The 121,896-nt window shown below is 37.9% G+C and overlaps 4 protein-coding genes and 60 non-coding genes across 68 annotated transcripts; 63 read left to right on the top strand and 1 right to left on the bottom strand.

The window, feature by feature from the left end:
- The first annotated feature begins 599 nt into the window (after window positions 1–599).
- Window positions 600–60,271, top strand: evi5b (ecotropic viral integration site 5b). Of its 5 annotated transcripts, XM_089134164.1 has the most exons (21): window positions 600–882; window positions 2,011–2,221; window positions 20,029–20,255; window positions 29,577–29,766; window positions 31,149–31,373; window positions 33,099–33,173; window positions 35,025–35,150; window positions 35,304–35,447; window positions 35,677–35,766; window positions 35,986–36,083; window positions 36,174–36,234; window positions 36,787–36,840; window positions 37,812–37,844; window positions 38,270–38,419; window positions 39,108–39,239; window positions 40,315–40,455; window positions 40,620–40,778; window positions 42,033–42,179; window positions 42,608–42,703; window positions 55,016–55,111; window positions 58,354–60,271. In XM_089134164.1, the coding sequence occupies exons 3-21, from the start codon at window positions 20,110–20,112 to the stop codon at window positions 58,624–58,626; spliced, it is 2,436 nt and encodes an 811-aa protein (XP_088990290.1). In that variant the 5' UTR covers window positions 600–882; window positions 2,011–2,221; window positions 20,029–20,109; the 3' UTR covers window positions 58,627–60,271. The 5 variants fall into 5 exon arrangements, with proteins under 5 accessions (XP_088990290.1, XP_039547414.2, XP_039547415.2 ...); XM_039691480.2 differs by lacking the exon at window positions 2,011–2,221; XM_039691481.2 differs by lacking the exons at window positions 600–882; window positions 2,011–2,221 and adding an exon at window positions 16,150–16,346.
- Window positions 60,272–60,663: 392 nt separating this feature from the next.
- On the top strand, window positions 60,664–66,591 carry gfi1ab (growth factor independent 1A transcription repressor b). The gene is made up of 7 exons (XM_039691486.2): window positions 60,664–60,773; window positions 63,400–63,603; window positions 63,921–64,118; window positions 64,707–65,089; window positions 65,177–65,314; window positions 65,419–65,584; window positions 65,686–66,591. The coding sequence occupies exons 2-7, from the start codon at window positions 63,492–63,494 to the stop codon at window positions 65,862–65,864; spliced, it is 1,176 nt and encodes a 391-aa protein (XP_039547420.1). The 5' UTR covers window positions 60,664–60,773; window positions 63,400–63,491; the 3' UTR covers window positions 65,865–66,591.
- A 13,018-nt stretch (window positions 66,592–79,609) lies between these two features.
- Window positions 79,610–90,388, top strand: glmnb (glomulin, FKBP associated protein b). Its single transcript, XM_089134163.1, has 20 exons — window positions 79,610–79,786; window positions 80,079–80,198; window positions 80,865–80,975; window positions 81,407–81,515; window positions 81,639–81,892; window positions 83,623–83,624; window positions 84,944–85,046; window positions 85,140–85,318; window positions 85,614–85,667; window positions 85,768–85,798; window positions 85,915–86,004; window positions 86,266–86,307; window positions 86,402–86,475; window positions 86,617–86,701; window positions 86,831–86,940; window positions 87,542–87,599; window positions 87,690–87,825; window positions 87,929–88,020; window positions 88,112–88,202; window positions 90,300–90,388. The coding sequence occupies exons 1-19, from the start codon at window positions 79,748–79,750 to the stop codon at window positions 88,196–88,198; spliced, it is 1,776 nt and encodes a 591-aa protein (XP_088990289.1). The 5' UTR covers window positions 79,610–79,747; the 3' UTR covers window positions 88,199–88,202; window positions 90,300–90,388.
- On the bottom strand, window positions 88,216–93,820 carry c8h1orf146 (chromosome 8 C1orf146 homolog). The gene is made up of 5 exons (XM_039691460.2): window positions 93,406–93,820; window positions 93,124–93,214; window positions 90,255–90,426; window positions 90,002–90,080; window positions 88,216–88,670 (listed from the first exon to the last, which is right to left on the bottom strand). Exons 1-5 carry the CDS (start codon window positions 93,463–93,465, stop codon window positions 88,560–88,562), a joined length of 513 nt encoding a protein of 170 aa, XP_039547394.2. The 5' UTR covers window positions 93,466–93,820; the 3' UTR covers window positions 88,216–88,559.
- Window positions 93,821–99,919: 6,099 nt separating this feature from the next.
- Window positions 99,920–99,991, top strand: trnaa-ugc (transfer RNA alanine (anticodon UGC)). Its single transcript has one exon. It is a non-coding gene; the product is annotated as a tRNA-Ala (tRNA).
- A 412-nt stretch (window positions 99,992–100,403) lies between these two features.
- Window positions 100,404–100,475, top strand: trnaa-cgc (transfer RNA alanine (anticodon CGC)). Its single transcript has one exon. It is a non-coding gene; the product is annotated as a tRNA-Ala (tRNA).
- A 254-nt stretch (window positions 100,476–100,729) lies between these two features.
- trnaa-cgc (transfer RNA alanine (anticodon CGC)) lies at window positions 100,730–100,801 on the top strand. Its single transcript has one exon. It is a non-coding gene; the product is annotated as a tRNA-Ala (tRNA).
- A 145-nt stretch (window positions 100,802–100,946) lies between these two features.
- Window positions 100,947–101,018, top strand: trnaa-ugc (transfer RNA alanine (anticodon UGC)). Its single transcript has one exon. It is a non-coding gene; the product is annotated as a tRNA-Ala (tRNA).
- A 360-nt stretch (window positions 101,019–101,378) lies between these two features.
- On the top strand, window positions 101,379–101,450 carry trnaa-cgc (transfer RNA alanine (anticodon CGC)). Its single transcript has one exon. It is a non-coding gene; the product is annotated as a tRNA-Ala (tRNA).
- A 284-nt stretch (window positions 101,451–101,734) lies between these two features.
- Window positions 101,735–101,806, top strand: trnaa-ugc (transfer RNA alanine (anticodon UGC)). Its single transcript has one exon. It is a non-coding gene; the product is annotated as a tRNA-Ala (tRNA).
- A 209-nt stretch (window positions 101,807–102,015) lies between these two features.
- trnaa-ugc (transfer RNA alanine (anticodon UGC)) lies at window positions 102,016–102,087 on the top strand. Its single transcript has one exon. It is a non-coding gene; the product is annotated as a tRNA-Ala (tRNA).
- Window positions 102,088–102,341: 254 nt separating this feature from the next.
- Window positions 102,342–102,413, top strand: trnaa-ugc (transfer RNA alanine (anticodon UGC)). The gene has a single exon. It is a non-coding gene; the product is annotated as a tRNA-Ala (tRNA).
- Window positions 102,414–102,728: 315 nt separating this feature from the next.
- Window positions 102,729–102,800, top strand: trnaa-ugc (transfer RNA alanine (anticodon UGC)). Its single transcript has one exon. It is a non-coding gene; the product is annotated as a tRNA-Ala (tRNA).
- A 254-nt stretch (window positions 102,801–103,054) lies between these two features.
- Window positions 103,055–103,126, top strand: trnaa-cgc (transfer RNA alanine (anticodon CGC)). The gene has a single exon. It is a non-coding gene; the product is annotated as a tRNA-Ala (tRNA).
- A 145-nt stretch (window positions 103,127–103,271) lies between these two features.
- On the top strand, window positions 103,272–103,343 carry trnaa-ugc (transfer RNA alanine (anticodon UGC)). The gene has a single exon. It is a non-coding gene; the product is annotated as a tRNA-Ala (tRNA).
- Window positions 103,344–103,703: 360 nt separating this feature from the next.
- Window positions 103,704–103,775, top strand: trnaa-cgc (transfer RNA alanine (anticodon CGC)). Its single transcript has one exon. It is a non-coding gene; the product is annotated as a tRNA-Ala (tRNA).
- Window positions 103,776–104,059: 284 nt separating this feature from the next.
- On the top strand, window positions 104,060–104,131 carry trnaa-ugc (transfer RNA alanine (anticodon UGC)). Its single transcript has one exon. It is a non-coding gene; the product is annotated as a tRNA-Ala (tRNA).
- A 209-nt stretch (window positions 104,132–104,340) lies between these two features.
- On the top strand, window positions 104,341–104,412 carry trnaa-ugc (transfer RNA alanine (anticodon UGC)). The gene has a single exon. It is a non-coding gene; the product is annotated as a tRNA-Ala (tRNA).
- A 254-nt stretch (window positions 104,413–104,666) lies between these two features.
- trnaa-ugc (transfer RNA alanine (anticodon UGC)) lies at window positions 104,667–104,738 on the top strand. The gene has a single exon. It is a non-coding gene; the product is annotated as a tRNA-Ala (tRNA).
- A 315-nt stretch (window positions 104,739–105,053) lies between these two features.
- trnaa-ugc (transfer RNA alanine (anticodon UGC)) lies at window positions 105,054–105,125 on the top strand. The gene has a single exon. It is a non-coding gene; the product is annotated as a tRNA-Ala (tRNA).
- A 679-nt stretch (window positions 105,126–105,804) lies between these two features.
- trnaa-cgc (transfer RNA alanine (anticodon CGC)) lies at window positions 105,805–105,876 on the top strand. Its single transcript has one exon. It is a non-coding gene; the product is annotated as a tRNA-Ala (tRNA).
- A 286-nt stretch (window positions 105,877–106,162) lies between these two features.
- On the top strand, window positions 106,163–106,234 carry trnaa-ugc (transfer RNA alanine (anticodon UGC)). The gene has a single exon. It is a non-coding gene; the product is annotated as a tRNA-Ala (tRNA).
- A 254-nt stretch (window positions 106,235–106,488) lies between these two features.
- Window positions 106,489–106,560, top strand: trnaa-ugc (transfer RNA alanine (anticodon UGC)). Its single transcript has one exon. It is a non-coding gene; the product is annotated as a tRNA-Ala (tRNA).
- Window positions 106,561–106,920: 360 nt separating this feature from the next.
- trnaa-cgc (transfer RNA alanine (anticodon CGC)) lies at window positions 106,921–106,992 on the top strand. The gene has a single exon. It is a non-coding gene; the product is annotated as a tRNA-Ala (tRNA).
- Window positions 106,993–107,307: 315 nt separating this feature from the next.
- trnaa-ugc (transfer RNA alanine (anticodon UGC)) lies at window positions 107,308–107,379 on the top strand. Its single transcript has one exon. It is a non-coding gene; the product is annotated as a tRNA-Ala (tRNA).
- A 360-nt stretch (window positions 107,380–107,739) lies between these two features.
- trnaa-cgc (transfer RNA alanine (anticodon CGC)) lies at window positions 107,740–107,811 on the top strand. The gene has a single exon. It is a non-coding gene; the product is annotated as a tRNA-Ala (tRNA).
- Window positions 107,812–108,097: 286 nt separating this feature from the next.
- Window positions 108,098–108,169, top strand: trnaa-ugc (transfer RNA alanine (anticodon UGC)). Its single transcript has one exon. It is a non-coding gene; the product is annotated as a tRNA-Ala (tRNA).
- A 254-nt stretch (window positions 108,170–108,423) lies between these two features.
- On the top strand, window positions 108,424–108,495 carry trnaa-ugc (transfer RNA alanine (anticodon UGC)). Its single transcript has one exon. It is a non-coding gene; the product is annotated as a tRNA-Ala (tRNA).
- A 360-nt stretch (window positions 108,496–108,855) lies between these two features.
- On the top strand, window positions 108,856–108,927 carry trnaa-cgc (transfer RNA alanine (anticodon CGC)). The gene has a single exon. It is a non-coding gene; the product is annotated as a tRNA-Ala (tRNA).
- Window positions 108,928–109,240: 313 nt separating this feature from the next.
- trnaa-ugc (transfer RNA alanine (anticodon UGC)) lies at window positions 109,241–109,312 on the top strand. Its single transcript has one exon. It is a non-coding gene; the product is annotated as a tRNA-Ala (tRNA).
- A 450-nt stretch (window positions 109,313–109,762) lies between these two features.
- On the top strand, window positions 109,763–109,834 carry trnaa-cgc (transfer RNA alanine (anticodon CGC)). The gene has a single exon. It is a non-coding gene; the product is annotated as a tRNA-Ala (tRNA).
- Window positions 109,835–110,196: 362 nt separating this feature from the next.
- Window positions 110,197–110,268, top strand: trnaa-cgc (transfer RNA alanine (anticodon CGC)). The gene has a single exon. It is a non-coding gene; the product is annotated as a tRNA-Ala (tRNA).
- A 315-nt stretch (window positions 110,269–110,583) lies between these two features.
- Window positions 110,584–110,655, top strand: trnaa-ugc (transfer RNA alanine (anticodon UGC)). Its single transcript has one exon. It is a non-coding gene; the product is annotated as a tRNA-Ala (tRNA).
- Window positions 110,656–110,909: 254 nt separating this feature from the next.
- trnaa-ugc (transfer RNA alanine (anticodon UGC)) lies at window positions 110,910–110,981 on the top strand. Its single transcript has one exon. It is a non-coding gene; the product is annotated as a tRNA-Ala (tRNA).
- A 315-nt stretch (window positions 110,982–111,296) lies between these two features.
- trnaa-ugc (transfer RNA alanine (anticodon UGC)) lies at window positions 111,297–111,368 on the top strand. Its single transcript has one exon. It is a non-coding gene; the product is annotated as a tRNA-Ala (tRNA).
- Window positions 111,369–111,727: 359 nt separating this feature from the next.
- Window positions 111,728–111,799, top strand: trnaa-cgc (transfer RNA alanine (anticodon CGC)). Its single transcript has one exon. It is a non-coding gene; the product is annotated as a tRNA-Ala (tRNA).
- Window positions 111,800–112,085: 286 nt separating this feature from the next.
- Window positions 112,086–112,157, top strand: trnaa-ugc (transfer RNA alanine (anticodon UGC)). Its single transcript has one exon. It is a non-coding gene; the product is annotated as a tRNA-Ala (tRNA).
- Window positions 112,158–112,411: 254 nt separating this feature from the next.
- Window positions 112,412–112,483, top strand: trnaa-ugc (transfer RNA alanine (anticodon UGC)). Its single transcript has one exon. It is a non-coding gene; the product is annotated as a tRNA-Ala (tRNA).
- Window positions 112,484–112,844: 361 nt separating this feature from the next.
- On the top strand, window positions 112,845–112,916 carry trnaa-cgc (transfer RNA alanine (anticodon CGC)). Its single transcript has one exon. It is a non-coding gene; the product is annotated as a tRNA-Ala (tRNA).
- Window positions 112,917–113,231: 315 nt separating this feature from the next.
- trnaa-ugc (transfer RNA alanine (anticodon UGC)) lies at window positions 113,232–113,303 on the top strand. The gene has a single exon. It is a non-coding gene; the product is annotated as a tRNA-Ala (tRNA).
- A 254-nt stretch (window positions 113,304–113,557) lies between these two features.
- On the top strand, window positions 113,558–113,629 carry trnaa-ugc (transfer RNA alanine (anticodon UGC)). Its single transcript has one exon. It is a non-coding gene; the product is annotated as a tRNA-Ala (tRNA).
- A 315-nt stretch (window positions 113,630–113,944) lies between these two features.
- Window positions 113,945–114,016, top strand: trnaa-ugc (transfer RNA alanine (anticodon UGC)). The gene has a single exon. It is a non-coding gene; the product is annotated as a tRNA-Ala (tRNA).
- A 467-nt stretch (window positions 114,017–114,483) lies between these two features.
- trnaa-ugc (transfer RNA alanine (anticodon UGC)) lies at window positions 114,484–114,555 on the top strand. The gene has a single exon. It is a non-coding gene; the product is annotated as a tRNA-Ala (tRNA).
- A 254-nt stretch (window positions 114,556–114,809) lies between these two features.
- On the top strand, window positions 114,810–114,881 carry trnaa-cgc (transfer RNA alanine (anticodon CGC)). Its single transcript has one exon. It is a non-coding gene; the product is annotated as a tRNA-Ala (tRNA).
- Window positions 114,882–115,026: 145 nt separating this feature from the next.
- trnaa-ugc (transfer RNA alanine (anticodon UGC)) lies at window positions 115,027–115,098 on the top strand. Its single transcript has one exon. It is a non-coding gene; the product is annotated as a tRNA-Ala (tRNA).
- Window positions 115,099–115,352: 254 nt separating this feature from the next.
- Window positions 115,353–115,424, top strand: trnaa-ugc (transfer RNA alanine (anticodon UGC)). Its single transcript has one exon. It is a non-coding gene; the product is annotated as a tRNA-Ala (tRNA).
- Window positions 115,425–115,679: 255 nt separating this feature from the next.
- Window positions 115,680–115,751, top strand: trnaa-cgc (transfer RNA alanine (anticodon CGC)). Its single transcript has one exon. It is a non-coding gene; the product is annotated as a tRNA-Ala (tRNA).
- Window positions 115,752–116,066: 315 nt separating this feature from the next.
- On the top strand, window positions 116,067–116,138 carry trnaa-ugc (transfer RNA alanine (anticodon UGC)). The gene has a single exon. It is a non-coding gene; the product is annotated as a tRNA-Ala (tRNA).
- A 580-nt stretch (window positions 116,139–116,718) lies between these two features.
- trnaa-cgc (transfer RNA alanine (anticodon CGC)) lies at window positions 116,719–116,790 on the top strand. Its single transcript has one exon. It is a non-coding gene; the product is annotated as a tRNA-Ala (tRNA).
- A 319-nt stretch (window positions 116,791–117,109) lies between these two features.
- Window positions 117,110–117,181, top strand: trnaa-ugc (transfer RNA alanine (anticodon UGC)). Its single transcript has one exon. It is a non-coding gene; the product is annotated as a tRNA-Ala (tRNA).
- Window positions 117,182–117,435: 254 nt separating this feature from the next.
- Window positions 117,436–117,507, top strand: trnaa-cgc (transfer RNA alanine (anticodon CGC)). Its single transcript has one exon. It is a non-coding gene; the product is annotated as a tRNA-Ala (tRNA).
- Window positions 117,508–117,652: 145 nt separating this feature from the next.
- trnaa-ugc (transfer RNA alanine (anticodon UGC)) lies at window positions 117,653–117,724 on the top strand. The gene has a single exon. It is a non-coding gene; the product is annotated as a tRNA-Ala (tRNA).
- A 254-nt stretch (window positions 117,725–117,978) lies between these two features.
- On the top strand, window positions 117,979–118,050 carry trnaa-cgc (transfer RNA alanine (anticodon CGC)). The gene has a single exon. It is a non-coding gene; the product is annotated as a tRNA-Ala (tRNA).
- A 145-nt stretch (window positions 118,051–118,195) lies between these two features.
- Window positions 118,196–118,267, top strand: trnaa-ugc (transfer RNA alanine (anticodon UGC)). Its single transcript has one exon. It is a non-coding gene; the product is annotated as a tRNA-Ala (tRNA).
- Window positions 118,268–118,521: 254 nt separating this feature from the next.
- On the top strand, window positions 118,522–118,593 carry trnaa-ugc (transfer RNA alanine (anticodon UGC)). Its single transcript has one exon. It is a non-coding gene; the product is annotated as a tRNA-Ala (tRNA).
- Window positions 118,594–118,848: 255 nt separating this feature from the next.
- On the top strand, window positions 118,849–118,920 carry trnaa-ugc (transfer RNA alanine (anticodon UGC)). The gene has a single exon. It is a non-coding gene; the product is annotated as a tRNA-Ala (tRNA).
- Window positions 118,921–119,175: 255 nt separating this feature from the next.
- trnaa-cgc (transfer RNA alanine (anticodon CGC)) lies at window positions 119,176–119,247 on the top strand. The gene has a single exon. It is a non-coding gene; the product is annotated as a tRNA-Ala (tRNA).
- Window positions 119,248–119,562: 315 nt separating this feature from the next.
- trnaa-ugc (transfer RNA alanine (anticodon UGC)) lies at window positions 119,563–119,634 on the top strand. Its single transcript has one exon. It is a non-coding gene; the product is annotated as a tRNA-Ala (tRNA).
- Window positions 119,635–119,888: 254 nt separating this feature from the next.
- Window positions 119,889–119,960, top strand: trnaa-cgc (transfer RNA alanine (anticodon CGC)). The gene has a single exon. It is a non-coding gene; the product is annotated as a tRNA-Ala (tRNA).
- Window positions 119,961–120,105: 145 nt separating this feature from the next.
- On the top strand, window positions 120,106–120,177 carry trnaa-ugc (transfer RNA alanine (anticodon UGC)). The gene has a single exon. It is a non-coding gene; the product is annotated as a tRNA-Ala (tRNA).
- Window positions 120,178–120,645: 468 nt separating this feature from the next.
- On the top strand, window positions 120,646–120,717 carry trnaa-cgc (transfer RNA alanine (anticodon CGC)). The gene has a single exon. It is a non-coding gene; the product is annotated as a tRNA-Ala (tRNA).
- A 315-nt stretch (window positions 120,718–121,032) lies between these two features.
- trnaa-ugc (transfer RNA alanine (anticodon UGC)) lies at window positions 121,033–121,104 on the top strand. Its single transcript has one exon. It is a non-coding gene; the product is annotated as a tRNA-Ala (tRNA).
- A 254-nt stretch (window positions 121,105–121,358) lies between these two features.
- On the top strand, window positions 121,359–121,430 carry trnaa-cgc (transfer RNA alanine (anticodon CGC)). The gene has a single exon. It is a non-coding gene; the product is annotated as a tRNA-Ala (tRNA).
- A 145-nt stretch (window positions 121,431–121,575) lies between these two features.
- trnaa-ugc (transfer RNA alanine (anticodon UGC)) lies at window positions 121,576–121,647 on the top strand. The gene has a single exon. It is a non-coding gene; the product is annotated as a tRNA-Ala (tRNA).
- Window positions 121,648–121,896: the final 249 nt, after the last annotated feature.

The following is a 121,896-nucleotide window of genomic DNA, read 5'->3' as shown; positions in this document are numbered from 1 at the left end:
AATCTATATTTTACAGATGACCTAGCCATCTAATGGTAAGTTGTTATTATCTGGCCTATTCTTTTCACAAGAGCAGTCTGTTTTAATAAACTGTGAAAAAGTATGGACAATAACATATAATTTAAAATATTGAGAGATTGTGATGAAATACATTGAAACATTGCAACTGCTAAATTAAAAAAGAAATAGGCTAAGATTGAACTGATTTGAGTTCATTCTGTTGTGATGACTTACTACTACCTAGGCTTATGGCAGTGTAGGCTATTGTGAGGAACAAACAGGCATAGACTCATTATGTAAATAAATAACTACATTTTATTCATTTTGTCTTCAAAGATTGCCTTTTGATTATGAAATAACTACATTTTCTTCATTATATCTTCTAGATTGCCTTGATTATGAATTACATCTTAATCACTGAAGATGCACAATTAAGATCACTAGTAAAACGTAGAAGTGGACCTTGAAATTGTTAAGTGTGGCTGTTTTTTTAGTGTAGGCCTGCGTGTTTACATGTAGCCTGCCTACTGTTTGCAGCAGAGGGTGGTAGAGAGATGATTTAGCCCTGCAGGCAGCGCATGTGTGCACATGCGCAGTTGTGTCCAGCGCAGCCGCAGCGCATAGCCCGTCTTCTGATGGCTTGAGTGACTGCTAGAGGAGCTGCGGCAACTGCCTTGCTGTCTGCGCACACACCACGGACCTTTATACATTCAGCCTCTCTATGGACTGGACTGGAGGACTGTTAAAATCCTCCTCTAGTGTGAAAACTGAGCGTTGACGACGGGCTTGAACCCTCGGTGTGCGCAAGGTTATGCAACTTTACCTCGCTCCATGGAAAGTTAATATTTAGCTAAAACCCCTGGAATTGAAAAAGACTTCAAGGTAAACAGTTTGAGACGGGTTTTAATATAGTATGTGTGTGTGTCTGTTGCAGTAGGGAGGTGAATGCCGACCAACGTCCGTTGTTTGTTGTGGTTTATATAGTTGTCCATTTAAGTTAGTTATTCAGGGTCAATTCATCTTGCTCCTTGTCAGCACAGCTTAAATACTAAAATAAGTTTTAACAGTTGTCATTTTTGAGACCCTCAAAACACTTCCAGCATTACAGTTTGAGATCTGGACTGTCCGTTAGCCACCACTGCTAACTCCTTTAGCCAGAGTCTCAGACATATCAATAAGACTCAGCTTAACACTGGTCAGAACGTATGCATAATGTATCATATTACTCTAGTCTATAGTTTATATTGATGTAATCTGTCATATGTTGGCAATTTATCTTTGTTATAATTGGATTTACTCTAAATTATGCGCGCGTGTGTTTTACGACTGATGTTATGAGCTGGGTTGTTTGCCAAGAGAGAAATGCCATTGGATTGGCTGTTATTTTTTTAGCGTTATTATTTTGAGTTTTGAATAATAGGTCCACATTTGTGGTCAGAGGTTAAAGCACGTGTATGTGGTCACAACACTGTCACGGATAACAGTGCCACGTTTAGTCTAGGGTGGGGTGTCGATTGTGTGATCACATTAAAAAGAAACAAACACTTTAGTCCATTGTGTTTTTATACTGTAACACAAAGCAAGCATCAATGATTCTGATGATCTGATCATCGTGGGAGTATTTCTATTGCATTCAAAATAACATGTTGCCAAGCCATGATATTTGCCAAATATATGTTTTTTTTGTTGTATAGCATTTTTGATGGCATTTTTACTTAAGTTATAATCTGTTGTGCTATTAAACATCACCATTTAAGTCCATTTTGACCTGATAGTTTTGTTAATGAAATGTAAACATATGGGCCACACAGATCCGTGTGATTAGTTGATCAATGGCTTTAGGAAAACTGCCAGCTACTTTGATGTTTTTCTCCCTTCCATTTACCCTTTGTGTTAACATTTTCAAGAGTGATGAGATTTTCAGTCCAGGAAGTCTGTACTGGAGAAAAAAAGACACCTTCTTCCAGTTCAGATACTTACCTCTCTCCTTCATCTTCTGACCCCATCAAGGTCTCTAGAACCATGGGTGAAACGTGAACCACTGGATCTTTAACTGTGGCTTTGCCGTGATTACAGCTGATCCCCCTCTGATCGCTGCTGATCCACTTTAGTTGTGAGCCCATCCTTCTTATTCTGTGCACACAAACTGCACTGTTATGTGCTGTTGCAGCACTTCACAGGAACATGCAGATTCAAGAATTTGACTGTACTGTGACCTGAGGTATGTTTGTTAGTCATATGATAAGATTTTCTTGATTTGTCTGGCTGATAATCTTAAAACTGAAAACGTAATTCTTCTGACAGTCTTCTAGAACAGAGCTTGTGTCTGTTTTTGTTGGAAAGCTTGCTAATGCTTGATGTGTAATCTTTGAGGGAAGATGTCTTAGTGGTGGCTTGTGGGTGTCTGTTAATGTCGCTTGAGATTATAACTGAATTCATGCGACCAAATAGCTTGCCTCTACTTGCCTTCTAGAACTCTTCTTGTCTGGAATGGGATTGTGTTTTGCTTAGCTTTGATGTAATATTTTCCCTGTACAAATACTGGGATCATTCATTGTTCTTATTCACACGACCCAGCCATGGTGGCGCATTGCTCCATCTCACTTCATACAATTTGTCACGTTGAATAAAAGAAGATGCTCTAAGTGGCCTTGTCTAAACATGCTCTTTACTCCCTCTCTTTCTCTGTCCTTCCTTTCTCACCCCTTTACAGACATACACACTCAGACAAACATCTTGCTTCCATTTGGCCTGGGCAAAAGGAACTTGTTTGCTTTGTAAACAGGCATTATTGCATTTCCCTTTTCAGGAGTATCTTGTAACTGCACGACTGAGGGAATTTCTAGCCTTATATGACTGAGTCAGGCAGTAGTGCACACATGTAAGCAAACCAGCAGATTCTCTTAAAGCAAAGTGCTGACTGGTGAAAGAAAGCGGAAAAATATAATGCAATCAAAATAAATCTGCTTAGTTTAAGGTATCCTGAAGCCTTGTTTGCAAAGTTCTGCCTTGCTCAGTGAAAGACCCTTTTTTGGTGTAACAGTGACTCTGCTGTTATGTAGCGTCTTATGCTGGCAAAAACCTTTTTATCATGCGGTATACAGATGTATTGTTGCTGCTCTGTAATCATCCCCTTTGAAAAACAATGTGGAAAACTAGAAGTGCTACCATGATTTACACTTACTATTGCAGAAGATCATTAGATAAGATGCCACTGGGGAGATGGCCTTCTGCTGCAGCAGACCCACACCATTAACCTTAGTGTGGTTTAAAGACTTTAAACATTTCAGGGCTCAACATTAAGGATTTGTTTCTACTTGCCCAGTTAAAATTGTTTCTTACCCTGTAGATTTTTTTTTACTGGCCCCACCACAAAAAAGCAATACAACGCATACAATAGTCTAGTTTGTGGTTTTTGACCCATAATCTTAATTTAAAGGTATAGCGGAGGATTTTCTTTTTCCGGGTGGGTAGTCTATACTATTGGTCCACCTAAGTGTCAATCATTCTGGTGATATGTTTACGTAAGGCCGTCGTACGTGCTCATCCCTGGCACAAGTTACGTGCTCATCCCTGGCACAAGTCATGCACCGCATAGACACGGTAAACATCTCAATTTGTCTAAAGTAGCCTTTTGACCAAATGATAAATGGTATCACCCTGAAATATTCTAAAACCTTGTGTGTTCATGTGTTCATATTCTAAAACCTTGTGTGTTTATTATTACACAAATGCAACAAGGTACTTCTCCATTACATATGCAACTGTGTATAAAAATAACGTATTATTAACAATGAGACATATTAGGTTAAGGACCAACGTTATAGCACTGCTTATATGTTGCCATGTAACGTAATTGCGATTTGCAAAATAGTTTCCTCAGAACGTATTTCGTGTGATACAGGGTTGCACATACCATGTCTTGAGTCCTCGGTCACTCAATCGATCAGTATAATAAGTAAATAAAACACGGAAGGGCATTTGACATGTTGTCTTTTTTCTGAATGTTTTTGAGTTAGTTTATAATTTGCAACATAATTGTGTAAGGCGTAATAGACGTTCCCTCTCGGGAGCAAGAGTGTTGTGTTTGTCCATGTGCATTTTTTTTTAAAAAATGGAGAGGGCGGGTCTTCTCTAAAATTCGGAAAGATCCTCCGCTATACCTTTAAGGTTATGGGTCAAAAACCACAAACTAGACTAATAAGTTTGTGATACCAAAAACTACTAACCTAACTCATATTTAAAATATTAATAAAGACAAGTAAACTGTCAGTATTAAAATAAGAACAAAAATGGTCAACTTATGACATTTGCTTGGTTTTTGCTTTCAAAAATATCAAAACGAATAAGTAATAGTCTATTTTCAACCTTAGTTTTGAACCTAGCTGAAAAACGCTTGTTTTTTATGGGGGTCTCACACTGAAGACTTGGAAGTAAACGCCCACTGCTGTGAGTGGATAACAGTTTTGCATTTTTATAATGAGTTTCAAGTCACTCGTCGGTGCACGTGGCGGAAATTGTTTTGAAAACGTCCTATGTTGTAAAATGGCAACCGGAATGATTCGCCCATATGTGTTCGACCCAGAGTCCGTGTGTTTCTCCATTCCTGTCGGATCCAATATAGATGGCACAGCACCGTTTTTTACTCTTTAATTGGTCTGTAAATCCAGTCAAAACAATCCTCAGTGAAATGAAGCGAACAGATGGAAAATGTTTTACCCTCATCAACTGGAACGTCATTAAAAATAAAGTTTAGCCATGCAGTCCTATTGGAATCCAGAAGAAGCTTATGCAGCCAGCGACTGTCTTCTTCCACAACCAGGCACTGCACAATGTTTTGTTTTGCCCGATAGCTCTCTCTGGTTTGTCATCACGAGGTAGGCCTATGTTATTTAGCTATGCGTGTATGTTTAAACCGGCCGTGTTGAACTTGGTGTTGATCTTCTTCTGGGGGGATGGTGTTTTATCCTCTTTGTCGTCATAGTTCCCCACTTTGAAAAACGAGTCGTTTGCTGAGCCTAGTGTCAATAAAAGCTTTTATTGGACTATCAAGGATGTTTTTAGTTCTGAAACTTACAGGATATTCTTATAATATGATGACCTCAAAAGCTCAAGGAGAATTTGATTTCTCAGTTCATCATCCCTTTAATAAAATGTAAAATAGCACTGCATAGTCTTCACTGTATAAATTAAATATATAATCCTTGTTAAAGTTACAAAAGTTATTCAGACAAGAGCAGTGAGTGATTTTTTTTCTTTGTCCTTTGTTTTTTTTTTTTTAAACATTAAAACAAAGACAGCAGCAGGAAAATTATCAGGCTAATGTCACTTAAAGAGCTGCACTTTACTGTCACAGTTGCGTCAACAGACCTGAACATCGTTTATGATGGCCCTGGAAGCAGAAGACCACCTGGGCTATGAAGTCATTGACTGCATGGAGTTAAAGCTGCACAATTAATATAGGGCTGGAATGATGCCATCCATCCATCCATCCATCTTCTTCCGCTTATCCAGGGCCGGGCCGTGAGGGCAGCAGTCTAAGCAGAGATGTCCAGACTTCCCTCTCCCTAGACACTTCCTCTAGCTCTTCCGCGGGGACGCCGAGACGTTCCCAGGCCAGCCGGGAGACATAGTCTCTCCAGCATGTCCTAGGTCTTCCCCGGGGTCTCCTCCCAGTGGGACATGCCCGGAACACCTCCCTGGGGAGGCGTCCAGGAGGAATCCGAAACAGATGCCCAAGCCACCTCAGCTGACCCCTCTCGATGTGGAGGAGCAGCGGCTCTACTCTGAGCTCCTCCCGAGTGACCGAGCTTCTCACCCTATCTCTAAGGGATCGCCCAGCCACCTTGCCGAGAAAGCTCATTTCGGCCGCCTGTATCCGGGATCTTGTCCTTTTGGTCATCCTTGCTCACCATAGGTGAGAGTAGGAATGTAGATTGACCGGTAAATCAAGAGCTTTAACTTACAGCTCAGCTCCTTCTTCACCACAACAGACCGGTACATCGACCGCATTACTGCAGAAGCTGCACCGATCCGTCTGTCAATCTCCCGTTCCATCCTTCCCTCACTCGTGAAAAATACCCCAAGATACTTAAACTCCTCCACTTGAGGAAGGATTTCTCCACCAACCTGAAGTGAGCAAGCCACCCTTTACCGACTGAGGACCATGGCTTCGGATTTGGAGGTGCTGATTTTCATCCCAGCCGCTTCATGCTCTGCTGCAAACTGTCCCGGTGCACGCTGAAGGTCCTGGTGTGAAGGGGCCAACACGACAACATCATCCGCAAAAAGCAGAGACGAAATCATGTGGTCCCCAAACCTGACACCCTCCGGCCCCTGGCTGTGCCTAGAAATTCCCTTTGACAGGAATGATGCGCCGTCAACACAATATTAAATTCATTATGTTGACGCGTCAACATAAAATGAGTCTATTTACGTGCAATGCGTCGATTCGTCACGCTGTTAATACAGATCAAACATACTCTCTCGAACTGGTTACAAAAAATGTAAAGCTTTTGTTGGTTATTTAAAAAATCTAATAGATGAACTCACGCCTCGATTGAATTCATTTTTTTACTAACGTGCTATCAGTGTGGGGAAAATGCACTGTTTTATGGGCACAGATTGAAACTCTGGCTATGAGTTAGAATGTGGTTGTGACTTCAGCTGTTTGTTCAAACAGCTGAATGAACATATTCAAGCAGCTAATTTAATCTCCTGAACGAACAAAACATTTCAGGATTCACACAATTGGTGCTGTAAAAGTGACTGAACGCAGACATAGTAAAATCCTTTCCTAATTAGGGCTACACTGCATTTACTTGTCTTATTAGGTAAAAGTTCATATATAGATTATTAACGGTTATTATTTATTGGTAAATTAACCAAAGGATTATTTGGCTATTCAGAAAAGGTAAATATTCGTTAGATTATTCTGTAGAAATATTAATCGTTAGATACTATTACATGTATTTTTTTTTTATTTGTCTGTTAAGAATCGTGGGAGAATCATGATCTTAGCTTGAAACAAAAAATCTAGATTTTCACTTTATCCATAATACCACTGTCTACTGTTTATGCAAAGTGCATTTGTGAGAAAAATTTGGGTTAAATATAATTTAAGCATTTTGGTCCAGAAAATCATTTCCGTTGCCTACAGCAAAGGAAGTCAAAAGCAGAAATGTGACTTGCATGAATTGTTCAGTATAAATGTTCATTAATTAAATTGTGAAGTTGTCTAATGCATCCATTTGAGGTGGGGCTACATTTTTCCATTTGGTTGAACTTTTACAGAATGACAAACATTCAGTGTGCATTGCAATAACATTTTTTTTTGAATGAACAGCTGGTGCCTCTGTTGAAAACTCGAACATTTGGCTGCTGTTGATACAACGTTGTTTCTTTTCTTTTTCTTTTTTTTTTAAACGTATAGGTGTTCTAATCTCTTTTCCATCACACTATGGAAAATGTGGGCTAACCAACCAGTAAATTTTGCGCTTTTGGTCACATGCCCAGAGCAACTGCTGTTACATAAAACTATGGCTTGGTGGCACTATAGAAGTATTTCCGACTAGTGTTTTTGTGGTTGATCAATGAGTTACATAGACAATGTTGGTAGACCAAGTGTGAACCTACAATTGTTATCTGGAGAATTACAATACTATTAGAAGTATTATTTTGACTGAAAAATTGCTTTGAACTTAAATGAGTGTGAACTATAGTTGAATCTATTATAGGTTACTGTAAAAAGAAACCTAATCCTAAGTCCTAACTACATGATTGATTTTGCCTGTTGTCAAAAGCTAAAATCTCTCCCTCGTCTCACAGCGGAATTATTTTCCTTGTACTGAACACGTGTTGGAAATGATCGTTGTCTTTGTCAGTTGTTGTCCTATAGCTCTCTATATATTGGTGTGTGTTGTTAGGGCAGCAGGTTGGCTCTCCTTTGGACTATTTGGACAGCTGAATCAGAATCCATAACAAACAGTTGAGGACACAGAGTCATGACTTTAGAGTAGACTGCTTCCTGCTCCCTTAGTTTATTCGCAGAGAGGCAGCTTGGGTTTCCACTGTTTTTATTGCTGGAATAGTTCACCCAAAAATGATTGTTATTTATTAACCCTTATGTCTTCTCAAATCCAAATTGGTATTCTTTTCTAAAAGGACAATTACTTAATCTTCACACTCTCTTCATTTATTATGATAAAACTAGATAAAAATAAAATAGACATGCAAAAACAACATGCAAGTGAGTAAATGCAGATTTAATTTTTTAATGAACTAACCATTCACAGTTTGTGAATAGTAATTTTGACACGCTTTCTTGTGATTAGATCTGTGATTTGATTGATTGATGCAGCATTGATCACATTTAGTTAGGTTTATTCACACACACTTGCATACTGTATATAGGCTACACTCACCTAAAGGATTATAAGGAACACCATACTAATACTGTGTTTGACCCCCTTTCGCATTCAGAACATGGTGTCCATAAAGGGATGGACATGGTCCGAAACAATGCTCAGGTAGGATGTGGCATTTAAACGATGCCCAATTGGCACTAAGGGGCCTGAAGTGTGCCAAGAAAACAACCCCCACACCATTACACCACCACCACCAGCTGCACAGTGGTAACAAGGCATGATGGATCCATGTTCTCATTCTGTTTACGCCAAATTCTGACTCTACCATCTCGTTGTGACTGTGGCCGATGGTGATGTGTATAAAATCTTGATCCAGTTAATAAATGACTCTCCAAAGCCGAATTTTTGTAACGTGGTGAATAAAATGTCTCAACAGAAATCGAGACTCATCAGACCATCAGATTCAAAATCATCAGATTTTGGTGAGCTCTTGCAAATTGTTGCCTCTTCTTCCTATTTGTAGTGGAGATGAGTGGTACCCGGTGGGGTCTTCTGCTGTTGTAGCCCATCCGCCTCAAGGTTGTGGCTTCACAAATGCTTTGCTGCATACCTCGGTTGTAACGAGTGGTTATTTCGGTCAAAGTTGCTCTTCTATCAGCTTGAATCAGTCGGCCCATTCTCCTCTGACCTCTAGCATAAACAAGGCATTTTCCCCGACCATCGGATACTGGATGTTTTTCCCTTTTCGCACCATTCTTTGTAAACCCTAGAAATGATGATGCATGAAAATCCCAGTAATTGAGTTGATTATGAAATATTCAGACAGGCACCAACAACCATGCCACGCTCAAAATTGCTTAAATCATCTTTTCCCATTCTGACATTCAGTTTGGAGTTCAGGAGATTGTCTTGACCAGGGGCCTGTTTCAGAAAGGAGGTTAAGTGAAAACTCTGAGTATGTTAACCCTGAAATGAGGGAAACTCTGGGTTTTCCGTTTCAGAAAGGGAGGTAAGTTAAACCTGAGACAGCAGAGTAAGTCAAGCCCATTTCTGAAAGAGAGGTAACTTATACTCAGAGTCAGTTACCATGGTAACTTACTCCGTGAACCTAACCTGGTCGGGAGCAGGTTTTCTTCAGTAAACTCAGAGTTTCTTGCGGTCTCCTCCCCTTTTTTAAAGAGGAAGTGCTGTTAAACTCCAACAATAATACTAAAATGTATTTACACATTCTTTAAGGAATATATATTGTTTGTCAATGGTTTAATTGACTAAATCTGTTTTGTAGCACTTTTCCCAAAAAATAAAAGGATTTAAAACGTTTGCTAAACTTTTATTTGATTACCACCGTTTTTGATAATATATTTCTATTAAATCATTAAAAAAAAATAGGAATAAAAAACATTTAATAGAACTCACTTATTTTTCAAACATAATTTAATAAGTTATTAATGATAAAAAATAAGATGTTAATCTTATTCATAATCAATTATTGAAGTTAGTTGATATGTTTTATTGAACAAATGTTTAATTTATTTAACTGTCATTTTAACTGATGATAATAATAACCATAATTTAAGAATGCAGTTTATATATTTAATAATTGTTTAATACCATAAACCGTGATCTGAGATGTTTCTCAACTCTCCCCACATGGGGGAGTCCCCCACCCCACCCCCACAAGTTACTCAGCAACTTTTACTCATGTTTTAATTTAAATTAACTACTTTTTACTTGAGTGGATTTTTAGACTGGTATTTTTACTTTTACTTAGGTAAAATTTTATCAAAGTAATAGTAGCCTACTTTAGGTTGAATAACATTCTTCCAGTTTCACCTCTATATTATAACAGTAAGTTACTCTAAAATAGTTATGAATTATTAACTGACATCTTCAACGGTGTAGTTAGATTAATGTAATAATCAGGCTACTATCTCTAGAAAGTATTGGTCTACATATTAGTAATTGCTAAATCTCAACCTCAACCACTTGATTAATACAAAGAGGAGAGACAAGAAATTGCACTTTTAATTCTTTCAAATTCACAATATACAATTGCATGAATTATTCTTGAATTCATCAAAGTGTGTAGAGGGAGAAGGTTACATAAAAAATATACCTTTTAAAAATGTATGTTAAATCCACTATTGTTTTATACTTAATTGGTTTATGTAGTAGCCTATTTAATGTAATTGCATCATATTTTATTTTAAATTACAGAAGAATTAAGAGTAATCCCTTTAATTAAATTACAATATTTAGATTACTTGGTAATTAATAACACCAAACACCTCTTTTTGTCTGGCGCTGTTGCCATGGTGACTCATAATATCTGTGCTCCATTGATAATGGCTTTTTATAGTTGTGGTGCAAGCGCTTAACTCAGAGTCAGTCAACTCAGAGTTGATTGAACTAACTCATTTCAGCTGTTCTGTAACCGAAAACTCAGAGTTTCCCATCTCAGGGTAAGTCAACTCTGAGTTCAAGCTTTAACTCAGAGTTGGTTGAACCTCCTTATTGAAACGGGCCCCAGGACCACACCCCTAAATGCATTGAAGCAGCTGCTATGTTTTGATTAGATAATTGCATTAATTAGAAATTGAACAGGTGTTCCTAATAATCCTTTAGGAGAGAGAGAGAGAGAGAGAGTGTGTGTGTGTATATATATATATATATATATTAGGGCTGTGCAAAAGTTAATTGCGATTAATCGCATCCAAAATAAAAGTCTGTGTTTACATAATATATTTGTATGTGCTGTATATAATTATTTTGTATATATAAATACCTATGCATGCATGTATATATTTAAGAATTATTTGCGCTTAAATTCTGTATATATATATATATAAATACATAATCTATATTATATAAATATAAATATTTTATATATGAATAACACATTTTCTTAAATATATACATGCATGTGTGTGTATTTATATATACAACATAATTATATACAGCACACACAAATATAGTATGTAAACACAGACTTTTATTTTGGATGCGATTAATCGCAATTAATTTTTCCACAGCCCTAATATATATATATATATATATATATATATATATATAAATACATTAATAGCGAGAGAGTTGGGACAGTGAGCACCGGAAGAGTCTGTGCATAGCATCTTCAATGCAGGCATTTGTTGGGCTTGTCCAACAAATTCCTGCATTGAAAGTGTGAGTACTGCGTGAGGAAAAAAAATACGTTTACGTCATTACTACATTAAACTCTATATAGTTATATATATTATATACTTATAATATATACTATATTTAATATATAATTATTTTAAAGGGGGAATTATTGTGGGTCCTCCTGATAACAATCAAATAATTTAAATATAATTTTATTAATAAAGTGATAAAAAAAATCTCTCTTCTCTATTTTGGTTTAAAATAGCCCTATAGTATTGTATCGTGAGTTCAGTATCGTGATTTATATTGAATTGTGACATGAGTGTATCATTACACCCCTAATATTTATCAAGTTTATATTTGCTTGAAATAATGTTGCTAAATCTTAAATACCAGTGAAAAAATTTCTCAATTGTCTATAATACAGCAGCTGAATATTAAAGTTTTTAAAAACAAAGACAAAATATGAGGGTGAGTAAATAATGACAGAAGTATGTGTACTTCAGTGTATGTTGCATTGAAAACAATAACAGTTTTTAATGTTTATGCATATATAATTATTTCAGTCTAGACACCATGTCTGACTCCAGTCTCTATCAGACAGATACATTTTTTTATTATAAATCTTGCCTTCAAAAAGTTTTTTGCAGCTTTGTGCTGCTTGTTAAATTAGGAGGGTCAGCTAAGGACGCACCACTAATAAAGGTGGTCATCTAGCCGCTGTTTCCTGTATTCCTGTGCGATGCAGGATCTGTGCCAGCATGCATGTCTGCAGGTTTCTGCCCAGCTTGACATAATGAAAGACTTTATTATTTGCTTTTTGTCTTTAATGAACACTCTCTTCTCTGGCTCTCACTCTGGATCTCTACCTCTGGCCATTTAATGGGTTGCTGGAAAGTGTTGTGTTGACTTCAGCATGTTCAAAAGTCCATGTAGTCTGTTCTTTCCTTCTCCTGAACCACCAGCAGTGCGGATAGAAAGTGCATACGCAGGATGAGCTGAGGTTTGGGTCAGGGTTTTTTTGACAGTATATCATTGTCAGCTGGAGATTAGGGGTCATGGTGGAAGCTTGAAGTCATGAACTAATTTTCCTCTTCTCTAACCAATACATATTGTCCTGTTTCTCTAATTTAAAAGAAAAAAGAGAATTGGGTCACAGTGTGTTTTTATTTTCTTTATACATCTCTATTAGGAATGGCAAATTCTTCAACCTGTATGAAATAGGTAAATTCAATGATCAATAAATCAAAATAATACTTACATAAAAAATGTACTGTATATATTTTCAGTATTCTAATTGCATTTTACTAGTTCTAGTTACTAGTTCTGCACTCATGCACATTCCTTACTGTAAAGTGAATTATAGCATTTTTTATAATCATTCTCACTTTAAAAAAAATGGCGTGACTTGCAGGTTGTTTCCTTCTGCAGTATGTTGCTTGAAGTTCTGTTTTTCACAATGCCTTTTCACAAAGATGACATTTCTAAAACTTGACATCTCATTGTGGCCCATGGTGCACAGATATTACAGATGTGTCTGTGTTGCCTTTCATGTGCCGGTTGTTGTTTTTGTTGTTGTACTTGGTAGATAATAGATCCATCTACTGTTAGAAGAGGGAGATGTCTTTGGGATTTTCATTAAACATAATGAAAATGCATGAGGCCTGACCTTCCTTTTTTTGTCTTATTCAGCAAACACCGCCCAGCACCTCTGCATGAATCATTTAGAAGGCCAGGGCAGAGGAAGTGATATTGTTATTCTGTTTCCTAGCAGTTACTCTTCTCCTCTCAGGGTATGAAAACATTCTTTCCCATGAGAGGCTAAGTTAGGCTTACCCAAATAATGTTTTTATTACTGTATTTTATATACAGGACTGGAGTTTATACCTCTGTGATCTTGCGCTGTAGCCACATTGGACCAGTGGTTTGGAAAAGGGATGGATAATTCATCTGCAGGCGTCATCTTTTGTTCAGACGTGGGAATTCATTAGGTGCGCGATTCTGACAGTGCATTATGGATTTTCTCTAGCTATCGAGCATACATCGGTTGTATAGTTTTGCGATGCATTATGGTTTCGGACATCACGACAAATGGCTGTCCCCTAAAATAGTTCCATATTTAAGGTTATAGGGGGTGATCTAGTCACAGTTGTGTGAGTTTAGTCCCTTTTGCTTTCTTATTTAAAAAATGTAGCTTTGTTGATCAGCGGACAAGAGTCTGAAATGTGATTGTGGTGTATGAAACCAGGCAAATTGTATTTGCATGTATGTGTGTAGCTCCTAATGCACAGAAACAGCTGCGTTTAAGAGGTACAGCTGTTGGCATAATGAGAGTTGCAGATCTTGGATTAACTGACCAGTTATTTTTGGTGAACCATGAGGTTTTAAAGAGCCCCTATCATGGCATTTGAAATGTTCCTATTTTTGTTTTGGGAGTTCCAAAAAACAGTTTAACGTGCATGCAAGGATAAATACTTTATTTGTCTAAAGTGTAATATGCATTTATTTTTAGCCGATTTGCTCAACGACTCCCAAGTGATTCGTTCGACGATTCATTTTCCCAAACACCTCCTTTGAGTGATGCGAATTTGCGGTGATTGGTCAAATGACCCAGTCAGTTGTTATTGGTAAACCGTAGGCAGAGACTGTCAGCAATGGAACGCCCATAACCAGGATTATAGCTTGTCAAGTGTTGAAAATTGTATATAGTGTTTGAACAAACGTGTCAGAAAAAGTGCACTTTCCACATGGTCCCTTACTCGCGTCTCCGTCAAGAGCGAGCTTTCCCAGCGAAACTCACATTGCGGCGGCTTTTGATGGGCAGTGCTTATTATATAAAGCGAAGTGATATTTGGCTAAGTCGTTTAGGAGGTAATTGCCATTTTTCAAAGAGTGTCTGGTGAATATCACAAACAAAACTAACTTTACCTCACTTAGAAGCTGCACGGAGTACACACAACACATCTTCTCTAGGGTTGGGTATCGTTTGAATTTGAACGATTCTGATTCAGATTCCGATTCCTTGTTGCGATTCCGGTTCCTAACGATTCTCGATTCCGATTCAAAAAAGGTTTAGCTAACCTTGCTAACCAATGGTCTTTCTGAAGGAAATACTCCTTCTGTCACAAATACTCCTTTTGTCACAAATTTTGCATTTTGCCGAGATTTCGTTATTTTTCAGAAAAGTGAAGCCACACTTTGGACCGCCGACGTAAGCTACTCATGTTCGACTCGCGCGGTTATGCCAACACTTCCGGTAGACGCTTCTTCGTTGGTGTTGTTCAGCAGTTTCTTCTTCTGCTCGGCGGACTGTGAATATCAAAACTAGGAATCGAAATTTTTACTTTTGAACGATTCCGGGAAAAATGAAAAGTTAGTCCCGGTTCCAATCAATACTCGATTCTCGATACCCAACCCTAGTCTTCTCGACATGACACTATTCAGCTGAAGTTTTTGAATGTGTTCTAGACTAGACTTCAAGTTTACACTTCCGTCTGCGCGTGCAGTTGTTGGGAGCGGCCAATGACCTATCTACGTCACAATGTAACAGTTAATGACTCGTTTCAAAAACAATTCATTTCATAGACTCAGAGTCGACTCTCACTTTTGAAAGACAATAACTTTATATACGGTTCACTTTCAGATCTAAATCTTTGCAGGATGATTTCATTCCCTTAGAGCTATAGTCCACACTACATGAACAGTCATTTTCAAAAATCCATGATAGGTGCTCTTTAATGTAAGTTTGGAAGTGATAGCAGCTGACCGTATTGTGCTGTGGTGTGCATGTAGCTCATTGTTTTTGTTGCTGAATTATTGTTGTGATTTATTATTATTATTATTATTTTTAATAATAATAATGTTTTCAATATCAGAACATGCAAAACTGATATTTGCATGAAGGGGATGAACATTTTTAAGAGCTTCAGCTGTTACTGATCTTACCTGTGCTACAAATGTAAATAATATTTTGCTAGAAAGCTTTGAGCAGACTTTATAAGACTTGATCTAAATTTGGGCTGAACTTATTTAGCAAAAAAAAAAGTATTTAAAAAATGTTAATGTATATTGTATATTATATTGTAATATTACAAGGAATCAGTGTAGATATAAGTTATCAGATATGCCTGCTAATACTTGACTGCTCGTACATTTGTATCTGCACTTTTTTTCTTTATCTTCCTATCTATGCCCCGCCTCTTTCTGTGTCACTCTTCTGACTGTAACGCTATCTAAGAAAGGGTGTTTCCAACTTTAACTGCTTTGAGTCATTTCTAGGCATTTTGCTGGGGAATACTATAACATTTTTTTTTTTGGTGGTGGTTTGTAATACCACAGAAGCCATGCATAGGCGTGTGGTCATAATAATTTTTCAGAAATGGAGATCGCAAGAGGAAACGTGATCTGTCTTATAGAGGATTCAGAGAAGTCCCACATGCAAATGAGAAACCTGCTTTGTTGTAAAGAGGTAGACTTCCCCTGGGTTTATCATTACAGCTCACTTATGTCGCAAAGCTCAGACGTCACAGAGGTTTTGCAGGGAAGGTTTTTTTTTTTTCTCTGTCGGGTGAATTCCAAGGCATGTATTAGAGTTACAGCTGTAAAAGGGAAGGCAGAAGCTTATACAACTGCTTCTGTCTACTTTACAGCTGCCTCTGTGTCTTCTACATGAGCACTTTGACCCCAGGTGACACCTAGACAACAGTGTGACTTTGGAATCTACTAAACGTCTCAGAAGACCGCACAAGAGAATCCTGTCTTCAAATAGCGTTATTTTTCTCCTGTGGACTTGTTTATGGAATTAGCAAGGACCTCAGTTAGGGTGACATCTTTCTTCAGGTAAGAGCAAAGTACACCAATGAAATCCTAGATGGAGGAGGAGGATTCTTGCCTTTCTAATGTTACACTGTCATGGCCTGCTGCTCTTAGTTGTCTTAAGGTTTTTCGTAAAGTCATTTGACACAAGATTCTGCTTTGTGCCTTTTTAATGTCTTCACTAGGTTCAGTGCGGTTCAGTTTTAGTGAGTCAGTGTTTTTATTGCCTTTCCGGTGGAAAGTGTACACAAATGTCCAAATATTCCCTTCGTCCAAACCTTCTAGAGGTCATCTTTTGAAAATATAGAATGACAAACAACATTTGTTTCCAATCTACAGTATACACGCCTAACAAATGACCTAGTAAACCATTTTGCTTTTGTAGCTGTAAGGTATAAGTGTTTCATAAAACCCTTTACATAGCAGTTTAACGAGCACATGAAATGGCTTCACAAGTACAGTTTTCTTTCCTGTGCTGATGTAGCGTATTTTTCATTGAAAGAGGAAGGTGGTCCAGGACATATGTAAGGGCTTGTCCTATTTGATTTTTTTTATGTCTAAAGGATGTTGGCCATGGAATGGATCATGGTTTGATACTTGCTTTGCTATGTTAAGTCAGAGACAAGTATTTGGTTTTGGGGTAAGGGACTTGCTCATTTTAGGTAGAATTTTATTGGATAAATATTTGGACTTGCCCACATAAACTGGAAGATGACACCTCAATATTTCGGTTATATAAGATTAAGCAAATTGAATTACAGCAAATGTCTGTATCTGCTAAACTATTTTCCCAAGTTTTAGGAGTGCACTGGCATATAGATGACCTTAAAGCTGTGGACGTCGACTAAAATACAATAAAATCAAATCCAAGTCTTTCAAAGAGCCACTTTTGAAGAGGATGTCAAACAAAAGTGATGTCTCATGTCATGGAGCAGTTTATGTCTGCAAGGCTGTCTTTTATTGTCAGATTACAAAGGGTGATTTACTTATTTTTTTATGGATGCTGTGTTTTATGACAGATGAATAATGATTTTGCCAAATATATTCAATCTTATTGGAGAAATGTGCTAAGACCAAAACTTCACTGACTTATAAAAGCCTTAAGGCCACATTATAGGCTATAATGAATGCTTAATTTTACCAGACATTTTTGTTTTAGACATTTTTCTTTTTGGACAAGTAACATTATCTTGAATGATGTTCCTGGCAATTTACTTTTAAACTCAATGTAATTCTCTGTTATTTGGTTTGTTTAGTTAGTCTAGAAATCTAGATGCACCCTAGCGGCAGCAAAAATTATTTTGCAGCAAAGTGTGGTCTAGCAACTCTCCGTTGGCTTTCGAAGTGGCCTGACCAGAGTTTGGTTTTTCCAATCACATTGTGTATAGAGTTGATGGGCGGGCTTAACACAATGACGGCAGAGTTGTGACAGTTCTGCTCCGTGGTTTCCATAGTTGATTTCCCTGCTACTTGAAAACAAACAAGATGCTGCTGGCGAACAGCGGTCTTTCGAACTTTGGCTGCGACTTTGGAGGACTTGGAGTTAATTAGAGAACGCCACTTAAAGTGTAAATTGCAGGTTAACCACCACAACCAATTAATGTGTAAATTAAAGTGCTCACTATGTATATATTTAAAAATATCTGTCTTAAAATGCATTAAAATAACATTTATTGGGGTTTCTTAAAAGGTAGCTTGTTTTTTACAGTAACTGGGTAATGACGTCATAAGAGGGAGCGCGGGTGGTGGTAATACACTCACTCTATGTGTTCGGGTTGAGGGAAACTAAAACGCTTTGTACAACTTCCGCAAACTAGAAATATCTAATGAATAGCCTAAAACATCTGTTGCAGAAAAGCAACAAGAACAACTAAAACAAAATAGAAACGATTTACATGCCAGAGTTTCTATTTATAACATGTTTGCAGCGTTGAGCGATGTAGCCAATCACAGATATGTGTTGATTTCTAGGAACGCAATGGCCAATCAGAAGCATATATGACAGACTTCCCTCGCCGCTCAAAACGGACATTTTGTTCAGTTATGAATTCTGTTTGCTGGCAAATCTTCAAATTATGACAAACAAAGTGTAGATATTATGAAAGATTCATTGATAATAACAGAGATGTGTGAGATCGCGATGAACTGATGTCAGCCTTTTAGGAATTATTATGGAAGCGCACTTTGCGTGCAGTCATGCCAAACCATGCATAACCGTAAGTTACTCTCTTTTTTTAATGTTATAGCGGTGTGGTTTGTATAACAAATCATTTATCTGGGGCATTTATGCTGATGTGTATGGTGGCAATACGTAGGTGAACTTGAAAGTATTTGGAGGTACAGAAAAGTTGATTTTAGTTGATTTATTAAAAAAAGTTTAATAAATCAACTAGCTCCTCCGGTGGGAAAATGTATGGGACTCACTCAGCCACAGCCGTTCGTTGCTCTGGTTTGTTGTTGCACTATTCTATTGCGTGCAGAGGGATATTAAAAGACAACTGTTTATCCTGCCCCTCGGATTGAGCTACGCCAATTGTGAGTTCCCAGACCTAACATATTGATGTAGGTCTGGCTTGCCAGGCTATTGTTTAGTATATTTTGTTGCCACTAGTAATGAAAATTAGGTAAAGTCAAATTAAAGTGAACCTACCCTGAACCACAAAACCAGTCACATCAATCATGGTTGAGCTATTGCTTTAATAGTCTTAAAAATAGTGCTTATAGGATATTTTTTTTTATTAAATATTTTTTTAGCAAATCCAAAAAATGGTATATAAGGGAAAGTTAGGAATGACACTTTACAGTCCAAACCAATGATGAAAACCAGTGGTTTTGTTTGTGGCAATACAAACTTTGCCACATTCAAATCAGTCTTCATCCAGATTTTGGACAGGGCAAAGCTGTTTTTTCACTGACCTGATTTTTTTCATACACAGGAATGTCTGTGTAAGGGAATTATCGGTCTTTCACGCCATCCCAGCATCCTCACCAACAAAGTTAAAACCGTTCCTCAAGCTTCAGTTTTTAAAACATCTCATTGCAGAAATGGCCTGTTAATTTCACATTTTGTAAGATTGTAGTAACACAAACGTATTCTGAATCTGCACAGATTTTGCTGATTGGTAGTGTTGTGGACATCCTGCAACATTGTTGAGATGATGTTTACTAGATCTAATTCAGATGTTCTGATATACCTTTTTGATTCATGTCTCATTGTTCAAAATATGAAAATGTTGCTTTACATTAATGTAGCTTTCATAATATTGTTCTGGTTGGTCAAAGCCTGCAGTTGCTTCTGTAAATTTTTATAATTTTTTCATAAACAAGAATGTCTGTTTTAATTTTGTGTCTCATTGTTCAAAATAATGCCATTTTATGTAGCTTACATAATATTTTTTACTATAAACACACTTTATCTAGAAGAGCATGATGATGGATCATTTTAAATATTAGTTATAATTTTTTTAGGCTAATTATTATTATTATTTTTAATATAATATTTCAGGCTAAATCCTGAAATTTTTAAGTGATTTGATAAATTATATATTATCTAAAATCAAGAAGCCCAATTTAGAACAAGAAACATCTCATGGCATATCGTTAGTTTGTAAGAGTCAAGACTTTTAGAAGTTTTCTGAATCCAATGTAATTGGATTTTGTTTTTTTGTTTTCCCACTTAAATGATCTTAATTTTATTTTTCCACAGGTGGCGACAGACAAGGTAGCAGGCAAGCTGAGTTCGACTCTTTCATGGGTGAAGAACTCAGTGTCGCATACTGTGAGTCAGATGGCTAGTCAGGTGGCCACGCCCTCCTCGCTGCACACCACTGTGGCTTCATCCACTGCCTCACTGTCCTCGCCCTCCTCAGCCTCCCCGTCCCAGCTCAGCCCAGATGATGTGGAGCTGTTGGCCAAACTAGAGGAGCAGAACAGGTACGAGTGCTTCACCCAATGTCATCTGGATGATTTGTGTATCTTTACAGCACTTTTATCTATTTTCCCTTTCCCAGAAACATTTTGGGAGCAATGTTTTGTCAGAACATTGCAGTGGTTATTGGGTATTAACACCATCTATTAGGGCTGTGTTCGAAATATTGATACGCTGATGTATGCATTTATATAGGAATTGAAAAGTGCAGGGTTTCTAAATGAATGAACATAATAAATAATAGGGCTGTGTGCTATTAATTGAATTTTGATTAATTGAGTTTCGATTTTGACTTCCAATGGTCATTGAGATAAAATGATTATTGTGCCTCATTTTGTTCTTTTTAGTGCTCTTTTACCCCTCATTAAAAGTCCAAACTTAACGTCCTAAGTAGTCAAATCATGTAATATGACTGACTGTTGTGTTATGAAGTATACTGTGGAATGTGCTTGATATTAGGACTGGGCAAAAAAAAAAAAAAAGATTTGTCAATTAATACTTTTTTTAAATGTGGTCGATTCGATATTGATTTGCAAAAGATATGAATCGATATTTTTTTATGTTAATAGGACATGCAGGTGCACCTCTCAACGTGAAAGATGTTCTGGGCAGTTGAAGGAACTGTCACTGTCCCGATTCAGTGAACGTAAACCATAGAGAAAGACAACACGTGTACAAGCATTATTTTAAAGCTGAAAGTTAAAGTCTGGAAACTTTTTTTTTTAAGGAAATATTTGTGTTGTTTGTGTACTTGTAATTTCAAGTTTCAATAATTTATTGCCATGTCAACAAAGTTGATAGGAATTTGTCTTGGTACAACTCTCAAAAGACACACATCATAAATACACCAACAATGAACCCAACCATCCTCAGCAACCCTAGGGCATAGGACCAAAACCCTTATACCCCATGGCAGAGAAAGTGCACAGTACATACAGTTAATGAGGTGCATTTGAATTTGCATTCAGTCTTGGATGATTTCCTTTTAAAGTTTGTCCAACCTGGTGTTGAGGAGCTCTATAGTCTTGTCCAGCTTCTCTTCTGGTCTGTTCCAAATTTAGCCTGCTCTTTAATACAAACAGTGATATGTCAAAAGCACTGACATGATGTTAACACAGTGAAGCCTTTACTGGGGTGGCTGTGTTGTGTTCTCAGACAAGTGGTGACACAGTACTTTTCCAAATATAGAACCTGGGAGAGATAAAGGTCTGTGGAGCTGTCTGTCTATCAGTCTTACTTTTTTGTCTCTCTTCAATTTTGTTAAATTATAACATATATGAGAATAGCTTAACAACACAGTTAGAAATTTTGCTCCAAACTCTGATGTTCATGCTAGTAAAACTGGTTTGAGTCTTGAAGGTGATGTGTTTTGATCCTATTCTACCGCTCTCTGCAGTAATATAATTTATAAAAATATAAAAAAGTTTTTGAAAGAAGTTTGAAAGCATTTGTTTGTATACAGTAAAACAATTGTGAAACATAATTATAAAATAATAATAATTCAATTTTTTTTGTAACAATGTAAAAGTCTTTACTGTCAGTTTTAATCGGTTTTCGTGCATGTTTTTAAAAAAGTATTAATTTTGTAAAAAAAAAAAAAAAGAAAAGAAAAAATATCTGAATGGTAGTATAAATGTTAAATGATTAACAGTAGCATTTATGGCAATAGAATACATGGGCCAGTATTTTAACTAATTTATTGCCAACTAATTTATACAAAATTTCATCCTTGATTTGTTACATTTTTCTCATTGGTTTGGATAACTTGTAGTTTAGTCTAATAACTAATGATCGTTGCAATGGGAGTGAATCAATTAAAAACTCTCTTTAGCTCGGTAGTAACTTTATTCTAGAGCTGCTGTAAAGCCAACACAATCTGTTATTTTAATTTCTTTTTATCAGTGTAAAGCTGATTTGAAACATTCTCAAAGCGCTATATAAATGAAGGTGACTTGATTTGACTTGACTTCAGATTTAGTGGGTTAACCGACTTTGACCCGCAACCTTTACTAAAAAGCAGAGTGGGTGTGGTGCTCAGGCTAGCTGACCTTTGACCCCAGTCTTCATCAGGACAGCTGGAGGCCACAGCTGGTCTTAGAGATCACTAACAATAAGCTATCACCCGCTGTCTCTCACAGTATGTATGCCATTAGTGTAACGCTGCCTGGCACATGTCAGAGAGTGTCTTCTCTCAAGTCAACACGAGCCTCAGCCCTTTCATAATGCTCACGTTAGACAAGTCATCTGATATTGATAGCAAAGCAGCAGAGTAAAACAAACACACATGTATATTTTGACAGCAAAGCAGATATATATATATATATATATATATATATATATATATATATATATATATATATATATATGAAGAGTTCAGATGCAAAAGCTTCTAAATGCCCTTTGAAATTTTCTTCTTTAATGATGATTTTTATCAAACTTGTATATTTAAGTTTAGTAATTTGTGAAATTACTGAACGTAAATATACAAGTTTGATAAAAATCATCATTAAAGAAGAAAATTTCAAATGGCATTTAGAGGCTTTTGCATCTAAACTCTTCATATATATATATATATATATATATATATATTGACAGTCTTGTCTTTTAAAATCAGCTGATCAATACTTAAGTTGCACCATTAGAAACCAGGAAAGAGACGTAATAAAATAAAGGCCTTTTCCTTCCTGGTTTGGTTTCACTTAACAAATTGTTACTGTATCAGCATCTGCAACTAATTTCCTGGTCTTTTTAAAGTGTTAATGGGCATGTTGAACTTTTCTTGAGCATTTATTCGAATTTGCTGTTGGCAGATCAAAAACCTGCCCCTTTCCTCATTGAGTATTGATTAGGTTGTAGACCCATTGCTTGCGTTCACCTTGTTGTTTTTGGTATCACAGACTGATTTCGGTATTAAGAGCGGAATCAGTGTGATCCGCTTGGGCGAATGCAACACCCACACAGAGGTTTCGTTGCAGCTAGAAAGTAGGGCAGAGGATCTGTGGAGTGTTTGGAGCTCTGATTCTTTACATGGCCATATGAGCTCTTCTTACCACTGCAGAAATGGGGCCTCGAGTGCCACTGATGAATCTAAGTTAGGGCTGTGATACAATCAGATATGGATATATCACAATTTAATTTCTTACTATATTACATTGATCCATATTTTTGTTTTTTGTTTATATATTTTTTGAAGTTCAGATAATGAAGAAGCAGCAGCTAGTCTAAACCAACATTTATCTTTGAGGTCAGAGATACTTCTTAGACATGGCACTCAACAAAACTGAGGCACGTACAGCATTATTAGAGATTGATGCCACAGATGCGCTGTCTCTCTGACACACTGAGACACTTTCTGGTGTATCTGGAAAAATTTCAAACACAATTATTTCTTGATGTATTCCATAGTGACTTGTATCACAATGTGTTACCAATACCCAGCTCTATCTTACACTACTGTTCAAAAATATGGGGTTAATTTTTAGTTTTATTTATTTATTTTTTTTAAATATATATAAAATACACACACACACACACATATATATATATATATATATATATATATATATATATATGGTAATGTATAGGAGCTTACTTCTACATATGAATAAAAAATAAAAAAAGGTAATTTCTTCCTCAGAATTGGAATATATCTCATAAGTCTGACTTATTTTCTCAGACTTTTGAAATATAAATTGTGAGGAAAAAAAGTCAGAATTGTTAGATAAACTCGCAATTGGTAGAAATAAAACTCGCATTTGCAAGAAAAAATGGCAAAATTGCGAGATGTAAACTTGCAATTGTAAGAAAAAAGTCACAATTATATTTAATTGTTTTATTCCATGGGGGAAATAAGCTTAATCTACGTGGTCAAGACACTTCATACCATGGTCCAAAATGAAAGGCCAAATTAGAGGAAACAATTTGGCAGAGTAAAATGCACATTATGCACATTATTTTCTTCTTAAATGAGTTTGTAGGTTTTACAGCGAGACAAAAAATGGTTATATGATCTACAAGTGAATATGAAAAGAAAAAAAAAACACTTCTAAATAATTCTGTTGTTTTAATGCATAATATGGGTTCATAGCCATTAAGAAATAAAGGCCAGTAATTATTTTTAATTCAACCACCATTAGCAGGTGTGGCAAACAGTTAATTTTTGAGGCTTCTTGCATACTCGCACAGATTTAAAACTCCACTGGTATTTTGATTTGCTGGTCGAGGGCCTTTGCACTGTAGATAAGCAGTGTTTGTTTGTGTGTGTGTGTGTGTTTATGTGTGCTCAGAGAGAGAGAGAGAGAGAGAGAGAGAGAGAGAGAGAGAGACAGACAACAAGAGTGTGTGAGAGAAAATCAGGTTGTTTCACTTCTCACAGGCACATTTGGGATTACTTGGAGGAATCCAAGGAAAGACATGTGGATTGCAGAATGAACTTCCCATGGTGAGCAGCTTCACAGTAATACCTTTGATCAATTCTCTATCGCACAACACTGCAGATGCAGCGGAGCTGAAATTCACAGCCAGTTACTGATTTTAGTTATCTTTTTCGCTGTCAGTCTTGTTTTTTGTTTAGTTGCTTTAATACATTCATAAAAAAGTACTTTGGTTTCTCTCTGGTTTTACAAAGTAAGATATATATTTTTTTGTGTGGAATGTGTTGTGTTTGTTTCCTGCACAAGAATTTGCTTTGCACTTTAGCCAGCAGTGAATCATTAACACAGAAGCAACAATTGCAATGCATATTGTCTTAAATGCTCACTGAATTCATCAAAAAGGTGAAGCCCTATAGTACATGTACTTTATTTAACATTTAACATAAGATTTTTGCAAATTATTAAAAAATATTAGAGCCTCCTCTAATTATTTGCTTTGCTTTATTTGCATTTGATAAACCTTCTAAACATCTTAATGATGGCTTGTGACATAAATATGCAACCATTTGCTGGGTTTTCCCAATGTAAACTTTCTGACCTTTGAGTCAGATCTTGATCGAGGTTTGCATCAGTGCAGTAGTAGCAGCAGCGCACACACATACTCTTGATACATTGGAGACAAGCAGGTGATGCAGGTTCAAGCCCAGCAAGTGACCTCATTCCACTTTCTCTTTCTTTCCAGTATTATTTCATGTCCCCTCTTCACTGCAAATATTTAGCTATTTCTAGATTTTGCATTAAACAGGCTTTCTCATTTGTGCCCACACAAATGCAAGCTTCATCTTGCCCCAAATATTATGGAGATTGGCTAGGGAGCTCATTATACACCCGAAGGGATAGTTTACCCAAAAAAAGAAATTCAATGAAAGTTAATTTACTCATCCTCAAGTTTTTCCAAATGACTTTCTTTATCCTGGGGAACAAAAGAGAAGGTATTTTGAGAAATTGCTAAAACTGTTTGGTTACCATCAATCTTCAAGTTAAGCAGAACAACAAAAGTCATACAAGTTTGGAACGACACAAGGGTGAGTAAATGATGACAGAATTGTAATTTCTTCAGTGAACTGTTCCTTTAATAATAACACGTTCTTCAAAGTTTCCTTTTAGTCTTGACTAAACAGAAGACATGTTGTTTGCCCAATTCCTTGACAGAATTATTATTCATACTAGTTAGAATAATCAGTTGATCCAAGTTTAGAGGTCACTAAGACAACCACAACCAATTGTATTGCATTCCCATGTATCCCACTGCAACTTGTGACTGGAATTTAAAGTAACCTTAAGTTACTTTGAATGTAGTTTACAGTGTGCTTCTTTCAAAAATAGTTTTGAAATGTTACATTTTAGAGGATTAAGGGCCAATATTCGGAGAAAAACAGTGTCTCTCTTTTTCCCTTTCTGCCAGTAACTCATTCAGGATCGCAACCCCTCAGCTGTGAACCCCACGACTCTCTCTCTCACTGCCTTTCACCCCTAACAACCGTGGCCCCCCTTGTATGACCTAAAAGCGGCTGTAACTGGATCCAGCCTCAGAGCCTTGGCCATGACGTCACCTAGTGCCGCCTTTAGAGGCCCGGGGCCCCTCTCTTTTTCCGAGATCAGGTTTCCATGGCCTTGTGTCTGTGCTGTCAGCTCTTAAATGTTGAGGTTACTCGTGAGCATTGTCTGCTTGTCTTCCAGCTGATCCAGGGTCAGGTTCACAATGATAGTCCTCCCTGCTGACACTCAGTTTGAGAGAGACGGTTTTTTTTTTTTAAAACTCAAAACTATTTAACATGCGTTTAACTACTTTGTTTTGGAGTTTCATGTTTTGCTGGAAGTGTCAGCAAGATTTAGTGTCTTTTTTCATGCCTTATTTGTCTTTTTATTTTTTTGGATAGATGTCTGCCAATGTTCCAAAGCTAGCACACTTGTTTGGCAAGCAGCCCCCGTTTCGTAAAAAATACAGTTGTTCATTCTGAATACTTGACTTGAGTCTTAAAATAGCATCACTGTAAAGCTACTGTTAACACCCATCAAGCATTTCTATCTGCTCTGAAATGTACAGTATGTTTTTTAGAACTATGTCTTCAAACAAACAAGCCACCCAGTGTTTTTTTTCTCCCATTTGGCAATAAGACTACTTTATCGACAGCAACTGCTACCTGTTGCCCATAATGCATAATTAATGTCAACATGAACATGTCATTTTGCCAGCAGTGACATCACAAATGGTTCAAAATGTTTCACAAATGTAGAATGGCTGGAAATGTTTTTTTTTTTTTGTTTTTTTTTGCTGGCATCTTGCCCTCATTCCTGTCCCCAAGACCAGTTTGGCATTCAGTTCACTGATTATCGATTTAGAACACTCTGATACTGGAAGGAAAGTTGGCATAAATCAAGTGTTGTTACTGTTATTGTGTTACTTAATGTGATCGCTACTCTTATCGCTGTTCCTTTTGTATACCAAGACTTCCTTTAAGGCAATACAACGTATTGTTAACTATACCGGCAAGTTAAGGTGTGTGGAAAAATTTCCCACAACTCTCTGACTGACTTTAAATTCTGTATATGAGACAAGGGCCCTTAAAGGGATACTCCACCGGGTTTTCATATTAAACTATGTTATTCCCTTAATTAAGACGAGCTGATGCATACCTCTCTCGTCTCAGTGCGTGCACTCTATCGCTCTGTATTGCCACAAAACTATGTTAGCACTTAGCTTAGCCCAGTGCTTTAAATATGGGCCAAAAAGAGAAGCGACCAAACACTTCCTCGTTTTCCCTTATTTAAACACAGTTACTCGATTAGTGTAACTCGACCTAGGCTGGTGACACAAAATAAAACGTGTTTTTCTAAGCGTTTAAAATTGATGACTATATTGTATGGCGGAATACCATAAAAAAGTGCTTTAGAGCAGTTCAACTTGGCGCAATAATACCTTCACTCGTGAAAAGTCCTGTTACCGGCTCCCGCTTTGTCGCATGTCACGTTGGCTGCATTGACGGAAATAAGAGGGAGGGGGAGAGCGAGGAAGCGGGAGCCGGTAAGAGGACTTTTCACGAGTGAAGGTATTATTGCGCCAAGTTGAACTGCTCTAAAGCACTTTTTATGGTATTCTGATAGTCATCAATTTTAAACGCTTAGAAAAACACAACGTTTTATTTTGTGTCACCAGCCTAGGTCGAGTTACACTAATCGAGTAACTGTGTTTAAATAGGGAAAATGAGGAAGTGTTTGGTCGCTTCTCTTTTTGGCCCATATTTAATGCACTGGGCTAAGCTAAGTGCTAACATAGTTTTGTGGCAATACAGAGCGATAGAGTGCACGCACTGAGACGAGAGAGGTATGCATCAGCTCGTCTTAGTTAAGGGAATAACATAGTTTAATATGGAAACCTGGTGGAGTATCCCTTTAAGAAGGTACAATCAGTCCTGGCCGACCCAAGTCACCAACTGAACAGCTGCTTCAATTTGTTGCCGTCGGGTCACATTTAGTCTGCCTAAATGCAGGACAAACAGACAAAAACTCTTTTGTCCCTGATGCTATAGGTTTTTTAATAAGTCAATGTGAGTTGTGGACTTCTATGTAGTATATTTTGACTTTGTTTCTTACTGATTGTGTGGCTGTCTGTTGTTTTGTATAACCTGTGTGTTATATAGACCATTTCACAAGATGTAAACAACACTGGTCCAGAAGCACTTCCTGTTTCAGTTTGTAACTGTTTTCTTTATTTCACATGTAAAGAAAACATCTTTAAGATGTTTGTTTAACTTTTTGATTCAGTTTTAAATGTTCTGTTGGTTGTATTTTATCCCAGCTTTTATGTAGTGTTAAAAAACTGAAACAGGAAGTGCTTCTGGACCAGTGTTTACATCTTGGGAAATGGTCTATGTGTCGCATGCTGCTGGCTGCACAACGAATTACCCCCTGGGGATAATAAAAGAAGACTCCTTGAACTTGAACTTTTTCATTGAATCAGTATTCAGTGTATGGTGGTTGGCATTAGGGTTGCAAAATTCTGGAATTGTCAAAGTTGGATACTTTCCGTGGGATTTAATGGGAATAAATATGCAAAATTGCAGGTTAACCTATAACAGGGAACTTACAGGTAGTTGAAAATTCAGTTTAATTTCTGTGTAATAGGGAATGTTTATTTTATTCAACATTAATGCTTTTTTTTGTTTTGTTGTTCAATGAAAGAATCAATTAAAGTTCTACTACTCGCAAATAAATCAGTCAAAAATGATGATGACGTACATGCAGTAAGAGCTTCGTTGTACTGTGTAACGTGCATCAATGATTTCATAACGAGTTGTCCAGATAAACTCGCCCTGTGTGGTAAGATTGTTCTTTGGTTGCTTTTTGTATATAATTTGTTCTCAATTTAAATAAGATTACTTTTATCCTACTAAAAGAAATGGTGTGAAGTTGATGTTTTAATCACTGGTTTGACTTACTGATGCATAAATAGTATTGAACTATTTTAAGAGAAAGATTACCTGTCTGAACTTGAACACTTAGGCTACACATTAGAAATTGTCGCTCAAGTGGTAGCTCAATCGTTTTATTTTCAGACGTTCATCGAGGCCAGCTCTGTATTGGTCCAATTTGAGAAATCAGTTGTCGGTGAAATGTTTGGACCATACTAAACTTTGGGAAGATGTGTCTGGGCATTTCCAGAGAAAATAAAATTAACTCATTGTTTCTTCAGAGGCTCGGATGAAGGAACTAAAAAATACTTTTGTGTTCATTTGTACATCCGAACACTGATCAACTGCCATGCTTCGCTTGTTTGCAAGCGATGATATCTCCCGAGGAAAAAACGAGGAGTTATTGATAACGGTTTTTCGGTTTTCTTTGTGCTTCTTTTAAAAGAAGTAATACTGTTATCTGCTATGGTTGTCTTTCCAGGTTGTTGGAGACGGACAGTAAGTCTTTAAAATCTGTGAATGGCTCTCGAAGGAACAGTGGCTCATCACTGGTTTCTAGTTCCTCAGCCTCCTCCAATTTGTCGCACTTGGAGGAGGATTCATGGATCCTGTGGGGACGCATAGTCAACGAGTGGGAAGATGTGTGGAAGAAGAAGGAAAAACAACTAAAGGTAAGCAGATATACTATACATCAAGCTACAGTGTGCAAATCAGATTTATGCCATTTATTATATAAACTGAACATATGGAATTCCAGCTATTATTTTTTTATGTAATCACAACAGTACATGAGATTGAGTACATGAGATGAGTACATGGAACAGCTGCAGCAACATCAAATATAGTGCACAAGGACAAAGCTAAACAGATGGATTGCTGTTGCTATTGCAAAATAGTGACACGCATTACAAAGAAGGTCATAAAACATATGGCCCATGTTAAATAACATGTGAGTGATTTATCAGTAATGCTGAGGTGTTTATTGATAAAAAAAAATGTAAATGTATTCAGCAATGCATTGCTATTGCCACAAAGTAGCTATTCTAGACCAATTGAGATGAGTTTATAAAAACCCCCATGGGGTGTGATGGAATGCGGTTTATAACCTTCATAGTGAGCCTAGTACCATGTGTTGTTTGCTCCTGATATGTAGCACATTTAGCTCCATTTGACTGTTTTGACCAATGAATGACCAATATTTATAAGTAGGTCTCCAGAAACATAATCCAAACGATGAAAATGTATCATAAGAACTTTCGATGGCTGGTGAAAATCTTTCATCAAGTAGCGCTTTCCGAAACATTCCTCTAAAACTACACGGAAACTTAGGCCTTCTGAAATATTTTCCATTTCTTCCTTAATTAATATTTCTAACATTTTCACGGAAACGATGGGAAGAAAGAAAATAATATAAATCACATAAGCAAATTTTGCTGTTGCCTGCACAGTATTGCCACTTTCCCACAGAACATACTGAGCTCAGTGAGACTGAAAAATGCCATTTTGTGTTTACTGTATGACTTCTTACAAGCCAAAAGGAGGATCTAGGGCTCTTCTAGCAAAGCAGCAACAGAAGCCCTTTGTGAAGCCTGGCTTTTTAACAAAAACACAATCTCCAACACACCCCTAGAGTGCTTTTGAAGAATCTCAGTGCTAACAGTATATGTAGGTGGACTCGCATCTCAGACCCTAACAAGAATGAATCAGCCATCTGAGCTGTGCAGATGAGCACAGGAAACAGCTTAATCAGGTCAAATATAATTCGCTTACAAAAATATTGAGCTGTGCTGTAGAAGTCTGACAAGATTATATTTAGCAGCATAAAATGGTCTTATCCTGTCTGAGTTACAAACTAGTCCTTTGGGAGAACATCTGAAACCTTTCTTGAAACCTTCAGTCATTTCAAGGTGTAACACTTAAAAAAAACCTGAATATCTTCTTAACACTCTGTAGATGTGGCAAGTCTGGGAACAAGAAAACTTGCTCTTAAGTAGGGATGTTTTGACTTTCAGTGTTATTATTTAAAAGTGGTTTGTTGTTGTTTTTTTCATAGGAACTGGTCAGGAAAGGCATTCCGCATCACTTCCGAGCAATAGTGTGGCAGCTGTTGTGCAATGCCCAGAATCTACCCATAAAGGAGCAATACTCTGAGTTGCTGAAGATGACTTCGCCCTGTGAAAAACTCATCCGCAGGGACATTGCCCGTACCTACCCCGAGCATGAGTTCTTTAAGGAGAAGGATAGTTTGGGTCAGGAGGTGCTCTTTAATGTAATGAAGGTAGGTTTTTCTCCTTCCTTGGGCAAATTGAGCAATGATTTCCATTAAAGATTGAAAGAGAGAGTTTAAATGGACAGGATGTCGACCAATTTATCAGCACATTGACATAAAATTTAATCATGTAAAAAAGACATTTACTCCAAGACTGCTCATCAGTAAGTTTAATTAGATTTACTGGATCAAGATTTGCACTGCATCTCTGTAGTTTGCCTAAAACACCTTGTATGCCAAGTTATGCACATACCGTAAAACTTCAATAAATGCTCCACATGAAACTGCGGTCTTCCAACCTTTTACTATCGTGTCAATTGATTTGATTAATATGCGCGAGGAAGAGAGAGCGAGACCCCGCTCGTGTTTGAAGACGTGAGTGCGTGTGCGCGGCCGGGACGCTCTTTCTCTCTCTCTCTCTCTCTCTCTCTCTCTCTCTGCTCGTTTGCGCCCTGTCAAGCGCAGCAGTTTCTATTATACATCACTGACCGATCAAAGTAGGCTTTGGCGGGACAAAAATTTGCTTTGGCGGCCGCCAAAAAACGGACGATCTGACGGTTTTAGAAGATAAACAACCCGAAACTAAAACACAGACCCGGCCTCTATTTGAGACTGGCTTTTATTTACCCAAACCTGCAGCCAAACCAGGCATGTAAAAGTGACCCTATTTGGGACTCGGCTATTATTTGAAGTTTTACGGTAATTTGGTGTCCAAGACCGCTCGACCCGCTGCAACTGAAGAAAATGCATGCAAATAGAAAAAAAACACCCGCAAATTAAGAAAACGGCTTCATCAGTTTTGCAATGCATGTCCCAACCAATAAGAGAAACGCACTGCAAATAGAACAGAACACAACTTCCATTCTTCCGGGTTCTACAAAACGGTTTTAATTACTTACGGCCGTCAGCTACTGAGGTAAAAACAGCGTAGTAATGGTGACCTTCTATAGCCGATGTTTACAGGAGCCACCTCTAAAATCAATTTCAGATGTACACCGTATTGCCAAACGGAATTCCAGTGCCCCGAGTAATTTGATAGATAAAGAATTTTTAGATAAAGAATAAAGGAAGTTTTACACTTCATTTATTCATACTTATGAAGATAACGTTATATAATTTAGTATGTAGCTTTTGCTGATGGCACCCGATATTAGTGATATCTAACTATCAGTTGTTTGTTTACACTTGTATGCAATCAGTAATGTTAGTTTAGCCTTTTTATTTTTACTCGGTGACAATTAACGTTAAAACAATCAAATGAAGACTGCATTTTAGCAACTGGGTTATTGTATCAACAGTATAATTACTACGATGTCCTGTGTGTTTATGCTCGTCAACCTTCAGTTATGTTTTTGGTAACGTTGACCCATCTGACTGTAGATCTAATATCGACTGCTGTTCTGGCAGGTGTTTTAGATTTCTAAAACAATGAGAGGATAAAATTTCAAAAGTTTAAAAATAAGGGCCACCATAATGTGCACCCCTGTTTATAGGTATGGATCATTTAGAATATGAACCTCCAGATCTTAACACACTACACCACCTGACTTCAGTTTAAGTTTAATGACTTTTAAAGCCAGCTCACCCTAACAAAACACCGAAAGATCACTTGTATTTAAAGAGTGGATGGGCAACTCACAGGCTTGTCTCGGGGAAGAACAGAGCTGATTCTGCATTTAATGATTTTGAAAACGATTGTCCAGCTCTCACCAAATCTCACGTTTGTGTTTACAGGCTTATTCGCTGGTCGATAGAGAAGTGGGTTACTGTCAGGGAAGCGCTTTCATTGTCGGCCTTCTTCTAATGCAGGTATTAAAAGAGTGTAAAATATGACGCACATAAAGCTGTATTATGAAACACTACAATATAATATTTAAAGGAACTGTATGTAAGAAATGTATTTCAATTAATCATAAAATGGCCCTGATATGTCACTAGACATTAATAAATCATGTTCATTTCAAATACTTATATCACTGACAACAACAGTAGTCTGGCCAGGAAATTGTCATTTAAAAAGTGAAGTTGCAGCCCTCAACTGATGTTGATGTTGTCATGTTGTGTTTTGGTCCAATGCGCCACCCTCCACCTATTTACCAATCACAAAGTAGGTAGTGTTGCGGCTTCCGGGTTGCCAGCTCTGCTCTAGTTACCACAGCTGCATCTACAAACGTGTCGGATAAAAAAATGTCTAATGTTACGAATCCAAAAAAACGTATACACAGCTCTACAGTAATTTGAAAGTGATTGCAGTACCAGTTTTGGCCCCAATCTTACATATGGTTCCTTTAAGAAAATGCAATGTAAACCATTTTTAATGTGATATGAATAATTCTGTGATGTTAGTTATACATTTATTTATAAAGGATTATTTGGAACACCTGTTAAATTTCTCATTAATGCAATTATCTAATCAACCAATCACATGGCAGTTGCTTCAATGCATTTAGGGGTGTGGTCCTGATCAAGACAATCTCCTGAACTCCGAACTGAATGTCAGAATGGGAAAGAAAGGTGATTTTAAGCAATTTTGTGGGATGCACATCCAGGGCACGAAGCTCCCGTTTCACAACATCCCAAAGATGCTCTATTGGGTGGAGATCTGGTGACTGTGGGGGCCATTTTAGTACAGTGAACTCATTGTCATGTTCAAGAAACCAATTTGAAATGACTCAAGCTTTGTGACATGGTGCATTATCCTGCTGGAAGTAGCCATCAGAGGATGGGTACATGGTGGCCATAACGGGATGGACATGGTCAGAAACAATACTCAGGTAGGCCGTGGCATTTAAACGATGCCCAATTGGCACTAAGGGGCCTAAAGTGTGCCAAGAAAACAACCCCCACACCATTACACCACCACCACCAGCCTGCACAGTGGTAACAAGGGATGATAGATTCATGTTCTCATTCTGTTCACGCCCAATTCACTCCAAATTTTGGTGAGCTCTTGCTCATTGCAGCCTCTTTTTCCTATTTGTAGTGGAGATGAGTGGTACTCGGTGGGTTCTTCTGCTGTTGTAGCCCATCCGACCTCAAGGTTGTGCTTGTTGTGGCTTCACAAATGCTTTGCTGCATACCTTGGTTGTAACACAAGTGGTTATTTCAGTCAAAGTTGCTCTTCTATCAGCTTGAATGAGTCGGCCCATTCTCCTCTGACCTCTAGCATCAACAAGACATTTTCACCCACAGGACTGCCGCATACTGGATGTTTTTCCCTTTTCACACCATTCTTTGTAAACCCTAGAAATTGTTGTGCTTAAATCCCAGTAACTGAGCAGATAGTGAAATACTCAGACCGGCCCGTTTGGCACCAACAACCATGCCACGCTCAGAATTGATTAAATCACCTTTCTTTCCCATTCTGACATTTAGTTTGGAGTTCAGGAGATTGTCTTGACCAGGATAATTGCATTAATGAGAAATTGAACATGTGTTCCTAATAATCCTTTAGGTGAGTGTGTGTGTGTGTGTATATATATATATATATATATATATATACTGTATATATATATAAATATAATTTTTTGCACTAATAATAATAATAGCTATTACAGAATAATAATAATGGTTATTATTATTTCTTCAAATAATTTATATCCGTTGGTACTAGTGTGTTTCTAGTCTGTAATTATATGATGTATAATTGTCTTCTCACAGATGCCAGAAGAAGAGGCTTTTTGTGTGTTTGTGAAGCTGATGCAAGATTACAGGCTGAGAGAGCTCTTTAAACCCAGTATGGCTGAACTGGGCCTATGCATGTACCAGTTTGAATTTATGATTCAGGTCAGTGACTGTCTGAGACCGACTGTCAAAATCTGACTTTTAAGCTTAGCTTAATGGTGTAACTCCCCAATAAATTAAATTAATGTGTTTTATGAATTTCATTCTTGCTTTCTCTCTGTGATTTTACAGTCTTTTTTTGGTTTCTCCCTTCAGGAGCAGCTCCCAGAGCTCCATGTGCACTTCCAGGCCCAGAGTTTCCATACCTCCATGTATGCTTCATCCTGGTTTCTCACCATTTTCCTTACTTCGTTCCCTCTTCCTGTAGCTACCAGGATCTTTGATATATTCATGTGTGAGGTAAGACTTTGTGATCTCTCTCTATGTCTCTCTCTCTATGTCTCTCTCTCTCTCTATGTCTCTCTCTCTCTTTCTCACGCAGGCACACACATGTTTTACATGCTAAGCTAATTCAGAACACAGAACACACTGGTGTATTTTAGTGGTCTGCTATCTCCCTCTGTTGGCTTCACAATGCTACTGCAAATATTTTTGGATCTTTAGTTTTCACCAGTAGGTGTCCTTACAGGGTTTAGAGGTAGTGTTTCGTGTGGGGATGGCCATCCTGCAGATGAATCAGACTGAGCTCATGCAGTTGGACATGGAGGGAATGTTGCAGGTGGGGTATTTATCATAGATTTCCTTTCAAGGATGAACTTGTATTTGTCTTAATTATAGTGGCTATGTTAGCCAATACTTTCTGTAGAAGCTACCACACCATGATTAGAGTCTAGACTGTTATCAGTTTCCGCTAAGCAGTACACAAATTAATTTGTTGTGCAAATATGCATAATTCAATAATAATACGTGGCTTTGTTATTTTCACTCTCTATTGCAGCACTTTCAGAAAGTCATCCCTCACCAGCTGGAAAGTGGACCAGACAAAGTGATTCAGGCTGCTTATCAAGTCAAGTACAATGCCAAGAAAATGAAAAAGTGAGTTTACATTATGTTAAGTGAATTTCTTTTTTTTAGTATGATTTTGGACACAAATGTATTCTGAACTGTTTCTTTATGCCTTTACAGATTGGAAAAGGAGTACACTACAATCAAAACCAAGGAGATGGAAGAGCAGGTGGAGATCAAGGTGAGACAGTCAACCCAGCTTGCATTTTGCTAAAATGATTGTTTTTTTTTTTTTTAAACAGTTATTGACATTGTAAGTCTAGCAAAGCTTTTAGTATTAAAAAAAAGTTATAATTTATAGATTTATACTTTATACATTGTTTTAAATTACCTTGGCATAAAAAAAATAATTTAAAAAAACAGCTGCCGAGGGAGCAATAGTAATATTGACAAACTGACTGTAATCAATCTCTCTATATTTTTCGTTGTGGAAATGAGATATGGATTTTTTTTTTTTCACCACTGTTGACATTATTACAACTATGACTGCTTCCACTTTTGAGAACCCCGTAAATTTAAAAAAGAGTCCATTGTCTATAATTACCTCTTATTTTCTCTCATTTTATCAATTTTAAAGTAGAAAATAATTGAAATACTAAATATTAAATATGTTTAATTGAAACCCACACTAAACAATAATATTGCCAAATAGCTCATAGCATTGTCTAGTAGATTGCAATATTTTATTGATGTTTTGCAGTCTAACACTGTTAATGTTGACACTCTATTACAGAGACTACGCACAGAGAACAGACTCCTGAAGCAGCGAATAGATACTCTGGAGAAAGTGAGTGATAAATAAGAGGCAAAGCAAATCATTAATCAATCAAACACATCCATACACCATTGTCATCCATGATTTGCTTATCTTGAAATGGGTAATCTCCTTGCTATCAGTCATCACAACTCTTTGGTGTCAAGTCAAAAATAAGAAATGTTCTTGCACACTGGGTGCATCATAACTAACTGCTTGTGTGCATGTCATTTGATAACCTGTTGTGTATTTTGAGGCTGGTAAGTACAGTGCTAACAGAAAGAAAAATATTTTGCGTGCGCACATGGGTATGAAATGTTTGTACTCTACATGTACTTATTTCTGGCCAGAGTGGTTGTCTGACAGACTTTTTTGAGCATGGGTGAAAACCCAAACATGCAGTGCTGCATGTCACAATATTCTCAGCTTGTAAAGGCATGTTTGTGTCATGCATGAAAAGAAAGCCCACAGTGCAGGTCATTAAAAAAACAAAACAAAAACGTGGTCCACGTGGCTTTCATCACCGCTCAGCATGGAACCATTGTACTAAAATAAAGTACTAACACCTTCAGAAAATCACCATTCGTAACCCAGGGCTGCGTTTGTCACACAAATATACTAGACCTAAACCCTTTAAAATAACACTAATTCCGTTTTATTTATTCTCGGCTTTCTGACTGTCGTCTGCTTGACCTCCTTTTACGCTTTTCACTCTGTTGTGGTGCGCAGTCTTGCTTTATTCCATAGCCACAGCACGAACACCATGCACAAACCATGTTCCTTTTCTACCCCACCTCACTATGATGGTTTCAAAGCTGCATATTTATTTATTATATAGCAAATGTTCATCTAGAACAGTGTCTTTATCTAGGGGTTTATGTAGGGGTACGAAAAAGAACACTGTTTTCTGTCAAATCAGTCTTATTGTTTTGTTCTGTGTTGTAATATCCTTTGGTCTCTCTCCTCCCCCTGCTGTTTCCTTTATGGATTTTCTCTGTTTTTAGGAAAGTGCTTCTTTGGCAGATAGATTGATTCAGGTACAATTTTCACTCTCCTCTCCACCCTTTAGCTCTGTTTTTCCCCTTTAAGAACCCAGCAGTTCTGTCTTTAGCTTTGCTTCATTTTCTTGATTTGCTTAAATATCTCACACCTACTCACAATCAACAGTGAAATAAGGCAAACTGCAATTTCTGACTTCAGGGAAAAGGTATCACTGTGCTTATTATCTTTGGGTTGCAATCCTGATTATTGGTTACAGTAATGGTTACAACTACAATATTAGATACAACTACAATAATCCCCCTTCTGATAGCCAAAGCAATTTTATGTGCGAAATTGAAAGCCTAAAACTGCTAACAGCATGACAGAGCTTGAGACCCAGCATTATTTTTCTCCATCAATACATCCGTTTCCACCCATTCCGATTCTCCGCTCACCCCTCATCCATAATTGGTCACGTCAGGGTCAGGTGATACGAGCCCAAGAGGCGGAGGAGAACTACCTGGTCAAGCGGGAGCTGGCCACAGTCAAACAACACAATGAGGAGACCAGTGCACAGCTGGAGCAAGCGCAAAACGCCATCCGACAGCTTCAGCAACAGCAGCCATTTGCGGTAAGGACAGTTCAGAGACAGCGCCTCCTCCTGGATGAGAGGCCTGCTCTGTGAACACAGAAACCGTACACTGAGAAATGTTTTGCTCCCTCGTGTAACAGTTTGCAGTGGCAGCTGTACTTGATTCTTTCGCGGTTGCCTAGCAGCGAAATCTCAGCGACCACTGAGCTGCAAATGGCAGCTCTTGTAATGATGCTCTTTACATGCGTGACTGCAGATCAGAACAGCAGAGCTGGGGACATTTGCATGCACAACTCTTGCCAAATGGGGTTTATGTATATGTTGGAGTTTTGTCAAGTATGAGTGTAACTTTAGTCTTGAAGCCGCTGCCTGTTTGTTAAAATCTACATTCTCAACAGGAGGATGGGATATGGCTCATCAATTATTTATGTGCACATGCTCAACACTGAGAAAAAGTGGATAATGTGTCATGTGCTGTGGGGAAAGTGCTGTTTTACATAATGTTGTGTTGCAATCTCATTACGGGTTAATGTTGCAGGTGGTAAAACCATGAGCTTGAGTGGAGAGAACCTTTTTTTTTCTTTGAATATTTTATGTAGTTTGTAAAATCAAACCACAAAAGCTGTTCGAATGTTAAATCCATATGTATTCGATTATAACACTGGCATTAATTACTGACAGGCTGGGATTTGATTAATAATTTTTATTATTATTATTTTTTATTTAGAAAGGGAACCCACGCTACTCTGAGGAGTTCATCCTGCAGTTGGAGAGAGAACTGGTTCAGGCCCGACTTAAGGAGGCTGAGTCTCAGTGTGCACTGAAAGAGATGCAGGACAAGATCCTCGACATTGAGAAGGTGATAACTTAATTACCATTCTCAAGCACACACATTCACCTGTAGGCAGTTTTATTTTCCACTGGTGCTGGTACTCGTTCATGTTTACAGCATTATTTGGCAGAGATTTTTTTTTTTTGCTTAAGTTCTAAAGATCAGTATCAGCAGAGAAATATGGTATCGGTCCATCTCTAATTAAAATTATAGCAATCAATTCTAAGATTCCTTAAATATTCTTAAATATTTTCTTAAATATTTTCGATGGACGGTGTGGTTGGAGTTGTTTTGCAATTCAACACATTTGTAAAAATTGTAAAAAAAAATGTTTTACAGAAATTATTTTGCAAATAAATACTGCTGAACTTTTTATTCATCAAAGAATCCTAAAATAAAATGGTTATCACAAAAAAAAAAAACACACACACACACAAAAAAAAAAACACAGCACAACTGTTTTTGGTATTTATAATACTAACATTTTCTTGTGCAAAAGATACAATATTAAAAGATCAATATTGCTATTTGAATCAATTTTAAATTATATTAAAATGTAAAAAATGTAAAATGTATGTATGTATGTACCTATGTATATCTAATATAACATTAGAAGGAATCAATAACTTTCTATTGTTTAAAACCTTTTGAGCATCTTTTGACCAGAAATGAGTTCAATAGGTCAGATATAGAGAAGTAGATAATATAGAAGCATCAGAAGAAGTCTATGAGTATGTATAGAAATTTCAAGATTAATTACTTGTTGTAACACTTTTAGTTTTTAAATCTTTTCAACTTGGCGTAAATGTTGCATCAGATGTTTCTTGCATAGACTGCTTCAATGATTTTATTGAAAGTGACCAAGTTTGGTGCAATCTAGATTTGTTTAGCATTACCCAGGCTGAAAACTTTACTGTGTCCCAACTCCTAAACTATGATTTCAGCTGTTATTTGTTTAAGACCGACACGCTTGAGGGGCAAAGCTGCCTTTTCTGCACATTGAATTAATTCCAGGTTTGGCGCCAGCTACAGCAGACTGCACTGCAGAAAATGGCTTTCTGGTGTATAAGCTGACTTTTGTGTATATCTGTTTCTGTTATAGAGAAATACATCCTTGCCAGATGAGAATAATGTGGTACGTCTTCAGGAGGAGTTAATTGGTGTAAAGCTGAGGGAGGCAGAGGCTCTAACAGGGCTTAAAGAGCTTAGACAGCAGGTTAGAGACCTGGAGGATCATTGGCAGGTGAATATACACACTCACATAGATAGCTGTTTCTTTCTCAATATTGCAGTGTGTGTAATTCCCACAAGTTCACTGCGTTGCTGTAATACCACATGCTCTCCTGTTTTCATGCTTCCAATTAACACACAAATGTTTCAGTAAGATATTTTTGGCATTGTGTGCAGAGGCATCTGGCGCGCACAGCAGGCCGGTGGAAAGACAGTCCGCGGAAAAATGCAATGAGCGAGCTTCAGGATGAGCTGATGAGCGTGAGGCTCAAAGAGGCAGAGGCACAGGCTGAGCTCAAAGAGACCAGACAGAGGATGCTGGAACTGGACACCCAGGTCTTGACACACGTCCCTCACACGCTCACACCTTTGCAGTGTCAGGCATTCATTTATTTATTTATTTATTTATAAAATAAATAAAATAAAAATAAATAAATAAAATGAGTTATTGCCAAAATAATTGACTGTAGTGCAACAAAATGACACTTTATTCGAATAAAACTGAAATGATTGGTTTGAGCCCTTTACTGCTGGCCACTGAATTTAAAGAGGAAATATGTTGGAATATATAACTCCGGTTTCACAGACAAGGCTTAAGCCTAGTCCCAGACTAAACTGCACGTTTTAATTGAAAGCAACTTGCACTGACAATCTTAACATGTCAGTGCCATTGTTTTTTTTTCTTTCTTAGGGACGTTTATAAAAGCTACTTAAATGTCTTAATTGAACTAAGGCTTAATCTAAGCTCTGTCTGTGAAACCGCCCCATAGACATGCACAGCCAGACCTTTGCCTAACAACATCTGGGCTCTCTCAGGAAGAGGCCGTCTGACTGACATGTAAAGTGACCAATCACAATTTTGTTTTGTTCAACATCATGTTTTGGAGTGGGCACATGTGGTGACAAAATTACAGACCTTTCTGCTATAAAAGACTATTGATGCACTCATTGTTTACCTGCATATGCAGCATGTATTTCCTTATCACTACTGTACTTTTCCTGATCTTCCATTTATAGATGAGAGAACACTAATAACATCAGAACAATTGGGAATCCAAAGGGTTAGCCAAGCTTAAAAAGGAATACTTTTCTTTATTTAAATCTGTTTAAATTCATAAAATAAAATAAAGTGTCACAAACAAAACACTCTATGTCTAGAAGTTTCTTTTAGTTGCTTTCTGAAGTGTTCATTGCTACAGTATTACAAATTTAAACACTGCTTTGTTCCTGGTAGATAGTTAAAGATCACTTTAACTGTCTACCAGGAAAAAGCACACATGGCTCCCAGAAAACCTGTAGAAGTCCGCCAATCAGATTCAGACTTTTGCCTTCGAAAGTGTTTCCTGTTTTGTGAGGCATATGCATCAGTCCAGCTAGTGTGTAATGTCTGTAGCTGAGACTAGAGAGCATGTACAGATATTAGGCCAGTAGAGGGAGACAAAGTTAATGCATTTTTACTCTGACATGATATGCTGTATTTATTATCAGAGTTGGCACTGCTGTCTTTTTTTTTTTTTTTTTTTTTTTTTTTTAAGGAAAACTGCAAATTCTTTGAGTTTTGAATTCATAATTTTTTTTACACACTTACAGAATCAAAGACATAGTAATCAACTGCGGCGAGCAGAACTGGAGGCAAGAAATCTACAGGAGCGACTGCAGGTTTTGACCAACCAGAACAAGATGTTGCATGCAGAGCTACAGGAGATGAAACGGAAGCAGGCTGAAATAGAGTGCAAGGTGATGATCATTTACATGACATTAACTGAGTAGTCGCAGTCAATATGGTACCACAGCAAAGGGCAAAAATGCTGTCTTTATCCAAATAGTACTATGATTTTATTCTAGTTACATTACACCTTTTATACAATTAGCAATCTGCAAAAAAAATAAAAAAATGCTTTTTATGATACAAAAAAAAAATGAAAAAGCAAAATATGCCTCATTACCACATCTTTGTATGATTTGGTTGGATTTCCTCATTCATGACTTAGCTTTAAATAGGGTTTAGTAGTTCCTGTCAGCGCTTCAGTTTTTAGAGATCAGCAGAGTAGATGCAGAGTGTGTTTCTGCTTTCAGTTAAACATACAAAATAAACCATTCAATAAAAGCAGAATATATGCTCACAGTTGTTTCATTTCAGTTTTTTCTCTTTCTCTCTCCAACAGAATAAAGAAGAGGTAATGGCAGTGAGATTGAGAGAAGCTGACAATATTGCTGCCATGGCCGAGCTTCAGCAGCAGATCTCTGAGCTTGAGATTCAGGTACAACTAAGCAAAGAATCACACTCCATTAGTCCAATTTAGTCTTACACAGCCAAGCCCAGCACATCACCGGACAGTCTATCTGTCCAATACGTGACAGTAGTCTCTCCTGAGCAGAGCTGCTCATAGTTACCTTTTATAGTATTGCTTTTTTTTTTAGTTTCTAGAATACCCGTTTGATATTATTTTGAAAAATTTGATTATATTTTTCTGCTATCATATCATTTTGACTATATTTGTCCACAATATTTAATCTCTAGTGTGTAAATGAGGTTTTTTTGTCGCACAGGGATTCTTTGTAAACATAGTTCATAAATGGTTCAGTCTGACTGGAAATTGACTGTTTAAAAAAAAAAAACATCCTGAGGATGCTGTTTTTAGTCAAGAATGGTGCATTGCTGCCTTTTATGTTTGAAAGACCCCGTTTTTGTATTGTGCGTTTTCAAAAACATTTCTTGGTAAGATCATCAAGTCATTTTTGTAAATTATTTTCATTGAACCATAACCCACCCAAAAAGTGCACATAATGTATGTTAGACGCCTTCAGATGTTATAAATAACATCTGTAATTCTTCTTATCTTTGCAACATGTTAAAGAAAAACTTCCTTATGCACAGGCATCAGTAAGATACGTACACATTTTTCAAGTAAATCAGTTGAAACTTATTGCAGCTTTGACAGTACAGTAGCATACATGTATGTCAACCGTAAATGAAATGCAGGTGTGTTTTGAATTGAGGGAAAGATTATATTAGTAAGATTTACTGGATTAAAGTGAGAAGTGAGACGTGTTTGATCTCTTCAGAGAAAATGCTGCTGTCTAAAAATGTTGCGTTCCCCAAACAGGAAGACAAATTAGTTTAAAGATTGGCCATGTATGTCATCAGTGCTGTTATATATCAGTGTCGGTGTTTGACTTCCTGAGACGGATATAAAGCAGGATTTTTTTATATATATATATATTCGAAACTAAATCTCACCTTTATGACAGTTTGTTCATTTCGGGTTGCAAGCTTTTCTCTTCAATACTTTTTTTTTAACCTGTGTATGAAGTGGTATGATGTTGGACAGTCTGCGTAATCTAACATTTAGCTGTTTCCTTTCCTTGAGAGATTTGTATTTTGCTAGATGAATGCAAGTGATTTATGTGTGCTGAAATTGCATCAAGTTCGCAATATATCAGATTAGACAAGCATGCTCCTTTTAGGCATGTGCACTTCTTAGCTGTGGTTCTGTGGTTTTGGCTACCAACATGGCTTTTACCCTGAGGGCTGTGGGCAACAGATCTGGCTCACCATACTTTAATTCACTATGTGGCTGTTGGTACGAGACAATGAAGATGAAACAATGGGTAGTTTCTTTCTCTCATTCTCTGTTTAAATATCAATCAAGAACACACCAAATGAAAGCTTATTTTCATGATTGAAATCTATTTTAATTCAGGCTAAAACAGCTATTGAATGCAGTTTATTATACGTTTATTAGTGCTGTTAAATGCATTTATTTTGTCTTAGATGTACTTAAACCTTAGATTTACTAAAACCTTTTGTAGCTAATAAGAATTGGAGCACAAAAAAAGAACACCCGTTTATCAGTAAATGATAGCAAACATCATTGTTATGGCAGCATCTTTACACATGCAAGATTAAGTCCATAAAGTACTAAGGAGAAATCCTGCATTATTTTGCAGTGCAATGTTTTTTTTGTGTGTGTGTTTTAATGCAATTCAGTGCAAATTTAAACTATTTGTCATCCACACAAGTTATGCGCACACAAAATAAATTCAATAATTGTATTATATTATGAAGCGTTAAAGGACATGTTTGGTATTTTACACTTAAAGCCTTGTTTTAAGATAATTTCTAATGAAATAGAAGGGTTAAGATTGAAATTTGGGGACATGCTGCTGGCCCGAGGATTTTCGGTTTCTGTGGTTGTGTGAGCAGCATATCAGTGAACACCCCAGACAACTTGGTGAGTTTCACGTCTTTGTAAACTAAAGTTTTATGCGTTTTGTGAAGGATTGTTCCAGTGCACCTATGCAACCATTGTGGAGTTGGTGGTGGTGGGGGGGTGCAACCACAGAAACCGAAAATTCTCGGGCCAGCAGCATATCACCAACTTTCAATCTTAACCATTCTATTTCATCAGAAACTATCTTAAATACCGAACTTGTCCTTTAAGAATTTGCATAGCTATTCCTAATTTTTACCGACATAGCATCAAACTAATCGTTTATTTGTTCACCACTCGCCCACTCTTAACTTGACATTACCCATTGCTGGAAAATTTAGCACCATGATGTCAGTCTTATTCCTCTGGACTGACTCTGAGTCACCTGGTGTGAGTGTGGTTTTTATTTTCACTGGAAAGATCCACTATAAAGTAAACCTACAGGTCTGTCTGACACCAGACACCAACACACTAACCCAGCTCCCCAGCATACAGGAGATGTAGACACCTTTCAGAACACCCACAACAAGTATCAGTCCCGAGTCTGTTAATAGTTATTGTGATTGATGTGCAAGTAAGACTGAATGAAGCCTTGACAACGAAAATGCAGAGCATCAGCATTGCTTCTTTTCAGCATTGTTATGAGCTCTTGCCTAACTAAGAGTGGAGTGAAGTGGGTTTTTTTTTTTTTTTTTTTTTTTTAGTTTTAACACCTAGCAGAGCTCAGGGTTGAAACGGCTGCTTGCATCGCCCATGGGACCGCAGCTTAGCTATCTTCATTACCAGATGAGAAACCACTTCCTATCAGGCAGAGAAACGCACTAAGCAATAATCAAAGCTCACATTTTGCTTTATGCTTTACTGCTCTGCATTCAAATGATCGACTGTAACAGAGAGGTTTAGCTCAGAACGTGTTTGTAAGATGCATGCATTAATGAACAATGACCGGGCAATGAGAGAAATCTCAGTAGTATAGTTATGAGTTGCTGCAGAGAGAAAAATTTACATTTAGTAGAAGTGTTTCAAATCACAAGTGCCCGAAACACTGAAATGACAGTGTTTGTTTCCATGCCAACCTGATATAGAACAACAAATACTGTATGTCCCAAACATGTTTTGATTTCTATATCTGATCTGCGAAGTTCCTTGTAAAGTTACAGCTTAAAAAGATTTAACTAGAATATGTTTAATTTTACATTAGCATGCATCAGGTTTTAAAAAGGAGTAATGTCACAATAGAGTTAGTTCCATCAGATAATAATTGCTCAATTTAACGAAGTTGAATTTTCCCCAGAATCAGGTCAACAGTTTAACTCTTAATACATCAGTTCATCAGCATCACCATTTGATCGAGTCATTGTGGCTCAGTTCTGTTCTGCTTTTTGCATGAAACGGTTATGTTGTTTATCTGTTGATTTATAAAGAACAAAAAAAGTAGTGCTGACTCAAATCTTTGGATAGGCTGTTTTTAGGAGAATATTTTCAACTCTTTCTGAATGTATTTTAGCTTCTGATGAGAGTTGTTTTGAGTAATTTTTACATGTAGATATATTGTCATGGCTTAACATTGCGTAGTTTCATTTGAAATAATTTAAGAAAATTTGCAGTAAACTGAGACTCATTATTGCATTGTAGTCTACTTCACAGTAAAAAAAGTCTAAAACTCCACAAATTCGGGATACACAATATTTGGTCCTATATGGTTATCGGCTGATATTACACATTTCAAACTGAATGATATCAGTTAGCATGGGATATATCCATTTACATTAAATTATCTTCATCATCTAACACTCACGTCAAGTTAATCTTCAAACACACTAAATCTCATTATGATGGTGTTATGCCTAAACTACTTTGAATTTAATATATTTATTCTAGCTTTTAGTAGGGCTGACTATTGACAGATTTTGTGATTTGATTTGATTTCAATTCACAAGCTCTTAATTTAATTCCTATTTAATAGCATGTATATTCCACAGGGTACAGTACATCCCAGTTTGTCTTAAAACTAAAGCTTTAAACTTTGGGGGTGATGATGGCGCAGTGGATAAGACACATGCCTTTGGTGTGAGAGACCTGGGTTCAAATCCACTGTGAGTCACCAATGTGTCCCTGAGCAAGACACTTAACCCCTAGTTGCTCCAGAGGCGTGCGACCTCTGACATATATAGCAATTGTAAGTCGCTTTGGATAAAAGCGTCAGTTAAGTGAATAAATGTAAACGTAATGTAAAACTAATTATTCTGATAATAGATTAATCTGTTCATTATTTTACTATTAATCTCATGGGAGAAAAAAACCCCCAAAAAGATTATAAATTATTATTTTTTTTAATAATAATAATATATATATATATATATATATATATATATATATATATATATATATTCTTTTTAACAAAATTATTCCACAACATACCCAATGCTGTCCTCCAAACAATGTGTAATATAAAGTCCATGAAAACAAATAAAGTGCAAGGATCTGTAGGCTATGCTGTACAATATATGAAAAAACAACTGACTGCTTACTCTTTTAAAGCAGAAATTAAAACAACTAAATTAAAAATAAACAAAAACACAAAATGTTAACTTTTACAAAGGCATGAAAAAAACACATTCACTCTTCTGAACATAGTAATTAATTATATTACTTTAATGGGCTATTCCAACAATAGTGCCTTTACTGTTACTGCTCATAAATATGATTACTTGTTACATATAGAATTTTAAACCTACACTTAATTTCGAACAAAAATATTTGAGCAAAATGTGTATTTTAGTCAGAATTATTCTACTACGAACTCCTATTCTACTACGCTCCGTCCATTTGACGCACATACATCCACCGGCGCTGGTTCATTAAAGTCTGATCGTTTCACGACTCGCTTGTAAGTTAAAACGGAAAACCTTATGCGTTTTGGCCATTCATACACAACAACATCATACCCTCTCCATGTAAACTACAAAAACGCAAAATTTTATAAATGTGGATGTCGTGTATGTATTATGTGTTTACTCTGCATAGTGTTTCTTTACAAAGTGATATCACAAACTACTGGCCTGGCATAATACAGTGTTTGTAGTCGTTTAAAGGATTTTTCCCCATTTTTTAGTAAGTTGTCATGTAAACACTCTAAGAGGTTAAGTGAAAATGTAATGAATGTTATATATTTAGCAAAATGCTAATTGACTAATGAGCTATGTAAAAAGTAGGCTGAATGACTTTCCTTAAGAACATTACATGACATTTACAAGATGTTTCAATCTGTTGAAACACTGATTGAGTGATTACACTTAAAACATTTCAGCAAGTATTACAGTTTCTTTCAACATACCTTCTGATGTTTGTTTTGTGACATAACTAGTTGAAGAGAGGAAGAGATGATCGAGACATGTGTTAGATGCTGGATTAAGCTCAGACCTCAGATCTTGCCAAAGATTTTAGTGTTTTTTGTGATTATAAATAGTATAGAATAGTATTGGATTATAGAATTTTAATATCATAGAATTATGATATTAAAATTCTATACTAAACTACACAATTAAAATTCAAATATTAGTTGATTATAAAATTTTATATCAACTCTGTAACAAAACAAATTAAAGGTATAATTTTTTTAATTCCCTCTTCATTTGGGGGTTACACTTGGCTCCGTCATTTCAAGTGACCGAACCCTTGAAATGTAAAGTGTGTGTGTGAGAGAAGGAAAGTCTCTTTGATTTTATTTTATTTATGATTTATTGATTTTATTTCAATAAATGCAGGCTTACCCATTAATTTGTGTGCGTGTTAGCAAGAGAGAGTCTCGTATTTTTCTCCATGTATTGATTTTATTTCACATATTCACAAGATTTGCTCACTTTGTTGTAGTCTTACCAGTTCATTTCTCTTTCTGTGTGGGTGTGTGTGAGTGCGTCGGAGTCTAATTTGCATTCTTGATATTTTAGAGTGTCACCCCTTCATTGATGTGCACTTTTTTCTGCACAGTCGGCTGATGTGTAGTTTGTATCACCAAAGTTTTCTTTGAATTTTCATATTTTCCATTCATTTCCTATGTCTGTATTTTTTAAACGCGACTCTTTTTTGACCCTTTACCATATCAGAACGGCGATTAACTTGCGTGTACCTGATTAATTTTGAGCATCCAGATGGTATAAGTACTTTATTCGCTTTTACTGATGTGAGGAAGCCATTACTCAGACGTTTGATGTCCCTAGCTGCAGTCTGCCACCTGCTGATTTCATGCAGTTGAGTGTAAGGAAGTCAGCTAACTGCTTTTCCCTTATCACAACACAATGAGGGGGGAGGGGGAGAAACCTCAAGAAAAAACATAAATTCTTGGAAGAATACTTTAGATCCCTCTCCATCCCCATCTTTGGCCTATCAGAGAACTGCATGCACAGCCGAATTTAGACCACAGGAATTGAAAACACCCATCCCTGCTTGGGTGTGTGCATGTGTTGATCTTACCTCAGTACCTATATAATACACCCCTCTCTGCTTCTCCTTTTTCACTCTTCACTGTCCTGTGTGGCTTGCCATAACTGTTCCGATACAGAGGAAAACGGCTCTTTGCAGCATGTTTGTAGTGTGTGTTTTGATTTCCCTTTTTAACAGGTGTGGATGTGGTGGGTAAACATGTTTTGTAGTGTATACACATGTCTGTTCAATACTGCAGCTCCCCCAAGGTATTCAGCAGCAGTGAAAAACTAGTGGTACAACGGATCACATAACTCACGGTTCGGATCATATTATGGTTTTTGAGTCATGGATCGGATCATTTTTGGATCAGCCAAAAAAATGTTTAAAATAAACATGTGGGGGTGAAATGGCAGTGTTCACTGCATAAATGTATTATAGATCTTTGTTAAAGCATTGTTGTTTGATTTGAACATTATTAAGGGTGCTGTCATATCTTATTTCTCTCAACTGTTTACGTTCACTTAATGCAGTTGTTCTTTTTGTAGTGGCGTACACTCTCCAATCTAAATGGAAGAGAAGGTATGCAGAAGGATGTTAAAATCCTCAGTTACACCTTTTTCATTAAAAGGTTAGTTTACCCAACAGTTTAAATTCTGTCATTAATTAAATTCCGTCAGAACGTCGGCTCATTCAAAACCAGTGTCAGCCAATGGTGAGCCGCCGTTCTGACGTAGAACCCAGAAGTGCTGCACTGTTTACACTATGTCAACAGTGAAGGAGAATGACGTGAAAGAGAAGAGATTGTTGATTGTGTGTTGTTTGCACACAAAAAGCATTCCTGTGCATGTAATTAATGACAGAATTTAACTTGTTGGGTGAACTAACCCTTTAAATTGATTTTTTTTTTCCATTTTTATTCTATTTGTTCATTTGAGGTGGGTTAGAATTAAATGAATGGCAAAACTCAGCATTTTGTTTGTGTACCCCATCTGTCACCTCACTGCAGTTTGAGAACCAATGACTTAAGATATATAACATCTGTTTAAAAGAATATTTGGAAAGACAGGTATTGTTAGATAATTGTGTGTATGTGTTTGTCCATTCAAATTCAAGGAGTACTCGATTCTGTTTGCGAAAAGCGATATCTGAAAAGCGCCCCTCTCTCTGTGTTTGTAGATAACTGTGTGCGAGTGACAAAGTTCTCTTTCGCCTCTTCTTGCACTTGAATGTTTAAATTGGCAAGACTTATGAACACATCCAAATGATAAACTTTCACTCCATGATAGTTAAACTTTGCAACTAACCCGCGAATCACATGCGTGATGATCTGTGGGGTCAGCTCCGTACGGATCACGGATCGACTACGATCTGTTAGCCCCCTATGAATAACACAACAGCCTCACAATCTGTTCACATACATGTTAACCAATATGGCCACCACAATAATCTTGTTTGGTTTTTCACCTTTTTTATATTAGGTCATTTTTAAGTACTATTAACAATGTACTTATTGTGTTCATGTTGCAAAACACTTTTACTGACAGAGGTGGGATGGGGTAGAAGCCCTGATATATGATATCGAAGAACGAAGTGATGAGATGTAATTTTAAATAAAATCAGGCCAAAATGAAGTTTTTTTTTTTTGGGAGTTCAAACAGCTTGCCAAAAAGAGCTTTCAGGAAAGATTCCCTCTGGCTGGTTAACACCTTTGTAGCACCATTGTTCAGCAGTGTTGTGCAAGTTACTTCCAAACTGTAATACATTAGGTATTACTTGTTACTGTTATTTAAAAGTAATTCATTACCTTACAATATTACTGTCTCGGAATTGTAATGCTTTACATTACTCATGTATTACTTTTGAGTTACTTTCACCGAAATAACTATACAGAAGTAGAACTTAACTCGCGACACACCACTTCCAACTCCCAGCGTTATTCTCTTTAACGTCCAGATCCAATGCTACCTTATCTTTAAATTAGGCTAATATTATTATTTGAAGTTAACATTATAAAATACATAGACCTACACCACAAAACTAGTTGAGGATAAATTATTTAAAATTGGGGAAGTCCAGCATTATGGACATTGCATTTGCAGTCAAAACTTGAAATAAAAATTCTCAGAAAATACATAATGTATTGAAACGTATATAGGGTACTTCCTTAAAGGACTCCAGACATTAGACAAATATCAGTCTATGTTTTATTTTTAATATTAGGGAAAAGACACATTCATGCGTGACAAAAAAATAGGAGGAAAAATATATTTTGTAATTCTGTTAATTACACTGCGCAAATTGGATGAGGAAGGGTTGGCTCTCCAGTCTCCATAGAACTTAAAATATTCATTTTATTTTAGTTTTCGTGTTCACATTTATGAGAAAAAAACAATTTTACAGATGCGACCGCTCTGAACTGGCACTAAAAGACTGCTTTAAAACTTTCACATAGTCTGTTGCCTTTAAGAAGTAAAAGCAGACAATATTAGATAAGGCGCGGGGGCGTGCTGGTGCGCGTCTCATAAATAGCCAATAGGCTATACCGAAACTCAGCGTATAAGTATAGCCTACTCCACAGACCTGAAAAATATATCTGACGTTATACTGAAATGTCTACTTGTAAACAGAACAATTCAAAACTAAAGAAAACAGACTGCTCTCTGCTTATGAAATGAAATGTGAATTTCGCGTTCACTAGCCTACTGCGAAGATCGCGAGTCAGCATCGTCAACTTCATCTTTATTACCAAACAATTTAAGTCTCCTTGCTATAGGCATATTTGACATATTCATAATCTTTGCTTTTTCATCAGCTTTTAGGAGCTTTATTATCGACACCCTTAGCTACTACATGAACACGTCACCACCGCATCAAAAACATGATTGCGTGAGGAAAACATGACAAATACCACCTAAACATAGCCTAAATATGGCTATTGTTTTAGACAGTTTAGATTGAACATGAGCGATGTGAGGTTTCCAGGATAGTTTATGGTCTAATATTATTCCAAGAAATTTGTTTTCATTTAACAAATCAGATACCTTACAGATGTCATTAATATATCAAATAAACAACTTAGGACCAATCAAAGAACCCTGGGGCACCCCACAAGTTATTTTACGCATTTCTGATTGATGCTCATTAAAATTAACATACTGGTGTCTATTGTCAAGATAGCTTTCTAACCAAGAGTGAGCACGGCCTCTAAAACCATACTGCTCTACTGTAGTTTATTCAATTTATGATCTATGGTGTCAAAGGCTTTTTTGAGGTCGACAAAAACACCCAAGGTGGTGTACTTTTTGTCTAATGCAGATGTAATATAATTACATGTTTTTCATGTTTAATAATGTAAAGCTTTTTGCTTTTAAGCAATCTATTGTATAAAGTGCTATATAAATAAATGTCACATGAACAACTAAATTATTAATGCAGAACTGAATGTAGGCAAATTGGTAAATAACCATTTAACAGTGATAATAATATATCATTATTGCTTAGCTAAAAATGGAAAATTCAGTATTTAAAGCATACCATAAGGTAGGGTTGGGCAATAGCCAATGGGCAAAAAAACTCTGTATTTTTGGGCTAAATGGTGATGTATGGTATAATGTCAGTATTTATTTTTTTTTTAAGCAAAGGACGAAAAAAAAGAATATATCGGGGCCTCAAGGTTAGGACAGGACAGGTTTGGTGGTATGGTTTGGTTTAATAAAGGGAAGGATTAACAGTGTTATAGATTAAATTCTCAATTTACATCTGTAATTACATGCAGATTGGATGTTCGGTTTAGCGGACAAGTCAGTGCACGAGAATAAAAGCGCAAGTAATGGAAGCGAGCAAGTAAGTCAAGACGGCACAGGCTTATCTAATGTTACATTATCCTATCCAAGCATTCCAAAACAAAAATATTTTCATAACAATGAGCCGCTTTAAATTAAGAAAGTTATCAACATAACTGATATTCAAAATGGTAAGCAAGCGCTACTTTGTATGTTTCATATATCTGCGTATGTCCTTGTTTTGGTTTCTCATGGAGGCGCACATGCTAGTTTGCAGTCAGCCGTTGTCCGTGTTCAAGCACAGCTTTTGGTCCAGATGCAGCCAACGCAAGGCGACAACACCATCGGTTTTCTTCGCTGCAAGTTCTTTGAAGTCGGCTTGGCTCTTAGGAAGGTCAGGCCCTTCCCATCGGATCTTGCTAGACAACTCCTTGTCCAAGCTCTTGTTCTATTCAAACTGGACTATTGTAGTGCTCTCTTGGCTGACCTTCCAGCATGCACTGTCAAACCTCTGCAACTGATCCAAAGGGCTACAGCAAGAGAGTCAAAGAGAGAGCACGTCACCCCTTTCCTCATAAAATTGCACTGGTTGCCAATTGGGGCTTGCATCAAACTCACTACTTCAGACCTTTGTGCCTTCTAGAAGCTTGCGTTCTGCAAATGAATGGTGCCTCGTGGTGTAAAATCACTTTCTCAGACCTTCACCTCGACTGTTCCAAGCCAGTGGAATGACCTACCATGACAGCTCAATCCAAGCAGCTAAGCCATTTTCAAGAGACTGCTGAAGACTGAAGATCTTTTTCATCAACACCTGACCCATTAATACGAACATGTACTTTTCCATATCTATTTATAAATGTAAAAACCTTGCCATGTGTACTGTGCTAGACTACCTGGGACTAGTCACAGCACTTGCATTTTGTTGCCCTATTGTTGGTTTGATTGCTTCTATTGCTCTCTTCATGTTAGTCGCTTTGGATAAAGCATCTGATTAAATGTAAATATTGATATCTGACATGGCTTTGTTCAACATTAACAGAGCACAGGTTGGAGTAATGGGCGTGCCGAAAGAACAGAAACTAACAGAAACAGCTTTCGCAACCTATTATAAAGACCTTTCTTCATGGACATTATTCTGACTTGCAGAGACCCACACTTGCTTTAATGAGCAAAGTGATGTTCAGCCAATGCATCCTAAACAGATGTGATGTGAAAAGATTCTAGCGATAAGAAATTTGTCTGTCCACACCAAACGCTACGTGACTACGAGACACGACAAATTTAATAAAAAAATCACAGCCAATCAGGAGAGCATGTGGGTGGCTCTCTGTAAGAGCACTTCTCTCGCAACGAAATGGAATAGTAAGCAACAATAAAAATACATTCTGAGTGACTGATACAAGCTTTGTCGTAGAATACGCTTGTTTGTTTACACCGAGTTCTTTTTTCCTTAAATTTATTTTCAAGATCTGACTCAAGATTCAAACTCGCATTAAATGATTTTAACATTAAATAAAGCACATAATCAGTACCTGAGATTATCATTGTCATATATTGTTGCAACGTTTCTAAAATAGAATTGGCATAGCTGGTAAGAACAAAAACACTGATTAACATAAAAAAATATATACCTTTTATTGCGTCATGATGTTGGTTAGGAAACAGTGCAACTCTGAGCTTTTCAGTTCCAAAACTGGTCTAATGGACTCGTTCACAAATCAGGGGTGCGTTTCCCGAAAGCATCGTTAGCCAACTATGGTCGCAAGTTGGTCGCAATTTTCATTGAACTCTATTGGTAATGACGGAACTTGCGACCATAGTTGGCTAACGATGCTTTCGGGAAACGCACCTCAGACTGATTCGGTTCTCAAGTTACAGCAGTTACCAACCTGCTGAAGATCATGACACTGAGATGAAGACTCTTCATAAGACTTTGAATGTAGTGCACATGAGTCATATGGGCTACTTAAATGGTACTATTCAGCAATACTTTTATGGTGTTTTTTCAGAAAACGGCAAAAGGGTACAACAATATTCCTAAAATAATGTTTCTTTTTTATTTTATGGAAGAAATACTTTTGTAAATGGTTGCTAGTTGTTCTAGGTGGTTTGCATATTCTCTCATTCCTTTTCTTTCTTTTTTTCCATTTAGAAAGAGGAAGGAAAGGTCCAAGGTCAACTCAACAACACAGACTCCAGCCAGTACATCAGACACCTCAAGGATCAGATAGCAGATCTCAAACATGAGGTAATTTCAATACGTTTATATATATATACTTTTGCATATTGTTTCAAAATATAGTATACGACTATGTACGTCATATACCTTTAAGCAGAGGTTTATTGTAGTAGTCAAAGTCAACTAGTTGAGTGTGATGTTTTACCCACCCATGATATGCTTCTTTTCCTGCCTGATGTATGTTTTTGCTCTTTACTATTTGTTTTGTGGTTAGCTTCTTATTTTTCACAAGCTTCATGAGCGCTTTGAACAGATTTGTTAGTTTATTTCACAGGGCTTTTTAAGTGTTAACTACGCCCTGTGCATGGCCTCTTCCTGCACTTCAGTTTGCCCTGCACACGCCCCGTCGCATTCTGTCGCGCTACACCTATCCGCTCGCAGGTGGAGTAACCAGCCTGAAATCGGTTCTGTCGACCCTGTATTTTAATAAGTCGACTGCACATGTGACTCAAGGTCAACCTAATCGAATTGTCAGGTCATCAATCAGACAAATAAACGGAGAGGTACACACAGTGACACATGTTCCCGGTTTACTTGGCATTACCTTGGCTCTGCAGTCATTGGAGATGGCACACTGTATGATTTCTAAACAAGTAGCACTTAAATCTAGTTTTATTTATTTCACCTTTATTCTCCAGGTCATGTGTTAAAGTGCACCCTGTTTTAGTGTGTTATAGCACGTAAGCAAGTGCACAAAGTCCTCTCCAAGGGGAGTTCACCTCTAGGCACTTTTAAGAAAGTAGCTCACATAAACATAGAAGAAACAAAACCTTCTTGTGACAACTCTACGTTGTCTGTAGGTGGTGTTGTTTTTTGTGGCTAATGTGTTTTGGTTGTTGCCCACTTCTGGTAGTGGGACTCACTTCTAAACCATTTAACTTCTCTGTGTTAAATAGCTACTAACTGATTGGAGTGTTTTAAAAAATTGTTATTCTCATCAATGCAGATATGCCATCCCTGAGTGGCGACTGACTGCTGTGGTGGCGGGATCCGATGTTCTCGTAGATGTTACTTAAAAGTTTGAGAACTGCTATATAAAGCCTTTCATGTGTCTTGGGCTTATGGGAAATATGGACAATGCAAATATGATAGTGTCATTAGGCATTAAGAATTTGGTCTAATAGCTTCTTTTGCCATTGATGTTTCTTATGTAGGTGTTATAGGTCGATATAGATTGTGTAATGTTTATTTGGAATTTGACATCACTAGCAGTTCTGTTGACACGATATGTGGAGTGAGCATGACAGACTTCAATGATCAGACTTCCTTTGATGTATTTGCATCCTAACCAGTTTTAAACATATTGTGATGTTTAAGAAATCACAGTCAAATGTCGCGTCGCATTATTAATTTTTTCTTAGCTAGACATGTTATTTTACATGGTAAGGGAGCTAAACTGAATGTAGAGTGACAGAACAGAAAATGGAAAGCATTTAATTGATTTATACAGAGGGCAGGATGTAGTGTGATTTTTCTCCTCCTCCCTAATTCTGACAACAAAAGGCTGGTGGTTTGCGGTCAAACAACTTTCTACTAAATCCATCTCAATCCCTATCTACAGAGTGCAGCAAGACAGCTTTACCTCTTAAAACCTGCCAGGTTCCTCTTCGTACGCAATCAAGCAGCAGCATGAATCCTGTCTGTAGCCACAAGCCCTTACGAACGAGACTGATTTGGGTGTTTGTGAATGTGCAGTTTGAGAGAGGACCCATTTAATAATAGTCCAGTTGAATTAACGGAATGAGTTAATTAATTTACATTTTTATGTTAATGTATTTACATTAAAATGTATTCATTTATTTAAATATTTTGGAGGAACATCATAAGTAATTTGTCAAGAGCCAACAACAATCAGTCCAGAACGGCAAGTTTACGACAATATATAAATCACTTATCTCCAGATGTTTTCTGGAGATTTGTGGAATTAAGTTGCAAAGTTGAGCTTAAAAGATCAGCCTCACTAAAGTCGGCTTAGTCATAACCTTAAAACAAAAGGACGGATGTCTGGTATCTGGTTGCTATTTAAATCACGAAGTTGCTAAACAGCGAGAGGTTTCCAATCAGCCGCATTTGCACCAAGCAAAACCATACGCGAGCTAGTCTCTCAACATCACAGAGTCATGCTTGTGGCCTCTCTTGCCATTTTGATGCTGTCTTCCGGCTTGTTCTCTTTTTTTTTCTTTCTTTAGCCTCCACAACTCGCACATCAGCCCTCTTCAAATCCCGCATGAACGCTGTGTTTTCATTTTAAAAAACTCTTGGTTGTTATGTAATTTGGGTAATATTAGTTAGTTATAGTTGGAATGACTGTACATTGTGGAAGGGACATAAAACAGAATGTTACTGATTGTGGTTACACTGAAATACCCATGAATACGTTTCTCCCCACATGTCTGTCTTTCTGAGGCAGAATGTTTCAGGTAAGAGTGCAACTGCGTATCATACCACAGAGCAAATTTGTCAGTTCAAAACCACATTTCACACCAGGACTTTTATGTTATAGGCTTACGGTTGGCCATTTGATTTACTTGTTTGTTTGTTTTTTAGCATGGGTTAGATGACCTGACTTATTACTTGTTTCTTAAAGGAATGATTCACTCAAAAATATTTTGCTCACCTTCATGTTAATCCAAAAAGCTATGCAATTCTTTCTTCTTTGAAAAAAAAACAAACAAAAAAAAAAAAACATTTTTTGTTCCATACAATTGAAGTCATTCTTCATATCTTTGAACAGCATTAGAGTAGGTTAATAATAACATAATTTTCATTTTTGGGTGAACTATCAAACCTGATCTCACAGGAAAACATAACTATTAGACAAGATACTAATTCGTATGAATTTGTAGGAAACAAAGTATGAAGGTCCAGCCTTAACCCCAACCCAAAACACAACCGTCACTGGGTTGTAAGCAGATCATTTGAAAACATATGAAGGAGATTGTGTGAATTCATACGAATTAGCCATTAATTTGTTTAAATATAAAATAGTTCTGATTTGCCATGAGATTGTGTTGTTGACTGACTAGTTGTTTGTGTAGAAAACTCATTTTGGCCCCATCATCCCACTATATGTGCTTGTTTAAATTGATGGTGCATTGGTGCATTGGTGTGTGTTTGGCGACTGTTACCTTTCCTATTGTTATCTTTTCGGAAGAAATACTTTCCTGGAGCTTATTTGCATGTTGTAAAATGAAATGCTAAAGGTGTTCAAGTTTCATTTGAGCTGATGTTCTCTTTTTCTCTTCTCGTAGATCCGATGCTTAAGAGGGCAGCAGGGATTACCCGACCAACCCAGTTTTGATGGGATTCACATAGTCAATCACTATGGAGGTGACAATGAATCCTACCAGTCCTCTGATGAAGATGGAGTGAAGCTGTCACCCCACCTGACCAGTCATCAGGTTAGAGGCCGGATCACACTACATCCAAACCTGGGGGACTCAGAAAGTGAGGGTGATGAGGAAGGAGATACCCTTCGACTTACTGTGCCCTCAAATGGCAGCCATAAGACAACTACAGTATGAGTGTATGGATTGGTGACACAAACTGCAATCTAAGGTCAGGGAAGGTAACATGGTCTGTAAGCTCGTCCTACAGCATTGAGCATTGGACTCGAACAGGAGAACTTGAAAAGCCCTCATTCATCTTTACAAATGGACTTGTGGAGTCCTTATCTATCTCTCTAAAAGGTCATGGTTTACATCTGCATTTGTTTTGTTTTTGCCAAAATGCGTCAGATGTTTGTCCTGGCACTGCTTTTAATTTTAGCCACGATAAAGTCGGTTAATGTGCCTTTTTAGGCTCTTTGAGACCCTTGTAATAAAAGTAATAATTTTGTGGCACGAGATTCCCAAACCTTAAAAAGGGGTGTTTCTAATACCCCACAATTTTTTTTTTTTCACATTATGAGAAGCAACTTTGTATAGCGTCGTGTTTTATGCATTAAGATTTTGCATCGTCATAGCTTTTATTTTTTAAAGTCATCCTTTTTTAAGAAACCAGTCCATGCTTAACTTTGAGGGATATTAATGAATGGAACACTATCATCTTTATAATGACATTTATATGTTCCATATTTATACAACGGTGTCATATCTAAAGTTATCAAGTCCTTTTTTTCCCTGGCATGAATTATAAGATTGGGTCTTGAACACATTATGAAATGTGGGTCAAGGAACCAGCATCTATGTAAATATGTACGTTTTGATTTTTTTTTTTTTTCCATCTCCATTATTACTTGAAAATATGTATTCAGTGGATGTCATGTCTATTGTAATGTATTGTACAGTTAAAGGATGTATTACTGAATTTGGGAGGTCTTTGGAGGCAACAACTCTTCCTGGCACACTGCTGTCCAATAACTTTTGTACTGTAGCTTTGATGTAGTCATTTCTCTATTTCACAGGATGGAGTTTTGATTTGTTTTTGTGCCTGGAAAGATTCTATGAAATTCTTGCTGATTTACAATATTTTCTACAAATGTGGTATGCAGAGCATGTTATGAATCATGAATAGCTGCAAACTGATGCAATTAGAGGCAGAGAGCGGTGTTTATCAGAACAATGTTCTCCCCTCTCTGGCCTTACTCAAGCCAAGCACTCACAGCTATCGCAGGCAATGAGAATACAAGTATACACACACTGCCCCTCCTTTTCGTTTTACATGCGTATTCGTGCCGACTAGCTTTTGAATCAGTTTGGATCTTTGCACAGATGACATATGACTTCACGATAATGAAATACTACTTATCCCTGTTTATGGCAATATATTTAATTGAGCTTCACTCTACACTGTTCTCCAATGAGTTTTTATGTCCCAGTGGACTTTGATAGTCGTCTTCAAAGCAAAAGAATAAAGTAATTTCAGAGAGCAAGCCTTAAAATGATGGATGTATAGTTGGTACACTATTTGTCCACCTTGCCCACATACAAAATAAAGACTTTGCTAAACGAGCTTGCAAAGCACAAAACACTAAAGTGATTTAAAGCAATTAAGAATAACCGTAGTGATATAAACTAAAACCTTACAAAAGTTGAGTGTTTAACAGTGAATTCCTGTGGAATGTTCCTGTGGGCATGAAACGCTTAACAGACTGTTGACAATGCAAGATATGTGTCTTGAAGATGATGGACGTGTTGATTCATATCACAATAAAAAGACCATTTTATAGTTGCCTGTGCCTGTCATGCTTTGTTCGCTATTTTCCTTGCAGAAGCATGAAAAAGAGTCGATTAGTCAAACGAAATGTGTGGTATTTAAAAAAAAAAAATAGAATGAATAGAATGATATTTTCTAAATTAGTTTCTCTTGAAATCGAGATTACATATATTATAATCTCGAATATTGTAATCAATATTCGGGCGTGTATTTTATTTTATTTTTTCTTGTATTGTAGGCTAGGGTTTAATATTTTGTTTTCAGGACAAATAAACATTTAATGCACTGAAATAAACAGCTGCTGAAGATACAGCCCTACACTGGAATACTATTTAGATGTGTCGCAAATAACGTTCTTCAGGAAGTTTTTGAATGTGTGTGTGTGTGCGCGCGTGTTAAGATGCTCGTACGCTTAAAACCCATGAGAGGAGATTGGCTGTGCGCTCTTTGCCTTAAACGAAAACACCTCAACTGTCCCGAAATCATCTTACAACGAATTGTGTTAGGCTATCGGGTGAGTACTGCAATTCCTTTTTGGGGAATGAGCTCTCGTTAGACTTGTAGTGACTGATAAACATAATTCTTGAATCAGGGTTTCGCTATAGAGCAATCACAGTTCTCGCGTTCAGCTATGCATGATGTTTCCTACTGTAGCAACGTATTAAATATGAATAAAACTCGACTTAGGTTATCTCTGGAACGTTTTACTTGTCCAGAACAAATGCAAACGTTTCAATTTGTTGATGACATTCAACTGTGCAGGACGAGAAACATTTAGAAAAGAAGCGTTATAAAGATTTTGGTAGCGTTGTTTGGTTGCTCATAAAAATAGCCTATTGTTTAGCCTATCTTTATAAAGAACGGGCTCTGTATTTTAGAAGTAGGCCTACAATATTTAAAGCATAGGCTATAGGCTATTTTTAAACATAACTTTTAGGGGGGGAAATGAAGCAGCAATGGTCAGGATATTCCTTTTTTTCTTATCGTTTTATTTTGTTCTGAGAGTTAATTTAGGATATTTTGTTCTGTTTTTGAGATAATGTAGCCTATTTATTTATCCATTTAATTATTTATTCCCCTCTTGTAAGTATCTTGTTCAGGTTTCTGTCACTTTCGTTATGTGGGATAGCCAGCCTATGATTGTTTCCAATGTTTCTCGTGATGGAGTAGCCTACACAGTAAATGTGAGATAATGTAAGTCAGAACATCAGTCAAGATACTGGCAACACTGTGGCATTATCGGTATCCTATCTACCGGACACCCTGGGGTGGCATGTCTAATCGACGGAGGGCACATTGCGCTTTGATTTCCTGCGCTTCTCTGTAATAGGCTATCAAACACACTCACTCTTCTGCGGATCCTGGACTGTGCGATTAGGCTATCTGATGGGCCCGACAGATTTCATAAATCCATACAAACTGTAAACGAAACATGTCTAAATAACGAGACGAAGCCGTAAAGAGAACAGATAGCCGCACATTCATTTACAGCTTTTTTCCCCCCTAAATGAAAGACTGCAATAGCGCTCTAGGTAGTGAAGTGAAGCGATTACTTTGCGCGACGGCTGTCACGAGTCAAAGGCAGGTGAGACGGAGACTGATTGGCTGATGTACGGGCTCCCACTGATTGTCTGCCGGACGAGCTGAATGCGTGTCCCTGTTGTGTCCACGACAGAACACCAGCGTCCACTTTGAACAAGGACGCTCTGTTCACTGAGCAGCCACGAAACTCGAGATCACCGTGACCCCGCTGGCGTGTGGACAGCTCAACACTATCTCATGTCTACTAAAACCAAGTTTTACTTGATCATCTTGATAAAGTCCGGTTAATGAACCTGGTCAATATGAATCCAACAACAGAAAGCTGCATTCCAATTACGAATTCTGGTTGATTGGGACACTTTTTGGCATTGAAATGATTGGAATTAATAGACTCAATAAATAAATAAAACTTAATTTTGAAAATTAAATAGGCTAAATGTAGCCTATTTTTAAAGAAGCCTAAATATTGAATTCAAAAAATAAAAGTTTTTGTGAAAAAGATTTTGACTGTATGAGTCGTGTACAGGGTGTATTATTGTTCATTCATTCGGCAGGCAGTAATTGGCCTTGCGCAAGGTCTTGAGTCACGACAATTCAATCTGTTTATTAGAAATATAATTATTTGATAGACTATATTTATCTTAGGCTGTAGTTTTACAAATAACTCTTTTAAAAATCCAATTGTTTTCTTTAAAATATCATGATAACGGGGTTAATGACTTCAAATGCTTATTTGGACAATTGTACCAAAACATAAGATAACGTGATTAAGGGAGGAGATATTTGGCTTTGAATGGTTTAATAATGATGACGTTTATGTCATAGCCTAGTGTTTAGTTTATCGAATTGTATCTGGGTGTGTTTTGGCGCATTACCCGAAACTTAAATCTAAAAACAAATTAAATTAATAAATAGAATTTCTAATTAAATATTTTATCTAGACCAACTTTTTAAATTAACGTGTAGGCCTACCTATTTGCTAATAGCCTACAGCAAACAAAAATAAATACATAGTCAGCACGATTGTTTATGTGTTAAGAAAAAAGCCAATAAGAATATAGCCTAGACCTAGCCTATAAATATATATATATATACATTTTTTATTTTTATTTTTTTACATTTTATAGCCTGTCTATATGAAGGACTCAAAATGTCCCCTTGTGCATGATCCATATGTGAACGCAAAACAAATTACATAAGCAGTCCCTAAATTGATTTTAAAAAAAAGTGTTTTGGAAGAAAAAAAATTAACATCAAGTCCTTAACACAAAAACCTGCGCAAATCATTAGCTGCAGAAGGCATGCAGAGACTGGGTTGCCGTCTCCTCGTTTCCTCTCCCCCTGCAGCTAGGGATTGAGTAACACATTGATAAAACAGTGTATCACTTATCCTGATAGCCACGGTTCCCCCCGGACCTGTCTGTCCTCTCATAGAGGGGCGGACCAATCACAGGCCTAAGGCTTGGTAGTTGTCCCTTTAAAGCACCTGTCTTCATAACACCTGGCAGACGAGAGAACTGCTTTACGCATGCTCCCACTCTGCCATCCTCTATACAGACGCACTGTTCTTCAACCAAATGGTCTTCAAATCTTTTCAGAGATAAAAAGCCACCGCATCTGTGGATCTGACAGATTGCCTGATCTTCACTAATGACCAAGGACATCGAAGGAAGGAACTAGAGGAGACACAATGCCTAGGTCTTTCTTGGTGAAGAGCAAAAAAGCACACAGCTACCACCAGCCACGATCTTTGGAGGATGACTACAAAAGACTTGATTCTATTTTAGCTCACATATGCGCAGGTATGTCAAAATTACATTTAAAATTCTAAATTATATACGATTTACAGAGAACAATGCAAAATGCATTGTAATTGTCATACAGAAAAAATATTTTTATGCAAAAAACAAGCTTGTAGATTTTTTTCTTTTTATTCCCATATAAACATAATGAGGTCATTGTTTATTTGTCTAAGAAAGAAAGTGATGGTAATATACTGAGCGTACATTTGTGTGGGAAAACTCTGGATTCTAGATTTACGTTGTATCCATAGCCTATGTTGTAAGATTCAGATTCAATAGTTTACAGCTGTGTTTTTGATGGGGAAAAATCATTACAGAAAGCAAAACTTCAGACGAGTCAGAGTGCTGTACGGATGCTCTGACAGGCGACACGACTGATGCTTGTTCACCGGACTCTCGCCTGGATCACGCTGATATTTCCTCCAAGTCTCCTCTCAGCTCTGGGGGAAGCGTGTGCGACCGCTCGTCAGATTACGAAGACTTTTGGCGACCTCCATCACCATCAGCATCACCGGGTAGGAGGTGTACTTTATTGAAGATATCTAAATATTTAGAGCCCATCAAATTGCAACTATAGTGTGTGAATGCATGATTGTTTTTATATTGGCGGTTGACGTTATTGCTTTCGTTCATTTCTGATTATTATCGGACATAATTTGAATAAAACAATAGGCCTATTTATCATATATATCACAATATAGGCCTATATTACAAAAACGTTTGTTATAAAAGTATACCATATAAGCTATTTTGACCTTATCAAATTTTGTCACAAAACGCTGCGCAACAAATAAGTAAGCGAGCCTACCAGATAGCACATGGCAGGCCTACGTCTCTAACATTAATCTGGAAAACACCTAAAAGACATTTTAGATAAAGCAGTTTTACATCTTAGTAATCATACTAAACATCTTAAATACATTTTCCAAATGTCTATTTACCATCTGACAGGAAACGTCTTTGAGACATAGGCCTGCTGATGAGCAATCTTGCAGAGCTGTCAATGCAAATATCAAAATTCACTCTTCTAAACCGAATAAACAGCATATTTAAAACACATAAATGGCTAATTAGGCTAATTGGTCGTTTTTCTCTTTTAACAGTGTCAGCCAAATCTTTTTCACCCTCCGTTGAGGAAACACAGCCCTTCGCCGTCCCTTTCAGGCCTTACGCGTGGAGCAGGTACTCGGGATGTGAAATCAGACAGCTGGTACATACCCTCAATCATCACCACTCTCTCGAGCGGCCAACTCCTCCAGCCTATTACAATGAGCGCGCACATGTCGAGCCCTCTCTATTCACTGAACGAGGATCTGGCGCAGGCATTTACGGCTCCACTGCCACCCTATTCGAGCGCGCCACTGCCTCTGGATTTTATGATGACAGCAGCATACTGGGAAAAGGAACTGAGATCAAGTCCAGCTCCGATGTGATGTGTAGTCGTCTCCTGCTTAATGGCGCATACAAATGCATCAAATGCAGCAAGGTAATGTTTAGGATTATAGAGCAAATCAGCTTGACTGTTTTTAGAATTAGAAATTGTTTATTAAAGATGGTCCTCTCTGCTCCACAGGTGTTTTCTACACCACATGGCTTGGAAGTTCACGTCCGGAGGTCGCATAGTGGAACAAGACCCTTTGCTTGCGACATCTGTGGGAAAACGTTCGGACACGCGGTTAGTCTGGAACAACACAAAGCTGTTCACTCACAGGTGCTCTCTTCATGTTCATATTTAAGATTGAAAATCATAGCACAAATGTTTAATGTTTAATTCAAATCGATTGAATTTAAACAAACAGGCCTTTTATCCCACAGGAGAGAAGTTTTGATTGTAAAATCTGTGGGAAAAGTTTTAAAAGATCATCCACTCTGTCCACTCATCTCCTTATACACTCCGATACACGACCCTACCCATGCCAGTACTGCGGGAAGAGATTTCACCAGAAATCAGATATGAAGAAACACACATTTATCCACACAGGTAAACGAAATAAAGGTTTATCCTATAGAAATGTATATAGAACTTTATCTATAAAATAGAACTTTGGATGAAAACGTTGACGTGTGGATTTTCTCTCCTAGGGGAAAAGCCACACAAATGTCAGGTGTGTGGGAAAGCTTTCAGTCAGAGCTCCAATCTGATAACGCACAGTCGAAAACACACTGGATTCAAACCGTTTGGATGTGACCTCTGCGGCAAAGGATTCCAGCGCAAGGTCGATTTAAGAAGACACAAGGAAACACAACATGGACTGAAGTGAGGAGGACACATTGTTTCATGAGTCAAGGACTTTACCAAACACTAGGCTATTGGAAAACCCGACGGGACTTTAACAAGCATTTTTTTTTTTTAATTTAACAAGCTACACTGCTCATTCCTAAAACATTAAATCAGTGTTTTAGAGTTGGCGACAGTACCGTTTACATTAGTTGTAGAGCTGTTTATGCTTTGTGAGATTTGCCTACGAGTCAGCAGCAGGCCAGCAGGTCTGACAGCTTTCATGGTGATATTATAACAGGGTATCTTCATTCAAATCAATAGTCCGCTGCAGAAACATGTCAGGCATCGTGTCTGAACCCAAAATATTTTCACCAAAATAATCAGGGACGAAATTTAACCGCCGCGAGAAAGGACACTGTATCACCCAAAATATCAGCTGAAGGAGAGAAAAATCACCGCATCTCAAAAGAATGTCACTTTGTTTTCAACGCTGCAAATGGGATATGCTGGCAAAACAAGCACTACAATGACTGCGAGATTTCATCAATATAAGGATTGTTTGTGTACTAGCCCAACTTAAATTATTTGGCTTGTCGAACCATCAGCTACAGTTAGCCTATATCTTCTTTTCTATTTGGTTCGTTTTCTTTAGGGTAAATAAACTTACTTAATAGGGTACACTGTCACATAAATTCAAGTGACAAATACCCTATTTGTTTTATATAATTGACACTATTTATTGAAATAAAGAATATTACGAAGAGATATTTCTACCGTGTATTGTGTGTGTGTGTGTGTGTAATAGACAAAGTTGTTGTTTCGTAAAATCTCTGTAGGCTACTGCGCATAAGCATAGTCCATGTCATGTCATGATGTAAATTAAAGCATTTCGTTACGTTTTAAATAAAAAATAGCCTATAAGCCTATTTATTCGCAACAGAGCTGTGGGAAATTCCACTTATCACGTGTTTCGCGATCAGTGCCTTCGCATTATCTTAGGCCTATATTTTCAAGACAAGAATTATTGAAACACCATTAAGTTAATGGGAATCAAGAATTATTCGATATTAGACAAGAAAGGGACGAGAAAAATAAAGACAAATGATCAATTATTTATAAATCTCAGTCTGAAAAAAAAGAGAACTGATCTAGGCCTACTAAAAATACACTTAAACCAACTTTATACATTTACGTTTGAAGAGAACATAATTAGCAGCATATTGTGTAAAGTTTAAATGAAATTCAACAGTCACTAAAGTGATAATGTTGCAAATATAATTGTTGTTTTTGATTCAGGCCTGATTTTTTACTTTTTAAAATTTAGTCTACTTGATTAAAATGAGCGAATGCAGCACACTTCTTTCGAAATTGGTCTCAATTTAATTTCAGTGTAGCCCAGGCTAAACTCCCCATTTAGTACTTAATTCAGTTGTGTTGGGACTAGTAAATAAAAAAAAAACTGCAAAAATTAGGATCTATTAAAAAAATATATATTTATAGGGCTATTATTACTTATATTTAACATTTTATGGCAGTTAAACTTCTTGATCATTTTGAATAAAAAAATGACACGAAAAATGTTCTCATCTAAAACTTGGAGTAAAATTTTTACAACTGTTCATTTGCTTTCGTTGCGGGTAATTTTCCCACTGCTTTATTCCTCAGTCTGAAAAACACATGCCACATTTAACATGTAGCCTATTTAGGCTATTTTTAATACGTAGCCTAAATATTTATAATTGCATCAAATCATTCATTATATAGGCTAATGATATAGCCTATTATATTTTTATGTGTGCAAATGACGTGCTATCAAATCAAACGGCGAGTTGTCTCGTCTTATCTGACCATGGAAATTATTATTCTCTTTTATTTACACTCTAAACACAATTGGATCTCCGATGTTAACTAAACTAAGTGTAAATAAAAGGAGTTTATTCAGCACAAAACAGCTCACTCATGCCCACGGAATATGGCGGGTCAGTGCTTTCTGCTGCCTTGCTGTCTAAAACGGCCTCGGGATAACGTCAGCTTATCTGGGATCTGACACAATGAAGGTAAATAATATACGGTTTAAAATGCGGGCCTACGCAACCGCGCTCCATTAGCCATTTCCCGCCTATACCCTCAACATTTTTCGAGATGCCATGATATTAATTCTGTGTTTCAACTTAGAAGCACAAGTTTTGTTAAAGTGCGAAGAAACAATCAAAGATTGAAATCACTGATTTTTTTTTTTAGCTCAAATCTTACTGCATTCAGACCCGCGAAAATACTGAATATTTTAAAACCCCGAAGATTTGACTGAGAGGAACAGGAAAATGCATATTTATTCTAGAGAAAAGAGAGATCAGCACATGGCTGTGGGATTGTCCTGCTGATGTGAGGGAAAATAGAATATTCCTTGAATTAGCCTAGGATAATATTTAGGAACGTATTTGGAATGAAACCAATCATTTCACATGCAAAATTCGTCATTTCCCTTCTACATGTAAATTATTTTCATGATTTGCTATTACAACTTAAGTAATTAATAGAAGTAGTTCAGTAATTAATTTAAGTAATTCACGTGGTTCAGACCACAGAATATTATGAGTTTCTATTCATTAAACCAATCTGTTTGACACGACAAATGTTTTTTTTTTCCTCTGTAGCCAACAGACGAGCGAACGTTATCAAAATGATTCGTTCACGCAGATCTGCTGAAACGACTAAACACGTTATCACTGCTTTGAAAAAAAAAAAAAATCTGTATTGTAAGTGCTAGACCTAGGTATAAAGGGTGATCTGACGACTTTTATTAACTAAAACTTTTAATTTCAATAAACTCAAAATTTGAAGGCAACCATCCAACAATCATGTTTTATTACAGTGGTCTGAATTAGAGTAGATAGAGTGGCAGTGTGGGTATGGATGTTGTCCAGAGTGCAGGGATTGCAATGCCTTTATGCAGGTCAGTATCCACCACAGTTTCAATCCTCTGTGGTTCACTCAGAGGGAAAGTGCAAGCTTGGACCATTAGGCCAGGCCAGATTTCAGTGAGGTTTTTAAGACCGTTGCTCCACAGCCTCCAGGCATATCAAATATGAATAGAAGAAGTCCTGGAAAGAGCCCAATCAATTTCAGTGGGTGAGTAATCAGAGCACTTCATTCTCTGGTTTACACACACACACACACACACACACACACACACACACACACACACACACACACACACACACACACACACACACACACACACACACTTTTATTGGGACTTACAGACATAATGGTTTTTATGCTTTACAAATTGTAAACCAATACCCATCAGAATTAGTCAACATTTTTACATGTTCAAACACAAAGGAAAATATTTTATTATTTGACTCATTTTAATCGAAAAACAAAAAGAACAGTATGCCACAGTGGTCTCAAAACATGTTTAATGATAGACAAACAATGCTTCTATCAATGAGGGAGTGATATATCACCAGCACACTCTCCTGATTTATATGGCCGATAAGAGAATATTAAGGACTAAATCCTAGCTAGGAATCCTCCAAATTCCCATATCAATTATTCAATTCAATTCACATTTATTTGTACAGCGCTTTTCACAATATTGTGTTATACTGTGTAGAAAATGACTAAAAACCAGTGGAAAAAGGCAGATCTAAAAAGAGGGAAATCTGGATTGCTTGGTGTGTTGTTTAAAAAATAATTTCCAAAGTTTTGTGCCCGAAATCACGCATATACAAGGTATGTTTCAAACATATTCTGGCATTTTGATGAATTACTCCGTAGTCTCTCACTTAGAAAGATAAACAGAGGTGACAGAAGAAATGCAGGGTGTCTACACCTCTGTGACTGGAGGTGTAGTGGAAGGTCTCAGGGAAGACAGGGTGTTCTTTTGTTGGGGCGCTTTATTCATTATTTACTTGATCTGAAAAATAGACTGCAAGACAACTGCACAGCTGTCATCAGGCAGTAGGGTGGTGATACAAATTATTCATGATTTTAGAAAGAACGGTAAAAAAAAAAAAGGAGAAAAAAAAAACACAAGGAATTTGGTTGGCACCCATAACAGACCCTATCTGTGAGAAGAGCAATTTGCGCTGGGTTACATGAACTATGCTTGATAAAAAGATGTATGCTTGATTATATCTGAAATCTATAAACTACAAAATTCCCGTAATAAAAAAATGGTTTTGTGAAAATGTTGTGCATTGTGAAAAGTGCTATACAAATATAACTTGACTTTTTTCATAAAACAGGATATATAATATGCTAAAATAGATATATACAAATATTAACTCTACCCTACTACTGAGAATAAAACTGACTCACTAAGTACATAACACAAAGAAATACAAGAATTAAAAAGCAATCTCAATTGAAAAGTCTGATTTGTCTTAAACCGCATCAGGTTACAGTGTGTGAGGCCATCAGAGTACAGTGTCTGTCTACTATTCATTCTATTCCAGCTGACATGACACCTCAGCACAGACTCAGGGGAACAGGGAGCATTTTCCCAGTCTGCTCTGCATGTCCCAACTGAGCCTGAGTACCACGCTTTTACTGCCTAAACTCTGCACACTGTTCTTTTGCGGTCCTTGTTGTTTTCAGGACTGTTAAACAAGGTAAGTCTCCAGAGTCCTGGCACGCTCTGAAGTCAGTCATTCCAGAGTCCAGTGGGGCTGTGTGAGAGTGTAACCGAGAAAAGCTGTTTGTGTGTGTGTGTAGGGGGTGCATGATAAAAATGGGTAAGAGCGGTGGTGATTGCCACAATTGGGAGACATTAGACCTGGGTGAGCGGCCAAATGTGAGCTGACGTTTTCCTTCAGGTTAAAGCCCTGAAAGCTTTTCCATTAGTTCTCTCGCAGTGGGGCCCACCAACCCCTTCACAGCACGCAGTCGGGCTAGTCAGCTGCTGAAAGGTGGGTGCAGTGGGTCGCTGCTCATTTAAAGACATGTTTATCTGCTTCATTTAGCATTACATATCACTACCACTATTTGGATGCTAGCTGTCGCTCGAATGGAGCCGTAAGGGGATGTTTCATATTTGTTGGAGTTTTCAGTGCACCTGTATAGTATGTTCATAAAATATATATATATAAAAATAAATAAATTGCTAGATATGAGTAAATAGGATTTGATTTATCAGATAACTATTTTTTTTAATCAGTTTTCCAAATCAGACAGTTTCACGAGATGAGATTGAGACTATTAAGAATGGAAACTACACCTAAAAACATTAAAATATATATATTTTTAAACATTTCCCAGAAATCTACCCCCTTCACTCTTATTAATAAGTCACATTTTCATGACATTATTCATCCTGCCACTAGGCAGCAATTTCTTTAGCCGTAGTACATCGGTTTAGTTCTGTTTCATCAACATTTAAAGAGAAATCTAATGGCATATGAATCCTGACAAAAGCACTAAAAGGATTCATGTTGGTAAAAGGTTGAACAAAGAGAAGCTTTCTGGTCAGAAACAAATACAATGTGACAGACAGGCCCAGGCTGCACAGTTACAGTAGAATTAAAAGCCATAAATATGTAAGTCTTTTTTCCCACTCTATTACCAAAGCCCTTGTCTATATTTCAAGAAAGATACAAATAAAGTTCGAGTGAGTTTCATAAGGGAATGTTTTAGTAGCCTATATTTAGAGTGCATACACTCTAAAAATTGCTGGGTTTGGGTCAAATATGGACAAACCCAGCCATTGGGTTACATTTTTTAATTACATTTTTAACCCAACATTTGAGTTTGTCCATATTTGACCCAATGTTGGGTTAAAACAACCCAGCATTTTTAAAGTGTAATATTATTAGTAGTCATCTATCAATATCGGTCAGCATAAATCCCAATTCTATAAAGAGCGTGATTTTTGAAAGTGCGGACATGCAGCCTTAAAAGGTTGCGAATTGATACAATCCTCCACTTAACCAGGCCTGACTAAAGCAATGAACCTCTCTGAAAAATTCATTAGATCCATTTCACAAAATACCATGCCAAGCAAAAGGATGTATCAAACTAGAAGAGAGAAGGAGAGAGGGATGAAGGCAAGCTGATATGCAGAGAGAGAGAGAGAGAGAGAGAGAGAGAGAGAGAGTGAGAGTGCTAAAAGAGACAGGAGATGGTGGTGGTGGTGAGAAAAAAAAAGACAAACGATTTATTCTCAGTAATAATAAAAAATTGATGTCGAGGCATTCAAGTAAAGTTCCTTTTGATGTTCTGATTTAATGAATGATTTGAGGCTCAGATGTAGGTTTGCTGAACCTTGTGCTAATGTCTATTCGGGGTCTGTGTAGTCATGTGTCAGTCTGTAGCACCATCAAGCCATTGCACTGCTTCTCAACAGATCAAGCAGTCTACAGTGAGCTGGTAAGTACTTCCAATGTCCCCGAGGTCCAGCACGCACAGCCTCCTTCCGTAGACACATTCTGACACTAGACGCATAAAACACACCAACACGTTTGCTCACTAACTCAGACACACTGATATGTTCCTACACTGTTTAAAAGCACTAGAGATAAAAGGCTGTTTCGTGTAATGGTGTATGTGGGAACACCTGTGATGTTTTTCTGCTGTTGTGTGAATGTGGTTGGTGTTGACTCTCTGATGGGCAGTGAAGTGTGAACGGAACAAAAGAGTAGGCTTTAACAAAACGAACGCAACATTCATTTGTGTCGGGTCAACTCTATTTAGAAATATTTTTTTCCCTTTACGTCAAACATGATCTTTTTTTGGATAAATCTCACACAATCTAATTGCTTTAAATAATAATGGTCTCATGACTAACAGAAAAGGCAAAATTATACACAAGAGTCAACATGTTAGAAATAAGTAAATTCAATTTGAACAAGAGTGTAACGATTAATCATTCATCTCTGACTCAAGCCATTTTATACATTACAAAGGGGGGCTTATGCAGCTACACATATTACTATAAAATGAATGTGTTGCTAATTAAATATTTCAAAGAGAGAAATTAATCTTAAGGTCCACATTAGAGATTGCTTTTGATTCTGGTCACTAAAAGACTACGGAGATCTGAGGACAAAGATCTGGGTTGCAGGGGTAGATGAGACTGGCCCTGCTCGTTTCCCTGCTGGTGTATGCTAAATCATTAATGATAGCAAGCAGTACCTGATCTGCTCAAATCAACTCAGAGTTTTTCCAGCCTGCTTTCCACACAGTCCAGTTATAGATGTTTGCACAACAACAGCGTGAAGAAGCAGGTGTGGCAAATGACCTCCAAATCGCATTTACTTGATTTATCACATCCACTTTGCTGTTAAAGAAAGGTATCTGTGAGATAAAGCTTAAAAATAATAAATAAATTCGCATTGTTAGACAGAAGTCACACTAGTTGCAACAATAAGAAATTAAGGCATTTTCAAGAGAATGCAATTGTGACATTGAAATAGTTTGAACTGCACGATATCACACTGTAAGATTTAAAATGGTATTGATGTAATATAAAATCAAAATTTAAGTAGAATATGCGAAACATATCGCAATTGAGAGACAGTTATAATTGTGAGATATAAAATCACTTTATTTTGATGATTCCTTCTGATTGATTCTGTTGACTAGAGAAGTAACTACATGTCAACTAAGTCACATTAGAGTATTAGTAGACTGTCGGCTTAATATCTACTGACTCTTAATTGTGATGCTCCTCCAACAGACATTACTGACTATAAGTAAATTTGCACCTATACGTGCCAGCTTATACTAATCCTAAACCTACCAGTCTACTAATACTCTACTAACACTCCAATGAGGTGTTAGGTGGAACGTTACTTATAGTCAACAGACTGTGTAAAATGGAACAAACAAACAAAAAACCTTGCTAAATATAAACTGAAGGATATTGCCACATTATAAGATTTAAATATTGTGAGGTGGAGGAGGAAACAGACTTCCACAGAAACATTTTATGGTCTTTTGTGGTCAGAAAGTTTGGCCTAAATATGACCACTATCACACAGTTTGGCCAGAAGTCCAGAACAGGAACAGCTCAATAAATGTTAATAAAAATCACCACCTGTTTACATCACACAAGTTATGCCGCTGATTTAAAGTTAAACTATAAAAAATAATAAAAATGATGATCTGTTGACCTGAATGACAGGCAAACAAGGTGCTTCAGAGACATATTTGACAGGAGGAATACAAATTAAAACACTTGTACATCTACTCATGGATAAAAGGAGAGAGAGAGAGAGGGAGAGTGAAAAAAAAACACGCTTAAAAGCTTCCATCACCTTAATAAAATCATGGGAACCAGTACACAGTGTGTCAGCATCTCTAAACACCAGAGAATGAGCAGACTGACAAAATTGCTTTGACAGCCTGTTCACATGTAACATAACAGCCTTTTCTGCTATTGGGGGTTGCCTACAGAGATGAAGGCACTGGGTACCCGAGCACACGAGTGGACTCTGTCGTGCTGGTGAGCATGTATTGATCACAGCAAGACAGGGTGTCTCTCCTTTGGAAAAGGGGCCAGCGTTATCCTTGTCAATTAAGGTTCACACACTGTACTTATTGATTTGGAACAACTCAACACAGGTAATCGCCATCAAAATGCCGATTTACAAAAGGGCAAGCAGGCATCGTCAATAGAAGCACCTGTATGGTTGTATGGATCTGTTGTTTTCTCCTCCTCATAATCCCGGTCACTCTGAAAACACTCAGATCTACCACTTTAGCATTACAGATGCTGCTTCCCCCTAGAAGATTGAGCACATACATATGCTGCACGTTTTAAATAAGGGAATTAACTTAAGGGAAAACACTAATTTGTAATCTAAAATATACCATACATCAAGGCCTAGCTGATTTTACTTGACCCTGACCCCTGCTCTGTGTATGGTAAAGGTTCACGCAGGTGCTTAGCTAATACGTGAGTAGTTTCCATAAATCACAATATTTATTGTTTGTTTTTTTTTAATCTTCATGCAGTTACCAAATCATGGGGAATGGAAAATCTGAGCCATGTCCATATAAAGTGCACTGTTGCAAATCAAAATGCACAAGTCCATCTGTAGATAAGGCAGTGAAAGCTAAGGCACAGACTCTGGGGAGTGACCCCTAAACAGCACAGTTTTTCTTGACATGCTCGCTGGGGTTTAGGGAGGGATTTTGGCAGACAGCTTTAGCTCCAGACATGGCCTCTAGGGGCCTTCAGGGCCACTCTATTGCCAAGAAATAGGCAAGAGAGTGGCAGAGTAAACAGTCCTGTCAGCAAGCCATTATGAAAGTGCAAAAACACATAGGTGTCTCACAGTATGTGTCTGTGATGGAAGGTGCATTCAACAACTCAAATATACTTTGAGAGATATGATTGTTGTTTATACAATTTTATAAACTGTTTAATAGTTTTCCTTATGCAAAAATGTAAAACTATTAAATATAACAATGCCTCATTTCTCTCTGCTCAAAAGTCTAGAAAAGCTGATGTGTCTATCAGATAGTCAGGTTACACTTTTGTTGTCCTGTTGCGGTTCCTTATTAAAAATACATGGATATATGATAGTTGTGACCTGGGACAGGCCTATAACATACAAACACTCAAAGAAATGCGGCATAAAAGAGGCTTCAAGTGAATTTAGTGCATCTTATGCAAAAATATTCAAAATTTTAACTCAAAAGTGCCACCAGAAACAGTATACAAATGTCATCATACTTCTGCCAAGGCAGTAATATACAGAACACACCAGGGACGTGCACAGGGGGGTTGCTCAGGTTGCCCGGGCAAATGCCCATATGCCCTTCTCGACTCAGGTTGCCCTTCTGAGGAAAAAAAAAAAATCGTACAATGGATGTAGAATTTCACGTAGGCCTAGACAAAAAATAATATAAAAATCGCAAAGCCTCATTCACTTACAAAAAAAAAAAAATTAGAAAGTCAAACTGTTTCCACGAGGCCATAGACTGCACGCGACCTTATGGTAAGGCAACGCAAATTACTCAGGCCGCGCCTCCATCTCGTGTCGCGCGCTAATTAATGTGTACGAAGTCCATGACAAAATGAAGCGAAACTATCCTTCTCGTCACGAAAAGAGGAAGAAGAAAAACATGAGAGTGAATTGCGGGAACAGCAATCAGGTAAACTTGTGTTCTGTCCTCTCTAGTGTCAGCAAAGTTTGATGGTTTGTCTGGGCAGGCAGTGCATCTCTTGCATCACTTTTTGCCTGACAAAAGTGAGAGTAAAATACCATTATTTATTACGTTTTGTTTTTGATAAACGACAAAGTGCAACAACAGTGTTTGTTTACTGCAGCTCGGAAAACATAACCGCGTCGCGTGTGTTGCGTTCATATGCGCGTGCACGAAATGAAACTCGCATTTTTCAAGCAGAAATGTGGAGACCAGAGAAATACTGTACAATACGTGAATGATGGCACTCCCAATCAAAGTACACATTATAAAGACACTGATTATCTAGTCTCAGTGTAGTTAAAAACTCTAAACAACTGCACTAATTAAGCAAGATATAAACCAATGTATTGGCAATTTGACATTGATTGACTATTGATTTATAGGCTATATTGAATTTAAAATGATGATTAGATGGACATTCTGGTCAATATGAATGCAAATCCCTCAGTAAATAACCATAAATCAAGATTTGCTTTAACATGCATAAAAAAAAAAAATAGATAAAAATCATAGGCTATAGATTCCGAAAATACCCAGGCTGTAGAGAGAACCAAAGTAAATCCCAAAAGCCAAAGTTCAGGGTTGTACTTTTATTATTTTCTTCTTGTTTATGTTTACGTTAATATTCACTTGTTATCTTAACATTCTATAAAAATGCTTTATTAAGTAAATATTGTTTGTTTGAACCTCATTCTGTTCTATATTGTTGTACTTATTCTTTGACTGTTTTGTGGAGGGAGGATTGTATTGGGTGGTATTGAGTGGCAATGGCAAATGGTTTACATGGCTCACGGCATCACAGATCAGGTAGAGGGCCCCTTAGCAGAATTTTGCTTAGGGCCCCAGGGGGAGGTCAGGATTGGCAAAAAAAATAATTGTATTTTTTCCCGAAATCTAAGCGTTTTTTATTTTTTCGAGTTTTTTCCATTCAATCCAGATTATTTCTTTTCAAATAAATAAATAAATAATAATTTAAAAAACAATAAACAACAATATGAAGAACTCTTTTGCTCATTTGTCTCATCTCTGACATTTTGCAATCTTTATAAATAATTATAAGACCATAAGATGAGGCATTGCGTTTGGACATAAACACGGCCAGATAAGGCAATTTGGAAGGGGACAAATTCAACTGAATATATTCCTTCATATAGCCCGTGAGGGGGGAGGGGGGGGGGCCCTTTTTTCAGGTCAGAGCAACTGCCCCTCAAAATTACTGTGCACATCCCTGGAACACACCTTTCTGACTAAAATGCAAAGTCAAAAATGTTAGTTAACTAGAAAATGTTTATTCTTATGAAATATTTATATTAAAATATTTTGTAGAAATGTGCTTTTTGTGGTAATGAGTCAAGTCAAACGTTATTTAATATCTGAAGTAAAATGGTGACATGTGGTTATACCAACAAATGTGTCAAAACCCCGTTGCAGCGCTGAAAGTTCAGTGTAAGCAGAGATATCGTCTTTTAAAAATCAGGGAGTATATTGCCAACAAACACGACTCGATTGGGGCTACAGCTGGGTTTTAGACGTCACTAACCCAAACATTTGCATCAACCCTCCCTTCGGAAAATGCAGAAAAGGGCATGACCATATTCGTCAACAATGGATACAATTTATGTTTGATTATGTTCCTGAAAATGACGATCGTAATCTAGCTCTCTGCTGCGCATTTACAGAAGACAGCTTCCAGAATCTCCACGAATTCAATGCCGGATTCAAAAAGAAACTGTTACTAAAACATGAAGCAGTTCCAACTTTAAAACCAGAGGCAGCAGTTGTTGGGCCACAACCTGTAAGTACGCTAAGACTTCATCATTTTAAATGTATTTGCATGTATAATTCCAGACGTCGCCTTGCCTTGTGTTTTATTTTTTTCAAATGCCAGCGCTGGCTTTATAGCCACTAGGCTACTAGTTATGCCATTTTTTTTTGTCTACGACAAACGCGTACAAACATTATGGACCTGAATTTTGTATAAGTACTAATGTTGTTAATGTATTATTCATGTATATATGCTTCATGACGTTATTTTCGTTTTGCTCAAGAATATAAATGCCAACGCTGTTTGTGTTTAACATTAGTAGCCAGTCAGTTGCTATTGTTGCCAGTCAGATGCTATTTTGTAAAACAAACGTGTATAAAGTAAAAAAAAAATGTAGCAAATTATTATTCAGAAACGTTTTGTAAGAGCCTTGTGTGGCGAGGTTCTGCTTGACTCTCTTGATCGCAGCTTTCTCGGTCTGATTCTGCCTCAAACTGATTCTGCAGTTCGAATCCATAGACGTTTCGCCCGTAAAGGTAATGGGCGTTAATCTTCCGGACAACGTGAGCAACAGTTTAGCCAATCACCACACACCAGCCCAAACTAACCAATCTGAGCCCACTGCCTGTTTCTGAGGGAGTGGTTTCATAGACTCAGGAAGTCGACCGGTCGTTTGAGGACAGAGGAGAGCGCGGCTGACAATAATGGTGAAGTTTATAAAAAATAAGACTTTTAAAAAAAGAAAAACCTCGAATACATGTTATATTGCACCCCATAAACACAAACATGCAAAGAAAAAAAGCAGTCAACCCCCCTTAAGGGCCAGAACATGAAGAAACTGGTCCTAAAGAAATTGACTATTATCACTTTTTTACAGTGTATTCTGAAGCGATATTGTGGCTTGTTTGTTAATCAAAATAACAAAATTTAATGACTGATTTGTCAGTATAATATCTACTTCTATCGACTTCCTCCCATTCAAATTCCCTTTGCAACACCTAGTGAACATACAACGAGTGCAAAAGGATATGGGGCTGACCACGCAAAAACAACAAACCTGTTTGTCTGTCAACATACAGTGAGAGATCTTTTTATTTTGCACTCGACTTTCATTACACACAGTCTGTCCACTGTCAAAACACTAAATCAGCAGTCTTCAATTAGCCACGGGCAAATCTGAAGCTAACAGGCAACCAGCCTGTCCTTTCCTGTTATATTTACATTGTGCCTTTTGTTAAAGCCTTTCACCACACTGTAATAGACAGAGCAAACTTCGCAGCTGCTGCTTAAATCCTATTGCTCAAACCTGGTTTGTCTCCATACACCTGAAATCAGGGTCTACAATACTTGCCCATGCAGGAAGTCAAAGACATGGCTCATATCAGATTACATGTCCATTGGAGCAATGCTAGACTTATTAGGGATTTAGCTAAGGGATAGTACACACATGCTCGCCAAAGATAAACGAAGCAATTTCTGATGCGCTTTCATTATTTCCATGGCATAGCTTGTTTAAATAACGCCAGGGCTTATTTGAGAGCAGTCTAGGTTATTATAAGTCAGTGTGGTCTTCTATAATCCTGTGTTCGAGAGCAAAATGTTTAACCAGTTATACTTAGAGCCTCTAAAAGTCAATTGAAAAAACAGAATTTTTTTGAGTAAATATTAATTGACTGTAAATTATAATGAGAAATCTCATTGTTTTCCAGGGCCTTCAAGAGAGTTCTGTCTATCTATTTTAGATTGCTTCTTAATCCTATTAGCAGACACTCAGCTGCAATGCTTACTAAGAGGTTTACAAGGGTCCCTTGTCAGATTGCCTCTTGCTCGATTCTTTTCAAACATTCTGACCTCCATTGTAAACCTAGCTATCCTATTATTGTGTGCTGAATTTTATTGCAGATGTCATTCAGATCTTGAGCAGAAAAGGATCGGTTATAATCCTGACCTTGAAGAGTCATTCACATGGACTATTTTTGAAAAGACCAGCTCTGAAAATGGCAGTGAATCAACTAGAGGATGTAGTTCAAAAATGGGTGAGGAAAAAGAAAATGAAGTGTCATATTATTTTGTTGCATTTTTTTTTATTTGTTATAAACGGTTTGTGTTGGTATTTATATCAAGCATACATTTAATGTGTGTACATCAGTATGCATTATGATAATGACTTTAAAGAGCATGCAAGAGTGAATATGCTCTGAATGGTTTGTACATTTTAATCCCATAAACATGACTTCAAAGATTTACAGTGTGATTGTTTTTTGTTTTTTCTATTATCTATTGTTTTTTAATCAAAGATTTGATAATGACTCTTGTCCATGTTTTCAGAGAACAACTGAAGACTTTAAACCAGAAGACCATGAGCTCTTTCTGAATGCTGGTCGTACCTGCATTGCCCAAGGGGACAGCAGTCAACTACTGGACTTCATAAAAGAGGATGTCAATCAGGTAAATCTGGAAGCATTGGCATAATGCTTTTAAAAACTCATTTTAGATCTTGGTATTCGAAAGCATTGGGAAGTATTACTCACTCATTTTAAGATTTAAAGCTTTTTGTATCCACTGAGATTCTATAACACACTACTGCAAACAAGAAGGTATCCTTAAAAGACAGACAGGTGCCACAACACGTTACACAGAGATATCCCGGGCTCATTTTTATGACATCAACCCACTGGGATTGGGAGAATTTGATGGGCTGTATCTGTACTAAACCGCCACTTTGTCCTTCTGCCAAACTGACAGGCCCTATGACCTTTGGGTGTGGGATTGCAGTTTAGTGGAGAGCCAGTCAGATTTCTTGCTTCACTGGAAGCCCTCTCTGAAGCAGCACTCCATTAAGTGCTGTTGATTTACCAATTTCTTGCACTGCTCCACTTTTCCATGCATGTAGCACATACTAAATAACACGCCATAGCGGTTTAAAAGCAGAGCTTAAATGCACAAAATATACACCATATTTTCAAATGACTGATTTCAGCCAGTATTTCAGGCATGTGAAAAATACAGGTCTAATATACGTGTGTAGGCATACATATGCAAATACATAAAGTTTCAAAAATAGAAAAATGTTTAATTTAAAGTAAAAATGTAAAATGATAAATGTCTTTCTAGCACATAGTGAGGTCTATGGGCAGTGGCCTACTGCCTGCACTGGTGAATGAAGTGCTGAAAAAGGACCGGAGTCCTGCCCACTGCCAAACTATCCTCAATCAGCTTGTACAGGTTAGATTGTGCTTACTCGAATGTGTGACCCTGGATCACAAAATCAGTCACAAGCAGCACGGGACACAGGTATATTTGTGGAAATAGCCAACAATACATTGTATGGGTCAAAAGTGAATTTCCTAATGTAACTATATAAATAATTTATTTCTCTGAGTGAAAGCAGCACAATCGCGAACATAAATGGACGACTTTCTCAATTTTCTCAATGTTTTTTTGCACCTTTAGATTCCAGATTTTCTCGCCCATATATTGTCCTATTCTAACAAAACATAGATCAATGGAAAGCTTATTTATTCAGTTTTCATATGATTTCAAACAATTCATGTGACTGGTTTTGTAGTCCAGGGTCACATATGGTCCTAAATACTTTAAATAATGATGATCACACAAATATGTAAGACAATACATAAGCACAACTTTTATTGCAGATCTGCAATGTTAAAGACCTCCTCGATATTTTACTACACCAAGTGGAGAACACTGATCCAAATGCCATCTCAGACTCCATAATTGTTCTCATGCCTCTTATTCAGTCAGGTAACTGAATTAAACCAGTATAAAAAGCATGTTTTTAACTTAAAATAAAAGCCTAAAACAAACACGGCTCCTTCTACTGCAACTATAAATAATTAACACATTTTCTGTTTGTTGCCTTTCCAGTGCTGTTGAGAATGAATGAGTCGAAGGCCCCTGGACTGGCTTTGGCCCTTGATTCTTTGCAGAAACAGATTTCAAAACTGCCTGTACCTTACTCACACAAACAGGAACAGGAAGATGTGTATGGGCTCTGCCGATGCTGCACTGCAGTACTGACCTTTGTACAACCCTTTGTACAGGAAGCCAAGAATCAAGACACAACCTCAGTGTCCACCAAACTAAGGGCTGCTCTTCTGAAGTTGTATGTTTTCAAACCTGTTCTTACTAATGCAATCACAATATTTGTTTAATGGAAAATATGTACTGCTTAAATTAGCCATTCATCCAAGTATGGCAAGTCAATTTATTTCTATTGTGGTTTTCACAATACATGTTTCTAACAGCTTTACTGGGGTGGGCAATATGACAAAACCAATGATAGAAGTAATCCACTCAATTTAAATACACTTAAGTTAACTATAATGTATTTATAGTGCTGTCATACTGTCTATCAGTTCTGCAGTGACGCTACACATCTAAATGTTCAAAGGCATTTAAGCAATATAATTATTGGTTGGTATTGTTCTATTAATAGATTTTAATATTAGTTAGTTTTGTTCTAAACAAGCGTAATAGGTAATCAAAATGTACTGATACAATGAAATTATGATCGCTGTCAAGTGAATGTGAAAAGTCTGAAAATCTTGCTGAAACCCCCCCACAGCATAAACCACATGAATTACATGTCTGGTTAAAGCTGGTGGACCAGTATAGTCATGCTGTTCCCAAGCAAAACTTAAGCTAGTGTAACTTATGATAACTGTGTAACTGATCCTGTGACTGTGATAACTGATATACTCACACAAAAATCGCTGCAAAAGATGCTTTCCAAAAGATTTTATCGTAGTTTTTGTCCAACTCCATTGACTTGACTTGGACAAAAACTACGATAAAACCTGTTAGAAAAGCATCTTTTGTTGAGATTTTTGTGTGAGCATATCAGGAAACACCCCAGACCACTCGGTGAGTTTCACGTCTTTGTAAACTAAAGTTTAATGCGTTTTATGGAGGATTGTTCCAGTGCACCTAATGCAACCAATGTGGAGGTTGCGGGGGGGGGGGGGGGGGGGGGGGTGCAACCACAGAAACGTACTCGGTTACTAATGAAACCTGGGTTCTCACTAGAAGAGCGAACGAGTACTGCGTAATATCTTACGCTAGGGGAAAAGCTCTTTTCCACGAGATGTTGAAGTAAAAAATTATCCTTAATTTTGAATGAATATAAAATGTGTTGAGGCATTATGCAGACATAGGCAAGACGGTGCGTACCTATTGGCTGTCCTGCGGCAACTGCAACAGCCAATCGAGAGAGACGCTTTGTGACGTCAGATCCAATGTGGGTGCTTTGCGCCCACTACATCACCTCCCACCAAAGCGGGTATGGCCTAAGCCTATAATATAGCTCGATGGGCTGATATTATACATTTTTTCACCGCCGAAGCAAACCAGAGCGTGTTGCAGGCACGGCAAAGATACACAGTACTCGTTCCCTCTTCTAGAGAGAACCGAGGTTACGTTAGTAACCGAGTACATCTCTTACGAGAGGTTCCTCGTACTGCGTAATATCTTATGCTAGGGGAACACAGTGTGAAATGGCGTGCGTGCTGGGATCCAACACCAAAGGCTCATTTAGTGCATAATAACCAGGCAGGGACTCACAGAGAGTCTGGAAGAGAGGCTAAAGCATCATTTCCAATAAGTTAGCTACCTAAGGGAGCTAATCACATTAACAGTGTTCCACACAGTCAGGGTGAAAATGTTCAGCCTGAACTGTGAAACAGTATGGGCTCTATTTTAACGATCTGAAACGCAAGTATCAAGTGCAAAGCACAAGTAACTTTGTGGGCGGGTCTTGGGCACTAATGCTATTTTACCGGCAGGATAAATTACTCTTGCGCCCGACGCAAGTTTAAAAGAGCTCGGTCTGAAATAGCTTCCGTATTCATAGGTGTGGTTTGGGCATAACGTGAAATAAACCAATCAGAGCATCATCCAACATGTTGCATGGCTGATTTATATTATTATGCCGGATTTACCAGGCGCGCACAAGGAGCGGTTCACAACCGAGGAGACCAACGTTCTTGTTAGGGCAGTGAAAGACAGAAGATGGGAGGTGACGGGGTTAGCGCGAAGCGCCCCCATTGGATCTGACGTCACCAAGGGCCTTTGGCCATTGGGTGAGAGACGGTGTCTCCCACCCAATGTCCGGAAGCGGCGGACAATGGTGGCCATTGTCCATTGGCGAGCGACCCGAGTGAAGCTGGCAGGCAAACCGGCAAGCTGTCGCGGGTTGGAGAAGGCTCGCGGGGACTTTCTGAGTGCGGCACTTTTTACGGCGTGGCACTTTAGCAGGTGGAAGTGCAGTCTCGGTGAAGGATGCCAGGCGGGTCCTCAGCTCAGAGTCACCATGGGCAATAGTTTGCAGTGAAGGCAGCCGCCATCAGCAAGCGTGAGAGCTGCATGATCCTCTCCCAGGCAGGAAACGCAGATGACATGGCGGTCCCCGTCACTGAGTGCAGCTCAGCATGAGCGGCAGGAAAGAGACATCTTTAAAAAGACGCTAGCTCTTTTAGAGAGGATAGAGAGAGGAAAAAGTGTGAGTCGCGGCGGCGAACACACACACTATGCAGAGTAAAAGGATATAACGACGGAAAGCGAAGCAGGTATGGCGACTGAAGGTGGCGAGATGAAGGCCAGCGGCTTCAGATGCAGAGACGCTTTTCTCAGAAGGCTTTTCTCAGACGGCGCAGCTTCTTCACCCCCGATCCAGCGATGCGTGAGCTTCGCTGAAGAGATGAAAAATCAGATTATATCAGCCCATCGACCTATTTTTATAGGCTCAAGCCACGGCCGCATTGGCGGGAGGTGACGTAGTGGGCGCGAAGTGCCCACATTGGATCTGTCGTCACCAAGGGCCTCTCTCGATAGGCTGCTGCAGTTGCTGCAGGACAGCCAATAGGCACGTCTTGCCTATGTCTGCATGCTGCCGCAACGCGTTTTACATTAATTTAAAATTAAGGATAGTTTTTGGCTTCAATCTCTTGTGAAAAAGAGGTTTTCCCCTAGCGTAAGATATTATGTGCAAATTTCAATCTTAACCGTTCCATTCCATCAGAAGCTATCTTAAAACAAGGCTTTAAGTGTACAATACAGAACTTGTCCTTTAAGCAACAACGCGGAGAAACATGTAAACCTTTATAGATTATAAGCATGCAATCTTAACCTTTACCTAATTCTTCACAATTTTCTTTCTTTCTCTAATGGCTCAGTTGCATGAAGAGTCTAAGTGAACCTCTCCTCCAAGTTCAGCTGGACAGAGAGGCAAACATGATAGAAACTTCACCCCTGTGGAATTTTGCCACAGAAATAATGGTAATGATATCAGTCACATTCTTGTAACTATTAGGCATGGTACTTTTCGAAAAAGAATGACCTTCTAAGTGGTTCTGTGCTTCTTAATACAAGGCAATCTTAGCAGAGATCCAAGAGTCCCTGCCAAAAATGCTGTTCTACGATCCTTTGAGGGGGAAAGAAGATGATATACTGGAGAAAGGTGATTGTCAACCAAATGAATCAAGAGCTTGCATGGCTTACTTGCTGTTTGTCCAGCTTATTGCCATAGAAGTGTTTCCTGCAGTTTTTAGGTAAGTTGCAGTTAAACCTCAAAACTTTAAATATGTGTTTTTCCCCTCTCGCCATGTTTACCAGACTCAAAGACAGTGTTAACTGTTTAGGCCACAAATCTCGTGGGATTTCAAAAGCAGTTAAAAACTTGTTTTGTGCTCAGGCCTTCAGATACACCAAAAGGGTTTAAAGCTTCGATTATTTTTTTTTTTATGATGCACAATTACAGTGTCTTTGTGAAAAAGCTTTAAATAACTGGTATACTTTTAACGCACCAGAGCTTTTACGTAGGTTTAATTTGACATTTTATTTCAGCCCTGTTTTCGTCCTGCAGTGCAATATGGAATACATCAATCTTCTGTTGAGTAGGTGTGTACACAATTGAATTTTTAATTAAGTAGTAAAAAGCCAACATAGTGTACCATGTATTTAAGTCCAACTTCCCTTCCTGCTTTGTATCCCAATACAGAAAGGATGAATCATGGATTTTGAAAGGACTGGTAAAGTGAAATTCCACCAAAAATTAGTATAGTATTAGTACAAGTGCCGAAAATTATGTACTTAAATTTTCAGTACTGAGCAGTAACTTACCAGCCATGTCTTTTTGCATTTTAAGGACTTATTTGTTAAAAGTTTGGAAAGAGTAACAGACTACAGTCTTTCAGCGGAGCTCTTAGAACTGAGACCATTCCATGAGGTTCCACAGGTATGCAACACTATGTATTGCTATGGAATAAACAAAACAAATAAATTTTGAGTTGAAAATGTACTATTGTGTTTTATACAGTACTGTGTATCTAAAAACTGAACAATATATAGCACAATATATCAGTACCATATCAGTTTTTCTTTTCCCTATAAATTGAATAATTGACAAATCCCTGGTGAAAACAAGTGTTTTCAGCAATGTTTATTTTTTAAAATTTCAATGTTAACTTACAAGAGAAATTTTGTTATTTGTTCACAGAACTTAATTAAAATTATGATTGACTGTCCTATCCAGCATTTGGTGAGTATAGATGAGACACAACTTGCATTTAATTCTGATATATGTGAATTAAAGTCAGTTTTATGTTTGCTGTCATTTGAACTCTTTCATTAAGAGAGCAAGAAGTCTTGTGGTGTTCCAGCTCTTTATAGAGAGGCTTAATGGTGAAGCGAAGCACAGATTTTTCAGGTATGGTATCTAGATAGTTTGAATCTGTTTAATTAAATGTGCTATCAAAATTTGAATGGAATCTGTTGGTGTATGTAAATATAAAAAGTCAGAACATCGCTGGGTATTAATTGCTTATTTCTTCTTTGTGAATTCTCTAAGACGCATCATGAAGACTAGCCATCATGCAGGGGTCGAAAGTATCATCATCAAAAACATAAGGAATCAAGTGGAACTATGCAGAAAGGTAGTGTACAAAACAATCGGATATATTCAAGAATCACATGCTTAAATGCCAACTTGTCCAATTGATATGATTGTTATTAACTCTAAAATCACTGATGTTAGAAATGTTTATTTTCTTTTTTTCTTAAAGTCAGCCTATAAGGATGGCTGGTTTGAGGGGACATGGCTCATTTCATTGCTCAGAGACACCATCACTCTCCCACAGGGCCATGAAACTGACTTGCTACATGGGATGGACAGGTGAACAAGACCTGTATTTTTACAAAGCTTTTACTAAAGGAAAACAATCGCCTGACAAGCCACTGAATGCACATAACTACATCTTGATGGAGCTAATCAACTTTCATATCAACAAATCATTGACATGAATCGTAACCCAAGTACAGAATCCACGTATGGCAGCTGTCTCTACTTTAAATGTTAGATCTCCTACTAACTAAATACAATCCATCCCTAACCATAATTTATTTATGAGCGTATAGTCCGGGTTTACTGCCATGATCCCACAACGCAGAACAGATGGTGAGTACCGGTAGTCCAATTTTTAAGGCAGATCCTGTGTCATTCCAAAAATGATACTAAAACCTGAGTGATTGACATACCTCGTTTGAATAATCTGTCCCTGATAAATTACTTAGGCCTTGCTTCATCCTGCTGATGGTCAGCTTTTACCATTATATGCACTTCTTGTGCGTAACTCTTTCTGTATAAAGTACTGGAAATATCTGAAGACAATTTTTGACTAAGAAATAAAAATGATTATTATTAATTTTTTTTATATATATATATATATAATGTAATATTTAATATATTAATATTTTCTTCTTGATTGTTTTTAAAGGGTCATGGAGTCTCTGAATCTTCTGCGGTATTTATTGATAAATGAAAGAGAAATTTCCGTAAGATTTTTTATACAACAGTTTATCAAAACACTTTACTTATATTTTCATCATGTTCTGTTAATAAGACCAACCACCTGTTATTTTCAGACTGGAATATGGATAGACCTGTGCCACATTGCAGAAAGTTACACAAAATTATTACGAGTATGTCTAAGCATGTCAAAATCATACTATGGAAAAGAGTTAAAAAGACTTAGAGAGGATAAAAAGATCAAGGCTAAAGGTAATACATGCTTTGTGTTCTTTCTCAGTTAAATGTATATATTATGTAGTGATAAAAAAAAAAATAGAATTTGACTTGTAGTAACATCTTTGTTTCCCCACAGAATTTAAGGAGGCCTCGGGGAAGAGATCAGTTCAGAGCTTGATTGTGAAAAATGAGACACTTGGCAGCATGCCACGCGAGGCACAGGATAAGGTTAGATTATCAGTAGGCTTCCAACTTATCTTAATTCAGTTTAAAAATAGTAACAATAAGTCATACATAACAATAAATATATCATTTGCAGGTCCTGCAGTGTGCCCTGGTCACATATGACTTAATGGAAAGCCTTGTGGTTCGTATAGAGGAGATCATAGAAGAGGGTCAAAAATGAACAAGTAGGGACAATTATTGTGGTCTGGACTGAATAATGTATTTATTTACGTTCTCTGTACCATGCTGTATTTTGCAATGATAAAAAACAATGTGAGACTGAGAACTACAAAATCGATATTTTCAAAACTGTATTCCTACTCTGAAAGTCTTTTCCAGCAAGGTTTATACTTAGTTTTTAATGGTTTATGAACTATTTTGCTATTATGAAGGAAAAAGGTTTTTTACAAGGATATGAACAGAAGTAGGAATGGCAATTAACAGTTTTTTACACACCTTACTATGAAACAATACTGACATCTGCTGTTAAAAATAAGTATAGCAAACATAAAGAAGATACATGGACAAGAACATAAATAGCACTAGAACTGCATCTCTTGAAGCATCCCCCAAACTGGGCTATGATCAACGATGCGAGCACAAGCCAAAGACATCTGATCTCTCAAATTCTCCACTTTGGGTTTACTTGTGGCCTGGAATAAAAAGGACATTAAAGGGTTAGTTCACCCAGAAATGAAAATTAAGTCATTAATTACTCACCCCCCATGCTGTACCAACCCCGTAAGACCTTCGTTCATCTCCGGAACACAAATGAAGATATTTTTGATTAAATTTGAGAGCTGGATCACTCCTCCATAGGCTTCTAAGGGACTGGCACTTGACGGCCCATAAAGTCATTAAAGAAAATGTTTAAATATTCCATGTGCCTACAGCGGCTCAATTATTCTCGTCGCTTGATAAACTTATCAAAAAGTATTCTCGTCGCTTGATAAACTTATAATTGAGCCGCTGTAGGCACATAGAATATTTAAACATTTTCTTTAATGACTTTATGGGCCGTCAAGTGCAAGTCCCTTAGAAGCCTATGGAGGAGTAATCAAGCTCTCAAATTTAATCAAAAATATCTTCATTTGTGTTCCGAAGATGAACGAAGGTCTTACGGGGTTGGTACAGCATGGCGGTGAGTAATTAATGACTTAATTTTCATTTTTGGGTGATTTTTTTTAACATAAGCTGAAAACGAAATCAGAGTGATCCTGCCAGAGCCCGTCTCTGATCCTGCCATTGACTGTAGTTTCCATCACCTCCCAAAAGACGACGAATCTTCCTGTGTACATTTGTTTAAATTCTTAATATTCTATAAACTCTATCAGCATGTGTTTGGCTGTTCTCTATTGATGTTACACCTAAACTCAGGATCAAAGCCTGAGTTGACAGAATACCAAATGTGCCAGTTAATGTATTCAAGTAGCACATTCATTTATAATTTTGAATAAACTCCAAAGCACAATGACTAAGTGTGTATTTTTTATTTTAATTGTTTGTCAGCTCGCACAACTGTCTGTCACCATGCCTTGATGAGTATTGATTATTAATAATGTTATTATAATACTCCCAATCAACTACTGCGGAGGGTAAAGGTACTGTTATTTCACCCTTTTGAATTTCGTTGAGGTTGTGTTCCCACATCGTTAGCTAGTTTGGATCGCTATAACTTGCATGACTGTCAACTGTTGAATGAACGAGTGTCAAGCATGTCAAGTCGCGCTTTGTTTACTTCGAACTGGAAGACCCCCCCACTTTTGACGCAAGGCCTCATGGAGCGTAGGAAACTTGTGGATATATGGAAGATAAATTATTATGATTTTTTCTTTAATATAAATGTTTTTATAGTATAACATGAAGATTAAAAATCTTAACTTAATTCGCGTTTAGACAGCATTCATTCGTGAAATAAAGACATTACTAGAAAATGATAACAATAAAGAAAAATCAAACTGAAGTGCAAGACATCATAAGTTACCTTAGCGATGATCAGCATTCCCTTCACTACATCAGCAGTACTATGCACGGGTATGACTCTGAGGTTACAGCCAAGGAATCTGTTCCAAAAATTTAAAAAATACCAGAATTACACCATTATTTGCTGCTGGACAGAACTGAGTTCTTCCACAAAGTGGACAGTTCTTCCATATGTCTAGAATTCTGACTGGTTGTATGTAATGTATGCTTTCAAAATAATGCTGTATATTTGTAGATTTGAATTGATCATGCACCTGTTTTGCACTGATGACAATATGTCCCACTCTCTTTTTCCATAGACTGGAGCTTGAAGCAGAAGAAAACTGTTTCTATGGACCTTCATAAGCTTCTCAATTCTCTCAAAAAGTTCTGTATTCTCAAGCTTGGCTGAAAACTCCTCTAATGTGACCAGTAAGAAAGCCGTACCTGTGTAACAGAAAAGTGAAGAGAAGGCAACTCTTCAGCGTACACCTGGGATCTATTTTTGCATGCTCTTTCCACAGATTAACTTCATAATGTAGTTTTTTATATTAAAATTTTGTATTTATGTACATTAACAACAATATACGTAATATATCCTTGGCGTTAAATTACTAAAGACTAGGCATCACTGCTGTAAAGGTCTTTCTGAAACTGAAACATCTTTTTCCCTTATGACTGCCTCTCTCCCTCTCTCTTTTGTTACCTTCTTTAGAAAGTCATGGAAAGGCTATTGTGGATTTTTTCTTTTAATATTGGGACAATTGTGAGAGCTAAAATCATATTTTTTGCTGTAGTCTTCTGTTCACCTCTATAAAAGTTAACTCAACTATGAGTTCACTTTTGAGAATTCTGGAAATGTGAAAAGGGTTCTACCGTAAATAAATACAGTTCATCATACTTTTCTAAATATTCTGACCTTAGAATAAAATTTCAAACTCTAAGAGTTTGCTACAATATTTCTGTCGTCTGTACTTTGTAACAGTGTAAGTGCTTGCCTGAACTTTTAAGTGGTTTCCTAACAGAGATAATTACATACACTCACCAAAAGGATTATTAGGAACACCATACTAATACTGTGTTTGACCCCCTCTACAGGACTGCCTTAATTCTACGTGACATTGATTCAACAAGGTGCTGAAAGCATTCTTTAGAAATGTTGGATCATATTGATAGGATAGCATATTGCAGTTAATAGAGATTTGTGGGATGCACATCCAGGGCACGATGCTCCCGTTCCACCACATCCCAAAGTTGCTCTATTGGGTTGAGATCTGGTGACTGTGGGGGCCATTTTAGTACTGTGAACTAATTGTCATGTTTAAGAAACCAATTTTAAATGATTAGAGCTTTGTGACATGGTGCATTATCCTGCTGGAAGTAGCCATCAGAGGATGGGTACATGGTGGCCATAAAGTGAAGGACATGGTCGGAAACAATGCTCAGGTTGGCCGTGGCATTTAAAAGATGCCCAATTGGCACTAAGGGGCTTAAAGTGTGCCAATAAAATATCCCCCACACCATTAAACTACCACTACCAGCCTGGACAGCTGCATTTTTTGCAGAATAATACCCTTTTGAGTTTTTTTTGTTGATAAAGTGACTAAATGGGACTATCTATAGTCTTTGTCCAGCTATTCACTTCTGCCAATTGAATTTAGGGTTCAAAATGTATCAAAGTTGTTCTTATTTGAAGATAATCATTATGTGGAAAAAACGAAAAGTGAGAAACTTTTTTTTTTTTTTTTTTGGCCACATAACTTATTTTCTGAAATAACCCAAAAGCCAAGTATCCTACAACAACCCTATTGGGTTTTTTCTTTCCTTTGTTTTTTTTTTTTTTTACCAAGGGAACCAGCCAGGGTGATGCTAACTTCCGGGTTGGGCTACAAATATTGTCATTACTGCCGCTCACTAATGGGCTGCATTACGTTTAAATAATAATAATAATGCTAACAAAGTTTACTTTCAATATTAGACACTAACAAATATCTATTCAGAGCGAAAAAGGAGCATAAGAATCCAATATTCACCCCTCCCTTGTAGGCTATCTCGAATATTCTCGCAGCGATGTGGACTACGACTACGATTTCTCAAGCGCATGTCAGTCACTGATCACTGTCATTATATAAGATATTATATAAGATATATATCTCATTATATCTATCATTAGATATATATCTAGATATATCATTATATAGGCTAAGATATCTCTCGGCCAGGAGAACTGGTTCCAAAGCAGCACCAACTCTTTGCTGGACTAGAACCGTTCTTTTACCACGTCATGCTTACGTCGGGGGCTGGGGCGGGTTTAGATGTGTTCTAAACATCTTTTCTCACCATAATAAAGGATCACAAAGCCAAAAGAAACATTTGCAGTAACACGATGGAGTCTGCCTTTGTAATTGTTATGCTTGAAGTTAACGCAAGCGTTACTATTTTTGTATTTTTTTTTTTAAATTGAAGACATAAGCAAAGAAGAAAAGTCACAATATAGAACAAATAAATGGAAAGAAAAAAAGACACAATTACAGGGGTACATATAGGCTAACTTATCAGAAAAAAATTACATATCAAACGAAAAGATTAAAAGACTTATGTATTTCAATTGTTTTTAAAGCTTTCTTGGTATACGAGTTAGAGATAATCTGAAAGTAATGTTGTATTTGCAAGCGTTTCTAGCTAAGACCTAAGACGTGGCGACGTACTCAGTAACGACGTCGTTCCCTGGGCGCTCTAGTCAGTGGAAAAACGATACATGAAAATAAAAAATAAAATAAAAATAAAAAGAGGGAATTACATAGATTAAAATAAATCTAAACTGTGCTATTATGTTGTTGTTGTTGTTATGTTGTTTTACTCTGTAAACTGAATGTTTAAATAAAGCCTTAAAAAAAAAAAGTCAGTGGAAAAACAAATAGGTTCTGAAGCGGTTCGCAAGTTGAACCGTCTCCGAACAAACTTTGAACCAGCACTTGTTCCGAACCAGTTCTTTTTTTTTTTTTTGGTGGAAAAGGGGTAGGCCTATTTGTGAAGGACAGCAGTTCTGAACTAGAACTAGAACTACACATTGCCCGTAAGTTTTCGTCAAGTAGGACATCATCTATGGATTAAATTTACCCATGAAGTTTAACTACTTTTTACCTGACAAGGGAAAAACAAAAGAAGAGGCCAGAATGTTGTCCGAGCGGCGAATCTTGTGCTGCTGCGCAAGAATCTGTGAGGGTTCATCACACTGCGAAGACAATACAAAATAAAAGCAGATACGCGCATAAATAAGTGTGATTCTGTCTGTCATTAAGCCAAATAATATAATCAAAAACTGAAAAAAATAAAATAAAAATAGTTTACTTAAAGCTATGATAACTTCAAGCTATCATCGTAAACAGCAAACGTAGCCAGCTAATGTAACACGAAAAAAACAACCTGAGGTGAGGTACTGATTATAATGGTTGTTTTCCAAGAGGTGTTGGTATCGCGTGCCATTTCCAGTTGGTTGGTTACGGTGGTAACTGTTTTCTTCAACAAATAAGGTTTTAACCAGACCGTCGACTGACGCCAGCTGCTGATAGAACGGCGACGGCAGCCGGAAATAAACTGCCGTAGTTAAAGAGCGCAAAAATCACTAAGCAACAGTAAAGAGGACGGCATAGGGAATAATTTAATCATCAGACAAAATACAAAAAGAAAGTGGTTTTAAAAAGAAAGAGAATGGTTGATTTTAGCACTTAATGATATACAGAAACGATTTCAATGCCACATAACCTAAAACATAACATTAACTGTCTTAATCTGTCACGCAGTAACGACTATACGGCAAATCAGCTGTTCTCCCGTAGTAGACGGTTACAGTAGAACGTCAAGAAGTAGCAGCTTGTCGCGCATGCGCAATAGAACGCCAGAATGCCGTTGCCGTTCCACCAGAGGCTGTTGCTTAAAGTCCCTAAATTGTTGCGAATTATCTCCCTTTAGAAATTGAGCTGGTTACGTGGGTGACGTTTTAAGTTGCGTTGTACGCAGATAACGTAGTGCAGCGTTCTCAGCACTTACGAACTAAGTGTAATTGCCTATTCACTAAGCCACACCAGTTGAGCGATCATATTGTGCACGCGTTCATGTACAGCGTTCATGTGCAAGAGAAAGTTTATGACAAAGTAAGTTTTCTTCTATGTAAGTTATATTGTTAATAGTGCAGTTGAAATACAATGTGACGATCTGTGCTGAGTTAGATAATGTTTATTATGTTTAGCGATCGTTCTAACGGTAATTTGATCCTGCTTAACGAGCAGATTATCCCGCTAGCATGGCGGTTTGTTCATATTTACAAGTTATACTTTTGAAGTGACTTTCTCTGTGGATAATATTTTTCACTTTTTGCCATTTAGTACTGCCAGTGCTAATGAAGACCGTCAATTTCTATAACTTGCATTCGGTGTTTGTCAATTTAATTGCATTATGCAGTTTATTATAGATTCATATTAATAGGCCTATATTTCTTGATTTATAATATATTTCATGTATCCGTGCACTCTACAGAGATGTTTATATTTGAGTTTGTAATATCTTAAGTTGTTGAATAATTCAGTGAGTGAATATTTATTTCTGTTATGTTATTTATTTCAGAAACTATGTACCAGTATGGTCACTCTTGTGCATTAAACACTTAAACTCTCTGACTCTCTCTAGCAGTCCACCAGTTTTCAGTGGGGCAATCCCCAATATATGGTCCTTCGAGCCGGATCCATTGACTACTGCAGTGATGTCATCGGAAGAGCGATCTACCTCTTTCCCTCATGCTGAGATGTCAGGCAGACCCTCACGGCATCGTCGCACACCCAAACATCTGGAGGAGTATCTCCTTGACTACAGCCATCACCGACCTGCTCTTTCCTCCCCACCTACAGCAGAGGTGCCAGTGGAGCAGAGAGGAGCAGCAGCCGCAGTGGGCATATTTAGTCAATCACGACCAGACTCCAGCCAGGGTGAGCATCCAGCTACAAGCTCCACAGACTTATTAAGTATGAGTTCACTGAGGGAATTAATGAAGTCTATCTCTGAGAAGGAAAGAGATGAAGCTGCTGACATGGCTGCACTTCAAAGCAAACTCAAGCAGTATGAAAAACGACAGCATCGGCGTCAAGAGCTGATGAAACATATCACATCATTCCTGATGGAAGAAGGTGAAGAAGAGGTGCAAAGTGTAAAGCCTGCCACACCAACCCCGAGATCATCTCCAGGAAACTCACCTCATCCATCCCCCTTATCAAGTCATTCTTCCTGTTTCTACACAGTCACCTGACATTGAGTTACATACCAAAGGACGAAGACATGTGAGTGCCACACAAATATATGTAAACACACCTACTGTAGAGGCAGAGGACTTTAACCCTGGTTTCGTGCCAATACAGCCAGTCAATTCACTCCCTTTGTACTCACCACTTTCATCTGGTACATTACCTACCTCCGTGCCCCAACACCAACATGTTACAAGAACAGACACTTTGCCACTACTGCTTAATACACAGTTCTGCCCTTATGATGACGCAGGAACTGCATTTCAGCCTCAGGTGCAGCCACAGCTAGTAGCTCCCACGCCAACCTACCAGCATCCTGGAGTGCCTTACATCTGTACAACAGTGGCATCTTCTCCACGACAACCTGTCGCAGCACCACCGGCATTCAGTTTTTCAGTTCCTCATTATGCGACAAGGCCTCCATTAGCGTCAGTGCCTCAAACCCTGCACAGTGCTTCAGTTCCTGCCATGAGCATTCCTACTCTTGCAGACACCTCCCTCCATCCATCCACTCTCCAGCCACTGAAGAGACCAGAATACTTGGTGCCTCATCGCCCTTTGCATGCTGCACCCCAGCCTAAGATTCCTGATTTTGTGAATGACAACGAAAGGGAATTCGCTAACCTCAAGTTAGCACTGGACAATCTTCTTGAACCTCATGCAGAGCTAGATGAGAAATACAAGTACCATATCTTGCTGGAACACCTTAAACTGCCTGAGGCACAAATGATTGGCCAGTCCTGCCGCCATCATCCATACCCGTACTCCGCAGCTATGCAAGCTCTTCAGTTACAATATGGCCAACCCCATCAGCTGGCGCAGAGCGAAATAGCAGCAATCCTCACAGCACCAGAGGTAAAACCAAATGATGCACGCAGTTTTCAGAGTTTTGCTCTCCGTGTTCACCTCTTAGTGAGCATGCTGTTATCTTTGGAGGGACCCAGAGGGATGGAGTTGAACTGCTGCTCGCATGTGGATCGTTTGGTTGGTAAACTGCCAAAGTACTTAAGAGATGGTTTCATAGAGTTTCTCCAGCTACAAGGGAAGCTCAACTCCCTCAGTATTAACCCGTACAACCTACAAGACTTTGCTGGGTGGCTCCACGTCAAAGCTCAGCAACAGAGATTGTCTAGCAGGTTAGTGCAACGTTACCAGTATGAACGTGATCCCAGTGGTTCAAGGGAGAAGAGTGCATCTAAACCAAGAAGCCAAAGTACAGCCTTGTATCATGGTGCAGCAGCCATGGAGGACACGGCATCCCCCGGTTCTAAGGTGTCTTGGAAGAAGACCCCCCTCAAAGTCAACTGCCTTTTCTGTGGCAGTAAAGAACACTATATCACTCGATGCAGTAGTATTAAAGAACAGTCAGTGTCTGATCTTTGTAAGTGGATTTCAGAGGGGAAGCGCTGCTGGTAATGTGCCCGTTCCCATGCGCCTGAGACCTGTAATCTGAAGAAACCCTGCAGTGACTGTGGTGGTATTCACCTTCAAGTGCTCCATGGTGTGGCCCGAAGTCGTGCAACCAATACATCATCAGCTACCTCAGAGAGCCGCATCTACCTTTTGCCATCCATTGCATCAGGCAGAGTCCTTCTGAAAGTGGTGCCTGTGCTGTTGCACCACGAAGCAAAGACAATAGAGACTTATGCTATATTAGATGATGGAGCACAGCGCACCATGATCCTACCTACTGCTGTCCAGCAGCTTCAGCTTAAAGGTGAACCTGAGACTCTAGCACTTCGTACAGTCCGTCCAGACACCACTCACCTTAATGGCTCAAAAGTCACCTTCGAAATCTCTGCAAGAGGTAAACCAGAGAAACGCTATCAAGTGTTTGGAGCATTCACGGCTTCTGGCATTGATCTGGTGGAACAGTCATACCCAGTGCAGACTCTTCAGAGACGGTATGCACATCTAAGAGGTGTTCCACTACAGCCCTTTCACAAGGTACGTCCACTGGTGCTCATAGGTTCAGACCAGAGTTTCCGCTAGAAAAAAATGGCGCCGGTCAAAGTGACCGGTAGAGGTTTAGTTTACCGGACATTTTGATGATATGCCGGTCAAATATCGCCTCTTAATTAGTCAAGAGGAAAACTGGAGTCAGGCTATGTAACTTAAAAAATGACATAATCAGGCCGTATAGAATGCAACATGTTTATTAGCATAACTTTCAAATAGACGTAAACCATGAAAACATGAACGTCCGATTGGCGTCAATCAATGCCAATTGTTTTTGCTATGGTTTCACATTAGTTAAACAAACCAATCCCCCTTCCCCACATACAATATCTGAATATAGTTTTTACTAAAGCAAACTTAATTATATACACCCTCAGTAGCGTCTCATTTAGCTGGTAACATTTAAATTGGCCACCGTGAAATTCCTTGTCAAATTAATTGGAACAAACAAATGACTAGACCTATAACATTGTCTCGCGTAATTTTAAGCTACTTTTACGCTGTTTTGCAGTGCTGAAATGTGCAGCTGCCGACTTAAAATCAAAACTTCGCAGTGTCTCTCCACAACTTGCAATGCGCATAAGCCGCGTAACCTTGTTCTCTGCAAGGCGACTTCGCTACTTTCATCTTGATCCGATTCTGCAGTGAGAACCCTCTCTCTGGCTCTGCAGGAACACTCGAGACAGGGACTACACTGGCTATCTTGGCGAGCTTGGTCCACTCTGGATAGATTTAGTTGAAATCGCATATGAGGACTTTCGCTGATTCGCAGCAGAGCATGTGAGCGGAGTGGAGCGGATCTTGGACAGAGCGCAGAGTGGCATTTTTAAAAGGACGGAGCGTCGGCTTATTTCCCGCTCCGCTCCGCTCACACCAAGAGAAAACTCCACGTCCCCGCCTGACTAAAGTTGCTTGCATTGTATTCAGCATCCCCAAGCGAGTCTGCGAGCGCAGAGAGGGTTTTCTCCGCTGCTGCCCTGCTTTCAAGAAACCACCGCATGTGTCTGAAGCCTCAGACATTGTCCAAACTCGTGTTCTTGAAGGTGAACTCACAAGAACTGTAGGTTAGATAAGGAAAGCAATTCTTTTTTTTGTCTTTTTTTTAAGTTTGAGACAATTTAAATTGTCATCCACGTGCTCTCTGCGCAAAAATTCAGTTAGATATCGGCGTCTGGTGGCCTAATAGTTAATTTACCGAAATGTATTTAATAACACGTTGATGTGGTGATTTTTATTTATATAAATAGGCCCATTTATTTGTTTAATTTTAAATTTTTTTGTGTTTTTTTGTGTTTTTTGTTTTGCGCAAAAATCAGTTAGGCTTATCAAAATCTGGCCTAATAATTAATTAGCCTAATTTTAAACATGTATGTGGGCCTATATATATTTTTTTTTTTACATTTTTGTATATATTTTTATTTTAGTTATTATTAGGCCCATTTATTCGTTTAATTTTACAGCAGTTATACACTGGTTATAAGGCCATTTACATTTTTATCATGTGCGTTGGGGAAAAGTTTATCAAAATTCTGGCCTATAATTTACTTTTAAAACTTTTATGTGCATTTTTGTTTATATAATTTTTATTCATATTATTAGGCCCGCCCCATTTATTCGTTTAATTTTACAGGACGTTTTGTGTACCTATGCTACATTCCTGTTCTTGCTAGTCCTAATTTGTAATTTGAAATGAAACATTTCTGTTTGGAAAATGTTTTTGTTGGTCTTTAGTTCTTTGCAAGATAAGGCTGTGGTCTAACCTAAAAGTGAGATAAAAATACATGCAGATTTTTTTTTTTTTTTTTTAAATACATGCGATTTGAGTGGAGCGCGAAGCAAACTGCGTTGAACACTGAATGGGGAGCGCTTTATGAACATTCTGTGACGCAGCGCTGGGAACAGTGATTTTATTATTGATTACGAGGTTGAACTGGCCGTGTGACAGAGCGGCATAAGATGTACACGAGCGCGAGTTAATAACGTGGAGCGTTATTAACCAATTGATCCATTTGCTCTGGATTTTAAGTGTGTGCCATGCGCCGTCTTTAATAACATTCAAATGGTAGAGCCTGTTCCTTAACATAGCCAAATGACGGTGTATTTTTGCTTAATGCAAGCATTTGTGTTTGTGTCTTTGAACCTTAACAATGTTCAAAATAAATATGCAAATATTGTCAGAACATCTTCCATGTCTGCATGTGTTCCTTAAAATTGTGTATTTTATCAAAAAGATGAGAGAAAATGTTGAAATGTGAAATAATTTTAGGAAATGTTAAATATTATCTGCTGACAAAAAAGTAAAAGGTTAAAATGATGTCCTGACTAAAACTAGACTAAAATGTTGACAGGTTTTTTTGACTAAAACTAAACGAATAAAATTACGTTTTCTTGGACTAAAATAAAGACTAAAATGCTTGACTTATAGTCGACTAAAACTAGACTAAATAAAAATGGGATGATGTCGACTAAATGTGATAAAAACTAACAAGCGATGCTGAAACTGGACTAAAACTGAAACTAAATTTAAAAATGGCTGGTAAAATTAACACTAGAGCTTACCAATACTTGTTTTGTGTCTTGAACCTCAAAATCACATTTCTACGCATTCCAGCTTTGACCTTAATAACTGTTAAATTTTGATTTAAAGTCACATCTAGGTAAATAACAGAACAATCTGATCTTCAAGAGGGGATGTAGCTCAGTGGTAGAGCGCATGCTTTGCATGTATGAGGTCCTGGGTTCAATCCCCAGCATCTCCAAGCAATGTTGATCTTTCCATCACTTGCTTTGCTTGTTTCTTAAACCTCAGTGGTAGAGCACATGCTTTGCATGTATTAGGTCCTGGGTTCAATCCCAATTATCTCCAAGCAATGTTGATCTTTCCAACACTTGCTTTGCTTGTTTCTTTAACAGCAACTCCTTCGCATGTATTAGGTCGTGGGTTCAATCCTCAGCATCTCCAAGCAATGTTGATCTTTCCAACACTTGCTTTGCTTGTTTCTTAAACCTCAATGCTAGAGCGCATGCTTCGGAACTTTCCAATACTTGCTTTGTTTGTGTCTTGAACCTCAAAATCACATTTCTATGCATTCCAGCTTTGACCTTAATAAACGGTAAATTTTAAATTAAAGGCACATCTAGGTAAGTAAAAGAACAAGCTTAATGACAAGAGGGGATGTAGCTCAGTGGTAGAGCGCATGCTTTGCATGTATGAGGTCCTGGGTTCAATCCCCAGCATCTCCAAGCAATGTTGATCTTTCCAACACTTGCTTCACTTGTTTTTAAACTCAGTGGTTGACCAAATCCTTCGCATGTATTAGGTCGTTGGTTCAATCCTCAGCATCTCCAAGCAATGTGTAATTGTCAAGTACTTTCTTTACTTTTGACTTGAACCTCAAAATTACTTTTGTATGCATTCCAGTTTTGACTTTTATAAACGAAAAAATTTGATATAAAGGCACATCTAGGTAAATAACAGAACACACTGGTCACAAAGAGGGGATGTAGCTCAGTGGTAGAGCGCATGCTTCGCATGTATGAGGTCCTGGGTTCAATCCCCAGCATCTCCAAGCAATTTGGAGCTTACCAATACTTGTTTTGTGTCTTGAACCTCAAAGTCACATTTCTATGCATTCCAGCTTTGACCTTAATAAATGGTAAATTTTGATTTAAAGGCACATCTAGGTAAGTAACAGAACAAACTTATCTTTAAGAGGGGATGTAGCTCAGTGGTAGAGCGCATGCTTTGCATGTATGAGGTCCTGGGTTCAATCCCCAGCATCTCCAAGCAATGTTGATCTTTCCAACACTTGCTTTGCTTGTTTCTTTAACTCAGTGGTACAGCAAATCCTTCGCATGTATTAGGTCGTGGGTTCAATCCCCAGCATCTCCAAGCAATGTTGATCTTTCCAACACTTGCTTTACTTGTTTTGAAACTCAGTGGTAGAGCAAATCCTTCGCATGTATTAGGTCGTTGGTTCAATCCTCAGCATCTCCAAGCAATGTGTAATTGTCAAGTACTTTCTTTACTTTTGACTTGAACCTCAAAATTACTTTTGCATGCATTCCAGTTTTGACTTTTATAAACGAAAAAATTTGATATAAAGGCACATCTAGGTAAATAACAGAACACACTGGTCTCAAAGAGGGGATGTAGCTCAGTGGTAGAGCGCATGCTTCGCATGTATGAGGTCCTGGGTTCAATCCCCAGCATCTCCAAGCAATTTGGAGCTTACCAATACTTGTTTTGTCTTGAACCTCATAGTCACATTTCAATGCATTCCAGCTTTGACCTTAATAAACGGTAAATTTTAAATTAAAGTTTTAAAATTAAAGTTTTAAATTAAATTAAATTAAAGTTTTAAAATTAAAGTTTTAAACTTGTTTTGTGTCTTGAACCTCATAGTCACATTTCTATGCATTCCAGCTTTGACCTTAATAAACGGTAAATTTTAAATTAAAAGCACATCTAGGTAAGTAAAAGAACAAGCTTAATGACAAGAGGGGATGTAGCTCAGTGGTAGAGCGCATGCTTTGCATGTATGAGGTCCTGGGTTCAATCCCCAGCGTCTCCAAGCAATGTTGATCTTTCCAACACTTGCTTTGCTTGTTTCTTAAACCTCAATGCTAGAGCGCATGCTTCGGAACTTTCCAATACTTGCTTTGTTTGTGTCTTGAACCTCAAAATCACATTTCTATGCATTCCAGCTTTGACCTTAATAAACGGTAAATTTTAAATTAAAGGCACATCTAGGTAAGTAAAAGAACAAGCTTAATGACAAGAGGGGATGTAGCTCAGTGGTAGAGCGCATGCTTTGCATGTATGAGGTCCTGGGTTCAATCCCCAGCATCTCCAAGCAATGTTGATGTTTCCAACACTTGCTTTACTTGTTTTTAAACTCAGTGGTAGACCAAATCCTTCGCATGTATTAGGTCGTTGGTTCAAACCTCAGCATCTCCAAGCAATGTGTAATTGTCAAGTACTTTCTTTACTTTTGACTTGAACCTCAAAATTACTTTTGAATGCATTCCAGTTTTGACTTTTATAAACGAAAAAATTTGATATAAAGGCACATCTAGGTAAATAACAGAACAAGCTTATCTTCAAGAGGGGATGTAGCTCAGTGGTAGAGCGCATGCTTTGCATGTATGAGGTCCTGGGTTCAATCCCCAGCATCTCCAAGCAATGTTGATCTTTCCAACACTTGCTTTGCTTGTTTCTTTAACTCAGTGGTACAGCAAATCCTTCGCATGTATTAGGTCGTGGGTTCAATCCTCAGCATCTCCAAGCAATGTTGATCTTTCCAACACTTGCTTTGCTTGTTTCTTAAACCTCAATGCTAGAGCGCATGCTTCGGAACTTTCCAATACTTGCTTTGTTTGTGTCTTGAACCTCAAAATCACATTTCTATGCATTCCAGCTTTGACCTTAATAAACGGTAAATTTTAAATTAAAGGCACATCTAGGTAACTAAAAGAACAAGCTTGATGACAAGAGGGGATGTAGCTCAGTGGTAGAGCGCATGCTTTGCATGTATGAGGTCCTGGGTTCAATCCCCAGCATCTCCAAGCAATGTTGATCTTTCCAACACTTGCTTCACTTGTTTTTAAACTCAGTGGTAGACCAAATCCTTCGCATGTATTAGGTCGTTGGTTCAATCCTCAGCATCTCCAAGCAATGTGTAATTGTCAAGTACTTTCTTTACTTTTGACTTGAACCTCAAAATTACTTTTGTATGCATTCCAGTTTTGACTTTTATAAACGAAAAAATTTGATATAAAGGCACATCTAGGTAAATAACAGAACACACTGGTCACAAAGAGGGGATGTAGCTCAGTGGTAGAGCGCATGCTTCGCATGTATGAGGTCCTGGGTTCAATCCCCAGCATCTCCAAGCAATTTGGAGCTTACCAATACTTGTTTTGTGTCTTGAACCTCAAAGTCACATTTCTATGCATTCCAGCTTTGACCTTAATAAATGGTAAATTTTGATTTAAAGGCACATCTAGGTAAGTAACAGAACAAACTTATCTTTAAGAGGGGATGTAGCTCAGTGGTAGAGCGCATGCTTTGCATGTATGAGGTCCTGGGTTCAATCCCCAGCATCTCCAAGCAATGTTGATCTTTCCAACACTTGCTTTGCTTGTTTCTTTAACTCAGTGGTACAGCAAATCCTTCGCATGTATTAGGTCGTGGGTTCAATCCCCAGCATCTCCAAGCAATGTTGATCTTTCCAACACTTGCTTTACTTGTTTTGAAACTCAGTGGTAGAGCAAATCCTTCGCATGTATTAGGTCGTTGGTTCAATCCTCAGCATCTCCAAGCAATGTGTAATTGTCAAGTACTTTCTTTACTTTTGACTTGAACCTCAAAATTACTTTTGCATGCATTCCAGTTTTGACTTTTATAAACGAAAAAATTTGATATAAAGGCACATCTAGGTAAATAACAGAACACACTGGTCTCAAAGAGGGGATGTAGCTCAGTGGTAGAGCGCATGCTTCGCATGTATGAGGTCCTGGGTTCAATCCCCAGCATCTCCAAGCAATTTGGAGCTTACCAATACTTGTTTTGTCTTGAACCTCATAGTCACATTTCTATGCATTCCAGCTTTGACCTTAATAAACGGTAAATTTTAAATTAAAGTTTTAAAATTAAAGTTTTAAATTAAATTAAATTAAAGTTTTAAAATTAAAGTTTTAAACTTGTTTTGTGTCTTGAACCTCATAGTCACATTTCTATGCATTCCAGCTTTGACCTTAATAAACGGTAAATTTTAAATTAAAAGCACATCTAGGTAAGTAAAAGAACAAGCTTAATGACAAGAGGGGATGTAGCTCAGTGGTAGAGCGCATGCTTTGCATGTATGAGGTCCTGGGTTCAATCCCCAGCGTCTCCAAGCAATGTTGATCTTTCCAACACTTGCTTTGCTTGTTTCTTAAACCTCAATGCTAGAGCGCATGCTTCGGAACTTTCCAATACTTGCTTTGTTTGTGTCTTGAACCTCAAAATCACATTTCTATGCATTCCAGCTTTGACCTTAATAAACGGTAAATTTTAAATTAAAGGCACATCTAGGTAAGTAAAAGAACAAGCTTAATGACAAGAGGGGATGTAGCTCAGTGGTAGAGCGCATGCTTTGCATGTATGAGGTCCTGGGTTCAATCCCCAGCATCTCCAAGCAATGTTGATCTTTCCAACACTTGCTTTACTTGTTTTTAAACTCAGTGGTAGACCAAATCCTTCGCATGTATTAGGTCGTTGGTTCAAACCTCAGCATCTCCAAGCAATGTGTAATTGTCAAGTACTTTCTTTACTTTTGACTTGAACCTCAAAATTACTTTTGAATGCATTCCAGTTTTGACTTTTATAAACGAAAAAATTTGATATAAAGGCACATCTAGGTAAATAACAGAACAAGCTTATCTTCAAGAGGGGATGTAGCTCAGTGGTAGAGCGCATGCTTTGCATGTATGAGGTCCTGGGTTCAATCCCCAGCATCTCCAAGCAATGTTGATCTTTCCAACACTTGCTTTGCTTGTTTCTTTAACTCAGTGGTACAGCAAATCCTTCGCATGTATTAGGTCGTGGGTTCAATCCTCAGCATCTCCAAGCAATGTTGATCTTTCCAACACTTGCTTTGCTTGTTTCTTAAACCTCAATGCTAGAGCGCATGCTTCGGAACTTTCCAATACTTGCTTTGTTTGTGTCTTGAACCTCAAAATCACATTTCTATGCATTCCAGCTTTGACCTTAATAAACGGTAAATTTTAAATTAAAGGCACATCTAGGTAACTAAAAGAACAAGCTTGATGACAAGAGGGGATGTAGCTCAGTGGTAGAGCGCATGCTTTGCATGTATGAGGTCCTGGGTTCAATCCCCAGCATCTCCAAGCAATGTTGATCTTTCCAACACTTGCTTCACTTGTTTTTAAACTCAGTGGTAGACCAAATCCTTCGCATGTATTAGGTCGTTGGTTCAATCCTCAGCATCTCCAAGCAATGTGTAATTGTCAAGTACTTTCTTTACTTTTGACTTGAACCTCAAAATTACTTTTGTATGCATTCCAGTTTTGACTTTTATAAACGAAAAAATTTGATATAAAGGCACATCTAGGTAAATAACAGAACAAGCTTATCTTCAAGAGGGGATGTAGCTCAGTGGTAGAGCGCATGCTTTGCATGTATGGGTTCAATCCCCAGCATCTCCAAGCAATGTTGATCTTTCCAACACTTGCTTTGCTTGTTTCTTTAACTCAGTGGTACAGCAAATCCTTCGCATGTATTAGGTCGTGGGTTCAATCCCCAGCATCTCCAAGCAATGTTGATCTTTCCAACACTTGCTTTACTTGTTTTTAAACTCAGTGGTAGACCAAATCCTTCGCATGTATTAGGTCGTTGGTTCAATCCTTAGCATCTCCAAGCAATGTGGAATTGTCAAGTACTTTCTTTACTTTTGACTTGAACCTCAAAATTACTTTTGTATGCATTCCAGTTTTGACTTTTATAAACGAAAAAAATTTGATATAAAGGCACATCTAGGTAAATAACAGAACACACTGGTCACAAAGAGGGGATGTAGCTCAGTGGTAGAGCGCATGCTTCGCATGTATGAGGTCCTGGGTTCAATCCCCAGCATCTCCAAGCAATTTGGAGCTTACCAATTCTTGTTTTGTGTCTTGAACCTCATAGTCACATTTCTATGCATTCCAGCTTTGACCTTAATAAACGGTAAATTTTAAATTAAAGTTTTAAAATTAAAGTTTTAAATTAAATTAAATTAAAGTTTTAAAATTAAAGTTTTAAACTTGTTTTGTGTCTTGAACCTCATAGTCACATTTCTATGCATTCCAGCTTTGACCTTAATAAACGGTAAATTTTAAATTAAAGGCACATCTAGGTAAGTAAAAGAACAAGCTTAATGACAAGAGGGGATGTAGCTCAGTGGTAGAGCGCATGCTTTGCATGTATGAGGTCCTGGGTTCAATCCCCAGCATCTCCAAGCAATGTTGATCTTTCCAACACTTGCTTTACTTGTTTTTAAACTCAGTGGTAGACCAAATCCTTCGCATGTATTAGGTCGTTGGTTCAAACCTCAGCATCTCCAAGCAATGTGTAATTGTCAAGTACTTTCTTTACTTTTGACTTGAACCTCAAAATTACTTTTGAATGCATTCCAGTTTTGACTTTTATAAACGAAAAAATTTGATATAAAGGCACATCTAGGTAAATAACAGAACAAGCTTATCTTCCAGAGGGGATGTAGCTCAGTGGTAGAGCGCATGCTTTGCATGTATGAGGTCCTGGGTTCAATCCCCAGCATCTCCAAGCAATGTTGATCTTTCCAACACTTGCTTGGCTTGTTTCTTTAACTCAGTGGTACAGCAAATCCTTCGCATGTATTAGGTCGTGGGTTCAATCCCCAGCATCTCCAAGCAATGTTGATCTTTCCAACACTTGCTTTACTTGTTTTTAAACTCAGTGGTAGACCAAATCCTTCGCATGTATTAGGTCGTTGGTTCAATCCTTAGCATCTCCAAGCAATGTGGAATTGTCAAGTACTTTCTTTACTTTTGACTTGAACCTCAAAATTACTTTTGTATGCATTCCAGTTTTGACTTTTATAAACGAAAAAATTTGATATAAAGGCACATCTAGGTAAATAACAGAACACACTGGTGACAAAGAGGGGATGTAGCTCAGTGGTAGAGCGCATGCTTCGCATGTATGAGGTCCTGGGTTCAATCCCCAGCATCTCCAAGCAATGTTGATCTTTCCAACACTTGCTTTGCTTGTTTCTTTAACTCAGTGTTACAGCAAATCCTTCGCATGTATTAGGTCGTGGGTTCAATCCTCAGCATCTCCAAGCAATGTTGATCTTTCCAACACTTGCTTTGCTTGTTTCTTAAACCTCAATGCTAGAGCGCATGCTTCGGAACTTTCCAATACTTGCTTTGTTTGTGTCTTGAACCTCAAAATCACATTTCTATGCATTCCAGCTTTGACCTTAATAAACGGTAAATTTTAAATTAAAGGCAAATCTAGGTAAGTAAAAGAACAAGCTTAATGACAAGAGGGGATGTAGCTCAGTGGTAGAGCGCATGCTTTGCATGTATGAGGTCCTGGGTTCAATCCCCAGCATCTCCAAGCAATGTTGATCTTTCCAACACTTGCTTTGCTTGTTTCTTTAACTCAGTGGTACAGCAAATCCTTCGCATGTATTAGGTCGTGGGTTCAATCCCCAGCATCTCCAAGCAATGTTGATCTTTCCAACACTTGCTTTACTTGTTTTGAAACTCAGTGGTAGAGCAAATCCTTCGCATGTATTAGGTCGTTGGTTCAATCCTCAGCATCTCCAAGCAATGTGTAATTGTCAAGTACTTTCTTTACTTTTGACTTGAACCTCAAAATTACTTTTGTATGCATTCCAGTTTTGACTTTTATAAACGAACAAATTTGATATAAAGGCACATCTAGGTAAATAACAGAACACACTGGTCACAAAGAGGGGATGTAGCTCAGTGGTAGAGCGCATGCTTCGCATGTATGAGGTCCTGGGTTCAATCCCCAGCATCTCCAAGCAATTTGGAGCTTACCAATTCTTGTTTTGTGTCTTGAACCTCATAGTCACATTTCTATGCATTCCAGCTTTGACCTTAATAAACGGTAAATTTTAAATTAAAGTTTTAAAATTAAAGTTTTAAATTAAATTAAATTAAAGTTTTAAAATTAAAGTTTTAAACTTGTTTTGTGTCTTGAACCTCATAGTCACATTTCTATGCATTCCAGCTTTGACCTTAATAAACGGTAAATTTTAAATTAAAGGCACATCTAGGTAAGTAAAAGAACAAGCTTAATGACAAGAGGGGATGTAGCTCAGTGGTAGAGCGCATGCTTTGCATGTATGAGGTCCTGGGTTCAATCCCCAGCATCTCCAAGCAATGTTGATCTTTCCAACACTTGCTTTACTTGTTTTTAAACTCAGTGGTAGACCAAATCCTTCGCATGTATTAGGTCGTTGGTTCAAACCTCAGCATCTCCAAGCAATGTGTAATTGTCAAGTACTTTCTTTACTTTTGACTTGAACCTCAAAATTACTTTTGAATGCATTCCAGTTTTGACTTTTATAAACGAAAAAATTTGATATAAAGGCACATCTAGGTAAATAACAGAACAAGCTTATCTTCCAGAGGGGATGTAGCTCAGTGGTAGAGCGCATGCTTTGCATGTATGAGGTCCTGGGTTCAATCCCCAGCATCTCCAAGCAATGTTGATCTTTCCAACACTTGCTTGGCTTGTTTCTTTAACTCAGTGGTACAGCAAATCCTTCGCATGTATTAGGTCGTGGGTTCAATCCCCAGCATCTCCAAGCAATGTTGATCTTTCCAACACTTGCTTTACTTGTTTTTAAACTCAGTGGTAGACCAAATCCTTCGCATGTATTAGGTCGTTGGTTCAATCCTTAGCATCTCCAAGCAATGTGGAATTGTCAAGTACTTTCTTTACTTTTGACTTGAACCTCAAAATTACTTTTGTATGCATTCCAGTTTTGACTTTTATAAACGAAAAAATTTGATATAAAGGCACATCTAGGTAAATAACAGAACACACTGGTGACAAAGAGGGGATGTAGCTCAGTGGTAGAGCGCATGCTTCGCATGTATGAGGTCCTGGGTTCAATCCCCAGCATCTCCAAGCAATGTTGATCTTTCCAACATGCTTTGCTTGTTTCTTTAACTCAGTGGTACAGCAAATCCTTCGCATGTATTAGGTCATGGGTTCAATCCTCAGCATCTCCAAGCAATGTTGATCTTTCCAACACTTGCTTTGCTTGTTTCTTAAACCTCAATGCTAGAGCGCATGCTTCGGAACTTTCCAATACTTGCTTTGTTTGTGTCTTGAACCTCAAAATCACATTTCTATGCATTCCAGCTTTGACCTTAATAAACGGTAAATTTTAAATTAAAGGCACATCTAGGTAAGTAAAAGAACAAGCTTAATGACAATAGGGGATGTAGCTCAGTGGTAGAGCGCATGCTTTGCATGTATGAGGTCCTGGGTTCAATCCCCAGCATCTCCAAGCAATGTTGATCTTTCCAAAACTTGCTTCACTTGTTTTTAAACTCAGTGGTAGACCAAATCCTTCGCATGTATTAGGTCGTTGGTTCAATCCTCAGCATCTCCAAGCAATGTGTAATTGTCAAGTACTTTCTTTACTTTTGACTTGAACCTCAAAATTACTTTTGTATGCATTCCAGTTTTGACTTTTATAAACGAAAAAATTTGATATAAAGGCACATCTAGGTAAATAACAGAACACACTGGTCACAAAGAGGGGATGTAGCTCAGTGGTAGAGCGCATGCTTCGCATGTATGAGGTCCTGGGTTCAATTCCAAGCAACCAGTACTTGTTTTGTGTCTTGAACCTCATAGTCACATTTCTATGCATTCCAGCTTTGACCTTAATAAACAGTACATTTTAAATTAAAGGCACATCTAGGTAAGTAAAAGAACAAGCTTAATGACAAGAGGGGATGTAGCTCAGTGGTAGAGCGCATGCTTCGCATGTATGAGGTCCTGGGTTCAATCCCCAGCATCTCCAAGCAATGTTGATCTTTCCAACACTTGCTTTGCTTGTTTCTTTAACTCAGTGGTACAGCAAATCCTTCGCATGTATTAGGTCGTGCGTTCAATCCCCAGCATCTCCAAGCAATGTTGATCTTTCCAACACTTGCTTTACTTGTTTTTAAACTCAGTGGTAGACCAAATCCTTCGCATGTATTAGGTCGTTGGTTCAATCCTCAGCATCTCCAAGCAATGTGGAATTGTCAAGTACTTTCTTTACTTTTGACTTGAACCTCAAAATTACTTTTGTATGCATTCCAGTTTTGACTTTTATAAACGAAAAAAAATTTGATATAAAGGCACATCTAGGTAAATAACAGAACACACCGGTCACAAAGAGGGGATGTAGCTCAGTGGTAGAGCGCATGCTTCGCATGTATGAGGTCCTGGGTTCAATCCCCAGCATCTCCAAGCAATGTTGATCTTTCCAACACTTGCTTTGCTTGTTTCTTTAACTCAGTGGTACAGCAAATCCTTCGCATGTATTAGGTCGTGGGTTCAATCCTCAGCATCTCCAAGCAATGTTGATCTTTCCAACACTTGCTTTGCTTGTTTCTTAAACCTCAATGCTAGAGCGCATGCTTCGGAACTTTCCAATACTTGCTTTGTTTGTGTCTTGAACCTCAAAATCACATTTCTATGCATTCCAGCTTTGACCTTAATAAACGGTAAATTTTAAATTAAAGGCACATCTAGGTAAGTAAAAGAACAAGCTTAATGACAATAGGGGATGTAGCTCAGTGGTAGAGCGCATGCTTTGCATGTATGAGGTCCTGGGTTCAATCCCCAGCATCTCCAAGCAATGTTGATCTTTCCAACACTTGCTTCACTTGTTTTTAAACTCAGTGGTAGACCAAATCCTTCGCATGTATTAGGTCGTTGGTTCAATCCTCAGCATCTCCAAGCAATGTGTAATTGTCAAGTACTTTCTTTACTTTTGACTTGAACCTCAAAATTACTTTTGTATGCATTCCAGTTTTGACTTTTATAAACGAAAAAATTTGATATAAAGGCACATCTAGGTAAATAACAGAACAAGCTTATCTTCAAGAGGGGATGTAGCTCAGTGGTAGAGCGCATGCTTTGCATGTATGAGGTCCTGGGTTCAATCCCCAGCATCTCCAAGCAATGTTGATCTTTCCAACACTTGCTTTGCTTGTTTCTTTAACTCAGTGGTACAGCAAATCCTTCGCATGTATTAGGTCGTGGGTTCAATCCTCAGCATCTCCAAGCAATGTTGATCTTTCCAACACTTGCTTTGCTTGTTTCTTAAACCTCAATGCTAGAGCGCATGCTTCGGAACTTTCCAATACTTGCTTTGTTTGTGTCTTGAACCTCAAAATCACATTTCTATGCATTCCAGCTTTGACCTTAATAAACGGTAAATTTTAAATTAAAGGCACATCTAGGTAACTAAAAGAACAAGCTTGATGACAAGAGGGGATGTAGCTCAGTGGTAGAGCGCATGCTTTGCATGTATGAGGTCCTGGGTTCAATCCCCAGCATCTCCAAGCAATGTTGATCTTTCCAACACTTGCTTCACTTGTTTTTAAACTCAGTGGTAGACCAAATCCTTCGCATGTATTAGGTCGTTGGTTCAATCCCCAGCATCTCCAAGCAATGTTGATCTTTCCAACACTTGCTTTACTTGTTTTGAAACTCAGTGGTAGAGCAAATCCTTCGCATGTATTAGGTCGTTGGTTCAATCCTCAGCATCTCCAAGCAATGTGTAATTGTCAAGTACTTTCTTTACTTTTGACTTGAACCTCAAAATTACTTTTGTATGCATTCCAGTTTTGACTTTTATAAACGAACAAATTTGATATAAAGGCACATCTAGGTAAATAACAGAACACACTGGTCACAAAGAGGGGATGTAGCTCAGTGGTAGAGCGCATGCTTCGCATGTATGAGGTCCTGGGTTCAATCCCCAGCATCTCCAAGCAATTTGGAGCTTACCAATTCTTGTTTTGTGTCTTGAACCTCATAGTCACATTTCTATGCATTCCAGCTTTGACCTTAATAAACGGTAAATTTTAAATTAAAGTTTTAAAATTAAAGTTTTAAATTAAATTAAATTAAAGTTTTAAAATTAAAGTTTTAAACTTGTTTTGTGTCTTGAACCTCATAGTCACATTTCTATGCATTCCAGCTTTGACCTTAATAAACGGTAAATTTTAAATTAAAGGCACATCTAGGTAAGTAAAAGAACAAGCTTAATGACAAGAGGGGATGTAGCTCAGTGGTAGAGCGCATGCTTTGCATGTATGAGGTCCTGGGTTCAATCCCCAGCATCTCCAAGCAATGTTGATCTTTCCAACACTTCCTTTACTTGTTTTTAAACTCAGTGGTAGACCAAATCCTTCGCATGTATTAGGTCGTTGGTTCAAACCTCAGCATCTCCAAGCAATGTGTAATTGTCAAGTACTTTCTTTACTTTTGACTTGAACCTCAAAATTACTTTTGAATGCATTCCAGTTTTGACTTTTATAAACGAAAAAATTTGATATAAAGGCACATCTAGGTAAATAACAGAACAAGCTTATCTTCCAGAGGGGATGTAGCTCAGTGGTAGAGCGCATGCTTTGCATGTATGAGGTCCTGGGTTCAATCCCCAGCATCTCCAAGCAATGTTGATCTTTCCAACACTTGCTTGGCTTGTTTCTTTAACTCAGTGGTACAGCAAATCCTTCGCATGTATTAGGTCGTGGGTTCAATCCCCAGCATCTCCAAGCAATGTTGATCTTTCCAACACTTGCTTTACTTGTTTTTAAACTCAGTGGTAGACCAAATCCTTCGCATGTATTAGGTCGTTGGTTCAATCCTTAGCATCTCCAAGCAATGTGGAATTGTCAAGTACTTTCTTTACTTTTGACTTGAACCTCAAAATTACTTTTGTATGCATTCCAGTTTTGACTTTTATAAACGAAAAAAATTTGATATAAAGGCACATCTAGGTAAATAACAGAACACACTGGTCACAAAGAGGGGATGTAGCTCAGTGGTAGAGCGCATGCTTCGCATGTATGAGGTCCTGGGTTCAATCCCCAGCATCTCCAAGCAATGTTGATCTTTCCAACACTTGCTTTGCTTGTTTCTTTAACTCAGTGGTACAGCAAATCCTTCGCATGTATTAGGTCATGGGTTCAATCCTCAGCATCTCCAAGCAATGTTGATCTTTCCAACACTTGCTTTGCTTGTTTCTTAAACCTCAATGCTAGAGCGCATGCTTCGGAACTTTCCAATACTTGCTTTGTTTGTGTCTTGAACCTCAAAATCACATTTCTATGCATTCCAGCTTTGACCTTAATAAACGGTAAATTTTAAATTAAAGGCACATCTAGGTAAGTAAAAGAACAAGCTTAATGACAATAGGGGATGTAGCTCAGTGGTAGAGCGCATGCTTTGCATGTATGAGGTCCTGGGTTCAATCCCCAGCATCTCCAAGCAATGTTGATCTTTCCAAAACTTGCTTCACTTGTTTTTAAACTCAGTGGTAGACCAAATCCTTCGCATGTATTAGGTCGTTGGTTCAATCCACAGCATCTCCAAGCAATGTGTAATTGTCAAGTACTTTCTTTACTTTTGACTTGAACCTCAAAATTACTTTTGTATGCATTCCAGTTTTGACTTTTATAAACGAAAAAATTTGATATAAAGGCACATCTAGGTAAATAACAGAACAAGCTTATCTTCAAGAGGGGATGTAGCTCAGTGGTAGAGCGCATGCTTTGCATGTATGAGGTCCTGGGTTCAATCCCCAGCATTTCCAAGCAATGTTGATCTTTCCAACACTTGCTTTGCTTGTTTCTTTAACTCAGTGGTACAGCAAATCCTTCGCATGTATTAGGTCGTGGGTTCAATCCCCAGCATCTCCAAGCAATGTTGATCTTTCCAACACTTGCTTTGCTTGTTTCTTAAACCTCAATGCTAGAGCGCATGCTTCGGAACTTTCCAATACTTGCTTTGTTTGTGTCTTGAACCTCAAAATCACATTTCTATGCATTCCAGCTTTGACCTTAATAAACGGTAAATTTTAAATTAAAGGCACATCTAGGTAAGTAAAAGAACAAGCTTAATGACAAGAGGGGATGTAGCTCAGTGGTAGAGCGCATGTTTTGCATGTATGAGGTCCTGGGTTCAATCCCCAGCATCTCCAAGCAATGTTGATCTTTCCAACACTTGCTTTAATTGTTTTTAAACTCAGTGGTAGACCAAATCCTTCGCATGTATTAGGTCGTGGGTTCAATCCCCAGCATCTCCAAGCAATGTTGATCTTTCCATCACTTGCCTTGCTTGTTTCTTAAACCTCAGTGGTAGAGCACATGCTTAGCATGTATTAGGTCCTGGGTTTAATCCCAATTATCTCCAAGCAATGTTGATCTTTCCAACACTTGCTTTGCTTGTTTCTTTAACTCAGTGGTACAGCAAATCCTTCGCATGTATTAGGTCGTGGGTTCAATCCTCAGCATCTCCAAGCAATGTTGATCTTTCCAACACTTGCTTTGTTTGTGTCTTGAACCTCAAAATCACATTTCTATGCATTCCAGCTTTGACCTTAATAAACGGTACATTTTAATTTAAAGGCACATCTAGGTAAGTAACAGAACAAACTTATCTTTAAGAGGGGATGTAGCTCAGTGGTAGAGCGCATGCTTTGCATGTATGAGGTCCTGGGTTCAATCCCCAGCATCTCCAAGCAATGTTGATCTTTCAAGCACTTTCTTTACTTGTTTTGAAACTCAGTGGTAGAGCAAATCCTTCGCATGTATTAGGTCGTTGGTTCAATCCTCAGCATCTCCAAGCAATGTGTAATTGTCAAGTACTTTCTTTACTTTTGACTTGAACCTCAAAATTACTTTTGTATGCATTCCAGTTTTGACTTTTATAAACGAAAAAAATTGATATAAAGGCACATCTAGGTAAATAACAGAACACACTGGTCACAAAGAGGGGATGTAGCTCAGTGGTAGAGCGCATGCTTCGCATGTATGAGGTCCTGGGTTCAATCCCCAGCATCTCCAAGCAATTTGGAGCTTACCAATACTTGTTTTGTGTCTTGAACCTCATAGTCACATTTCTATGCATTCCAGCTTTGACCTTAATAAACGGTAAATTTTAAATTAAAGGCACATCTAGGTAACTAAAAGAACAAGCTTAATGACAAGAGGGGATGTAGCTCAGTGGTAGAGCGCATGCTTTGCATGTATGAGGTCCTGGGTTCAATCCCCAGCATCTCCAAGCAATGTTGATCTTTCCAACACTTGCTTTACTTGTTTTTAAACTCAGTGGTAGACCAAATCCTTCGCATGTATTAGGTCGTTGGTTCAATCCTCAGCATCTCCAAGCAATGTGTAATTGTCAAGTACTTTCTTTACTTTTGACTTGAACCTCAAAATTACTTTTGTATGCATTCCAGTTTTGACGTTTATAAACGAAAAAATTTGATATAAAGGCACATCTAGGTAAATAACAGAACAAGCTTATCTTCAAGAGGGGATGTAGCTCAGTGGTAGAGCGCATGCTTTGCATGTATGAGGTCCTGGGTTCAATCCCCAGCATCTCCAAGCAATGTTGATCTTTCCAACACTTGCTTTACTTGTTTTTAAACTCAGTGGTAGACCAAATCCTTCGCATGTATTAGGTCGTTGGTTCAATCCTCAGCATCTCCAAGCAATGTGGAATTGTCAAGTACTTTCTTTACTTTTGACTTGAACCTCAAAATTCCTTTTGTATGCATTCCAGTTTTGACTTTTATAAACGAAAAAAATTTGATATAAAGGCACATCTAGGTAAATAACAGAACACACTGGTCACAAAGAGGGGATGTAGCTCAGTGGTAGAGCGCATGCTTCGCATGTATGAGGTCCTGGGTTCAATCCCCAGCATCTCCAAGCAATGTTGATCTTTCCAACACTTGCTTTGCTTGTTTCTTTAACTCAGTGGTACAGCAAATCCTTCGCATGTATTAGGTCGTGGGTTCAATCCTCAGCATCTCCAAGCAATGTTGATCTTTCCAACACTTGCTTTGCTTGTTTCTTAAACCTCAATGCTAGAGCGCATGCTTCGGAACTTTCCAATACTTGCTTTGTTTGTGTCTTGAACCTCAAAATCACATTTCTATGCATTCCAGCTTTGACCTTAATAAACGGTAAATTTTAAATTAAAGGCACATCTAGGTAAGTAAAAGAACAAGCTTAATGACAAGAGGGGATGTAGCTCAGTGGTAGAGCGCATGCTTTGCATGTATGAGGTCCTGGGTTCAATCCCCAGCATCTCCAAGCAATGTTGATCTTTCCAATACTTGCTTCACTTGTTTTTAAACTCAGTGGTAGACCAAATCCTTCGCATGTATTAGGTCGTTGGTTCAATCCTCAGCATCTCCAAGCAATGTGGAATTGTCAAGTACTTTCTTTACTTTTGACTTGAACCTCAAAATTACTTTTGTATGCATTCCAGTTTTGACTTTTATAAACGAAAAAAATTGATATAAAGGCACATCTAGGTAAATAACAGAACAAGCTTATCTTCAAGAGGGGATGTAGCTCAGTGGTAGAGCGCATGCTTTGCTGTATGAGGTCCTGGGTTCAATCCCCAGCATCTCCAAGCAATGCTGATCTTTCCAACACTTGCTTTGCTTGTTTCTTTAACTCAGTGGTACAGCAAATCCTTCGCATGTATTAGGTCGTGGGTTCAATCCTCAGCATCTCCAAGCAATGTGTAATTGTCAAGTACTTTCTTTACTTTTGACTTGAACCTCAAAATTACTTTTGTATGCATTCCAGTTTTGACTTTTATAAACGAAAAAATTTGATATAAAGGCACATCTAGGTAAATAACAGAACACACTGGTCACAAAGAGGGGATATAGCTCAGTGGTAGAGCGCATGCTTCGCATGTATGAGGTCCTGGGTTCAATCCCCAGCATCTCCAAGCAATTTGGAGCTTACCAATACTTATTTTGTGTCTTGAACCTCAAAGTCACATTTCTATGCATTCCAGCTTTGACCTTAATAAACGGTAAATTTTAAATTAAAGGCACATCTAGGTAAGTAACAGAACAAGCTTAACTTCAAGAGGAGATGAAGCTCAGTGGTAGAGCGCATGCTTCGGAACTTTCCAATACTTGCTTTGTTTGTGTCTTGAACCTCAAAATCACATTTCTATGCATTCCAGCTTTGACCTTAATAAACGGTAAATTTTAAATTAAAGGCACATCTAGGTAAGTAAAAGAACAAGCTTAATGACAAGAGGGGATGTAGCTCAGTGGTAGAGCGCATGCTTTGCATGTATCAGGTCGTGGGTTCAATCCCCAGCATCTCCAAGCAATGTTGATCTTTCCAACACTTGCTTTACTTGTTTTTAAACTCAGTGGTAGACCAAATCCTTCGCATGTATTAGGTCGTTGGTTCAATCCTCAGCATCTCCAAGCAATGTGTAATTGTCAAGTACTTTCTTTACTTTTGACTTGAACCTCAAAATTACTTTTGTATGCATTCCAGTTTTGACTTTTATAAACGAAAAAATTTGATATAAAGGCACATCTAGGTAAATAACAGAACACACTGGTCACAAAGAGGGGATGTAGCTCAGTGGTAGAGCGCATGCTTCGCATGTATGAGGTCCTGGGTTCAATCCCCAGCATCTCCAAGCAATTTGGAGCTTACCAATACTTGTTTTGTGTCTTGAACCTCATAGTCACATTTCTATGCATTCCAGCTTTGACCTTAATAAACGGTAAATTTTAAATTAAAGGCACATCTAGGTAACTAAAAGAACAAGCTTAATGACAAGAGGGGATGTAGCTCAGTGGTAGAGCGCATGCTTTGCATGTATGAGGTCCTGGGTTCAATCCCCAGCATCTCCAAGCAATGTTGATCTTTCCAACACTTGCTTTACTTGTTTTTAAACTCAGTGGTAGACCAAATCCTTCGCATGTATTAGGTCGTTGGTTCAATCCTCAGCATCTCCAAGCAATGTGTAATTGTCAAGTACTTTCTTTACTTTTGACTTGAACCTCAAAATTACTTTTGTATGCATTCCAGTTTTGACTTTTATAAACGAAAAAATTTGATATAAAGGCACATCTAGGTAAATAACAGAACACACTGGTCACAAAGAGGGGATGTAGCTCAGTGGTAGAGCGCATGCTTCGCATGTATGAGGTCCTGGGTTCAATCCCCAGCATCTCCAAGCAATTTGGAGCTTACCAATACTTGTTTTGTGTCTTGAACCTCATAGTCACATTTCTATGCATTCCAGCTTTGACCTTAATAAACGGTAAATTTTAAATTAAAGGCACATCTAGGTAACTAAAAGAACAAGCTTAATGACAAGAGGGGATGTAGCTCAGTGGTAGAGCGCATGCTTTGCATGTATGAGGTCCTGGGTTCAATCCCCAGCATCTCCAAGCAATGTTGATCTTTCCAACACTTGCTTTACTTGTTTTTAAACTCAGTGGTAGACCAAATCCTTCGCATGTATTAGGTCGTTGGTTCAATCCTCAGCATCTCCAAGCAATGTGTAATTGTCAAGTACTTTCTTTACTTTTGACTTGAACCTCAAAATTACTTTTGTATGCATTCCAGTTTTGACTTTTATAAACAAAAAAATTTGATATAAAGGCACATCTAGGTAAATAACAGAACAAGCTTATCTTCAAGAGGGGATGTAGCTCAGTGGTAGAGCGCATGCTTTGCATGTATGAGGTCCTGGGTTCAATCCCCAGCATCTCCAAGCAATGTTGATCTTTCCAACACTTGCTTTACTTGTTTTTAAACTCAGTGGTAGACCAAATCCTTCGCATGTATTAGGTCGTTGGTTCAATCCTCAGCATCTCCAAGCAATGTGTAATTGTCAAGTACTTTCTTTACTTTTGACTTGAACCTCAAAATTCCTTTTGTATGCATTCCAGTTTTGACTTTTATAAACGAAAAAAATTTGATATAAAGGCACATCTAGGTAAATAACAGAACACGCTTATCTTCAAGAGGGGATGTAGCTCAGTGGTAGAGCGCATGCTTTGCATGTATGAGGTCCTGGGTTCAATCCCCAGCATCTCCAAGCAATGCTGATCTTTCCAACACTTGCTTTGCTTGTTTCTTTAACTCAGTGGTACAGCAAATCCTTCGCATGTATTAGGTCGTGGGTTCAATCCTCAGCATCTCCAAGCAATGTGTAATTGTCAAGTACTTTCTTTACTTTTGACTTGAACCTCAAAATTACTTTTGTATGCATTCCAGTTTTGACTTTTATAAACGAAAAAATTTGATATAAAGGCACATCTAGGTAAATAACAGAACACACTGGTCACAAAGAGGGGATGTAGCTCAGTGGTAGAGCGCATGCTTCGCATGTATGAGGTCCTGGGTTCAATCCCCAGCATCTCCAAGCAATGTTGATCTTTCCAACACTTGCTTTGCTTGTTTCTTTAACTCAGTGGTACAGCAAATCCTTCGCATGTATTAGGTCGTGGGTTCAATCCTCAGCATCTCCAAGCAATGTTGATCTTTCCAACACTTGCTTTGCTTGTTTCTTAAACCTCAATGCTAGAGCGCATGCTTCGGAACTTTCCAATACTTGCTTTGTTTGTGTCTTGAACCTCAAAATCACATTTCTATGCATTCCAGCTTTGACCTTAATAAACGGTAAATTTTAAATTAAAGGCACATCTAGGTAAGTAAAAGAACAAGCTTAATGACAAGAGGGGATGTAGCTCAGTGGTAGAGCGCATGCTTTGCATGTATGAGGTCCTGGGTTCAATCCCCAGCTTCTCCAAGCAATGTTGATCTTTCCAACACTTGCTTCACTTGTTTTTAAACTCAGTGGTAGACCAAATCCTTCGCCTGTATTAGGTCGTTGGTTCAATCCTCAGCATCTCCAAGCAATGTGTAATTGTCAAGTACTTTCTTTACTTTTGACTTGAACCTCAAAATTACTTTTGTATGCATTCCAGTTTTGACTTTTATAAACGAAAAAATTTGATATAAAGGCACATCTAGGTAAATAACAGAACACACTGGTCACAAAGAGGGGATGTAGCTCAGTGGTAGAGCGCATGCTTCGCATGTATGAGGTCCTGGGTTCAATCCCCAGCATCTCCAAGCAATTTGGAGCTTACCAATACTTGTTTTGTGTCTTGAACCTCAAAGTCACATTTCTACGCATTCCAGCTTTGACCTTAATAACCTTTAAATTTTGATTTAAAGGCACATCTAGGTAAATAACAGAACAATCTGATCTTCAAGAGGGGATGTAGCTCAGTGGTAGAGCGCATGCTTTGCATGTATGAGGTCCTGGGTTCAATCCCCAGCATCTCCAAGCAATGTTGATCTTTCCATCACTTGCCTTGCTTGTTTCTTAAACCTCAGTGGTAGAGCACATGCTTAGCATGTATTAGGTCCTGGGTTTAATCCCAATTATCTCCAAGCAATGTTGATCTTTCCAACACTTGCTTTGCTTGTTTCTTTAACTCAGTGGTACAGCAAATCCTTCGCATGTATTAGGTCGTGGGTTCAATCCTCAGCATCTCCAAGCAATGTTGATCTTTCCAACACTTGCTTTGCTTGTTTCTTTAACTCAGTGGTACAGCAAATCCTTCGCATGTATTAGGTCGTGGGTTCAATCCTCAGCATCTCCAAGCAATGTGTAATTGTCAAGTACTTTCTTTACTTTTGACTTGAACCTCAAAATTACTTTTGTATGCATTCCAGTTTTGACTTTTATAAACGAAAAAATTTGATATAAAGGCACATCTAGGTAAATAACAGAACACACTGGTCACAAAGAGGGGATGTAGCTCAGTGGTAGAGCGCATGCTTCGCATGTATGAGGTCCTGGGTTCAATCCCCAGCATCTCCAAGCAATGTTGATCTTTCCAACACTTGCTTTGCTTGTTTCTTTAACTCAGTGGTACAGCAAATCCTTCGCATGTATTAGGTCGTGGGTTCAATCCTCAGCATCTCCAAGCAATGTTGATCTTTCCAACACTTGCTTTGCTTGTTTCTTAAACCTCAATGCTAGAGCGCATGCTTCGGAACTTTCCAATACTTGCTTTGTTTGTGTCTTGAACCTCAAAATCACATTTCTATGCATTCCAGCTTTGACCTTAATAAACGGTAAATTTTAAATTAAAGGCACATCTAGGTAAGTAAAAGAACAAGCTTAATGACAAGAGGGGATGTAGCTCAGTGGTAGAGCGCATGCTTTGCATGTATGAGGTCCTGGGTTCAATCCCCAGCTTCTCCAAGCAATGTTGATCTTTCCAACACTTGCTTCACTTGTTTTTAAACTCAGTGGTAGACCAAATCCTTCGCATGTATTAGGTCGTTGTTTCAATCCTCAGCATCTCCAAGCAATGTGTAATTGTCAAGTACTTTCTTTACTTTTGACTTGAACCTCAAAATTACTTTTGTATGCATTCCAGTTTTGACTTTTATAAACGAAAAAATTTGATATAAAGGCACATCTAGGTAAATAACAGAACACACTGGTCACAAAGAGGGGATGTAGCTCAGTGGTAGAGCGCATGCTTCGCATGTATGAGGTCCTGGGTTCAATCCCCAGCATCTCCAAGCAATTTGGAGCTTACCAATACTTGTTTTTTGTCTTGAACCTCAAAGTCACATTTCTACGCATTCCAGCTTTGACCTTAATAACCTTTAAATTTTGATTTAAAGGCACATCTAGGTAAATAACAGAACAATCTGATCTTCAAGAGGGGATGTAGCTCAGTGGTAGAGCGCATGCTTTGCATGTATGAGGTCCTGGGTTCAATCCCCAGCATCTCCAAGCAATGTTGATCTTTCCATCACTTGCCTTGCTTGTTTCTTAAACCTCAGTGGTAGAGCACATGCTTAGCATGTATTAGGTCCTGGGTTTAATCCCAATTATCTCCAAGCAATGTTGATCTTTCCAACACTTGCTTTGCTTGTTTCTTTAACTCAGTGGTACAGCAAATCCTTCGCATGTATTAGGTCGTGGGTTCAATCCTCAGCATCTCCAAGCAATGTTGATCTTTCCAACACTTGCTTTGCTTGT

The sequence above is a fragment of the Pimephales promelas genome, chromosome 8, assembly GCF_988280905.1.
Source record: "Pimephales promelas chromosome 8, fPimPro1.hap1.1, whole genome shotgun sequence".
NCBI lineage: Eukaryota > Metazoa > Chordata > Actinopteri > Cypriniformes > Leuciscidae > Pimephales > Pimephales promelas.
This window is presented reverse-complemented; position numbering and strand designations above follow the sequence as displayed.

Excerpts from the sequence above, each read along its gene's own strand:
- evi5b (XM_039691485.2), top strand. The coding sequence starts at position 20,110 with ATGGCTAGTCAGGTGGCCACGCCCTCCTCGCTGCACACCACTGTGGCT. Across the intron at positions 31,374-33,098 it reads TGCTCTTTAATGTAATGAAG|GCTTATTCGCTGGTCGATAG; the intron begins GTAGGTTTTTCT and ends TTGTGTTTACAG. Across the intron at positions 42,704-55,015 it reads TCTCTGAGCTTGAGATTCAG|AAAGAGGAAGGAAAGGTCCA; the intron begins GTACAACTAAGC and ends TTTTCCATTTAG.
- gfi1ab (XM_039691486.2), top strand. The coding sequence starts at position 63,492 with ATGCCTAGGTCTTTCTTGGTGAAGAGCAAAAAAGCACACAGCTACCAC. Across the intron at positions 63,604-63,920 it reads TTTAGCTCACATATGCGCAG|AAAGCAAAACTTCAGACGAG; the intron begins GTATGTCAAAAT and ends AAATCATTACAG. Across the intron at positions 65,090-65,176 it reads AATGCATCAAATGCAGCAAG|GTGTTTTCTACACCACATGG; the intron begins GTAATGTTTAGG and ends TCTGCTCCACAG.
- glmnb (XM_089134163.1), top strand. The coding sequence starts at position 79,748 with ATGGCAGTGAATCAACTAGAGGATGTAGTTCAAAAATGG. Across the intron at positions 85,047-85,139 it reads ATTTTGCCACAGAAATAATG|GCAATCTTAGCAGAGATCCA; the intron begins GTAATGATATCA and ends TCTTAATACAAG. Across the intron at positions 85,668-85,767 it reads ATCAATCTTCTGTTGAGTAG|AAAGGATGAATCATGGATTT; the intron begins GTGTGTACACAA and ends ATCCCAATACAG.
- c8h1orf146 (XM_039691460.2), bottom strand. The coding sequence starts at position 93,465 with ATGGCACGCGATACCAACACCTCTTGGAAAACAACCATTATAATCAGT. Across the intron at positions 90,427-93,123 it reads TTTTGTTTTTCCCTTGTCAG|GTACGGCTTTCTTACTGGTC; the intron begins GTAAAAAGTAGT and ends TCTGTTACACAG. Across the intron at positions 90,081-90,254 it reads TTGTCATCAGTGCAAAACAG|ATTCCTTGGCTGTAACCTCA; the intron begins GTGCATGATCAA and ends TTTTTGGAACAG.